The 111,968-nt window shown below is 51.2% G+C and overlaps 5 protein-coding genes, 1 long non-coding RNA gene and 1 pseudogene across 16 annotated transcripts; 4 read left to right on the top strand and 3 right to left on the bottom strand.

Annotated features, from left to right (window-relative positions):
* Window positions 1–4,326: 4,326 nt before the first annotated feature.
* LOC102906379 (serine protease 44) lies at window positions 4,327–9,572 on the bottom strand. 5 transcript variants are annotated; one of them, XM_042281772.2, is made up of 5 exons: window positions 9,142–9,572; window positions 8,748–8,871; window positions 7,949–8,208; window positions 6,834–6,988; window positions 4,327–5,237 (listed from the first exon to the last, which is right to left on the bottom strand). In XM_042281772.2, exons 1-5 carry the CDS (start codon window positions 9,491–9,493, stop codon window positions 5,001–5,003), a joined length of 1,128 nt encoding a protein of 375 aa, XP_042137706.1. In that variant the 5' UTR covers window positions 9,494–9,572; the 3' UTR covers window positions 4,327–5,000. The 5 variants fall into 5 exon arrangements, with proteins under 5 accessions (XP_042137706.1, XP_006975598.3, XP_042137707.1 ...); XM_006975536.4 differs by having other exon boundaries at window positions 8,715–8,871; window positions 9,142–9,555; XM_042281773.2 differs by having other exon boundaries at window positions 7,949–8,013; window positions 8,715–8,871; window positions 9,142–9,541.
* A 4,839-nt stretch (window positions 9,573–14,411) lies between these two features.
* Window positions 14,412–14,957, top strand: LOC121830997 (translation machinery-associated protein 7 pseudogene; annotated as a pseudogene).
* A 2,961-nt stretch (window positions 14,958–17,918) lies between these two features.
* On the top strand, window positions 17,919–19,489 carry LOC102927699 (histone H3.3A-like). The gene is made up of 2 exons (XM_006975521.4): window positions 17,919–18,535; window positions 18,849–19,489. Exon 2 carries the CDS (start codon window positions 18,896–18,898, stop codon window positions 19,304–19,306), a length of 411 nt encoding a protein of 136 aa, XP_006975583.1. The 5' UTR covers window positions 17,919–18,535; window positions 18,849–18,895; the 3' UTR covers window positions 19,307–19,489.
* Window positions 19,490–23,890: 4,401 nt separating this feature from the next.
* Window positions 23,891–30,842, bottom strand: LOC102906689 (serine protease 42). The gene is made up of 5 exons (XM_006975537.4): window positions 30,554–30,842; window positions 29,863–30,019; window positions 29,278–29,540; window positions 27,400–27,560; window positions 23,891–24,685 (listed from the first exon to the last, which is right to left on the bottom strand). Exons 1-5 carry the CDS (start codon window positions 30,771–30,773, stop codon window positions 24,470–24,472), a joined length of 1,017 nt encoding a protein of 338 aa, XP_006975599.1. The 5' UTR covers window positions 30,774–30,842; the 3' UTR covers window positions 23,891–24,469.
* Window positions 30,843–30,848: 6 nt separating this feature from the next.
* On the top strand, window positions 30,849–33,184 carry LOC121831151 (uncharacterized). The gene is made up of 3 exons (XR_006074550.2): window positions 30,849–31,062; window positions 31,531–31,659; window positions 33,050–33,184. It is a non-coding gene; the product is annotated as an uncharacterized LOC121831151 (long non-coding RNA).
* A 25,558-nt stretch (window positions 33,185–58,742) lies between these two features.
* On the bottom strand, window positions 58,743–64,967 carry Myl3 (myosin light chain 3). Its single transcript, XM_006975522.4, has 7 exons — window positions 64,733–64,967; window positions 62,706–62,733; window positions 62,430–62,579; window positions 61,008–61,181; window positions 59,340–59,417; window positions 59,072–59,111; window positions 58,743–58,946 (listed from the first exon to the last, which is right to left on the bottom strand). The coding sequence occupies exons 1-6, from the start codon at window positions 64,886–64,888 to the stop codon at window positions 59,083–59,085; spliced, it is 615 nt and encodes a 204-aa protein (XP_006975584.1). The 5' UTR covers window positions 64,889–64,967; the 3' UTR covers window positions 58,743–58,946; window positions 59,072–59,082.
* A 16,789-nt stretch (window positions 64,968–81,756) lies between these two features.
* On the top strand, window positions 81,757–106,270 carry Pth1r (parathyroid hormone 1 receptor). 7 transcript variants are annotated; one of them, XM_006975523.4, is made up of 16 exons: window positions 81,757–81,921; window positions 84,168–84,224; window positions 86,626–86,745; window positions 97,112–97,214; window positions 99,031–99,165; window positions 100,830–100,940; window positions 101,051–101,169; window positions 101,322–101,416; window positions 101,641–101,836; window positions 102,201–102,354; window positions 103,625–103,685; window positions 104,023–104,089; window positions 104,350–104,444; window positions 105,035–105,176; window positions 105,254–105,295; window positions 105,706–106,263. In XM_006975523.4, exons 3-16 carry the CDS (start codon window positions 86,671–86,673, stop codon window positions 106,087–106,089), a joined length of 1,779 nt encoding a protein of 592 aa, XP_006975585.1. In that variant the 5' UTR covers window positions 81,757–81,921; window positions 84,168–84,224; window positions 86,626–86,670; the 3' UTR covers window positions 106,090–106,263. The 7 variants fall into 7 exon arrangements, with proteins under 7 accessions (XP_006975585.1, XP_076433280.1, XP_015849889.3 ...); XM_015994403.3 differs by lacking the exon at window positions 81,757–81,921 and adding an exon at window positions 86,935–87,049 and having other exon boundaries at window positions 84,203–84,224; window positions 105,706–106,270; XM_076577165.1 differs by lacking the exon at window positions 86,626–86,745.
* Window positions 106,271–111,968: the final 5,698 nt, after the last annotated feature.

Here is a 111,968-nt window from a genome sequence, read left to right as displayed (position 1 = left end):
GTGAGGTTCCTTGTGGGGTGTGATACTCTGTGGTATTCCTTGGCTCCCGACTGCCAGGATACCTTTCCCTTTAGAGCTGTAACACTTGCACTAGAGATACCTTTCCCCTCAGAGCTTTACACTTAGATGGACCACACAGCAAAACCTTGCATTAAATACAAAAACAGGGCTGGAGAGACGGCTCAGTGGTTAAAAGCACTTGCTGTTCTGGCCGAGGACCCAGGTTCAGTTCCCACTACTCACATGGTGGCTCACGGCCATCTGTAGTTCTGATTCCAGGGGATCTGACACCCTCTTCTGACCTCCACGGGCAATAAGGCACACATAGGATGCCCAGATATTCATGTAGGCAAAAGACTCATACTCATAAAATAAATGCAGTGATGGTTGCACATGTATACACATATATGACAACTTACTGAACATATTAAGTAAACACAGTTTATTATTATCTGTTAATCACATATAAAACAACAAAGCTGCTGAAATACATTTAATTGCTACATATAAAGATGTTAGGATCTTAATAACACCAAAGGAAGAAATCATCAGCCTGCAGACCAATAAGCATTAAATAAATGATAGCAAAATCTTCTCCTTGGCCCTACCCCACAAAGTCTTACACAACAGTAGCTTTACTAATGAGCTCTGTCATTATCTTCTTAATTCATGTGATAACACTGACATACAGATCCAAACAAAGCAAACATACAGCTTTGGAAGCAATATATAATGGCATTGCTGGAAGCAATATATAATGGCAATCAGGGCATGCCACTCAGTCAGGGAGCCCTCCCACGCACCTCCTGTACCACAGTTCCACACTGCTCTCAGTGAAATGCCAATGGTTATGTTGTTACTCCTGTACCTTTCTTCATGGTTCTAGCTCTCAAACATGTTTCCTAGGGTGCTCCCTCTAGTCTAGTAGGATTGTTTTGCATTTGATGTGTCTTTAGAGCCATGACTACACTGTACTCAGTACCTTGAGTGTCACCCATGGAAGACTCTGGACTCTATCGCCTATAGTCTGTGAGTTTTGCTCTAGGTTGCTCCTCTGCGTCCTCTATTTCCTACTCATCTACAGTTACACATCTACAGTTGGACTTAGGTTCAGTTCTTTTGTCAACAAGAGAGCTGATGCTGCCTCCTGTCACTGAGAGACATAACATCAGCTGACCCGCTCTTGTGACAGTACAGCCAGTTGACCTAGAAACTAATTCATTTGGGTTGCAAGAAAAGTGAGGAGACTGATCAAGATTTTGGAGACTGGGACCAAGGATGTAGCTCAGTGGTAGAGTCTTTGCCTTGTATGTGTAAGGCTCTGGGTTTGATCTCCACTGCTTCAGAGAGGAGGGAGAGAGAGCAAGAGAGGAGAGAGAGAGAATAATATTAGGAGTTAGTCCATTTTAAAGGTGTTAAAAAAATTTATTATCCTCAATTTGGTAGATTAGAAATTTTGGGCATAGCACATTGTGTCTCCACCCAGCAAGACATTAAACTAGCCAGGCACGGGCTTTTAATCCCACCCCTCAGGAGGCAGGGACAGGCAGATCTCTGTGAGCTCCAGACCAGCCAGGCATACATAGTGAGGTCCTGCCTCCCCTTCCCCTTCCAAAAAATGAAACAATACAGAAAGAAAAAGAAATCAGATTCATTTCACTGCTATCATTATCTGACCTAGCATTAAGACTTTTGGTTTTTTTGAGATAGGATACCATGAACCCTGGTTGGCCTCCAACTTGCCAAGGATGATTCTCCTGCCTGCACTTCCCAAGGGCAAAGATTACACATGCACACCACTGTGCCCAGTTATGGGTGGTGTCAGGGATCAAACCCATGGTTTCACACCTGCCAGGCAAACACTCTACCAACTGAGATGCACCTCTGACCAACTGTGACTTATTTTGGATAAACAGAATATGATAGAAACAAAATTGCCTAACTTCTGAAACTAGGCATTGAGAGTCCTGGCAGCTTCTGCCTCCTTCTGCCTGGACTACTGTCCTGAGGTGCTACAAGGTGAGAGCCCTTTACCAGGAAACAGAGACATCCTTCTCTATACCCTCAGGTAACTATTCACCGGACAAGACTGTCAGGGGTGTCATGGCCCTGGTAGAACTGCCACACAGAAGTGTCACAGACCTGTGCTCCCACTGGAGCAGCGAGAATTGTCCAATTCACTTGTGCAGTAGTGAGATGCACAGTTACATATGGTCATCCGCAGGAGTCACGTTTCATACTGTCACATGAGCACAGATCCATTCATTGCTCCTAAGGGAAGGACAGGCTTGGGTCCCGATAAGCTTCTGTTGAAAATATTCTCATCAACCAACCATCAAATTCAACAGCCTGTGTTTGTGCATCTCTGTAATAAGAGGTTGTGTGCACTCTGTTAAATGGGTGGATTCATAGCCAGCAGCATTCTAAATATCTGAGGGGAGCTGCTCCAATAGACTCCTTTTTCTCTATGAGGCCCATCGTTTCTTGCCCTTAACAGCCATGGTAGTCAAGATTCATCACTGCTATGAACAAAGACCTGAGAGAACAATTGAAGGTGAGTAATTATTCATGTTGGCTCCCTGTCTTTGAGGGTTCGGCCTAAGACGGTGGGAAAGGCATGGTGGAGCAGCTCACATTGTGGCAGTGTGTAGCAAACACTGGGAACCCAGGGAGGAGAAAGGGAAAGACATGGTTCTCAAGGACACACCCTCCATGACACATCTCCTCCTGCTAGGCCCCATCCTTCCCCACCTTCCAACACCGTCATATTATGGACACATTTCTGACCCTCATAATCTAATCATCTCTAGACTTGCTCCTCAGAGATGTACCTAAGATCGGCTTCATCCCCTAGGAATTTATTAATGCAAGTTGTCAATCAAAAGGACCCTTCCCATGCTAAGCAACACTTCAGCAATGTGGTTGGGGCCCTTGAAAACCATAAAATCATCAGCAAAATCTACCAAAAAATGTAAGAGAAAAAAAAATGTGGCAGTAGAGATGGAAGACACTGGTTTGCACAGCGATCTGAAAGACACAGAGGAAGCAACATGGCAGTCCATCTTTGCTAGGAGCATGGGCACCAGATGCCCCAATGTCTGCACTGCTCTGTCCACATCTCCAGGAGAATGGTGAAGACAGAAGCACACTCATCTACGTGGCCACTGAGGGGGAAGTGGTGTATCACAAACACATTAGACCCCTCAGGCCTAGTGAAACGCCTATGGTCCCGTCTTTTGCTGGACAGAGTACAACTTCTAATTAGTACCCGAGTCTTACTGTGATCCCACGAGTCCCTGCGATGATGGAAAATACCAGGCTCCGTTAGAAATCACCTACTCCACCCATGTATATTTCAAGCCATTTCTCCAGGTAGCCTGGTTTCATCTTGATGGCCACAAAGTCTGGCCACAGGAAGTGAGCATCGCCTTGTCACTTGCTCCTTGCGACCAGAAACTATATCTCTGAATGTTCTGTCACCTTTTGTAAAGCATAGTAAGTTCAGTAGACCCAACTACCACTCACCTCTTCCTCTGTATCATGTCGTTTAGAGACAAGGGTTGTACCCAGCTACCATGCCCCGTCACCATGGGTCTCCCCCCAACAAGCCCCTGGCTCCCTGTGACCCATGTCTTGTGTGTAGCCCTACACTAGTGCCCGACTTATCTAAAGTAATCCACATATGTTGGCCAGAAAGAGGAAAAATGTGAGCATTGGCACCTCAGGGTGGAACAGAATTCCTATTCCCTATGCCCAGAAATCCCTCCCATACCACAGACCAAAGAACACCCTATCTGGAGTCATAAACTTCTGGGAGCCGGGGATGTGTAATACAAGAAGCTAAGCCTTTGTGTACTCTGTTGAATCTTTCCCTTCATTAAGGCAACCTGGAAAGGAAAATGGGGACAGAGAAATGGGCTGAGAGAAAGGTGTAGGGTGACAAAGGATCCATGAGAATTCATTTAACCATCCACTCATCCATTCATTCCCCAAATGATTCCTGAACTCCTTGCTCTGGCCCAGGAGCTGGAGAACAGAAGATATGCACCAGCTAGAGGGCTTCCCTGGCCCAGAGCAACAAAATGTCAACCTGTGGAGACAGAAAGAAACAGACATGGGGCCTCTAAAGTGCGGGGGACTCCAAAGGCACATTACATGCTGATGTCTGGAATATGTGCTGTGGGACTGATGGGCTCAGACCACCCACCAAACTTAGATGGGACAGACAACCTCCTCCAGGAGACTGAATAACTTCCCCTAATAAACGGGGGCCCGTTTCTCTTTAGAGTATGCTATAAGCAGCCAAATATTCCAGATAAACAAAACTTCAGAGCATATGAGACACATTTATTCAGTTCACATCCGAAATCTAGCCTCTCCAAAACTTAGGGGGGCCCTGGAAGTGGCTGCTAGGGTACTGAGGAAGAGGGTACCAGGCAGGACCGCTCCCAGGAGTCTTACGCAGCAAAAGTTTTGTACTCACAGATGGATTCCCACTGTGGTGTGGGGAAATGCTGCCACCCACAACTGAGCCAGAGGTAGCAGTCCCAGGCCCACAACTCTGCGGGAAATGTGCTGTGCCTCCCTGTCTCTTTGTGAGTGCTCACGGAACTCCCGGTTACTGCAGGGTCTCTGGTAAGAGCTATTAAACCGATTAGGTCTTGCGGCCATTCAACACTGATGATGTCTCTCTCCTCTGTGGATGATCTCCAAGGCCTCCATGAGTTATCTCCCTCCGCTTGGCAGGTCAGATAGTCCTCTATCTGGAAATGGTTCACTCTCCTTCACTCCAGGCAAAGCACGGCCCTTATACACTGGTAACTGAGGCCGATGACCGGAGCACCAGGCTAGGACATTTTGCAAGCCCCAAACTCCCTGTGATGCTCCACTGAGGCAAGGGATTCCGAGTGGAATTTGAAGAAAGAGCATTGGCAGGGAAAGAAGGTCGGAGGAGAAGCCTCGTGGGGGCTCAGGAACAAGAGGACAGTGGACCGAGGGGATCACAGGGTCACCAGGATGCCCAAGTGAAGCGCCAGGCATGTGCTTAAGATGAGGAAGCCTGGTGAGTTCCCATACGAAGCGCGACTCAGTTCTCTGACGATCCAGTCTTTGTAGTAACTCACTTCTGTATAAACGCCAGGAATTCCTTTTCGCCCACAGCCGATGCCCCAGCTGACGATCCCCACCTGCACCCATGTTTCATTAAATTCACAGATCAAGGGCCCCCCAGAATCTCCCTGGAGAAAGAGAAAGAAACAAACAACAGGAATGAAATTGATTAACAGCACAACAGATTCCACCCCAAGGCCCTGGAGAGATTGATACAAACCGAACATGCACCTGCTGGTCCTAAATTTCTATGAGATTTTGGAATTAAATTTTCCTTTAACAAATGAACGGTTCTATTAAAAGAGGTTAAGTGGGGCCTGGAGAGATGGCTCAGAGGTTAAGAGCACTGGCAGCTCTTTCCAGAGGTCCTGAATTCAATTCCCAGCACCCACATGGTAGCTCACATCCATCTCTAGTGTGATCTGATGCCCTATTGGGGAAATTATTAAGGCCACTCCACATAGTTAAAAGAAAGATTTATTTAGTGGGTAACTTACAAATGAAGGGATAGGTAGGTCTCAGGGTCTGGGGAAGGTGTATCGCAGTCCAGTGGTGTTCTCTGGAACTCTGCTCAGTCAACCTCCACCATCTAGGGTCCAGGAACAGAGAGAGCGCTCGCCCATCCAAGTCTCAGGACACCTCCCCTGGCCCCGCCTTGTAGGCGTGACAGTTGCCAGAGTCTCAATGGGGGTTGGAACTTCCAGATCCAAGCTGGAATGGCTACCCACTACATCTCCCCCTTTTTGTCTAAATAAGAAGGTTCTAAACTAGTACAAGACTATATACAAAGGAATGGTTATCAAATATTGTCCAGGAAATAATGGGGGATAATGACATAGATAAGATGGAACTACAACCAATGCAAACAATATCAAGCAAGAAACACATACTAAAATCCAGAGAAGTATAGAGCATAGGTAAATGGCATGCTATAAAGATCATTCCAAAAGGTGTCCTATCCTAAAGAACCTGAATCTAATATTTAATATGTTCTATCTAAGATATTATATATACTAAGTTGTAACTGTAACTGCTAGTCTTCAATGCCCCATTGAGACTCTGGCAACTGTCACGCCTACGAGGCGGGGCCAGGGGAGGCGTCTGGAGACCCGAGACTTGGATGGGCGAGTGCTCTCTCTGTTCCTGGACCCTAGATGGTGGAGGTTGACTGAGCAGAGTTCCAGAGAACACCGCTGGACTGCGATACACCTTCCCCAGACCCCCGCCTCGTAGGCGTGACAGTTGCCTGAGTCTCAATGGGGGTTGGAACTTCCAGATCCAAGCTGGAATGGCTACCCACTACAATGCCCTCTTCTGATAAAAAGGCATGCATGAAGATAGAGCACTCATATACATAAATTAAATAAATAAATCTTTTTTAAAAAAGAGGAAAACTGAATATAAACCAACATAATGTTTCTTTTCTGAAATAATGAGTAAATCACTTACCCCAAGTGCGTGGAATCTCACCCAGAAGGGGCTGAAAACACCGAATTTGAATTGTTGTCTCCCTGATTCACTCCCCACCCCCAGCCACTGCTGTTTCCTCCTGGAAGATCCTGTCAAACTAGCCCAGGAGCTGTGCTGGCTTGCTCTGGCAATCCGTTAGCTTCAATAACAGTACATGGAGGGTCAGGGGCACAGTCCAGGCCCTAATGTCTGGGAATTAGGAAGTTCTGAGGAGAGGCTAGCAGGGCAGAGCAGCAAGGGACCCATGAACTGACCTGGCAGGAATCTCCTCCTCTCTCACTATAGCCACAGACGCTCCCTTCTTGGACTTGGGCAAATAGTTTTCCTGTGCTTTCTCTGAGAATCTCATCACATTGCTCGTAACGAATAATGCTCAGCTCAACCTCCCGAAGCTGTCCTGATGCTCTCCCTAGAGGGAGATAATTTTGGAGAGAGCAGATCTCCATTAAGTAGGAATGACAGGAGTCAGTTGTACCTCCTCTGGGTCTCAATTCCGTGTTCACACATGGGTACCCTCAAAGGCACCAGCTGTCATTCACATCTGACGCTGAAGGAAATGAGAGTGTAAGACAATGGAAAGTCCAAACCAAGGAAGTCAAAGGAAGGACAGCCCAAGTGAGGGCCAAATCTTGTCAGCCTGGGAGGTGACAACAAGCATGTGATATGTTCTCACTAACACTAGTGACAGTGTCCTATGCACCAGGAGAGCATCTTTACTTGCTAGGACACAATCACAAACTCTCAGACAGGTAGTCCACCAAAGTACCAAACTACACTCTTCCCAGTAATAGGAGGACCCTAGAGCAGTGGTTCCCAACCTTCCTGATGCTATGACCCTTGAATCCATTTCCTCATGTTGTGGTGACCCCCAACCATAACATTATTTTCATTGCTATTTCATAACTGTAATTTTGCTACTGTTATGAATCATAATGTAAATATCTGTGTTTTCCCATGGTCTTAGGCGACCCCTGTGAAAGAGTCATCCGATCCCCAAAAGGGTCACAACCTATAGTTTGAGAACTGCTGCCCTACAGACTCACGGCGTTTCCTGGCCTCTCCTCACATACGAGAAGCTCCCTACTACCAAGATAGGTACTTCTAGCTTACACACAGGTCATCTCCCCCTGAACTAGAATCCACTCTGGTGAGTATCCACCATGTTTGGTACCCAAGTCCTCAAGCCCTAGGAAACCAGTAGAAATTCACCAATCGTGGCTCCCTCATAGCATCTTCTCTCTCCCCCTCCCTTATCCACCTGCTAGAAGCTCCAGCTCCCTGCCCCTCCCTTTAGCTTGCAGGCCAGTCCCAGTCTACGAAGCAGTCTGCTCCCTGGTCTGTAGTTGCTGTGGTCTTTGTTTAGGCTCACCTTTTTCAAATGTTCTGCCCCATCCGGTCACCCAGCACTGGGTCCCAGCTTGTACCAAGAAAGCCCTGTCAGGGAGGCAGACAGGCTGGATGGAGACAGTGTAGTTCACAGGGAAGGCCAGCAGAGCAAGGGCAATGTCGTTCACAATGGATCCCATAACAGAGTAATCTTGGTGAACAATGATGTCTTGGACAGGAATGTTGACTGCATTTTTGGACGACAGGTTAATCTCTCCCATCGATACTACATAATTCAGATGGCTGCAAAGAGATCCTGAAGGGTCTACACACTTCCTCTCCACACAGTCGCCCCAGCCCAGCCCCATCCTCCTGAGACAGCCACCAGCTCCTCCCTCTGTTCTAACCATGTTCCCTCCAGGACCCCTAACCACCCCATCCAGCCACCAGTCTGTTCTCCAAGTGTGGTCTCTGCTCAGCATCACCTGGGATTATGTTAGAAATCCAAATGTTCAGGTGTCACCCGAAACTGAATTTTAAAAACAGCAAAACCTACGACTGTCTGTCATCTCCCACGCCCTATAGTTTTAGGTGGGTTCTCTCATTCTGTGGCCCAGGCTGGCCTGGAACTCACTATCTAGACCAAGTTGGCCTTTAACTCCTGGCAATCCTCCTGCCTTAGTCTTCTAAGTGTTGGGATTACAGGCGTGAACCACCACCACCGGCTCCTTTTTTTTCCAAATAGAAAGCAAGAGGGGCAGGCCATAGAACCTGGTCAGGGGCCCAAGCCCAGATCCCCGGGCACTCACCCATACACACAGTGGGCCGCGGTCATCACCCACCATTTGCTGATGAGGGAGCCGCCGCAGATGTGGGAGCTATCCACCTGCAAGCTCACCTGCCAGGGCCACTTCCTCTCTTCGGCAGGCTCTCCGCCAACTATCCTTGAACTTCTGCGGCCACAACCTGGAGCAGGTCGGTGAAGGGAGGAGGGGCTGAGGGGTAAGGCTGTCGCTGCTCCACCACCAGCCAGATCCTTAGAACCTGCAGAACAAGCCGCCCCACCCCCCACCCCGTCCCCGAAAATAACCCCAGGGCAGGTGTGGATCCCTAAGACTCATCAGGGTCAGAGCCCAACCCCACATCCAAGGACCCAGGATCCTCCTGGACGTCAGGGTCCCATCCCCGTAGGTCCAGGCTAGTTCTCTGCGGCAAACCATGGCCCAGAAACCTCACCTGCAGTGGTTGGGATCCATGTTGGAAACCGTTCCCGTGACAGAGTCATGGTTGGAAAAGAGTGATCGGGAGTAAATGCCACTGAGTTAGGGGACATCACGCCCCCCGCAGGCTGGGGGGCCTGCGAGGTCTCAGGCATCCCTGTGAGGGGCTTCTCCCAGGGGCGTGCACCCAGGCCATCGATGCCATCCCCCAAGGGGAGAGGAGCAAGAGACAGCATCCCTGGAACCATCCGGGCCTCGCCCAATTGTGTCTGAAGCAGCAAGAACCTGGCCAAGAGGCCCAGGGAGGAGCTGCCTGGTAAGGCCATACCACCACGAAGGCCTCGGCCTCTATCTCTGAGCCTCCTCATGGCAGTTACCGAGGCTGCGCACAGTTCTGGGAGGAACCGGTTCCATCACGCGCCTGCTTTCAGGCCCGACTTTGGCGCATCATCCCCTTCCCAGCTGACCCACGGGACAGGGCGTGACCCAGACAGAGTGGCTAGCCTGGGCCCCTGGCCATAGAGAACCCCTGCTTAGGAGCCCCAAATTCACGTAGAAGCATCCATGATGCAAGGATGCACAACGGAGCTTCTCGGGCTTGACCAGGCCTTTCCCCAATTCTCCCTTCCCTGGTGATCTGTAATCAAAAGTAAAACTCCTTAGCAGAGATGTGGCGCCTAATGTTACTAACCATTGCATCAGGGTGGACGCTACCACCTTTTTGAAAAGTCAACGCCCACAAGATCTTCAAGACCCACTAGGCATATCAGCACAACACAAATTAAAACCACAGTGAGACATCAGTGCAAGTTTATCGGGCTTTCCAAAACAAACCCGTAACAACCTCAAATGCTGACAGTGGTGCCGAGATACCGCCTGTCCACGCACTGTGGTGGGAATGTAAGTACAACTACTCTGGAAAGCACACTGGCTGTTTATTATACAATAAAAAATGCAATTACCATACACTTCAGTACTTATATTCCTGGATATTTATCCCAAAGAAATAAGGATTTATGTTCTATTAACCCGTATAAACGCTTATAGTATTAATATCTTCGTTCATCAAAATCAACAGCTCAAAATAACACAGCAGTAAAACTCTTTGCCTTCCCCACAACATACATGTTCTAATCCCTGGAACTTATGAGCATGTTACTTTACTCGGCCCCTGGCAAATGGAATGGATTAAATTAAAGGCTCTTGACACAAGAAGGTTATCTGAACTATCCAGGTGGGCCCACTGTAATCACAAGCTTTTTTATTTATTCACAAGACAGTTGAAATCAAGAGAAGAGATGTCAGGAAGGGGATGGGAGGGGAGAAGTTGTTAATGCTTCACCGTGGTCTTTAAAGGATGAGGAAGGGGTTACAAATCTAGGGATGAAGGTGCCTCTAGAAACTGGAGCCAGAAAGCAAATAAATCCCCCCACCCCCTCAGGCCGGGCGGCGGTGGTGGCGCATGCCTTTAATCCCAGTACTCGGGAGGCGGAGGCAGGTGGATCTCTATGAGTTTGAGGCCAGCCTGGACTATAGAGTGAGTTCCAGGAAAGGCTCCAAAGCTACACAGAGAAACTCTGTCTCGAAAAAGAAAAAACAAACAAACAAACAAAAATTCCCCTCTTGCCAAGGGTGGCACACGCCTTTGACCCCAGCATTCAGCAGAGGCAGGCGATCTCTGAGTTCAAGGCTAGCCTGGTCTACAGGGCAAATTCCAGGGCAGCCAGGGCTATTACACAGAGAAACCTCAACTCAAAAAAAAAAAGAAAAAAGAAAAAAGAAAAAGAAAACAAAACTCTCCTCCTCTGTCTCCAGAAGGAAACAAGTCAGCTAACTTTGGTTTTAGCACCTGTGACCTCCGGAATTGCAAACTGCACTTGGGTTGTTTCAAGCCACTAAAGTGGTGGTAATTTGTTACAGCTATCCAAAGAAATCACTGCAAACCCAGATATCCTCCAGGGAGTGAACAGATAGACAGCCTTAGGTTCACACGGTTAAACCTGAGACCAGTGAGGAGAAAACACCCCATCCACAACTGTCCAATTAAAGCAAGCTGTGTTTTGGGGCGTGCCTGGGACTGGCCAGCCAGCTGTCTCACCCTAAATTGGGATTTGAGAGACTAGGCCCTGCGGGCCCCTTGAGATCTCTTTTGTAGGAGAGATAAGGAGGTGTTGACAGGGGCGAGAGAGCTGGCCGTTACACACTGTCAGAAAGACAGAGAAAGGGAAGAGAGGAGGGTAAGGGAGTACATCATGGGGATGGGTGGAAAGTTTCGTGTAGACTGAAAAGCATGTTTTGCAGTTGACATCAGATCTAAGAAACAGGAACTCATTCCCCTTCCCCCCTCTCTCTTTTTTGGGGTGTCTGTTTGTTTTTTGTTTGTTTGTTTGCTTCTCTGTGTAGCCCTGGCTGTCCTAGAACTTGATCTGTAGACCAGGCTGGCCTCAGACTCACAGAGATCCTCCTGCCTCTGCCTCCAGAATTCTGGGATTAAAGGCATTGGCCACCAGGCTCAAGAACTTATTCTTCATTACAAATAGAAATCTTAACTTGCAAGGACTTAACACAGGACAAACAGGAACTTTTCTTTAACTATAAGCAGAACCCCTAACCTGCAAAATACATTGTTTGTGTTCTGGCTTCCCACTAACTTGCAGATATATTGTTCCTGCTCTGATCTCACAGTACCACGAAGTGTTACTGAGCAATTGGAATGAACTGGTGAGGAGAAAGGAGAGCTGAGAGGGAGACAGATGAGAGAAATGAAAGTTTGATCTAATCACAATACATCATATCAATCAATGTATGAAATTATCAAAAACAAATTTAAAATATGCATTCTAGTCCAGTTCCATGGGTGCTCCTCTGCCATTGGTTCACAGTTCATGCACTTCCACTGGTTTGGCTATTTGTCCCTGTGCTTCCTCCAACCATGGTCTCAACTTCTCTCGCTCATACAATCCCTCCTTTCTCCAGCCGATTGGACTCCCAGAGCTCTACCTGGGGCTTGGCCATGGATCTCAGAATCCGCTTCCATCAGACACTGGATGAGAGTTCTATCATGACAGCCAGAGTTTTCGGCCATCCGATCACCAGAGCAGGTCAGCTCAGGCACTCTCTCGACCATTGCCAGTAGTCCACAGTGGAGGTATCTTTGTGGATTTCTGGGGACCTCTCTAGCACTCTGCTTCTTCCTATTCCCCCTGGGGTCTTCATTCATCATAGTGTCTCCCTCTCCGTTCTCCCACTCTGCTCCTGATCTAGCTGGGACCTCCCTCTTCCCTAAGCTCTCTTTCCCCCGACCCTTGCTCTCCATTACCCCACCCCACCCCCAGTTTGCTCATGTAGATCTCATCTATTTCTCTCTGGATAAGTGAGACAGTTGATTAGCTTGAACTGTTTGGGAGGCCCCCAGGCAGTGGAGCCAGGACCTGTCCTTAGTGCATGGGCTGGCTTTTTGGAGCCTGGGGCCTATGCTGGGACACTTTGCTCAGCCTTGGTGTAGGGAGGAAGGGACTGGACCTGCCTTGGCTGAGTCTGCCAGCCTGGGCTGACTCCCCAGGGGGAGACCTTGCCTTGGAGGAGGTGGGAGTGGGGGGTGGATTGGGGGGAGGGCTGGGGGGGGGGAGGAGAAAGGACAGGGGAATCCGTGGCTGATATATGAAATTAAGTTAATTATAAAATAAAAATACTATAAAAAAGAAAGGAAGGAAGGAAGGAAGGAAGAAAGAAAGAAAGAAAGAAAGAAAGAAAGAAAGAAAGAAAGAAAGAAAGAGAGAAAGAGAGAAAGAAAGGCATAAATTTCTAAGATGATCAGAATATGGCCAAACTCATATAATTAAAATTTATACTTTTCTCCATGTTACTTACAGTTCACTACCAAAACAGATTTGTGGGATTCTATGGTTTTCTTTCTGAATATTATTTTTCTTTGATGCTGTTTTATTTGGTAATGGTATTCTAAAGCTTTAGATCTCATCAAATAACTACTATACAGAAAGAAACAAATAAAAATACTAAAAATAATAATAATAAAATATACATTCTGCAGTTTTTCCTCTGCTAATTCATATTGCTAATACTTCTTAATGTTTTGTTGACTAGTCTCTCAGTTGTCCAAAATTTGCTGCTTTTTCACGATTTCCAAAAATATCGAATGACTACTGAACACTGTGAACATGACATTGCTGACTACCTGGATTGAATTGTCTTTCCTTTAAGAATGTTGAAATCTAGGCCGGGCGGTGGTGGCGCACGTCTTTAATCCCAGCACTCGGGAGGCAGAGCCAGGCGGATCTCTGTGAGTTCAAGGCCAGCCTGGGCTACCAAGTGAGCTCCAGGAAAGGCACAAAGCTACGCAGAGAAACCCTGTCTCGAAAAACCAAAAAAAAAAAAAAAAGAATGTTGAAATCTAGCAGACACCTGGACTCTCAGATCTACTTGAGGTGATTTTTTTTTCTTTGTGTGACCTGTGCCACACATAATCCCAACTGTGTTCTCTTCTAAAAGATAACCTCCTAGGGGTTGGGGAGATGGCTAAGCACTTGCCATATAAGTGCAACCCCCAAAACCCATATAAAAAAACCACAGACACTTCAGTGCATGCCTACAATCCCAAAACTTCAGAGGCAGAGATAGGAGGACCTCTCAGGATTGTTGGCTAGCCAATCTAGCCAAATTGGTGAGCTCCAAGTTCAGGGAGAGATCCTGTCTCAAAACACAAAGTGGAGAGTGATTGAAGAAAACATCCAACATTGACTTCTGGCCAGTGTGCATGCAGGCCCAAGTGCATAGACACAAATACATATACACTAAAAATAAAATATGGCCCTTTAAAAATGTATAAGTCAAGCCAGATGGTGGTGTATGCATTTAATACCAGCACTCAGGAGGTAGAGGCAGGCGGATCTCTGAGTTCAAGGCCAGCCTGGTCTACATAGCAAATTGCAGGACAGCCAGGATTATTACGCAGAGAAACCCTGTCTTGAAAAAAACACACAAAAAATTATAAATGAAGCTAGGTATGATAGCACATGCCTATAATACCAGCACTTGGAAGATGGAAGCAAAGAGATTAGAAGTTCAAGGCCATCCTTGGATACATAGCAAGTTGAAGGCCATGTGAGACCTTTTCCTAAAACAAAACAAAAGTGTAAATATAATTCTTACCATAAGCCTATGCAGAATCAGGCAATTTACTTCCCTTTCTTCCTTTTTCATTTTGAAACAGGTTCTCAACTCACCCCTCCCAAGTGCTCAGACTGTAGGCACATACCAATAGGCTGTCTTTGAAAAACAAAAACAGTAGGTGCCATGTCGGGCGGTGAAGGTGGCAAAAAGAAGCCCCTGAAACAGCCCAAGAAGCAGGCCAAGGAGATGGACGAGGAAGATAAGGCTTTCAAGCAGAAACAGAAGGAGGGGCAGAAGAAACCCGAGGAGCTAAAAGCCAAGGCCATGGGCAAGGGACCCCTGGCCACAGGTGGAATTAAGAAATCTGGCAAAAAGTAAGCTGTTCCTCATATCTGAGATGACGGTGAGCCTCTTCCATTCCTATTTAAACATCTGGATTCCCTGCCATAACATCTTTACCACCTACAGCTAGAATGAAGTGTTACCCTGGAGCCTGCTAAACATCTGGATTCCCTACTATAACATCTTTGCCACTATAGTTAGAATGAAATGTTATCCCGGAGCCTGTTGTACATTGTAATAAACTTTTGTAAAAAAAAAAAAAAAATTATAATAATAAATAATACAATGGCTCATTGTCTCTAGTGTTCAGCAATTCCTACCTCAGCTGTGAATTTAAAGTAAACTCAGTCCGAAATCCTACCAGAGCTGTTTCATCTCTGTTGTACTCTGAATTCTGTATCACTTTGAATTAATTAAACCAACTCATTAAAAAAATAAAAAAACAAAAAAAGCCCCTTATTTACTTGTGTGTGTGTGTGTGTGTGTGTGTGTGTGTGTGTGTGTCTTGGGGTATGTGAGGTGCACAGTTGTGGAGGTCAGAGGACAACTTGCAGGAGTCAGTTCTCTCCTTCCACCACATGGTTCCCAGGGATCCAACCGTGCAGTCAGGCCTGGCAGCATGCACCTTGGCCTGCTGAGCTGTCTCACTGGCCCAGCCTGTGTCCTGAAATGCAGAGGAGCCACGGTCTGCCAACGCTCAGGTCTCCAGTATCAACCTGAAGCCATCAGGCCTGTAGCCACCTCCAGCTCCAATCTCCCACTATTTATGATATCACTCTCTTCCATTGGATTTTCCCTGTGCCATCTGAAAACTGCCCATTCATAGAAAGCCAGTGTTACCCTAAGACTTGTTTCTCTTCTTTCCCAGAGTGCAGTCCTCTGATGTCTGAAAATGTATTTATTTTATGCTGTCCACTTTTTTTCTCTTATGTTTTATGTGTATGAATGTTTTTCCTGCACATATGTATATACACCACATGCTTGTCTAGACCCAGAGGAGGTCAGACAAGGGCATCAGATGCCCTGGAACTGGGGCTACAGATGGTCATGAGTCTCCATGTGGGTTCTGGGAATGAACCTGGGTCCTCTGGAAGAGTAGCCAGTGCTCTTAATGGCTGAGTCATCTCTCCAGTCCGTTCTTCTTTTTCTTTTTTCTTTGTTTAGAGGCTGGGGGCAGAGGCGGGTATTGAGACAGGAATCTTTATGTAACCCTGGCTGGCCTGGAACTTGCTCTGTAGACCAGGCAGGCTTTGAACTCACAAAGATTCCCATGTCTCTGCATTCCGAGTGCTGGGATTAAAGGTGTGCCATGATGCTAGGCTTCCTTCTTTTTTTTTAAAGACAGCATCTCACTAAAAAGTTCAGGCTGGAGCTGGAAAGATGACTGAGCAGTTAGGAGCACTGACTGCTGTTCCATAGGACCAGGGTTCAATTCCCGGGACCCATTTAGCAGCTCACAACTGTCTGTAACTCCAGTTACAGGGGACCGGACACCCATGGAAAACACCAAAGCACATATATAGACATATATACACACATACATACACACACACACACACACACACACACACACACATACATGTTAAGGCTAGCCTTAAGCTTAAAACAGCCTGGCTCTCTCAATCCTGCCTCTACCTCTGGGGTACTGGAATTACAAGTATGAACTACCCTATCACATACAACTCTTTATTTATTTATTTTTCATTTATAACCACTCACCACACCTGGATTCTTATGATTTTAACAACAAATGAGTTTATTTTTTATTTATTTTTTTTTTTTTTTTGGTTTTTCGTGACAGGGTTTCTCTGTGTAGCTTTGCGCCTTTCCTGGAACTCACTTGGTAGCCCAGGCTGGCCTCGAACTCACAGAGATCCGCCTGGCTCTGCCTCCCGAGTGCTGGGATTAAAGGCGTGCGCCACCACCGCCCGGCGAGTTTATTATTTTTTATTGTTAAGTAGTATTGCCTTGTTTGATAGACACTTGGTTTCTCCAGATTCTGGTAATTCTAAGTATGTAGCAGGATTTAGAGGCTGGCATTGTGACTTCTGCAGATGCCATATGGAAAACTGTAAACAGGACAAGAGCTTGGCATCTCTGCCTTCTTTTTTGTGTGTCTCTTCTGTTACCTTAAACTTTGGGTCAGATTCCTTCTCAGGTCTATATGTAGACTTGTCGACCACTTAAGAACATCGTATCTATAAAAAGTAATAATCTAGGTTTGCATAATGCTAAATTTAACCTGCTTCCTCATGCCCTTCAAGACTGAAAGCAGACAGGTTAGAGTTACTAAGATCTGTCAAGATCCTGGGACTCAAAGCCTTCCATGTAGATTACCCCTCAGTGAGTCATCTGGACAGGAACAAGGTTCACCCCCTCAAAACAACCATTCTGGCCAGGCGGTGGTGGCGCACGCCTTTAATCCCGGCACTCAGGAGGCAGAGGCAGGCGGATCTCTGTTCAAGGCCAGCCTGGGCTACCAAGTGAGTTCCAGGAAAGGCGCAAAGCTACGCAGAGAAACCCTGTCTCAAAAAACCAAAAAAAAAAAAAAAAAAAAAAAACAACAACAACAACCATTCTGTTATGGAAACTAAACTCTCCAGCAAACTGCCTTCTCAAATGACTTTCCCCACAGATGGACCTTGAAGAACCAGACCTAAAATGAAGGTCAGCTAACCCCAGTGTGACCAAGGCTGCTTAACTATGAGTTCTTTTCTTTATTTTTAAACCATGTGTGTGTGTGTGTGTGTGTGTGTGTGTGTGTGTGCATGTGTGCACGTGGGCGCACACTTGCAGAGTCCAGGAGAGGGTGTTGGGTCTCCTGGGGCAGGAATTACAGGTGGATGTGAACCACCCAGGGTAGGTGCTGGTAACTACATACCGATCCTCTCTCTGTAATAGCAGTAAGCACTCTTAACTGCAGAGCCATCTCTCCAGCCTCAACTGTGTCTTGTGGTGATAATTTATCTGTGTCCCCCAATAAAATTTATCTGAGGATCAGAGGATAAAGGTCAGCCACTATTAGTAAAAACAGAAGTGTGCAATGTTAGCACATGCCCTTAATCTGTCTGGATCTCTCTGTGTTCAAGGCCATACTAGGGAACAGAGCCAAGCATGGTGACACACGCCTTTAATCCCAGTACCAACCATAGAGACCTGGAGGTCTGTACAGACAGGCACTGACAAGGAAGTGAGGTAGTTGGGCTAAGAGCCAATGAGAGGGCTGAACAGCAAGGCAATAAAGGCGTGGGTAAGACAGGAAGTAACTTGCACTTTAGAAGCTGCGGCGTGGTGAGGTAAGGTTAGCTGGTGGTTCTTCTGATCCTCTGGTCTCTGTCAGATTTTCACCCCTATTTCTGGCTCCGTGTTTTTTTATTTAATAAGACCTCTTAGAAATTCGTCTACAGTGTCTACACCATTATTACTTTGTTCCTTCCCCTAAATCATTTTGGACCTTATTAGCCCCTAAAGGAAGACTAGGACGGTAGTCTCCCTGTTGCTGGAGTGACCACCCTGAACTATTTCTTGTTTCACTATCACCCGCATCTCGGGTTGGACTCTCACAATAGACAGCAGAGCCTGGGCTGTTGACATCTCAAGCCAGGCCTCTGTCCGAGACCTTCAATAACAAGACTCATAAACGTCACTCATTCATCACTGGGGCCGTTTTATTTCCATCTGTGGTTTGTTTGCTTTCATCTTCTCATAAATGGGTTTCAGAGAGGAGCCCATCTTAATTTTGATCAGTGTATCTGCTTTCTCTTGTATTGTGCAGACTTTAAAATTTTTAGTGCGTGCCCCCCACACTCAATCTTATCAAAGGTCAACTTGCAGGGGTTACTTCTCTCCAAGTGGGTCTGCCCGTGGCCATGTCAGAGGAGCAGCAGATGGCAACCGACTTCAGGGCACCGATCCACCAGGAAACAAAACCCTGACGGGTGAGTCCCAGATAAGCAGAGCCCGAGAGCCTCGGCCCCAGAATGTTTTTTGCTACTGCTGTGTCTTTGCGTGTTTGCCGCCGCTGCCAATTTTCTCTAGTATCTGGCATGGTGTGAATGGGTGTGGGGAGATAGATCCCCACTGTCCTTAATGCAGCGTGATCATCTCTTGGAAATATCCCGTTCTCCTGGGCATTTTTACCTGTGGATTATTATAAAGATGATTTCCTCCTAAGCTGTTCTGTTTAACTGAAGCAATGATTTTATACAATAATAGTGTTAGTTTAAATAGGATTTTGACTCTCGCTTGCAGAGCTCCAGCCGAAGGAGAAGGCGGGTAAATAAGGAGGTGCCCATACCATGGCTCGTACAAAGCAGACTGCCCGCAAATCCACCAGTGGTAAAGCACCCAGGAAACAACTGGCTACTAAAGCCGCTCGCAAGAGTGCGCCCTCTACTGGAGGGGTGAAGAGATCTGACCGTTACAGGCCTAGTACTGTGGCACTCCGTGAAATCAGACGTTATCAGAAGTCCACTGAACTTCTGATTCGTAAGCTCCCCTTCCAGCGTCTGGTGCGAGAAATTGCTCAAGACTTCAAAACAGATCTGCGCTTCCAGAGTGCAGCTATTGGTGCTTTGCAGGAGGCGAGTGAGGCCTATCTGATTGGCCTTTTTGAAGATACCAACCTGTGTGCTATGCATGCCAAATGTGTAACAATTATGCCAAAAGATATCCAGCTAGCACGCCGCATACGTGGAGAACGTGCTTAAGAGTCAACTATGAGGGCAAACATTTCATTCTCAAACATTTTTTCCCTCTTCTTCCTGTTATCAGTAGTTCTGAATGTTAGATATTTTTTCCATGGGATCAAAAGGCACCGAAGTATATGATTGCGAGTGAAAAAATAGGGGACAGAAATCAGGTATTGGCAGTTTTTCCATTTTCATTTGTGTGTGAATTATTTTTATTTTTTTTGGGGGGGGGCGGGGGTTTCGAGACAGGGTTTCTCTGTGTAGCTTTGCGCCTTTCATGGGACTCACTTGGTAGCCCAGGCTGGCCTCGAACTCAGAGATTTGCCTGGCTCTGCCTCCCGAGCGCTGGGATTAAAGGCGTGCGCCACCACCGCCCGGCTTGTGTGTGAATTTTTAATATAAATGCAAGATGTAAAGCATTAATGCAAGCAAAATGTTTCAGTGAACACATTTCAACAGTTCAACTTTATAACAATGATAAATAAACCTGTTAAAAATTTTCTGGACAATGCCAGCACTTGGATTTTTTTAAAATAAGTAAATTTCTTATTGATGGCAACTAAATGGTGTTCGTAGCATTTTTATCATATAGTAGATTCCATCCATTCACTATACTTTTCTAACTGAGTTGTCCTACATGCAAGTACATGTTTTTAATGTTGTCTGTCTTCTGTGCTGTTCCTGTAAGTTTGCTATTAAAATACATTAAACTATTAAATAAATAAATAAGATTTTGATGATTAAGGGTTTTTAATAAACATAGTAAGGGATTATGATAGAGGTCAGTTTAGTGGAAAAGTTAACACAGGTAAAGGTAGGACAAAATGTTGCCCCTGCCTCTGATAAAGCAGAGGCCGCAGAGGATAAAAATAAAACAAGGAAGAGTCACACAGCTAGAACACGTGATTTCTATTGAGGAGCCGTATAGACTGTGGCTTAAGTTCATGATTAAGAAAAACAGTTGATCCGGGCGGTGGTGGCGCACACCTTTAATCCCAGCACTCGGAGGCAGAGCCAGGCAAATCTCTGTGAGTTCGAGGCCAGCCTGGGCTACCAAGTGAGTTCCAGGAAAGGCGCAAAGCTACACAGAGAAACCCTGACTCAAAAAAAAAAAAAAAAAAAAAAAAAAAAAGAAAAGAAAAGAAAAAGAAAGAAAGAAAGAAAGAAAAGAAAAACAGTTGAGTCCCAGTAGCCCAGCCAGCTTAAATTCTTTTAACTTTAATGTTGGGACATGTGTTCACAGGTTTCGGGGTGCATCATAGCTGAAACAAAGCCTTGGAAATAACTTAAGGTTAGACTAAGGTGTTTTTGTCAAATAGCTTTGAGGTGAAAAACCCAAGAAGACAATCTAAAGTTTTAGAAAGGCACATAGCTGAGTGTGGGACTCTTAGGTCAGGGATCAAAAACAAGCAGCCCAATTATTATTATACCTTTCTTGTTAGGATGTGTTGGTGACCAAAGGTGATGATTCCTTGTACCCATTTCTAACCTCAGCTTCCTGGTATAAAAAACTGTTGATGAGTGAGTATACACCCCAAGGATTTAAAATAGAGCTGACTTATTGTTTTTCATATATAAAAGTTTATATTTGTGATTCTTCTAAGATTTCTTATAAGATTACCTTTTGAGATAAATAATAAAATGATTGGTCCCTTTGTTGCAACCACAAAATGCAGCCTGCCAGCCAAAGAACTGGCTGAGAAGAATACCTGCTTGCTCACACTCTGTTAATCTGTAACAAGTTGATTGGACATGAGTGTATGTGGGTTCTTGGAACAACTTGATTTTCACCTGTAACACGTAAAATGTTTACTCATGTAAGGGATATGGAAAACATACTGTTTTTTACTTGTATTCACTATAATCACTCACTTGAAAAATAAAATGTAACCACATTGTAGTTTTTATATTGCTTGAAAGATTTTGCTGGGGAATATAAGCTGTAAGGCAAAACATAAGAAAGTTAGAAGGAAAACATCAGGAATGAAAGAAGGAAATCACCAGGAAAGATGTAGAGAAAAAAATTACAAAGAAGAATAAAGAAAAGGTCAGAAGGAAACCATTGAGAGAGTGTGTGTCTTTTCCCTTACCCCCTCAGATAAAAAAAGTCTTAGTTCATCAGCTCCATGCACTGCTGGAGGCTGGTCCTCACGGCAGCAGTCTGGGTCCCAGGCATGAAACTCGGGCCATCAGGCTTGGTAACAGGTACCTTTGCCCACAGAGCCATCTTGCCAGCCAGTGCTCATATTTTTTATGCCCTGTATAAAAGGTCTTTGCTTACCCAAGAACCACAGATTTTTTTTCTTTTTTTTTTGGTTTTTTCGAGACAGGGTTTCTCTGTGTAGCTTTGCGCCTTTCCTGGAGCTCACTTGGTAGCCCAGGCTGGCCTCGAACTCACCGAGATCCGCCTGCCTCTGCCTCCCGAGTGCTGGGATTAAAGGCGTGTGCCACCACGCCCGGCTCAGATTTTTTTTTCTTTTAGCCCTCTTCTAGGTTCTTATAGATTTGTGGTTTATATTGAGTTCTATAATTTATTTTGAATTAATAGAATGAAATATCTATACATTGCAAGGTGAAGAGCAAAAGTCATTTTCTCTTTCTTTCTTTCTCTCTTTCTTTCTTTCTTTCTTTCTTTTTTTTTTTTTTTTTTTTTTTGACAGGGCTTTTCTGTGTAGCTTTGGCTGTCCTGGAACTCATTCTGTGGACCAGGCTGGCCTGGAATTAACAGAGATCTGTCTGTCTCTGCCTCCCAAGTGCTAGGATTAAAGGCTTGTGCCACCACTGCCAGGCACTAAAGGCCATTTTTCTAACACTTTATTTTTTTGTGATGCTAGGTATTGAACCAAGGTCCTCATGCACACTAGACAAGAGCTCCACCGTACTGAGGTACACTCCTAGACCCTCAGCAGCATTTACTAAATTAAAAAACTGTCTTTTCCCTCACTGGGTTACATGAATACTTTCATTTAAATCGTCTGGCTGTATAGGTGTGGGCCTGTTTCCAGATTGCCTGCTCTGCTCCACTGGTCTATTACCTCTGCCCCAATGCCAGTACAGCCCTGTATTGACCAGTGTTTCATTTTCAAGTCTTGAAACCTGTATGGTTTGCATTGGTCATTTTGCATCCTTTAATTTTCCTATACACATTTTTTAAAGATTTATTTTATTTTTACTTGTGAGTGTGTATGCAGACATGTACAGGTGCCCTTAGAGGCCAGAAACTCAGGAACTAGAGTTACAGATGGTTCTGAGCAGCTGAACATGGGTGCTGGGAACCAAAATCAGGCCTTCTGCAAGAGCACCGAGCACTCTTAACCACTGAGCCATCTCTCTAGGCCCTCCATATACACTTCATTTTTGTGCTTATGAGTAGATGTGTGTGTGTGGGTGTGTGCAGGTACATGTGCACAAGTGTGAACATGCACATGGAGGCAGAGGGAATCCTTGGGTACTATTCCTCAGAAGCTGACCCCTTTGTATTTTTGAGACAGAGCCTCTCGGTGGATCTGGAGTTGGCCTGTTAGGCTGGCCTGGAGTAAGCAGTCCCCGCAGTCTGCTGGTCTCTGGCTCTCCAGCGGTAGGGTTACCTGTGCCTACCACCACGCCTGGCTGGGCATTGAACTCAGGTCCTCGTGCTTGCATGTGCAGCAAGCCCCTTACAAACCGAGTTATCACCAGAGCCCTCCGTCTGCATTTTAGACTCAGCATATCAATTCCAGGAAGACTGGGGCTTGAAAACATGTGAATGAATTTGCAGGCACAACACTACCACATTTCAAGACCAGAGAGCATGGTAACTAGGACTGAGTGGCACTTTATTTCAGAATATGTAGGAGGACACAGAGCTGAATGGAGTCAAGAAACAGCTGCTAAAATACACTGTCAGTTGGTGGTATTACTTGATGTTGGAAAAAATGAATCTCAACAAATCATATTGTAACAATTTAACAAACATTAAAGGCATAGAAATACATACTTTGATTTCTATCCTATGCCATGAACAAAAAAATTAATTTCTTGATCATAGATATACATACCAATGCTAAAACTAGAAACTTTTTTTTCTAGGGGGAGAAGGAAGAAAATTCTTCACAACCTTCAGTTTAAAGCAAATCAAGTCATAACTTTAATACTCTTATCAGAATACATGAAGAATAGTTTAAAAGTCAGCAATATAAAGTATCTGAATTAAAAATGACAAAAAACTTGAAAAGACAGTTCACAAAAGAGAACATGCAAATGATCCATCGTGAGGGAGGCTGAGAAGCAGTTAAGGTAAACATGAGAAGAAAAAGGACACCTCGGCCCAGGATCTAGTTCTTGTTTCCTGCTGGCCGAGAGTAAAATGTCCTCAACACAAGGAAAATCAAGAGTGCAGAGACAATATTTGCTTTTCTTAGAGGAAAACAAGAGTGTTAAACAGTGTTAAATGCTACAAATGCGCCGTGCTTGCTCAGGGCCAAAACACAGGACATTTGAGTTCAATGTTATCAACCATCTTCTTGCCATTAGGTCTGAACAGGGCAGGACACTTCAGAAATCCCCTTAGTTTTACTTATAAAAGGAAATTCTTGAAGAGAAATAAGGAAATCTGCTCATACATTTTCTTAATTATTTTCAAATTTCACTTTATCTTTGAACATGGTTGCAAATTACATTCGATGAGAAATGTAACTTCACAAGATCAAAGATATTATACAGAGAGAACGGTTATAGGAGGACACTTAAGGTCCTCTCCTCTCTCTCTCTCTCTCTCTCTCTCTCTCTCTCTCTCTCTCTCTCTCTCTCTCTCTCTCATCACCAAGCTAACTCTGGTATGACAAAGTCTGAGGTGAGAGCCCTGAACAACTATAGTCAGGTCTAGCGCTCGCTCCACCACCGAGGAAGTCCTTTCGCAGGCCATTGTCATCCACCTGGCAGGCCGGTTTGCCTTCTAACTGGAATTCATGCGCCTTCATCCCTGTCAGGCAGACCGCAACTCAGGAGTAGTGTGACCAAGGATGGTGACTGGAGCACCAAGCCAGAACACTCTGGAGTCTCAGATCCCTGACACGTTTCACTGTGGCTCTCTCCAGGGCAAGGGATCCCAAACGGAATTTGAAGAAAGGACATTGGAAAGGAAAGGGAGAGGCTCAGAAGGAGGGTGGGATGAGACGCAGCAGTCGCCATGACCACAGGGTGTCAGGAGGCCAGCAAGCACAGTAGTGAGACGAGGAAGACCAGCGGACAGAAACAGGCGGCCTGGTTCACCACCGCAGTCAGCCACTTGCTGTAGTAGGCCGTGTCTGTATAAACTCCAGGATGTCCTTGGCGACCACAGCCGATGCCCCAGCTCACGACTCCCACTTGCACCCATTTATCATCTAATTCACAGGACAAAGGGCCGCCAGAATCTCCCTGAAGAAAGAGAAAGAAACATATGGCAAGAACGGAATTGATCCCCTTTGGGTTAGGCGAGTGGCACTGAAAGACGTAAGGAGACAGGCTCATACAGGGTTTCCTCAGGCACCCCAAAGGCCCAGCCAGAGCCAGGTGCAGTGGTATACACTTAGAGTATCCGCCCTAAGGAGCGTGAGGCAGAAGGATTTCGAGAGTTCAAGCCAACCTGGCTACATACCAAGACACTGTCTCAGAAGAGAGACAGAGAGAAACAGAGAGACAGAGAGGCATCCTTGCCAGGCCCAAGCTTCTATTAATACACAAATGCCAGAACTAGGTATATAAATATGGCCCCGGAGAAGTTAACAGGACAATGATAATATCATCTGATGTTATTATAGCAATTTCTCAAGCCACAGTGGTGTTTATTACTGAATTCTACTTTTGAGGGGCTGGAGAGATAACCCCATGGTTAAAAACACTTGCTGCTTTTGCAGAGGACCTTGGGTTAGTTGAGAACACCCACACGGTAACCCACAATCACTTGTAACTCCAGTCCCAGGGGATCTTATGCCCTCTTCTGGCCTCTGCAGACATTGCATGCACATGGCACATATACACACACATGCAAGCAAAACACTCACACACATAAAATAAAAACAAATCTTTTTAAATCCCATTAACTATCACTTCTATGTAGTAGCTCCTAATTCCTTACATTTAACCTGAATTTCCTCTGAACACAGCACTCGGGAGGCAGAGGCAGGCGGATCTCTGTGAGTTTGAGGTCAGCCTGGTCTCCAAAGCGAGTTCCAGGAAAGGCACAAAGCTACACAGAGAAATCCTGTCTCGAAAAAAGGAGAAGGAGAAGGAGAAGGAGAAGGAGAAGGAGAAGGAGAAGGAGAAGGAGAAGGAGAAGGAGAAGGAGAAGGAGAAGGAGAAGGAGAAGGAGAAGGAGAAGGAGAAGGAGAAGGAGAAGGAGAAGGAGAAGAAGAAGAAGAAGAAGAAGAAGAAGAAGAAGAAGAAGAAGAAGAAGAAGAAGAAGAAGAAGAAGAAAAGAAGAAGAAGAAGCTCTTAACCTACAACAAAACTCGTGGACATTATAGAGTCCATTCGTACGTATTCTTCCAAACCCGCTACAGAGATCCTATCAGTGAGAAACACATGGGCTTCCTCAGTGTCTCTTACCACCCCTAACCTAACATGAATTGATAATTTGACCTCAGACACTTTCCTCACTGAGTAGTTGCCCCAGACCCTGCTCAGGACTCGATGGCACTTCCTACACTCTGAAGACAGTCCTGGTACCATACATCCAAGGGAACCACTGAGCTAAAAGGAAAATCTGACCATGTTCGCCCAGCCCTACTTCTCACGCCTGCCTTGGCCACCCTAGAAACTTGGCCACGTATGATACCCTATCCTACTGCTCCAGGCATTAGAAACACCAGGACCCCCAGCTCCTCCAGTGCTGGGGCACACCTAGGGTTTCTTGTCCAATGAGCATGTTCTTCACCTCCAATGCCTGACCTTGTCTCACTGTGTAACCAAGACTCACCTCAAACTCACTATGTATCCCATCTGGCCTTGAACTTTTGATCTTCCTACCTCAACCTTATGAGCGCTGAGATTACAGGCATATACCACACACTTGGCCAACATAAGAAGTACACTCAGACCTAAGCAAATTGTCCCCTATCTCTAAAAAAGATTTCACAAGAGGACCTTGAGTTCATGTCTTTGGATTTCACCTTCCACAGTGGCATGGAAGATATGATATTATGATGCAAGGTTGTGATGCAGGTTAACTCAGCTATTACAGGTTGATGTTCCCTTTGTCATCTTAACTGCCACAGAGGATGTGGTAGTTTGAATGTAATTGGCTCCCGTAATCTCATAGCGTGTGACACTATTAGAAGGTGTGGCTTTGTTGGAGTGGGTAATTTCTTGTTGGAGGAAGTGTGTCACTGTGGGGGCAAGCTTTGAGGTTTCCTATGCTCAGGATACCTCCCAGTGTCTCAGTCAACTTCCTGTTACCTGCAAGCCAAGCTGTAGCCAGCACCATGTCTGCCTGCATGCCATGCTCCCTGCCATGATGATAGTGGGCTGAACCTCTGAAACTGTAAGTGAGCCACCCCAATTGAATGTTCTCTTTATAAGAGTTGCCATGGTCATGGCGTCTCTTCACAGCAATAAAAGCCCTGACTAAGACATAGGGGAACTCAATGCAAAACATTATTAGACTACCCATTCCCAACTTCAACATGTAAACAAGAACCCTACCCAGCAACCTACACAGCAAGGTTACATCCTTTAGAAGGGACCAGACCAAGCCAGGTGGTGGTGGCACACGCCTTTAATCCCAGAACTCGGGAGGCAGAGGCAAACTCTGTGAGTTCAAGGCCAGCCTGGGCTACCAAGTGAGTTCCAGGAAAGGCGCAAAGCTACACAGAAAAACCCTGTCTCGAAAAACCAAAAAAAAAAAAAAAAAAAAAAAAAAAAGGCTCATACCAGCTGGACAAGGTGGTGTCTCCCTGTAATCTCAGTGCTTGGGAGGTTGATGCAAGTAGATCTCAAGTTTAAGGCCATTCTCGGCTACATAGAAAGATCGGGCAAGGTTTGCTTCAGGAGCTGTGGGGAGCGTGGCTTTCCCCATGAATTTTTTTGAGTCAGAGGTAGCAAATAACTCCAGCCTTGCCATCTGAGACTGAGGAAAGGGCTCATGAACTCACCTGGCAAGCATCCCTTCCTTTTTCTTTATAGCCGCAGATCATCCCACTCTTGACTAGATCAAGAGAAGTTGATGTAACCTTCATCAGCATCTTATTACATTCCGAATAATGGATGATATTCTGGTCCACCTCCTGGAGAACTTCTGTTGGAATGTTTGGTGCTAATGAAGAAGATCAGCAGTGTATTAGTCTTCACAATGGAGAGCAAGCACTCCGGCACCCAGGAATGCCCTTGGACAAAGGCGGGGAAATGAAGAGTGTCCCTATTTGACACTGGGGAAACTGAGACGCAAAACTGTCACAGGGAGAGGACTGAGTAAGAGGCAAAACTGAGCAGAGCCTAACAGCACAGGTCAATAAGTCCATGGGAGGTCAAGGCAGAAGACTCTCAAGTGTAAGGCCTGCCTGAGCTACAGAGTGAGTTCAAGGCCACCTTGGGCAACTTAGCTAAACTCTGTCTCAAAACAAAAAGCAGAAAGGGCCGTGAAGACAGACAGTACCAGAGCCCTCCCTGGCACATTTAAAGGCCTGGGTCCAATTCCCAGCTCTTAAAAAAGGCAAAACTGGCCGGGCGGTGGTGGCGCACGCCTTTAATCCCAGCACTCGGGAGGCAGAGGCAGGCGGATCTCTGTAAGTTCGAGGCCAGCCTGGACTACCAAGTGAGTTCCAGGAAAGGCGCAAAGCTACACAGAGAAACCCTGTCTCAAAAAAAAAAAAAAAAAAGGCAAAACTAAGCCAGGAGAGGGATGATGTTTCTGAAAGGGAGGCAAAGCCTAAGAAACGAGAACCCATTACCACTGAATGTCAGTGGTAATAGTGACAAGACATCCTGCACATCTTTCTCTGTTATTTTTTGTTTGTTGATAAAACTGGCGTCTTTATGTAAATCAGACTAGTCTCAAACTGTCCATACTTCTGCATGTTACACCATACCCAACCAACTTTCTTCACTCTCTAGAACATAACCACAGGCTCTCAGAGAGAGAACCCTAAAGGTCACATGTGACTTCTTCTCATGTATAAGAACCATACCAACAGAGGCCTTCTGGCTCTCCTAATTCCTCTAGGCAGAAGGAACTCTCTAACTACCTAGATAGGCATCTCTGTTGAGAAACTAGCAAGTGACTCGTTATCTCATGAGCAAAAATTCACCCAAGGTGCTGGAGAGTGACAGATAGCTCAGCAATTAAGAGTTCTTTTTGTTTTGTTTTGTTGTTGTTTGTTTTGTTTTGTTTTGAGACAGAGTTTCTCTGTAATAGCCCTGGCTGTCCTGGAACTCACTCTGTAGACCAAACTGGCCTCCAATTCACAGAGATCTGCTTGCCTCTGCCTCCCAAATGCTGGGATTAAAGGCGTGTGCCACCACTACCTGGCTAAGAGCACTTGTTCTTGTAGAGGACCAGGGTTCAGTTCCCTCAGCACCCACATGGAGGCTCACAACACCTATAACTGCAGTTCCAGAGGATCTGACACCCTCTTTTGACCTCTGTGGGCACCAGGCAGGCGTTTGTTGCACAGACATACATACAGGCAAAACACATTCATGCACTTAAAATAAATCTGAAAATCCACCCAGGAGAACTGCATTGCATCTAGCCTTTGTCCACAGGGAGTGCAATACCCACAATCACTCAGCACATGTCCCCACAAAGCTGCAAAAGCAGATTTGACATCATTCTGGTTCCCATTTCTTTGGCTGTCCTCAGATATTTGTGCTGATTGCCGAGAAGGACCTCAACACAAGACTGGGATCACCGAAGCTCACCAAACTGCCCACCAGCCTATGCCAAGTAGTCTGCCTTCCTTTTTGGTCCCGCCCATTATCCTTTGTGTCCTTCAGGAAGAAGGCCTTGCTTCCTCCTGAGCACCGGATCTTACCACCTGGGGCTGGTTTACCCCATCCTGTCACCCAGCACTTGGTCCCAGCATTCACAAAAAAAGTCTCTGAAGGGATGCAGACGGGGTAAATATTAGAGGTGAAATTCACGGGGTGTTGGAGCTTGAGAAGAGCGATATCATTTTTAACAACAATAGCTGATGAGAACTGGGGGTGGACAATGATGCGCTGGATGGGAATCACCAGACTTGTGTTTTGGCGGTGGACACTCAGATCGCCCATCTTGACACTGTACTGGCTTCGGCTGTGGGAAAGAAGACATGCCGCCTCAGTAGCCATGACCCTACAAAGCTCCCTTGTACCCTTTCCACTCGTTTTCTGTTTCTCAACCTGGCCCCAGCCTCTTTGCCACTCTCAAAAGTTCTGTCTCTACCACCAAAACGCCTCATTGGTCCCACAGTTGTTTCAGCTGTGCCCTGCCCTAAGTCTTTCTAGTAACAAGATGATCGTAGCATGACACCCTTTTTGTGTGTCTTGGTTTGGGGATGTTGACGGTTTGTCAGAGAGGTAGATTGGACAGCAGGGTCCCCTCCAGAACACTCACCTCTCCGCTCCTCGCTCCTCACCTGAAAATACAGTGGGCAGCGGTGAGCACCCACTCGGCGCTGATGAGGGAAGCTCCGCAGATGTGCATGTGTCGGACCCTGAGGCTCACCTGCCAGGGCCACTTTCCCTCTTCTGCGTCCATTCCTCCCATGATCTTCGTCAGGCGTTGGCCGCACCCTGAATGAGGACAATTTGGGAAGAACTCGGAAGAATTAAGTGTTCAGGGGCTGCAGAGATGGCTCAGAGGTTAAGAGCACTGGCTGCTCTTCCAGAGGTCCTGAGTTCAATTCCCAGCAACCACATGGTGGCTCACGACCATCTACAGTGAGATCTGGTGCCCTCTTTTGGGCTGCAGGCAGAACACTGTATACATGATAAATAAATAAATCTTTGGGAGAAAAAAATAAAAAGAATTAAGTGTTCATGTCAGCGCGTCCTCAGAAAGCACCAACAGGACCCAATGACAGCCAAGAAGGAGGCTATGCATGTCCTGATGAACATCAGGGGCACTTCATACCCTCAGTGCTCCGGTGTCCCCCCACCCCCACCCCCACGGCAGTCACATTCTCCTCAGGAGCCACAGGCAAGGCAACCAGACTCCTACTCAACAGTGGCCTGGCCCGTGTCCCTCGGATTCAGCCTGTCACTAGCTCCCACTCTGAGCCTTGACACAGTCCCCCACCTCCTCACAGACACCCCTTCACAAGTTACCTAAGGCAAACGGCTTGAAAGCAGAGGTTTGGCCCTGACGGGCCGCCTTGGTCACCAGCACCTGCGTGGGTGGCAGTGGGTTCACCCTTGGGGTCTCACTGTGCCCTGCGGAGAAATCGGAAGTAGAGGACACAGTGGCAGCCTCCCAAGCCTCGCAGAGCTCCGACTGAAGCAGCAAGAGGCAGGTTATGAGGCCCAGGGAGCCCCCTCCGGACGCCATGCCACCACGGAGGCCACCGCCCCTCTCCCGAAGTGGCACCCGCTCCCCAGGCTCGCGTGGCCGCCCTGGGTTCTGTCGGAGAAACGGGCTCCTCGAAGGGAGGTGCCAGCGCGTCAGGGGCGTCCAGGGAGGGTCACGGCTTCCCGGGTGGGAAATGTGTCCTACACTCAGATCTTCACGCCACGCTGTGCACACCCAGAGTCCTGCCTGGGACAGAGGGGACAGATGTCTTTGATGGAGACCTCCCACTTCAGGACCCGCACTTCCTGCAGAGTCTGGTGTGGAACTGGTAAGGACCGGACTCTGGGAATAAGAGGGGGAGCCCTCCGTCTCCAAAAAGACACCTCAAACCGAGATTCATTCACTATACCTAGACGTGTAGGCTATTCTCAGTCATAGGACAAGATGAAACAAAATTAGCAATGTCCAGGTCTGGAGAGATGGCTCAATGCTTAAGAGCACTCGATGCTCTTGCTGGGGACCGGAATTCAATTACCAGCACCCACGTGACGACTCACACCATTCCTAACTCCTGTTCCAGAGGATCCAGCGCCCTCTTCTGGCCTCTGTGGGCTCCAGGCATGCACGCACATACATACAGGCAAAACACTCAGACACATAAAATAATAAAATAAAATAAAATAAAAATTTTTAAATTAGCCACCACCAAAGATACCAGCCAGTCAATCTCCTTTCTTACTACTCCATGTCCCTGATGTCTTCTGTGGTAACTCATGTTTTTCTCTTTGTTGCCCAGATGTTCACTAGGTCTCTCCTTCTGTGAGCATCATTACCCCTGCAGAAGAGGGGGAATGGAGGGACTATCTGTGCTTCTCACGTTTCTCCAATGGAAGGAGGAGAGCCATTGGATTTTTCAAGGCTGCTGGTACTCAACTTCCCTCATCAAGTTATTTTTCAATGTCTTGGGAAAGGGGCACATTCTTAAGATATTCTTTTGGTCATAGGAGGAGTGGGCAAGCAGGTCATACATCATGAATATATGTCAATAATTGCACCCCCACCCACCAAAAAAACCTCTGCATTCAATTTTTTCCTCTTTGAGACAGGGTCTTATGTATGCAGAGAAGCCTCTTTGCTGTGGAATAATCCTTCTCTACACTGTGAAGATGTGTTGTTCTCATTGTTGATAAAAAGCTGATTGGCTGATAGCTAGGCAGGATTTTGGGGGCAGAGAGAACACTGGGAAGGAGGGTGTAGTCGGAGGGGATGCCATGAGACACAGAGCAAGCAGGATAGGAAGTACATACAAGAGGTAAATGAGCCTTAGGGTGTAGGCAGATGTTTCTCCAGTCCCGCCTGGCCCCACAGTCCAGACAGATCTCTCCCACCTTGGTCCTACAGCTGCTTATAAAATAATCACACAGAGGCTTAATATTCATTATAAACTGTATGGCATATAGCTTCAGCTTCTTGCTAGCTAGCTCTTTCATCTTAAATTAACCCATTTCTATAAATCTATATGTTGTTACATGGCATGGCATTACCAGTCTGCTGAAATCTTGTTGATCCTTCAGCAGTGGGCTTGAGTCTCTCTTGACTCGGCCCTTCTCTCTGTATCTCTGCTTGGATTTCCTGTCTGGATGTAAGCTTTCTTGACATAGGCCAAAACAGCTTTATTATCCAGTGGGAGCCACACATATTCACAGCATACAGAAAGACATCCCACAGCATAGGGGCAGCACATAGATTAATAGAAATGGATTGACTTAAGCTATAAGAGCTAGCTAAAAACAAGCCTAAGCTAACTGCCAATCATTTGTATTAATATTAAGTCTCTGTGTGGTTATTTGGGGAGCAGCTGGCAGGACAGAGCTGAGCAGCAGTCTAGACAGAAAACTCTGTCTACATCTCTTGACTTTCTATATTACCAAAAATGACCTAGACCTTCACATCCTCCTGCCTCCACCTCCCAAGTACAGAGACTACAGGCATGTACCACCACACCAAGTTTATGCAGGGAGACAAAAACAAACACAGGGCTTCATACATGTGAGACAAGCACTCTTACCAACTGATCTACAACGCCAGCCCAGTAAGGAACTTCTGACATTTTGTGTTTGGTGCCCAAGTGTGGGCTACTGTTCAGCTTAGGTTTAAAACAACAAGGAGAGTGTGAACCTACAAACCGAGTTTCTGGTAGGCATACTCCTAATTTGGGCTCAAGCATAGCTAACCAATAGTGCTTAAAACCCATGTAAACTCTCTTTGTAAGGAAGCTTTTCCCTCCTGCCTTATACTCTGCTCCTGTCCTGCAGCATGCTGGGAGCTGACGTAGTCACTGGGTCCAGCGACAGTGAGGACTGAAGTGATACAGGTACAGAACTGTCGATCTTCATAACACACCTTCTTCAAGTAAAGAAGTCAGTGAGGCTGACTGCTTCCGTCAGCACGGGGGGGGGGGGGGGGGGTGTTCAGTGTGGCTAAGTGGCCAGGTGTGCCCCATTTAAATTGTCCTCACTTTTCCCCCACCAAGGCCTTGACTTTCTTGTAAGAATTCTCCTAAAGCTGTTAATCTGTGTTGAAACTGAAGCAGCCAAGATTAAATACTGTATCTTATTTCAGGTACATCCATGGCACAGTTGTAAGAAACGTGAAAATATGGCCGGGCGTTGGTGGCGCACGCCTTTAATCCCAGCACTCGGGAAGCAGAGCCAGGCGGATCTCTGTGAGTTCGAGGCCAGCCTGGGCTACCAAGTGAGCTCCAGGAAAGGCGCAAAGCTACACAGAGAAACCCTGTCTCGAAAAACCAAAAAAAAAAAAAAAAAAAAAAAAAAAAAAAAAAAAAAAAAACAAGAAAAGAAAAGAAAAGAAACGTGAAAATATCTCAGAACCTTTTAATCATAAGGTTAAAAATCACAGAACCTTTTAATCCAAGAGGTTAAGATCAGAGATTCCCGGTCAGTCAAATAGCTTAGAGGGTGGAGGTACTTGATGTGCAAATCCTATCACCTGTAATCCCAGAACCCACACCAGAAGAAGGCACACACTCCAAAGAGCTTTCCTATGAATTCCACACATACTCCTGTCCACACACACGCACACATGCACGCACGCACGCACGCACGCACGCACGTACATGTATGTGTACATACTGAGGTTTGAACCTAATGCCTCATGTGTGCTGGGCCAGTGCCCTCCTCTGCTGAGCTCTCTCTATATATACCCTGTATCTCTGGCCCAGTGCATTGTCTTGATATATAAAAGACAGAGGGTGACCTACTGCAAGACTTCAGAACTTCTAGGAGCTGCAGATCCAAAGTAAATCTGCACCTTTTCCTAGGCCTTTCTTCATAAATTGCCATCAAGTGTTTATGAGAAAGATTAGAGGCAGGCAAAAGCCCAAAGAAAGCCTTGCTTACAATGTGGTTTAGGGGAGGCGAGCAGAAGCCAAACACTGAGCAGAGGAATGAAATCTGTCTGAGCCTTCTGCCACCTTTCTCCTGCCCTGCCCCGAAGACAGCTGTGTGCTAAGAGGAAGGAGGGTCAAAAACTGACTCTGGGGACATGGGTCAACGGATATGGTAGTTGATAACCGTATCTAACACAAGACAACCTATGCTAGGAGGAGACCCCATCCTGATCTGTCCCAAACATGTCCCTGCTTAAAGGGGGTGGCTCTTAGAAGCACACACACACACACACACACACACACCCTAGCAAGTGTCCAGGAACAGTAATAGCAATCTGCTGCTGGCAGAGAGGCTTACAAAAATGGTTGTAAAGAAACAATCCCTCAGAGGCACAGGCACAAAGAGAAAGCCAGTCACTGAAAAGGAAGCAGACACACACACACAAACCTCAAAGCGCTTCACCCACCAATATAATAATAATAATAATAATAATAATAATAATAATAATAATAATAAAATTAGAAGAATTTGAAACCTGTACTTAGGAGAGTAACCATGGCAACCACAGTCTCACTTGATCTTCTCAATGCTTTCCACTACAGAAAAGGCGTACTCAACACTAGGAGTGCAGTTCAGAGGTGAAGCACTGGCCTCCCTGGCACCATGGGGGGGGCGGTGCGGGAGGGAGGGAGGGAGGGAGGGAGGGAAGAGCTAACTGACTGGAGGTGCCTAGTGTTCATCACACACGTACAAAAACAAAACAAAGAGGAACCAAAACAATGAGTAAAGAACTATATCTCAAGCACAGTGGCACACACCTTTAATCCCAGCACGCGGGAGGCAGAGGCAGGAGGATCTCTGTGAGTTCAAGGCCAGCCTGGTCTACATATTGAGTTCCAGGACAGCCAGAGATACACAGTGAGACCTGTCCCGAAAACAAAAGAAATAATAACAAAAAGAAAAGTATTTTATTTCTTTTAAAAATGTTTTCGTTAGCATAGAGGAGAATTGATTTCATTTACTCTGATGTTTTCACGCATGTGTAGCATTGTGCTTTCTCTTATTACCACGCTGCCCTCCTCCATCCCTCCACCCACCTTCTTGCTGATCTCCTTCCAACCCCTCATCCAACAGCCACTCTTTTGTTTTCGTGTCCTCTGTATAAATCTGTTTAAATCAAGATTCGACCTAAAAGAGAAAACATGGTCATTTGTCTTTCTTCCCTCCATTACCCTCTTTTTTTTTAAGTTGTTGTTTGGTTTGTTGTTGTTTTTGTTTGTTTGTTTGTTTGTTTGCTTGCTTTTTGAGGCAGGGTCTCTCTATGTAACCTTGGCTGTCCTGGAACTCACTCTGTAGACCAGGCTGGCCTCGAACTCATAGAGATCTGCCTGCCTCTGCCTCCCAAATGCTGGTATTAAAGACGAGACCATCATGGCTAGCAGAATGTCATCTTGACATCAGAGTCACTGTAGAGAGCATTCTACTCCACAATCCACTCACACCACATTTCTCTGTCTGTGAGATGTTCCCATCACTGCACCACACTCATGTAAGTTACAGTGTCCTGACCCTGGATACTCAGAGCGTAGGCCCAGGGGAATCACCCTGGCACGTGAGCCCATGGGGTCTCCTATTCCCAATGAAACACAGTGGGTCTGTGTCCCTGGTGGACCCACCATGCACCCGCTGAACATGTGAAGAAGCCCTGCGTCTCTCTCCTCTGAAGGCTGTACTACCACCATCACACACTCCTACAGTCTAAACTGTGGCACCTTTGGGCATTGCTGATGTGGCTTACAGCGGAAGAGAGCAGAGCTACGCACCTACGCACCGCTCAAAGCTAATGCATGCCGCCAGGAGGATGGTATCCCAGGATCCATCCGCAGGCGAAAGGTTTCCTTACGAAAGTTGATAAAGAAATCAGAAGAGCCAGTTGCTCCACTAAACACACAATATCAGTGCAGAGACACAGAATGAGACGTCAAGTCAGCATGTCACCAAAGGACCACCAAAGTCCCCAATAACTAACCCCAGCAAAAAGGAAATTTATGAATTACCTCAAAGGGAATTTAAAATAATTATCTTCAAGAAATTCAGCAAAGTGTAGAAAATGAAAGCAGATAACTCAATGTAATCAGGAGAACAATTTATTTTATCAGAGTGAGTTAAGAGATAGATATCATGAAAATGAACCAAGGAAAAATACTGAAACTGAAGATTTCAGTGAATTAAATAACCACAGACACACAGAGAGATCCAAGAATCTCAGCCATAGATAGGGTCAAGCAGAAGAAAGAATTTCTGAATGTGAAGAAAGGTCCTGCGACATCATCCAGAGGGAGTCTTGGTATGGTGCACATACCTGCAATCCCAGCACTCAGGGGGAAGCCGGAGGAAGACGGCCAGCCTGGGCTACAGTAATGAGTGCCAGGCCAGCCTGGGCTAGACAGTAAGACCTATCTCAAGAAAAAGAGATGGGAGGGGCTGAGGAAATGGCTTCGTTAGTAAAGTGCTTGAAAAGCCAGAGTTCCATCAACAGAACCCATCTCAAAAGAAAATGAACATGACAGCACACATTGTATTCCCAGCACTGGGGAGACAGACAGATCCCTGGGACTCACTGGCCAATGACTCTAAATGGTGAGTTCCAGGCCAATAAGGGATCCTATCTCAACAAACTGAGTGGATAGCCCCTGATGAATGGCACCAAGGTCGACCTCCAGCTTCTGGAGGTCATGTGCATGGACACACACACTGAACTGTCCCAAACAACCGGGTGGATTATGCACATTATGGGAGTTAAGAGGATGAAGAAAGAAAGAAATCCCGAACTAGACAAACACAGAGAGACTTAAATAGACAGTGACTGTCAGGGTAGTGACAGGAAAGGTGGGTGGGTGGGTGGGGACAGTGAGAAGCGGGGAGTGATTACTAACGGTCCCAGAGTTTCTCTCTTGGGTGCTGAAACTGTTCTAAAATGTGCTGTGGTGATAGTTGCTCAACTCTGGGAACATACAAAAGCCATTGGAATGCACACTTGAAATGAGTGAGTTGTGTGATATGTGAATTATATCCCAATAAAGATATTTAAGAAAACAGAAAATACCCAGCATTGAAACCACAACTGTGAAAGCAGAACAAACAGCTTTCAGACAAGTGGAAGGAAGCCAGTTAGAAAAGGCGAGCCAAAACCTAAGCAAATACGAGGGAAGGCAGAGGAACCAAAGCACCAAAACTACAGAAAACAATTAGAAAAACAGCACAGAATGACAGAGAACAGCCAGTGTAGACGGAAGCAAAATCCTGAGCCTGGAGTAGTGGCTCCCAACTGTATTTCCAGCACTTGTGAGGATGAGAGAGGAGGATCAGGAGTTCAAGACCAGCCTCAGCTACATAGCAGGTTCAAGGCCAGCCTGTACTACATGAAACCCTGTGAGAGAGAGAGAGAGAGAGAGAGAGAGAGAGAGAGAGAGAGAGAGAGAGAGAGAGAGAGAAGAGAGAGAGAGGAGAACTAAGAAGAAATAAAAATTGCTAAACAGCAGGGAAAATCCCATAAGCCCTGCTAGGAATAGGGCCACATTCATCAAATACTAGAAGGTTTGAAGAGCATGGTGGTGCACACCTTTAATCCCAGCACTCAGGAGGCAGAGGCAGGGGAATCTCTGTGAATTAGAGTCCAGCCTGGTCTACACAGTGCATTTCAAGAAAGCCAGGGCTCTATAGAGTGACCCTGTCTTTAAAAAATGAAATAATGATAATAACTAGAAGTTTCAAAGGTGAGATAGTAAAAACACAAAATAAACGGAAAAAGGAAGTTTCAGGACTAAAGAAATGAAAGACCCAAGCTGTGTTCGGGTGTGGGTATGCACACAATCTCGAGTGCCATCCCTTCCTAAAGACCCCCAATTAGACTACACTGACTGGCCACCAAGTACCTGGGATGCTCTTGCCTCCCCCTCCCCAGTGTTGAGATGACCAGCTTGTCACTATGACTATCTGTTTTTCATACAGGTTCTTGTGGTCAAACTCATGGCCTCGCTCTCTCCCCAGCCCCCAAACATCCTTACTGAAGTAAAAAAGAACTGCAAAGAATGGACTATGGTCTTCTTTAATTCCTTTAAAAAAAAAAAAGAAAGAAAAAAAAAAAAAGATCTTTAGGGGGCTGGAGAGATGGCCCAGAGGTTGGGAACACTGGCTGCTCTTCCAGAGGTCCTGAGCTTGGTTCCCAGCAACCACATGGTGGCTCACAACCATCTGTAATGGGATCTGGTGCCCTCTTCAGGCATGCAGGGATATGTGCAGGCAGAACACTGTATATAATAAATATATAAATCTTTAAAAAAATCTTTAAAGTTTCATTTTATGTGTATATGTGTTTTGCTTACATATATGTCTGTCCACTGTGTGTGTCTGGTGTCAGTGGAGGCCAGAAGAGGTCATCAGATACCTTGGAACTCAAGCTATGAATAGTTGTGCGCCACTATGTGGGTGCTTGGGACTTTAAAAGCAGCAAGTGGCCGGGCGGTGGTGGCGCACGCCTTTAATCCCAGCACTCAGGAGGCAGAGGCAGGCGGATCTCTGTGAGTTCAAGGCCAGCTTGGTCTACAGAGTGAGTTCAGCAAGTGCTCTCAACCTCTGAGCCATCTCTCCAGCCCCTGGACTATCTATTCTTTTCTTTTTCTTTCTTTCTTTTTTTTTTTTTTTTTTTTGGTTTTTTCGAGACAGGGTTTCTCTGTGTAGCTTTGCGCCTGTCCTGGAACTCACTCTGCAGCCCAGGCTGGCCTCAAACTCACAGAGATCCGCCTGCCTCTGCCTCCCAGGTGCTGGGATTAAAGGCGTGTGCCACCTCCCGGCTCCCCTGGACTATTCTTAACATAAATTTTCCTACTTAAAAAGAAGATTTTTATCATCACAGAATACATTATTGAAAGGGAAAATGAAGACTGAATTAATTTGGATATCATTAATAAACACACAGGACTATCAAGAGTAACTCAGCCAAGGGTAACTGGGGTCTCTAAAACACAGACTTTAATAAATATGAGAGAAAACATGTTTTTAAAATACTTAGAGAATTCCTCAGGGTGGCTGGAGAGATAACTCTGTACTTCAAAACAGTTACTGCTCTCGCAGAGGAATCGGGTTCGGTTACCAGTACTCATACGGTGGCTCACAACTGTGAGAATCTGATGCTCTTTTCTAGCCTTCAAGGGCACTGCATGCCTGTGGTGCACATATATGAATGTACTAATACACATAACGTAAAGCAAACAAACCTAAAAAATTCATACACAATATAGAAAGTTGTGCTGTTTGTTTTTGTTTTGTTTGTTTTGGTTTGGGTATGGGGTGTTTTTGTTTTTATTTTTATTTATTTATTTTGGCTTTTCAAGATAGGGTTTCTCTGTGTAGCCCAGCTGTCCTGGAACTCACTCTGTAGACCAGGCTGGCCTCAAACTCACAGAGGTCTACCTGCCTCTGCCTCCCTCGTGCTGGGATTAAAGGCGTGTGCCGCCACAGCCCGGCTATGATTTTTAATTGCATATAGGGGCTGAAGAGCTAGCTCGATGGCAGAGGCACCTGCTGCCCAGGCTGAGGACCTGAGTTCAGTCCCTGGGACTCACGTGGTGGAAGGCGAGAACAAATTCCTACAGGTTGTGTTCTGACCTTCACACGGAGGCACATTCACACCAGTCCCTGCCCCCTACACACGAAATCAAGAAGTGTAAGAAAGAAAAACCTTAAAAACTTGCCTGTGGGAAGACCACACCATGCTCACTGTGCAGTTGGATCTGTTGAGGATCAGCATCATCCCGGAGCCCTTCCAGCCTTCTTGCAGGTATTGTCCACTGAGGAAGTAGCTTCTAAACTAGGCAGCCCAAATGCCTCCCTGGCTTGTTTTCTTCCACCACACCAGAGGTTCTCTCTTTGTTTGTTTTGTTTTGTTCTAATCATGCATTCATTGTTTGAAACATTTATCCACATTATGGTTTCCAAAAAAAAAAAAAAAAATGTTTTTTGCTTCTTCAGCTGCGATGGCAGAAGACATGATTTATTGTTCACACATTAGATTTGTCTGTAACTGAGAACAGAGCTAATCCAGAATGCCGCAGGTCCAGGGCACAGGACCAACAGGAACTGTTTTAGTTATGAGCAAGGCAGGGCTCTCAGAGGTGGTCTTGGTGACTGGAGGTGATGGAAGACGGTCTCAGCAGAACGTGTAGTCCAGAAGTCAGCGGGCACCCGGCCTCCATCGGTGCGCAGGCTAGCTTCCTCAGGCCTTTTGCCTTCAGTCTGCACATCCCCTCCTTCCTCCAGCTCACACACATGTAGTACAGAGGTTTCTACTGGGAAAGAGAAAAAGATTACAGTTAGTCTTCTGTGGTTATCTAAAAATAATAATTTAGATTTCATAACCTTTGTTGGGAGGTGGAGGCAGAAGGATCTGGAATTCAAGGCCAGCCTTATTTACATAAAAGCTTTAGGCCAGCCTGGGCTATGTGAGATCCTGTCTCAAAAAAATCATAAATTTTAGAAGTACATGGAATTAAATGAACAAAAGTCTGTTAGCAGGAGTAATGTGAACATTCTTGACCTCAGGGCTTTAGTCAATATTGCCTTAAGTTGAACGAACATGCAGTTAAAATATCAATAACTGAGTATTCTTTTTACACTCGCTCACTTTTTCCAACCTCAGAGGGAACTTGTTTTTTTTCTTTTTTTGCTTGTCCCAAATGAAAGGTTGGAGGCGGCTGTGTGGTGCATGCCTGTAATCCCAGCCCTCAGGAGGCTGGTGTAGCAGGATTGCCGGGCTGCTGTTTTTGTCAATATTGTCTTAAGTTGAAAAATGCAGTTAAAATATCAATAACAGTATTTTATACTCTTTCCCCTTTTCCAACCTCAGAAGGAACTTGGTTTTTCCCTCTTTCTTTCATTCATTTTGGTTATTTCAAATAGACGATTGAAGAAGGCATTGGTAGCACATACCTGTAATCCCTTAACTGGGGAGTTTGAAATAGGCGTTCACAGTCAACCTGAGCTCCATAATAAATACTAAGTCAGCCAGGTCTGCATCACAAAAGATTCTGTCTCCAAAATAAACAAACGGACAGGCAAGAACAGTAAAAAAATGATGTAGCTGAAGGGGTTTGCTATTGTGTGTTTGTCTTCGTGTTTTAGACTGAGTCTCACTAAGTAGCCTAGGCTGGCCTGGAACTTGAGATCCTCCTGCCTCAGCCTCCTGAGTGCTAGGTTACAGGATTACACCAAGTTTTAGAGGTAACTTTTATATATATATATTATATATTTATATATCTTATGACTGGCTTTAAAGATAACCATTTAAAGCTAGCATCTCTTGTAGAGGGAAAAAGCCACTGGACAGTTTTATGCCACATGTTTTAAAAAGAAAGAACAGTGTCAGAAAGGATGTGAAGAAAGGGGAATGTAAAATTTCAGCAACTGTGGAAGTCAGTAAGTTAAACACAGTATTATATTACTATGTGATCCAGTAGTCTCAGTTTCAGGGAGATACCTCCAAAGAACTGAAATTGTGCATGGTGATCCCAGTTACTCAGGAAGCTGAGGCAGGGGCATCTCAAGGGGCAAGCCAGCCTGGGTTACTGTGGTGGTTTGAACAAGAATGACCCCAACAGACTAGCATGTTTTAATACTTGGCCTGCTGTTGGTGGAGCTGTTTAGGAAGGATTAGGAGGTGTGGCCTCGTTGGGGGAGGGGTGCCATTTCCAGTATGCCTCCTGCTTGTGAGATATGAGCTCTGGGCTACTGCTCCTGCCACTAGGCTTCTCCTCCCTCATCACGGACTCTAACCCTCTAGAACTGTGTAAACCCAATTAAACAACTTATTTTATAAGTTGCCTTGGTCATGATGTTTCATCACAATAATAGAAAAGTAACTGAGAGCCACATAGTGAGACCTGGCCTTGGAATAGAAACTAAAAAGAGCTTCAGTATAAATCAGTGGTAAAGAGTTTGCAGACAGCCTTGAACACACACACACACACACACACACACACACACACACACACACACACACACGGGACTGAAATACACACTTGTGTTTTGTGTTTTTATCCTCCAAACCTGGGAATATATTGCCTTCTTATTGTAAAAGAAACTTTGCAGGGAGGAGACAGCGTGGGTCATCTGGGTGAGCCCCCACAGGGTGGAGAATCATTACTGCCTGTAGACAGAGGGAGACGTGACCTCTGAAGGCTGCTCAGGAGCTTTAACACTGCGGGCTTTGAAGACAGAAAGTGGGGCTCCACAAGCCAGGAGTGCAGAGGACCTTTACATGCTGGAAAAGGCCAGGGAACATCTTCCCTGAGACCTCTGGAAGGAGCAGGCCCTCGCAACGCCTGGGTTTGACAGACTCTGGCTACAGAACTGTAGAATCCCCACGTCGTCTCAGTTCACTGACTTTGTGCTCATTCGTTGGAGCTGCAACAGAAGACTAACAAATATCTGGGGGTGGTGACTTCGGGCCCCCAGAGTGCTGGGACTGCAGTTTATTTGTGGCCACTGTGTCCCCACCCCCGTATGGAGGCCTGGTCTCTCCTGGCCTGGTCCCAGGGAAGCCGGCAGGGCTTCCTAATGCAGACCATTATTCTCATGCTGACTCTGAAAACAAAAACTATCAGGAAAAGGAAGATTCAGAAAAGGGATGGAAGAGAAAAGAGGAAAGGAGAGGAGAGGAGAAGAAAGGGGCCAGGAAAGAGGGAAGGGGAGAGGAGAGGAAGGTCAAGAGAGAGAAGTCAGGAGGTGGTGAGCAGGGAGTGCGGAGAGGGAAGGAAAGGAATTAGAGCTGGAGAGGCGGCTCAGTGGTTTAAGAGCACTGGCTGTACTTCCAGGATCCTGAGTTCAATTCCCAGCACCCACACCCACCATCACCTGTAACTCCAGCTCCAGGGGATTCAACATCCTCTTCTGGCCTCTGTGGACACCTGTACTCACACAAACACACACACAAACACATCATTAAAAATAAAATAAATCAGCTAGGCAGCGGTGGTGGCACATGCCTTTAATCCCAGCACTCAGGAGGCAGAGCCAAGTGGATCTCTGCGAGTTCAAGGCCAGCCTGGTCTACAGAGCGAGATCCAGGACGGGCACCAAAACTACATAGAGAAACCCTGTCTTGAAAAACCAATAAATAAATAAATCACTTTTAAAAGAAGCTATATATAGGCAGGACACAAAACATACAATTTGAGGAAGCTACGATCTTCTAAAACAAATGCAAGGGAACTGAGCAAAAAAAAATAATAAAACTCTTTAAAAAATTAAATCAAGAAGGCTGGGGAAAGAAATCAGCATGCAGACAAAATGCAAACAGAGGCAATAACAAATTAGGAAAGCTATTCCATTAATAGAGCCACATTCTCTTCCAAGAGCCAAGACTCTGTCCTGTGACTGGGTTCCCCTGTCCTGACCCCCCTCCCCGTCACAGGGCTCTGGCCTCACTCACTCCTGACTCTGAGCCTTTGCGCTGACCTTTTGACCCCAGATATCCATGCAATTCATTTTCTCTTCTCCTGGCCATAATCTGCAAACTTTTTCTGTAAACGGCCAGATAGTATTTTAGACTTTGTGGGCAAAGGAAGAAAATTAAGACTAAAATGTAGGCTTTCGCATACACCAGGGGGGAAAAAACCCTAATTTCTCCAAAACATTTTTCTGATTAAATTCAAAATATAATAAGATCTGAGCTTTTGTGTTGTGTTGTTTTGTTTGGCCTACAGAGGTCTACTAAGAAAAAGAATGGAATTTTTTTTAAGAGGATAACATCAAAGTGTTCCCTACCATTAAATTAATTACAAATGTTCCGTAAAAATCATTTCAGCTAAGTGGCAGTGGGGCCAGGTCTGAGGCTGCCTCTTCAGTGAGGCCTTCCATGGGCACCCTCAAAAACTGTGGTCCCGCCAGGCGGTGGTGGCCCACGCCTTTAATCCCAGCACTCAGGAGGCAGAGGCAGGCGTCTCTCTGTGAGTTCGAGGCCAGCCTGGTCTACAGAGCGAGATCCAGGAAAGGTGCAAAGCTACACAGAGAAACCCTGTCTGGAAAAAACAAAACAAACAAACAAACAAAAAAACTGTGCTCCCTTGAGCCTTGAGGAGATCAGTGGCTTATCCCAGCCCTAGGGAGGCTGAAGCTGGTGGATCTTAAGTTACAGGACAGTCTTTTTTTTTTTTTTTTTAATGTATACAGTATTCTGCCTACGTGCCGCTGAGCCATCTCTCCAGCCCCAGGAGACCCTGTCTTTAAGTAAATAACCAGGTTTGGTGGCGCGGGCCTGACATTGCTCAGAAGCCAGAGGCAGAAGGATTATGGTGAGTTCAGAGCCCGGATTGATCTACATAGCAAGACTGCATCCCCACCCTCAAAGAAGACCCCAGCGCACGTGGTGGCCCATGCCTTTAATCCCAGCACTAGGGTGGCAGAGGCAGGTGCATCTCTGGGTTCAAGGTTAACCTGGGCTACAGAGTGAGTTCCAGGTCAGGCAGGACTACACAGAGAAACCCAGTCTTGGAAAAAAAAAAAATCCACCCTCTCCCATCCCCCAGCCCCGCCCCCCCCCCAAAAAAAACGAAGAAAACTATAACTATGCCCCATCCTTCCCTTCCCAATTGCCCTACCAACTCTCGTTTTCTGTGTGGTCCTTCACACGGTCTGACATGTAATTTGTGTACGTGCATGTAGTGCCCAGAGGCCACAAAAGGGCTCAGATCTTCTGGAGTCGGCAGTTACAGGAAGTTGGGTTCTGGGAACCGAACTCAGGTCCTCTGGGAAAGCAGCAGCCACCTCCCCAGAACTACTATATCTTAAACTCCTGTGTGTATTAGCTGTCCTTCTGGCCCGTAAGATCCCCCCTCACCTAACTTCATGAAACAAACGGTTTTGTCTCTTCTGCCTTCGCTCGTTTCCATAGTCCCAACACCCGCTGCCTTCCACACCCTGTCTCTCTGCTTTCTCTGGCCCCAGAGCTCCATTCCTCACCTCACTGGACCGTGTGTCCCCTCCTGGCTCTGACACTTTGTCCACCATCACAGACGAGGTTTCTGGCCTAAGGTCCTTTATTTCCCGGTGTATCCAGTCCCCCTGGATATCTAGTACACCTCGGTCCTGATGGGGTTCTCCTACCCCTTCACCGAAATTAACAATTCTTCATACCCCCTGCTCTCCATGTCCTGTCTAACTGCCCCTCCTCCAGAAAGTCTGCCCTTGCCTCTCCTTAGCCTTTGGGGTCCCACAGTCCCCTGTGATGATCCATCCTTCCCTGCTTAAGCACTTGGCCAGCTGGGGCACCCTGTTGCCATTACTTGCTAGGCAGATGACAACCCCCAACCCTGCCCTTGCTCCCGTGCCTGTCTCTGGGCTCCTTTTGGTGCCTGCTAGAACGTTCCTGAGGTCCATCTCCGCTTTCCACGTTGGACCCTCTAATCCCGACATGTCCCATCCTGCAGCAGAGGGAACAATTGGCGAGAATCACCAGGATCACAGATAAGGCGGGATTTGAACGCCGATCCCCAGCAGGGGCTCCTGGCCCGGGGTGCACACAGTAGACACACAAACCGGCAGATTTTTGGACCAGCGGGCAGCAGAGCCCATGTGAGTAGCCAGAGCTCCGCCTCCCGGCCAATGTCTCTGCAAAACCAGGCGTCAGGGGCTCACCCGGGAGCCGGCTCCCGCCCCCTGGCATCCCGCCAGCCGTCATCCCCATGAGGTCAGCCAGGGCCGGCGATTTCGGGGAAATACCAGCTGCTTATTAAAAACAGGCGGTGGTCAGGCCCCCGCTGCTTTCCCAGTAGAAACCCGGGTGTTTGTGCCAAGAGGAGCAAAAGCGGGCAGGGCAGGGCAGGGCAGGGCAGGGCCGGGACCGCCAGGCGCGGGGAGAGCTTCAGGACCCGATCGGACGGCCAGGGAACACGAGGGTCCGGTCACCCGCAACCGGAGGCTCCACCGAGCAGCGAGGGGTCGTGACTCGCGCCGGTGGGACTCAGGCAGCCGACAGACCGGGCGGAAAAGCGGAGATGCCACCGGGCCCTCCGGCGGAGTTGCGCGGCCAGGGCCCGCCAGGCGCACGAGGCCCTGCAGGGGGCGCCAGAGGCCCGCGCTCGCCCCATCTGGAGCTGGTTAGGGCTGCGCTGCTTGGCGGGCGGCGGCGTGAGCTCATCCCGGCCCGCCCCGCTGCGGTTTCCCAGCCGCTGCTAAGCGGACTCCACACAGAAGCGCCGCGCCGAGAGCCTGGGGAGCTCAGCGCTGCAGCCGCTGCTCCGGGCTGTGGGTGTTCGGCGGGAGAAACTGCAGTGTGTGTCGCTGGCAGGCGCCCAGTTTGACTGAGCCTTGAGAGCCAGCCACCAGCATGTGTCGCTGCTGTCCACCGTGAGTTGTTGGGACGTGAGACCATGTGTGTCTCACCAAGGGAGCAACTGCGTGTGGGATAAGTCGCACCCCTCCCTGGCAGCACTTTCTCCTCTGGTTCTATTTGGGAAAAGCAGCCAGGAGCATAGACGAGATGGATGAACTCAGTTACCAGCCTTGTCCCCGCCTGAGTGCTGAAGGTCCAGGCCAGCCCAGGTGTCCCACATGCCTAGGACCCACCTCAATATTCAGGACACCTACATAATTTTCTTAGTCACTGCTTCATCTGATCTTCCTCTAACCCCCAAGAACTCTCCACTTCAGAATATGACATTAGGGTCATGGCTAACAGTGATCCACTAGATCACATAGGGAAATAACGCATCTGCATATGGATTCTCTCACACACAAGGGAAGCACTCCCGTTCTGAGTTGGAGACGCCAACGGGCAGAGTGCAAGGTGGTGATTAGGCTAGGAAAAGCCTCTGGGTGAGACGTCCCTAACCCCTGGCAAGAACAGAGAACAGAGGAGCTGGAGGTCACCGAGCCCTGCACCTTAAGGGGGTCCAGGCTATTTGCAGGGGGCGCCAGAGATTGCTGCTCAGGCTATGAAGAGTGTCAGGCTCCAGGAGTCTCATGACCAGAAGTCATGACAGACGGATGAGCACATGAAGAGTGTAGAGGCTGATGCCTCTTAGCATTCGGGGTTCCTAGTAGCCCTGACCATCACCTTCCTCATGGGCCCCAGGTTCTCCATGCACACTACTGCACAAGGTTGTGCTCTCTAGCTGCTCTGGTCCTTCAGGTCCCCACATGTGAGATACAGGGGCTACCCTGCTCTGACCCATGGGGTATACAGACTGTAAAGAAGTGACCACCCACAGTGGGTCCTCAGCGCCTAAGACACTGGTACAAGCTGGATGAGGGATTTTTTAAAAAACTGGAATGGCTATGGTTTGCATAACCAGAGCTTCCAAATTACTTAGCAAAACATGTTTGCTTTTTAATTAACATGTGTGTTTTTAAAAAAATGGTTTTAATTAAAGCGGATGGAGGAGAGAAGGGATGATGGAGAGAATATTCCAAGCAGTTCCAAATCCCAGCCCAGGCTTCTTAAAAATAAAGTGGGAGGCTGAGCATGGTGGCCCAGGCTTATGATCCCAGCACTCAGGATGCAGAGACAGGAGGATCAGGCATTCCAGCCTCTACTATATAGCAAGTTGGAGGCCAGCCTCTCCTGCTTGAGATGCTGTTTCAAGAGAAATAAATAATCCAGGCAGTGGTGGTGCACACCTTTGATCCCAGCACTCAGGAGATGGAGGCAAGCGGATCTCTGTGAGTTTGGGGCCAGCCTGATCTACTCAATGAGTTCCAGGACAGCCAAGGATAAACAGTGAGACCCTGTCTCAAAACACTAACAATAATAAAACTAAAATGTGCCACCCCAAGCTGAAAGAAACTATGAAGAGAGAATCCTTGGAGAGACCCAGAACAGCACCACGTGACTCCATCCCCTCGAGCCTCTTACTAAGAATTTACCTTTCTTACAGTTTAACCATACCCCTGGCAGCTGGGACCAGGAGAGGGAAGGGCTAGCCTGGGAACACAGTCCTGGGAAGGGGGGCCAGCAAGCAGAAAAGGGAACAGAAGCAAGACTGAAGACCTGACTGTGGACGCCACGTCGAGGCAGCCTAAAGTTTCCTAGAGAGTTAGGAAAAAGTCACCTCGCCCCCAGCCACTCCCAGTAATGGGAAGGCAGACATGCATCTGGGGGCAGTTAATGTGGCAACCCCGGGGACAGCCAGGCAGTAGAGATGCAGGCTGAGGCTAGGGGTCCCAACATGGGCAAGAGGGATGTGTGAAGGACTGGTCAGAGGGAGGGACTCTGTGGAGACTGGAAACAGGAGGTGCTAGGGCCTCCGGGTGAGCTCACAAGAGGCCAGCGAGTGGAGCTGTAAAATAGATCGGTCCAGTAGGGGTCAGCGTTGGCTCCTGTATGACTGAGGCATCCAGTCGGAGCTCAATGTATGTTGATAGAAGACGAGAGTGCCCCCTTTCTGGCCTTTGGGGGTCTGTAGCAGCAAGAAGGCACAGCTCAGGGTCAGATGTCAGCATGGGGGTGGGACAACACCCAACCCCATAAGTACCGACCTAGACAAATAAAGAGGGAGACTCTGGAAGCTAAGGCAGGCAGTCCCAAGGGTCTGGTCAGATGGTCCAGAACCGAAGCTTGCGGTATTTCCACCCAAGACCCTGTTTCTCATTAGGTGCCTTCTTGTCTCCCCCAGCTCACACCCCCACACGAAACGTGCCTCCCTCTGCTTAATTCATCACACCCAGCCTGGTGGGAGGCCCAGCGGGGCGGCTTATTTTTTCCCCTGAGCTCAGACATTCCTTGCTTTATTATTCTGCACATTTCAAAGCATCTGTCGCCTCCCCAGCCGCCTCCAACCCCAAGCTCAGAGTCTAGAAGGAGTCCCTCAAACGTTCCCGGTGCTTGTCTGTCTGGTCAACTGAGGCCCACTGATGGGCGGGATCGAACTCTGGGAGAGACAGACAGGGTCCTTCCGCCAAAGCCTGCACCTGCACTTATGCACTGCATGGGCCGGGTCACCGTCCCATCACACTGCCTCCTCTCTCTTCACCCCTCCTGGTCCACCCTCCCCACAGAGAACCTCAGGGACACTTCCCTAAGTCAGAACCAGCCTTTGTCTCCCCCCCCCCCCCCGCCCCCTCCTGGAGTGAGTGCTAGGACAATTATCAGGGTTCCTGCCCTGCCCTGGGCCCTACCAAACTATAATCCAACAGACCCGCTTGTATTGCACAGAGCCATGTCTATTCTAGAGCGAGTTTTCAGCCACCCGAACAGCAGAAGTGGACTCAGCCTCAAGGACCACTGAGGTTGACGGAGAAATGGTTCTGGAGACCCGGTTTCAGCGAACAAAAGTGGGTCAGGGGAGTGCTGGACAGACTTCTACCCTACCCTAGAGAGCAATCCATGCCCAGCTGCCTCAAGAAAGGATGGGATCCCTGCTGCCAGAGGCATTCAAGCGAGAACAACTTAGGAAAGATGTCTGGGACTTCTTCCTGCTCAGCTTTTAGGCTGAAGTCTGGGGCCGGCAGGCATTGCTGACTCGGATGAGAAGTGGAGGGACACCTCTTTACTCCACGAGGGTCAGATACAAAAGTGCGTGCCGGCCAAGGCGCAAGGAAGACCTGGGATCTCAGCCGAGGAGTTTTCCTTATTAATTCACTGGCCCGCAACATGGAAAGGCTGGAAACACAACGGAACGGGCTACCATCTGGCCGCCAGGGGGTGTGGGAGGTGGGCTTAGTCTGGACCCCTCTACAAAGAACTTGAGGTGGAGGCGGCTGTGGAGGAGGCTGGTGGGGGAGGGGCGCTCTACCTGGGGAGGGATCCAGGCAGAAGCTCAGGTGGGGTACTGAGGAATGAGTCTGTTGGTTACTCTCAAAGGTGGGACACTTGGGGGCCATCTTGCCCCCAATGGACCCTGAAGCCAGGCATGTCTACCTAGGTATAGACTTTATGAACACATCCTGAGATACTCAGGACGGTAGGAGTCACTCTATGACATAGACCTGGTATGTTCTGAGAGCCCACAGAAAATGTGGAAGCCCGGGACCTGCCCACATTTCCACTCCCTAGAACTGGCCTGGAGATCCTTTCGATGTGGAGACTTGGGGACACAGAGCCAGAGGTTCTAAGCCAGAGCAGCCACCAGTGAGCCCTTACACAGGCTCCTCTCCCCCTGCACCCCCCTCCAGGACTAGGGATATGTTAGCCTGGAGCTGTGGCAACTAGCCATATCACACTCATGGGAACTCCTAGCTCAGAGCTCCCTCAGGCCAGGCGGAATGAAGCCCAGATACCTGCTCATTTCCCCAGGCTTAGCACCGTCCTTTTTATGTGCCTTTCCAGCGGCCCACTAGGGACGAGAAGTGACTGTCATCAGCTTCCTCACCTCAGCTACAGGCCCCAGAGGTGAAAACAGACATGGGTATCCGTCTGTGACACCAAGAATGTCAGGACCCAAACCCACCTGCAAAGGGAGCTCAGGCGAGGCATCCTCTCCTGTGTGCCCTGATCTCACCTGTACCTTCCGGGGTTCATTTACCCTGCCGCTGTCAAGACCCCACCCACACTTCCCATTGATGGTCTAGGCTATGCGCAATCCCAGATGAAAATGTCATCACGAGAGCAACAGCGCCTACATGACAGAAGTATGGACGGATGGACAGATTGATTGGTGGCTTGATGGGTTGATTCAAAAGCATCTAGAGCCTTGGACAGATCCACCCTGTTCCAGGGCTTCTACCCAAATTTCCTCAAAACTTAAAAACTGACTTGGAAAGTTGTGCTTTGCCAAGTGAAGACACAGAACACAGCGGTTGCCAGCAACTGTCACCATTGTTTTGTAAACAAAAGAATATTTTCAAGAGGTTGAGGGGGGAGGGAGGGGGCCAGGCTTGGCGGTGCCTGCTTGTGATCCCAGTACTTGGGAGGTAGAGGCAGGAGGATCAGGAGGTCAAGGCTACCCTTAGCTACATAATGAGCTCCAGGCCAGCCACCGCTGTGGAGTGAGACCTTGTCTCAAAAAAGGAGGAGGAGGAGGAGGAGGAGGAGGAGGAGGAGGAGGAGGAGGAGGAGGAGGAGATGAGATCTCATACAGTTGAGCCTTAAAGCTGCATAAATTGAATTTCATAGAAAATATACAGCATAAAACTTTTTTTTCTCATGAGAACTTTCTTGGGTATTGTGATAAGTTGGGACCACAAATTTGAGAAAAACCAAGTGCTTTCAACCCCCACCAAGGCAAAAATCCCTTCTGCAGCCTCTTTGACTGGAAATGCGTCCTCTCTGCTTGCATACCCCTCAGGACGGGATGATCACTACCCATCTGCAGTGGCTTGGGAGCTGAGGAGATCAATCTGGAGCAGTTCAGAATGCTTCTCAGCCTCTTGTGGGATGGAGGGAAGGAAACCAGGGTTGGAGCGAGGCGGCAGAAGGATCGAGGAACAGGAAACCTGGGTTACTGGAGTAGGGGGGAGAGGGGACTCTGTACCTGGACCAAAATAAAGAAGAAGGAAGCCAGGCATGATGGTGAACACCTTTAATCCCAGTACTTGGGAGGCAGAGGCAGGTGACTCTCTTGAATTCAAGACTAGCCTGGTCTACGGAGTAAGTTCCAGGACAGCCAGGGCTACACAAAACTGTCTTTTTTTTTTTTTTTTTTTTTTTTTTTTAAGATTTATTTATTTATTATGTATACAGTGCTCTGTCTACATGTATGCCTGCACACCAGAAGAGGGCACCAGATCTCATTACAGATGGTTGTGAGCCACCAAGTGGTTGCTGGAAATTGAACTCAGGACCTCTGGAAGAACAGTCAGTGTTCTAAACCTCTGAGCCATCTCCAGCCCCAAGAAACCCTGTCTTGAAGCAAGAAAAAGAGAAAGAAAGGAAGAAAAAAAGAAAGGGAGGAAGAAAGAGGAGGAAGTTGGCCAAGACCTGAGTCCTCTCCCCATCCCATCCTCATCCTACCCTATCTTCCCCATCTCTGGGGCCCGGAGGCTGCCCACTGGCCCCTCCCATTTCCACCACCCCTTTTGAAAGGCTCAGACACCCTGAGGCTCTGTGGATATGATGGCCGTGTATATAGGGATACAAGAGGCACCTAGTCCTATACACCAGAAAAGGGACTAGAGCATGCAAAAATAGTAGCACCCTTGGCATCCCAGCCACCTGGAGAGGAGGGAGCTGGAAAGGGCCCTTGAAGCCCTGACGGTCTAGGCCTTTCTCAGTCCAGGAGGCCCTGGCTGCTGAGAGTGGAGGGGCCTGCTTGGGGCGGGGAGGGGGGGTGGCCTGTAGGCGCTCACATACTCCACATTCCAGCCATGCTCTGTCAGCATTTGGGCAAACCCAAATTTGTGTGGCTTTGGGAGGGTGGGGAACAAATAACCCCCAAACTTGAGTGAGGGCGGGGCAGGAGCTGTTTGAAGGGAGCTGGAGGGAACCCCAGGAGCCACTTCTGTGCAAGGTCATGAGTTCAAGACCTGGGTGTTCAGCTTGTTCTCTGAGGTGGGTCAGCTCCCCCAGGTGGGGCTGACTCTGTCCCCAGGCAGGCACACTTCCGCCCCCTCTTGCAAACCCTCACCACCCCCACCCAGGCCTTGGGACCTTGCACAGCGTAGCAGCCTGGCTCTCCGAGCACCCCTTATGCAACAGGAGGGGCTGTCAGGCTGCTGCCAATCCCCGTTGGCTCCTCCCCGCCCCTCAATTTCATACATTCCTTTATTTGGACCCTTTCACGCCACACCCTGACTCTTCTCCAGGCCTTCAGCTTTCTGCTGCCCCCTCCCCCTGTGGCTGACGGCTTTGAGCCCCGCAGGCCAGTTTCTCACGTCGGCAACCCATTCCTTCCATAGCCCCTGAAAATGTCCACAAAATGCTGAGCTTCTTCAAGACCCCGACTTCGCTCTTCTTCCGCCCGAATTCTGGCCTTCCTGTACCTCTGCTTCATGTGACTATGTGACCTAATCCATGTCCCTCTGGTGTCCCTAAAGTCCCTGGGAATGGTGTCTGAAAGAGAGAACACAGGATGTGGAAGCTTGCCAAGAACCATGGGTGGCCCTGTAGGACATCAGAGCAGGGAGACATCACAGGCCCAGCTTCTCTAATTATCTGTCCTTTGGATTCAAGTTCCAGCTCCTAAACATGTGAGTTCCAACGGCCCATTGGACTCTTGGCTTTTCACTGTCACTGGACCTTCTGAGCGAAGTTCCACAGCTTCATGGGGACCATCTGGCCCTGTCTGGAGTCTGAACCCTGCCCTCGGCCAACCCCCTGGTTCAGCCTGAATCAGAACTGGAGAGGCAGCTCTTGTGCCACCGAAGGACTCAGAGTCCCAGCTCAGGCCAGATGAGGGCCTAAGGCAGGGAAAGCCCAGAGCAGACCCCTGCCTTGTGGTGTGCGTGACCTGACACTTGAGGCCTGCAGGGAGCCAGGCTGATGGCAGGACAAATCCTTCTCCCTTTATATCCCTTCCTACCAGCAACAGGGCCACACTGGACCACCCTGCTTGAGGGGGGAGCTGGGACCAGTGTTTATGCAACTGTGGGGAGGCCGCAGCCTGGCTGGCAATGCAGCCTGCCCAGCACCAGGGCTGACTCAGCAGAGCCCCCCAGCACGTCCACCCACAAACACACAGACGAGCACAGTCACACACAGGCAAGCACACATGTACATATGCACAGATAAACGAGCACACACGTTCTCAGACATCCACACATACAAATGTATAAGAATACACTCACTGACATGCACACTTGTGAACATAGAAGCACACGTACACACTCACACACACACACACACACACACACACACACACACACACGAACGAACATGCCAAAATGCACACACTGCCTTCACAACTAGCTGCACTGGATGATGCTGAGCAAGGTGAAGGGTGACCTCAGCAGCTGAGTGTCACCTCCCCTGAGCTGGAGTCCTACACTGAATACAAAGGAGAAAGAGAACAGAGCACAGGCATTCAACTCTCTGTTTCCTGACTGTGACACATGACTAGCCACCTCATGACGATGACACCACACCTTCCCCACCATGGTGGACTGTCCCCTCAAACTGTGAGCCGAAACAACCCTCCCTTCTTTAAGTTACATTTGTCAGGCATTCTGTCACAGCATTAAGAAGAGCAGTAACTAATGCACTCCCCAGACCAGACTTGACTTCCCCAGAACCTCCCTCCAACAGCCCCAGGGTGCCCTGCCTGACCTATCTACACCAGAAGCCCAGTGGGGTGGGGCTGCTGTGTCATGGAGAAACATGCCAGATGCTCCCTCCTCCCTCCCACCACCGAGCCAAGGTGAGCACTCATGGAGACGGGGGCAGGTGTGGGGGAGACCTAGGAAATCTAGAGGGACCAGATGAGCGACAGGCATTCTTGGAGCAGGACATGTAGCTCCCTGACTGACATGGAACCTGGCAACAGGGCCACTTCTTGCCTCCGGTTGATTAAAAGCAGTTCATTTCCTGCTCGGGACTCCTCCCCAAGGTGGACCCCACCAACAGGAAAATGCTAAGACCACCCAACCCAGTCCTGTGCAGGATTGTCCATCCATGTGCCAGAATTCTCTTCCTTGTAAGACCAGCTAAGTCAGGTATGATGGCACACACCTGTAATCCCCGTACTGAGGAGGCAGAGACAGGGGGATTACCACAAGTTTGAGGACAGCCAGGACTACCTAATAAGTCTTGAAAGAGGGATTGGGGATTTAGCTCAGTGGTAGAGCACTTGTCTAGCAAGTGCAAGGCCCTGGGTTCGGTCCTCAGCTCTGAAAAAAAAAAAAAAGACAAAATAAAAAAGAAAGAAAGGGGCTGGAGAGATGGCTCAGAGGTTAAGAACACCGACTGCTCTTCCAGAGGTCCTGAGTTCATTCCCAGCACCCATATGGTGGCTCACAACCATCTGCAATGAGATCTGGCACCCTCTTCTGTATACATAATAAATAAATAAATCTTTAAAAAAAGAAAGAAAGAAAGAAAGAAAGAAAGAAAGAGAAAGAAAGAAAGAAAGAAAGAAAGGAAGGAAGGAAGGAAGGAAGGAAGGAAGGAAGGAAGGAAGGAAGGAAGGAAGGAAGGAAGAAAGAAAGAAAGGGCTGGAGAGACAACTCAGTGGTTTAGAGCACTGGTTGCTCTTCTAGAAGATCCAGGTTCAATTCCCAGCACCCTCACAACAGCTCACAACTGTCTGTAACTCCAGTTCTGGGAGATCTGACACCCTCACACAGACATACTTGCAGGCAAAACACCAATGCACATAAAATTTAAAAAAAAAAAATTTTTTAAAGAAAGAAAGAAAAGACTGGGTGGTTCCATTGAACGGTGCTTGGCTAGCAAATGTGTGGCCCTGGGTTTGATCCTCAGTACTGCTTTATTCCTTTGCATGTTTACACTGCATTTTGTCATCAGTCCACATCTGAGTTGTTTCCAGCTTGGGCTACTTGTGAACAATGCTGCCCCAAAAGTGGATGTAGATTATACATTTGAGATCCTGTCCTTAATTTGAGAGAATATATACTCAGAATTGGAATTGTGTCATGTGATAACCCTCGTGTGTGTGTGTGTGTGTGTGTGTGTGTGTGTGTGTGTGTGTGTGTCCTTCAGCCACACTGAAGAACGCTATTTTGTTTGCTGTAATAGCTGCAGTATTTCACCCTCCCACTAATACACAAGGTTCTCATTTCTCTGCACCCTCACTAACACACTGCTTTCTCTTGCAGAGGGTGGCTGGTGCAGTCTAGTATTCATTTGTTTGCTCTGTTTGATCTGGTTTGGAGTTGTTTTTGTTTTCTTCTTGTTTTTAAGATGATTCCACTATGTAACCCAGGCTGGCCTCAAACTCCATAGCAATCCTCCTGCCTCAACCTTCCAAATGCTGGAATTACAGTTCTGAGTTGCCTTACTCTAACGATGAGTGGTATTCTGACACAAACTAACAAATAAATGGATGTGAATATAATGGGGTTGGAGGGAGGTGACGGGCGCTTGCCGCTCCTGCATAAGATGCCTTTCAGTTCCCAGCACAACCATCTGTAACTCCAGCTGCAGGGGATCTGATGCCCTCCCTTTTTTTGGCCTCCTTAGCTACCAGGCATACACACAGTGCACACATATACATACAGACGAAACACTCATACACCTAAGATAAAAATAAATAAATCTTTTTTCATGTGTATGCTATTCCATTGCCTAACAGATGCCAAGCATGGGTGGGTTAGGGTGAAAAGTTCCATCCTCTGCGCCCTTTTGCTGGTCGACTGGCTATTTGAATATCTTTAATTTTTTAAATCACATTTGTTTGTGTCGGAGGGTGGTACATACACACCACAGCACATGTGTGGAGGTCAGAGGACAACTTTCAGGGGTCATTTCTCTCCTTCCACCACGTGGGTCCCAGGGCTCAAACTCAGGTCATCAGGCATCTTTAGTTACTGAGCCATCTCACCAGCCCCAATGCGTATCTGCTGTGGGATGTTCTGTATGTCCTGTGGGAGCCCGTTCTTGGGTTCCTTGTGACTTTACCCAGCAGGTCCGCATAGAGGATGATTAGGACCACGGGCCTGAGTGCAGGTGTCTGCACCTCTGCAGATGGTCTGCACTTGGCTGTGCTGTGTGATGGTCTGTATGTCAAGTTGCTCTGATTGGTCAATGAATAAAACACTGACCGGCCCATGGCTAGGCAGGAAGTATAGGCAGGACTAACAGAGAGGAGAAATAAAAGAACAGGAAGGCAGAAGGAGTCACTGCCAGCCGCCACCATGACAAGCAGCATGTGAAGACTCCGGTAAGCCACGAGCTACGTGGCAAGGTATAGATTTATGGAAATGGATTAATTTAAGCTATAATAACAGTTAGCAAGAAGCCTGCCATGGCCATACAGTTTGAAGCAATATAAGTCTCTGTGTTTACTTGGTTGGGTCTGAGCTGCTGTGGGACTGGTGGGAGACAAAGATTTGTCCTGACTGTGGGCAAGGCAGGAAAACTCTAGCTACATGTATCTTTTTTAAATTTAATTTTAATCTTTATTTTGGTACTAGAGATTGAACCTTGGGCCTTATAGAAGCACTCTACCACTGAGCTCTACGCCCAGCCCCACGTCCCTCTTTCCTTTTTTTCTCCAAGAGAGAGTCTTACTATGTGGGCCTGGCTGGCCTCAAACTCACAGAGATCCACCGATCTCTTTCTCCCGAGTGCTGGGGTAAGGTCATGTGCCGCCATGCCTGCTTGTGTCCATCTTCTTTAGAGTTGTTTGCTCAGGTCCTTTGCCCAGTCTTTAATCAGATTGTTTCCAAAGGGGTGATTTATGTGAGTTCTTTCCACACTCTGAGTATTAGCTCCTGGCCTTCAAATCTTTGTCACACTCTGTCCTCTCATATAATGTCTGACCTCATTATTTACAAGCCACCCAGCTCCCAGCTCCGTCCCTCCTGCCCCTCGCCACCCACTTGAGTCACTATGGGGCCACGTTTGCTCACACGTGCTCACACGTGCTCACACGTGCACACACGTGCACACACGTGCTCACACACGCACACACACTTCTGGCTCTTTCCCTGCTCTCAGGGCACCCTCAGCCTCCTTGCTATTTGATCCCCAGCAGGTCTGGCATCTGTCTGCTGTGTGGGCTCCCCACACAGAGCCCTGTACTGCTTGCTCTCTCTAGCACTATGTCCCTAGTGCCTGGAACAGCGCCTGACACACAGCAAGTGCTCAGTGAAAAGTTAACTAGTTTAACACACTGAAGGGTTAAAATCAGAAGCAGCAACGGACTTCTGTGACACACTGACACCCTCTCACATACACAAACACCCTTATACACATATCTATATATATCCTCACAATCCTTACACACTCAGACTCCACTGCTGTCACACCAATACCCCCAGGAGGCCTGGCTTGCACGGCCTTAGAGCTTGCTCTAGAACACACAATCTGGACTTGGTATGCAGACACACAACAGGCCATGAAAATGAGCCTTGATGAGGCTGTCCTGAGCTCCTGCATACCTCTGGTGCTGTGGGCTTTCCTACCCTGTACGTCCAATCTCCCTCTGACCCCTCCATTCCCAGCCTCCAGGCCTTGCACCTCTCCATGGGGCATTGTTTTTCCTCCCGACCAAACCTATGAGGGCCACCTCCTCTTGTTGTGCCTATGGAGCCCCACAGCCATGACTTCCACTGAGAAACTGGGGCCAAGGGACCCACTGATGATCACGTATCACCCCAACAAGGCCCCTGCCTTTTTCCTAGGGCAGAACACCTCAGTTTCTCCATCAGAGTCAAGTCTGTGGCTGATGGTCCTTCAAATCGGACAGCCTGGGGACGAAGTCAGCTCTTGCCCTGCCCTGCATTCCGACTGTGACCAGGCCAGGCCACTCCCCCCACTGGGCCTGAGCTCTGGCTTCAGTGACTCGGATGGCTCAGGGCCGCTGGCCTGTAGTTAGTTCATTGTTCAGACAGTGTGCTCGTGGTCCTGGTGGGATCCTTGTGTTGAGTGGGCCCGCATGACTGCAGCCTCCAAAGGAAGGGCAGCGAGGCTTCCTCTAGCTTAGGACGAGCGGAAGTGAGCTAGAGAGCAATGGAGAGGATGGAAAGAAAGAAGGGGAAGGATGGAGGGTGAGAGAGGAAGGAAGGAAATCATTTATTCATGAGGCCGTGGGTGGAGACAGAAAGGGCCGTCACAGGTAGGCAAGCACATCCCAACAGGAGCCAGAAAAGGCACATGGTCTGGCTCACGCCCTTCCTTCCAGAAGCTCCGGACCTGGTGTCGGCATCACGGTTGGGAGACGCGATGTCCCCAGCTTGGCCTGCCCTGGGCTTCCTGAAAGGCAGCCACAGGTTATGGAAGAAAGGCTGGATCATGACAGCAGAACACCCACCGAGAGTTGGGGTTGGCGGGGATGGGGTGGGGGACAGCAGCGTGAGTGTTAAAGAATGACGTCTCACCTGTGAGCAGCTCAGCTGGCCATGATGTGCTTCACAAATGCTGGAAAGAAAGGGGAAAGGAGTGGCTGGGATTCCCGGGGGGCAGCCAGGGGTGGAGCTGGGTACATGACCCCTCCCCAGAAGACCCTGCTTTGCTGAGTCTCCATGACTGCTCCCCAGAAGTTTCCTAACCCAGCTGAACTGCGTCCCTATACCTCTGACTGCCACCTGATGAGCTGGGTCATCCCCCTGCCTTCTCCCCAGGAAACCCCCATCCTGCTGAGCTCACCTTCATAGTTGATGCAGCCGTTGGAGTCTTCTTGACCCGCCATCAATTTCTCCACCTCATCTTCAGTCAGTCGCTCACCTGGCAGGGATGGAGGTAAGTCCCACCACCCAGAGGCTAACTGACGGGGGAGCCCGTTGAAGCCCTCTGGATGGTAGGTTTGCCACCAGCATCGCTCCCAAGGTCATGGACAGCCACCACCCCTGTTTCCAAGCCCAGAACAACCAATCATAGGTCAAGAAGTGAGTGACCTTGACCTTGAGATGGAGACTTGGGCCCTCTGAGCCTAGGCATCTTCACGCACATACTGTCCTCTGTCCCTGCTGGGTTTGCAGGAGTCCCCCCCCACCATAGCAGTCTCTTGGGGGTAACCCTTTGAGACTGGTAGAAGGGTCCATGGAAGGGACAGAGACTTCTCCTTGCTCCACAGACAGTCTGAAATTTCTCTTTTCTTTGCATGTGTGTGTGTGTGTGCATGTGTGTGTGCATATGTGTGTGTATGCGTGCGCGTGTGCACACACACGCATTGGTGTTTTGCTTGCATGTATGTCTGTGTCAAGGTGTGAGATTCCCCTGGAGTTACAGACAGTTGTGAGCTGCCATGTGGGTGCTGGCAATCAAACCCAGGTCCTCTGGAAGAGCAGCCAGTGCTCTTAACCACTAAGCCATCTCTCCAGCCCCAAATTTTCTTCTTTTTTTTTTTTTTTTTTTTTTTTTTTTTTTTTTGGTTTTTCGAGACAGGGTTTCTCTGTGTAGCTTTGCGCCTTTCCTGGAACTCACTTGGTAGCCCAGGCTGGCCTCGAACTCACAAAGATCCGCCTGCCTCTGCCTCCCGAGTGCTGGGATTAAAGGCGTGCGCCACCAACGCCCGGCTTCTTCTTTTTTTAAAATTTTCTTTCTTCCTCTTATTTATTTGAGATAGGATCTCAGGTATCACAAGCTAGCCTCAAACTGGCTATGACTAGGAGTGATCTTGACCTGTCTGGTTCCATCTCCCAAGTGCTGGGAGTACAAGCACATGCCAGTGCTGAGGATCCAACCCAGGATCCCAGGCAGCCACATTCCTAGCTGAAGTCTGGCACTTTCTGACTGTTCTGTCCTGTTCACTGGCAAAGTACCAACTGTGGTGACCCCCCACACTCTACACACACACACGTACGCACGCACACACGCACACACACACATACACACACATACACACACACACACACACACACACGCACACACACGCACACGCACACATATGTGCAAACCCTAAGACCAGCATAGGGCTGAACACAGCAGTTGTTCAATAAATGCTTTCTGCATGAAAAAGTCACTTTGAGGAGTTAGGTGCCCAGGTACCTGATGGTGGTGAAGACAGTGGGTGGTACCTAGGGCCCACAGATGTCACAGGTATGTCACCTCCTTGGCCACAAAGAACAATGAACATCAGGACTATCCCAGACTGCCTTCCCGCCCTGTCTCCAGAGCTGTGCCCACCCTCGCTGTTTCTTCTAGCTTTCCTTCAGCCACATCTAGATGCTATTTCTACCTCTTGCCGTTGAGGCACCTTGACCGTCATTCTGTTTCAATGTCACGAATGAGACACAGGCCCAGGGGCGGGTGATGCAAGGGTTTTCCCCAGGATTCCCCAGAGGAGGAGATGGTGGAGGAGGAGGCTGCCCTCACCCAGCGTAGCCAGCACGTGGCGGAGCTCTGCGCCCATCACTGTGCCGTTGCCCTCCTTGTCGAAGACCCGCAGGCCCTCCACAAAGTCCTCGTACGTGCCGGTGTCCTTGTTCTTGGAGATGTGCTGGAGCATGGGCAGGAACGTTTCGAAGTCCATCATCTTGGAATTGAGGTCTGCAGACAGATGGCCCCAAGTCTCAGGTGAGAGGATGGACAGGTACAGCCTTCCCCTGAGCCTGACGCTGAGGGGCCGTCCCGCTCCCGTGGTTCCTGCGCACTCTGATGTATGTGCTGTGCACAAACTGTGTCACCACCACAAGGCACTTGGCAATCTACTGACAAACACTTGGTTTACACAGACCTTTGCCATCCCAAGTGGGGTTAGTGGGGTTCAAGGTGGGCTCTGTTCTCTACTCCTCTCTCTGTCTCTGTCTTCTCTCTCTCTCTCTCTCTCTCTCTCTCTCTCTCTCTCTCTCTCTCTCTCTCTCTCTCTCTCTCTCTCTCTCTTCCCTCTTCTCTCTTCTCTCTTCTCTCTTCTCTCTTCTCTCTGTCTCTGTCTGCCTCTGTCTCTCTCTCCCTCTCCCTCCAGGATCTTACTACATATCTCAGGCCACTCTGAAACTTACCATGTAGACCAGGCTGGCCTCAAATTTATGGCCATTCCCTTGCCTTTACCTCCCCAGTGTTGGGATTAGAGGTATGCACTACAACATCTTTATATTTTAGACTTTGAACATGTACCACCCTGAACTGTTTATGTAGTACCAGAGATCAGACCCAGGGCTTCAAGTAAGCTAGGCAAGTATTCTACCAACTGAACAACATCCCCAGCACCCCTCCCCCTTTTTGAGATATGGTCTCACTCTGTAACCCAGGCTATCCTGGAACTGTGTAGCCTAGACTGGCTTCCAAGTCACGGTGATTCATCTACCTCAAACTCTTGATTGTTGGGTTTGTTGGCCTATATTGCCGTGTCAGGTTTCATTTCTTATAGACCTTACCCTGCCCACCCCCTGTGGACACAGCTGAGCCCAACAGAGGCCTTCCCTGGACCTATGATGTGGGCCTGGGTGTCATTCTTTGAGTCAAAGCAAGCAGCCAAGGTGAGGGAAGTTGACAAAGACCCACAAAGGGATGCTGAGGAGGCTAGAATCGGGGAAAAACAAGCACCCATGTCCCCTGACAGACCCTGCACCAGTATGGATCCCGGGTAGTACAAGGGTCCATCCCCATGGCCAGGAAAGATCCAGAATGCCCATCATGCTTGTCTCTCATCACCATGACCCGGTAGCCAGCCTTACATCCTCATCCCAACAGCAGGAGAAAATCAGGAAGCAGGTCAGTGAGGTTCCCATGATACCAGATAGCCACCCACCCTGGCAGTCTCCCCTGGGCCTGGCACTAACAGGCAGGGTGTACTACCTTCCTGTTTGGGCTTCCCCAGGACACGGAGCACCTCTGCCTGGGTAGGATTCTGACCCAGAGCCCGCAGGACATCCCCACACTGCCCATACGTGATCTTCATCTCTCCCTTGGGTGTGCGGTCAAACAGCAGAAAGGCTTCCTTGAACTCTGTGGGAAAGGGCAGTGAGCTCTGGGTTCTCTCTGGGGGGCCCCACCACCCTCCCCACCCCACTGGTTTGAATTGGGAACCCCTGGTCCACCCCTACCACTCCCTGGGCTCAGGACTCTGCTCACCTTCAATCTGTTCAGGCGTGAATTCGATCTGCAAAGAAGTCCAAAGATGGGGTACTTTTGGGTCATCATGGGCCACCTAGGTCTCAGGCCCTTGGCTGTGCCAGCCTGTCGTCATAGCAACAGCACAGCCTCTACCTCCTAGGACCTCATGCCGTCTACCCAGACACCCTCCTGCAGCTGCAGCAACTACACACACATCTGTCCAACCTATGTGTAATCAGATTGTAATATCAGTCAGGCCACGGAGTCTATGCTCAATGTCACAGGCCTGACCAAGCTGACTGTGAGGGGAGGAGCAAGCACACGGCTTCGGGCCAGAGGCTGTGTCAGCAGGGAAGCATGTGTGTGGGTAATCAAGTGCGAATGCTTGTGCACATATGTGTGTCTATCTCTCACAGATCCCCTTGGGGCCCTCAAGGCTGGACACTCATCCACAAAGCCCTCCTGTATCTACCCTTTACATTTTGCCTGTGGCCCCAAGGTGGCTCCCCCACTCCAGCACATATAGGGCTATGTAGCTTTCTGGTGACATAATGGGGCCACCCTGAGGTCAGGAGGCCTCCCGGGACCCAGTAGCCCCCTCCTCATCGGTTTCCAGTCTATTTTTATCACTGCTGTCACTCTCCCCAAAGTCAAGGTCACACCAGCGAATGGAGCCTGGGGAAGAGGGTATGACTGGCTCCTGAGAGTCCCCCACAACCTCCATAGTGCACAGCACAGTGCAGAAGGACACCCCATCCCTGTCACCTGCTGGGGGTGACCCTCCGATTTGAGGCTCAACCTGTGGTATTGAGAAAAACCACATCCCGGCTCTGGGAGCTCTCTGTGGGAAAACCTGGGGAGACAAGGCTCCCTGGCCTCTGGAAAGGGCTCTGTCTGTCCTTCTCTGCCAACTGGAGAGAGAGAAAGACAGAGAAGGGGGCCTTTGCATCCCCCTCTTTTGAGGCATAAATTTGTGCCAACCTCATGCCTGGATAATGCCACTATGGGTCTCAAGGTGGCTGCTGGGGCCTTACAAGGCATCCTCAGGGACACATAAAGGGGCCTAAGGGTGGCAGAGGAACAGAGAGCCAATTCTAGGGTACAGTGGTCTTACAAGTGGGGCTCATCATCCCATTTCACAGTTGAGGAAACAAAGGATCAGAGCAGCTGAGACGGAATTGAGCTGGGATACAAACCCAATGAACACAGGCAGGTGCCCCTGGGAAGGGTACATGACCAGATGGAGGCCCTGTAGCAGTGGTTCAGGGCTCGGTGGATGTGTGTGGGTGGAAAGGAGTCCACAGGCCCCTGCAGAGGCGGCCAGAGAGGCAGTGGCTGCTGGCCAGCTGAGAACAGGACGCAGGCTGCGTGCTGCTATGCGGATGCCACAGGTGGCGGGCATGGCTCGCTCTCCCAGTTTAGATTCTGGGCAAGACAACTGGGCCAGGAAAGGCCTGGTGCCGCTTAGTCGTGCTCCACGGCCAGCTTCCTGCACGACTTTCAGAGCCTCCCTTTCCAGCCCGTTCCTCCGTTTTCCCAGTTAAGAGTGAAGCCCAGGAGGGTTCCGCCCGCGGTGGGCTTGGTGATCTTGGCAGGAGTGAGTGTCACCCAGCCTGGGCAAGGCCCTGGTTTCCCTTACCCACTACTCCACCTAAGGATGCTTGGTATGGACTTGAGACCCCTGCAGCCAGAGAAGGAAGAGCCCTGTTTGATGGGGGACAGCTGGCTCCAGGATTTCCTAAAGATGTAATCCAGAGAGAAGAACCAGGGGAGTCGGTTTTCATAGTCACCAAAAACCATGCCCGGTCCAGACTCTACTCTTAAAGCGCAGGGGCCTCTCGGCAGCCTCAGGGGAGTCTCACCAGCTGTCTGACCACCATCCTCCTCCCCCTTCGGTCCTGCAGATGTCTGAAACAAGCAGGTCCCGTTTAACCTCTGCACAGAAACGGCCAGCGTCTAGGGCCTTATCCGCCGTGGCAGGTCCCACTCTGAGATTCACTCATCGGGCTCGGTCCCTCCTGCTACAATGCAGCTCCCTCACTCACCTTAACCTTGGAAGCATCAAACTCTGCTTCCTTGGGGCGCTCAGGCTCAGGTGCAGCCGCAGGTGCAGCTGCGGGTGCAGCCGCAGGGGCTGGAGCTGCTTTGGGGGCAGCGGCCTTGGCGTCATCCTTCTTGGGCTCTGGCTTTTTGGGGGCCATCGGAGCTGTAATCACAGAGAGGTGGGAAGGAGGGAGGATGGAGAGAGTAGGGTAGGTGAGTCTTCTGCCACCCTGAGCTTTATCTTACCCATATACCTCATGACCCCAGCCCCACCCCTACCATGCACAATAGGGACAGGGCCATAAAAGGGCATTGGCTCTGCTCAAGGGGCTATTTTGGGTCCTGGAGAGGGCATTGTTCAGGCCCAGGAATGGGGAGGGGAGGGGAGGGTGCACCATTCCCCCAGTCACCTGTTGGGGAGAGGGAGGGAGAGGGAGACAGAGGCCATTGCTCAGCCTGTGCTCTGAGCACACAGACACAGACAGACAGACTCACACACACACACACACACACACACACACACACACACACACACACACACACACACGGAGCTACTCTTCTGCAGACCAATAAGTTTTGGACAGGTAAAGGTTAGAAAAGTGTGAGTTGCATGCTTTGCACCATGGTAGAGGCTACAATGTCCTGAGGGGCACTCTTGAGTTAAACTGCACCTGAGCATCCCAGGTCCTGTGTTCAAGAGCAAGGGGTGGGGGTAGATGTGGATCTCTGTCCAGGCCTCTTTCCAGGTAGGGGATCCCAGGCCGTGTGGGTGGTGGGAGGTCTCTGGACATTTGTATATGTTGTCAGGGTGCCTCCGTGCCAGGGTCTGTGAGTGCCAGGCTGGGTCTGGGAGAAGGGTCTATGTCTTGTCTTTGTGGGTCTGTTTCCAGGTGTTCACGTTCACATGTGTCTGTGATGGGACCCCTGTGTGTTTGTGTCTGGTTGTTTAGATGTACTGGCGTATGAGTGTCTAGCTACAGCAGACAGCTACAGCCCAGTCCCAGGGTCCCAGGGTCTCCAGGAACACCCCCAGCGCAAGCAGAAAGGGTGGTGCTCCCCCGAGGACTGTCCTCCATGCTAGTTCAACGGCTCCTTTTACAGCTCCTGCCAACCCGAGACTAGTGTCTCAAGTTTCACACCCTTTGCTTCTCTCTGCCCTCCCTATGATGCCCAGTGTCCATCTTCCCCCACATACTCCAGGGTCCAGCCTCTTGCTCACCCCTAGTTCCCACTGTACCTTCTGTCTCTCCCTGCTTGCCCCTCCATTTGCCCCCTCTGAAGCTTCCTGCTGCCACTCTTCCCATTATCCCATGCTTCCTTCTGCTCCAGGGGATCCTGCATCTCTGAGGGACCCCAAGGTGCTGGGCAAGGTTTGCCCCTGGGCGCCAATCGAAGACTCTTACCCCTCAATGCCTACTCCAAAGGTTCACCCCCCAGGGCGCAAGCAACAGTGTCCAGCCCCTGGAACCACTCCCTTGGTCCCCTGCCCGTGGCAGATGGCTATGACATAGCACAGCCTGGCTGGGCCACCACTTGGAGAAATGGAGAGGCTGAGGTGGCATGAGGCCCTTCCAGCACACACTCAGAGAACGAGGACATCTTGCAAACACATTGGGTTCTGTTCCCGCCTAGTGTCTGTGCGTGTGGGGGGAGGAGGGGTGTTCCTAGTTATTTTTAAGTGCCTGAAGCCTTTGATAGAAACTTCAGAGGCTGCACCTCCCACCCTAAGCCCCAAGGGACTTCTCAGGCATGAAGAAGGGTATAACTCAAGCTGAGACAAGGTATGGAGGCTTCAACCTGGGGCACCCTACCATCTTCCTGCTGGACCTGGGATCCTCCCATCTTGTCACTCAGCCTCCCAAGGAAGGGATAGCAGTCCAGGGCTGAGTCGCCATGCCTGGCTGAAACACATTCCTCCCTTCATCTGGAGGGCAGAACACCCCACATCTGGAAATCTGACAACATCCGGGGCTGGAGGGGGGGGGGGGGACAAGTTTTTCACTTTTCTTCCAGATGCTTGGCAAGAGTATTGAGAAAGAGAGAAGCGGGGGAGGGTCCATGGAGACATCAGAAATGCCACAAAGGAGAAGGCAACCCGAGGGGGAGAGAGAAACCTCTGTACAGCCCGACTGCCCAGACCTGCTGACCCTTAGCATTACTAGCTCTCTCCCCTGCCCCCCCCCCCCCCCCGGCATAACTGACTCTAGTTGGTGGCGTCATCCACACACAAGCACAGCCAAGACGCTACCCAGATCCCTCTCACTTACCAGGGCAAAACTGAGGCCCAGGGCTGAAGATGTACACACAGGGTGACCCGGATTTCCTGCCCCACTTCATCTGCCCTAGCACTGTTATCCTTCAGAACGCAGCGCAGTCAGAGTTAAGTGCACAGCGGGCCCATCCAGGCCTCCGATTCCAGCCTGTGATCTGTACTAAGGGGCTCAGGTAGTCAGAGCCTCAGGGAACTATCTTCCTCTCTCTGGGCTGGTGAGAGGGAGAGGCGTCTTGATCCCTCACACATAGGGCAGCTCATGGAGAGAAAGTACATAGAACTCCTTCCTTCCTCCCCAGGGCTCAGATGGGGCTAGCCTCTGCTCCAACTCTGACTCTGAGCTTGGCCTGCCGGTTCCTGGAGTAGCAGTACCCAGGCTTGTCCACAGGAGAACTTTCCACACTATGACAGGTATCCAGCCCTCAGTAGGGACTCTTCGTTCGACACCCCCCACACACACACACACAAGGCCAGCTTCTCTATAGCCAATGGACTTGGCTGGCTAAAGCCAGTAGCGAAACCATGGTGGGTAGGTGGGCAGGTAAGGGAAGAGGGCAGGGAGGACAGGCTATGGCAACTCTCAGATCCCCGGTCCAAGCTGTTGCTTTACACCCTCTAAGAAGGACAGCTGAGCAGACAGGATTCTGCAGGACTTGAGGGGCCTGGAGAACTCAAGGGTGGTAGTCTGAATCCCCTCCCCCACAAGCTCTGACATCTGAGCAATGGCCCAGCTGATGACAAACTGCGAGCTGGGTTCCACAGTCCCGGGGCGAGGAGAGCAGCCACCTTACTTGCCTTTGCCCACAGGCCCTGACTTCTGCGAGGCCTGTGGGTCTGGGCCTCTCTTTAGGCCCTTCTCACTTCCTTTAGACCAGGCTGTTTCCTCTCCCTGGTGGCCATGTTCACCCCTGGTCTCAGATGTCAAGACCTTCGAGACTCCCCTGCTCCCCCTTCCCTGTCTCCCCTGTACCTGTACACCTTAGCAACAGTTTGTCTCTCACAGGTGTGACCCCCACTTCCATGAGTGACAGCTGGCCCAACAGGAACTTTCTTCCACGGTTGTAGGTCACCAGAGCCTGGTCCACAGCAGGCAGGCCCTCGGCAAATACTGGATGAACCAATGTCTCGAGTTTCTAAGTTTACACACCTGTCAAAGGCTATACACTCCTCCCAATAGGCAGGCATTACCAGGTAAACCTGTAATTGCAACATTCAGGAGACAGAGGTAGGATATCTGTGACTACACAAGTGAATTTGAGGCTAGCCTGGTGTACACGAGACCTTATCTAAATCAATATATAAAGAAAAAATTTTCTTTTAATTAAAAAGGCCTGGTATGGTAGTGCATACCTTTAATCTCAGCACTTGGGAGGCAGAGGCGGATGGAACTCTGAGTTTGTGGCCAGCCTGGTCTATGGAGCAAGTTCCAGGACAGCCAGGGCTACACAGATAAACACTGTGTTGAAAAACAAATAATAGATAGATGATAGTTAGATAGACAGACAGACAGATGATAGATAGATAGGTAGGTAGGTAGGTAGATAGACAGATGATAGATAGATGATTAGATAGATGATAGATGGATAGATGGATGGATGGATGGATAGATAGATGGATAGATAGATGGATGGATGGATAGATAAGGACAGGAGGATGGCTCGGCAGGTAAGAGCATTTGCAGAGGTCCAAGTTTCAGTTCCTAGCACATCATGCCTGCCTGTAGCCGCAGCTCAAGAGAATCTGACATATTTTGTCCTTCACAGGTTATACATATGGCATACACTCGTACACTCATACATACACACACACACAAATAAAAATATAAAAGAAAAAACTAAGCCCATCTCTGGAGGCGAGGAGAACGGAGGGGCTTCCTGAATGACTGATACAGTCTAATGACTACAGAGCCTCCACCCCCCAGAGCAATATGGAGCCAACAGTCCTCAAAACCACCATCCGCTTACTGTACCCCTCCTCTTCCAGTGCCCAATTCCTGCTGCTCACAGTTCCTTGCTCCCTAGCTACTGGTTGAAATCCCTGTCACAGCCTGGAAGTAATGGCAAGGTGGTGGTTCAGGTACACGCTGACTGTAATGACTGGCCAGCAGGGGGCAGAGAAGTGACGGGAACCAGCAGCCTTTGGTCCCTAAGCCCAAACTAGAATCCTAACCCAGACCCTAAAGCTGAAGCCTGGAAGCCTAAACCCAGACCCCAGACCAAGGGTTCACAGCCTGAACCCAGATCCCAAAGCACACCTAAGACCCAGGCCCAGATCTTGAGACTCCCACATCCTGAATCCAGACTATGTCCTAGAATGCCAAATCTTAAACCCAGAATCCTTTGTTTTCTTCCCCTTTGACTTTTCCAGACAGGGTTTCTCTGTGTAACCCGGGCTGTCCTGGAACTCACTACGTAGACCAGGCTGGCCTCGAATTCAGAGATCCTCCTGCCTCTGCCTCCAAAGTGCTGGGATTTCCACCACCACACAGCAGGATGAAGAATTCTAAAACCAGATCTGAGATCCAGGATTCAAGACCCCAGACTGTAAATCCAAACCCTAGCCTCAGGTCAGGCAGATGACGGCTTTCCACGTGGACACTGCCTGCTGCTTGGCGTGGACAAGGGAGGCTATGGGGAGCCGTGTAAACTCTTGGCAGTTGGTGGTGGGTGCTTGGCAGATCTCCCTGTCAGCGTTCAAAGGGCATGAGGAATGCCCCTCATCCTATCAGAGCCAATATGGGTAGCTAAGAATATGGTGGCCACATGGGAAAGAGGGTTGACTGTCCCTTGGGCCCAAGAGCCAGAAGCAGGGAAGGAGGGTCAAGCTCCCCACGTGTCCTTGTCCCCCAGCCACAGGCTCCACAAGCAGGCCTGGCCTTTCTGGGCCCGCCCCTCCTGGCTTACAGCCTCCGGGCTGGGATGCAGGCCCACACTTCCCGGAGGAGTAGTGGAGAACGTGGCCTGGGCCAGACCCAGAGCCTTAGAAGTAGGTCAAATGTTGCTGTATAACAGGTCCTGGGGACCCCGTCATGGCCCAAGCAGACCCACACAAATGTGTGTGGCCAGAAATGTGACCTCATGACCATATGTTGAGTCGTCATCAACACAGACCCTTAATGGGGTCCCTGGGTCCCGCCTCAGTTGCAAGATGGAGATGGCCCTGGGAGGCGTCGACCGGCAGTCAAAAGGACCGAGAGAGCAAATGAATGTACGAGCATCTGTACCATCCTATGGCCTTGGGTGAAAGTCTGACTCCAGGAGGACTTCCCAGCAGGACTGATCAGCCACCAACAGGATGTGGCCTGCTTCCCATGGCCCAGCCCCAGGCCTGGAAAAATGGAAAACGGTGCGTAAGGGGGGAGGCAGAAAATGCCCTATGCTCTTGAGAGCCAACCTGGGCTCTGTTCCTCCTGGCCTCAGTTTCCCTACCTAGCCAATGGACAATGGTAAGGTAGATGATGGTGGGTTCTGAGGGCAATGTCTACTCTAAGCACCGGCCCATCCTCACCACCACACACAGGCAACTCTGTCCTCGGGCAGGCCAAACACAACTCCCAGGCCCCTCCCTTTGCCCACTGTGCTGACGGGGACCAGATGCTCCAGCCTTGTGGTTCTGGGTGGGGGGGGGTGGTAGGGCCCAGCGGGCTGGCAGGCAAGCCCTGGGTTTGGCCCGGGGACCTATAATCAGCTCCTGCCCCTCTGATCCCGGCCCAGGACTGACGCTTTGGGGCTGTGGTGTCCTGGCCGGCTGTGGCCATGGCCGCTATATTTGGGAACCTAATTCAGCATGAAGGAGGAGGTAGCAGGCCAGAGTCTCCAGGGCCTAGGGCCTCATGGGGGACAGTGTGGGGACAGCAATGTCCAGACTTGGTCTATTATGGATGGAAGGCACATTCCTGTTTTCGTGAACTAGTCTGGCTTGAGGGACCTTGATCCTGCTCCTCATAGCTTACCCACCCAAGGAGGGGCTCTGAAACTATGTTTGAAAATACACACACACACACACACACACACACACACACACACACACACACCCGCACGCCCCTGATCCAAAGAATAGGAATACAAGCTGGGGTTGTGCAGTCTACGCGAATGAGAAGGGCCTGAGAGCTGTCAAGGGTGGCTGGAGGGCTGGGAAGACCGCTCGGGGTAAAGCGTTTGCTGTATAACCACAAGGACCTGAGTTCAGATCTCTAGACGCCACATAAAGCCTGAACATAAAGCCTATTGGGAGATGGGACACAGAGACAGCTTGGAAGCCCGAGGACCTGCCAGCCTGGCACACACAGAAGCAGATGATAAGAGACCCTGCCTCAAACAAGATAGACGGTCAGGACCAACCCCAGAGGTTGTCCTCTGACCTCCACACGTGTGCCATGGAATGCAGGCACCCACGTTCCACACGTGAACATCAGACTCACACTCGCTCAAACATTTTTATTTATTTTAATTAATTTTTATGTGTATGGGTGTTTTGCCTGAATGTATGTGTACCACATGCATGCCTGATGCCCACAGAGACCAGAAGATGGCATTGGATCCTCTGGAAGGGCAGCCAGTGCTCTTAACTGCTAAGCCGTCTCTCCAGCCTCCTGCAACTTTTTTTTTTTTTTAAAGAGTGAATGGAGCAGGAGAAAAGCTCGTATAAGGAATGATATTGGGGGAGAGGGATCTGGCAGAGAGGATGGGGTCTCAACATGCTAGTTAAGGTGGCCGAGAAGGTGGCCTGGGTTGGGCTTGAAGGGCTTGAAGCGTACTTACCTCTGAGCTCAAGTCCTCCAGCCTGACTCTGGTGTAGCTTCCGGACAGGGCCCAGCCCCTCCCCCGCAGCAGGGCCTGTGACCGACCGCCCTGAACTGCTCTGACATTCCCTGCCATCTCGCCAAACCCTGTTCTCTCCCACCAGCAGTCTCCCAAAGAGCAAATATTTATTGTCCTTGGAAGAAAAAAAAAAAAAAAAAAGAAGAGTCTCCTTTTAGGATCCTTGGAATTAAAAAAAAAGAATCCCCTTTTAGGATCGGGGTCTGGGCGCTGCTATATTTGAGGTTTAAGGCTCAGCAGTGGCCTGAGATGACCAGAAACCCCCTGGAAAGGATGAGGGAGGGAGAAAGAGATGTCACTGTGAGCTGGTCTTGGAGAAGAAGCTGGTGACTGCCCAAAACTGCTGAGCTGGGCCTCTGCCCAGCTTTGGACCCAGGACTACATCTTCCCTCCCCTTGCCTCTGTTTCCCCAAGTCTCCCAGATCAGGAGTGAATGTGTGCACTGCCCTGAGGTGTGAATGTGTGTGGTTGCTTGCCGTCTGTGGTTTGTGTGTATGTAACCATGGGCATGAGGGTGGGGCCACATGTGTGATTGTGTGGGAGTGTGTGATCTTGTACGCTTGTATGTGTCACCAGGCTGTGACCACGCGTAGGTCAGAGCACGTCTGGGTGCTCCTGGTCGTGTGTGCGTGTCTATCTGTGAGCCTGTTCATCTGTTGGCATGAGTGGGGTGGGGCCATGTGGACACAACCTCTGTTGAATGGCCAATTCAGTCCAAAATGCAAGTAAATTTAGCAGAGAAAAAAAAAACCCGTCAGTCATACGAGGAGTCTGAATTGACTGGTTGTTTGACTGGATGGATCAGCTGTCTCAGGCAAACAGTTCACTTTGGCTGCAAGGAGTAGCCGGCTCCCTGGGGCCGTCATGAGAAACGGCACACAGGACCCTTCACTATGTAGACATCGAGGCAAAGACAGGAAGGCTGGGAGAGGAAGAGAGATGGGGCACATTCAGAAGGAGGAGGTTGCCGAGGTGGTGGGGGGGACACAAAGGTAGGCCCAGGGAAAGATGAACTAGAGATGCAGTCACGTGGATGCACACAGCTTGTCACCCCTAAACTCAGCTCCAAAGATGAGGGGTCTTCACGCTCGGGTGTCAACCTCAAGTAGCCAGGGCAGACAAGGAGTGATCACAAGGCGAGGTGGTGATGTGGGAGGAGAGGGCCAGCATGAAAAGGGAGGCAGGACAGGAACAAGGATGACAGTGACCCCCGTAGTGAATGAAGGAGGTGACAAGAAGCGGCAACGGCCACGATGCTTTTGATACAAGCAGGGCAGAGGCTGGAGAGATGGCTCAGCGTTTGAGAGCACTGGCTGCTCTTCCAGAGGCTCATAGCCATCATCTGTAACTCCAGCTCCATGGGACCCAAGGGCACCAGGTACACACACACACACACACACACACACACACGTGGTGCACAGATACACATGCAGGCAAAACACCTATACACAAAAACAACTTTTACAAAAATTTTAAAGGCAGTTTAGCCAAGTGTTGTGGCTACACCTGTAATCCCAGCACTCCGGAGGTGGAAGCAGGAGCATTAGGAGTTCAAGGTCATCCTCAGCTACATAGTGAGCTGTGATCCGCCTAGGCCATAGGAGAACCTGTCTCAAAAAAAAAAAAAAAAAAAAAAAAAAAAAAAAAAAAAGCAAAGAAAGACAGAAAGAGAAGCCAGTGTGGGTTGGGATGGCTTCCCTGTCCCCTTACGCGTCCCTCCTAGCTATGGTGGCCCCACCAGACCTTGGGCTGTCCCCTCTCTGCCCCACCCAGCACCAGCTGTGTCTCTGCCTCCAGTGGCCACACAAAAACCCTCTGTAGTACAGGGTGTGGGTACTGCATTAAAAATGGCCCGAGCCCCCAGCCAGGAACAGTTGGGGTTGATTCTGGTACCTGCCTCGGTAACTATTTATATATCTACCCACCCACCCTGTGTGGTTAGGCTTAAAATGCAGACATACACACAAAGGCAGACAGAGACAGACAGACAGACACACACACACACACACACACACACACACACACACACACACATACACACTCATGCTTGCATACATGTGTGCATGCCCAATCGACTAACCTGCCCCAGCTGATACCAAGTGGCTTTCAAGACTCGCCCCTCCACCCTTGTGGAATGAATTTGCCTCAGGAGCTCAGAGACGGCTGTGTGCCTAAGTCTCCAGGTTCATCCTTTCCGGAGGCAGCCGTCACCAGTCCCATGACACTAACACTGGAGTCAACATGGATCAACACAAACGTTCTTGCGTGCGTGCGTGCGTGCGTGCGTGCGTGCGTGTGTGTGCGTGCGTGTGCGCGTGTGTGTTCAGGTGTTTGGATCCCCACACACCTGTGGGGCTCCCTGCACCATTGCCCCACTTTGGCGCCTTGCATGGAGGTCTGTTCACAGAGGGGAAACAGAGGCCTGAGCGGAGCAGCTGGGCTGGGGAGGTCAGCATCCCCGAGTTCAGGCCTTTGAGCCGAAGCATCTGTGTTGTTTTTGGCATATCTAGGCCAGATAAGGATGGGGTCAGCACTTGGCTCTCATGGGAAAGGACTCTCTGGAAGGTTCCCGACCCATTTGTTTCCCATATCTTGGACCCTAGGACAAGCACAGGGAAGGCAAAAGGAAAACAGGGCTGTTGGGGGATAGGCAAGTTCCTGTTGCAATGGCCTTGAGGCTACTGGGAGCTTACTGTGGATTCAGACCCTCAGATGTCTGGGACCAGGGAGTGAACCCTAAGACCAGCCCAAAGCCCCCCCCCCCAAGTGTATGACCTAGAGAAAATGGGAATGGATAGTGTGAGGCAGCCAGCTCAGCCCTCTGGTACAGGGAGCCACGAGTTCTGTAGTCTGGACTGAGGTCTCTCAGATCAGCATTCTGGTTAGCTAGATGGCTCAAGAATTTGGAGGCAACATTTGGGACAGCAGGAGACAATGGGGTATTATCGCCCTTATCAAAGCAGATTTGGGTGCCAGGCCTGGCTTCAGCACCAGCTGGGGATCACGGTCCTGGCCCTATCGCTGATTCCCAGAGCCCCCGGCCCTGAGAGTTTTCAGCGTTCACTTTTGCACCTCGGGGTTGGGGAGGGGGTGTCGTCAGCCATGCTTCTGAAGCATCCTTAGTCCCGAGTCCTCTCCTTCCCCGACTTTGTCAACCTTTGCCCCTGTCCAGACTGTAGTGAGGGATGGTGAGCTGGGGCTTAGAGCTATGTCAATAAGGGGACAATGGGCTGGCACAAAGGGCCCAGCCCAGGCTGCAGATAAGCTGGGAGGGACTGAGGGGTGGCTGCAGCTCAGGGAGCTCTGTCCACGATGAGCATCTCCCACCCCTGAATCATGTCTTGCCTTCAGGAGTCCTGCTCTTATACTATAAGCAGAAGAACCTGCCGTGGGTGTAGCAGGGTTACCATGTGGCCCGAGACCCCTCCAAGAGCCTACGCCCAATTAGCATGGTCATACCCTTCTCCCAGACTGTAATCATTGCAGATCCGGATCAGCAAAACAGAGAGGCTAGAGCAAGGGATCGGTGGTTAAAAGCACTTGCTGCTCTTGTAGAGGACAGGAGTTCTGTTACCAGCACCCACATGCTGGAGACAACCAACAGTAGCTAGCTCCAGGGAATCTGACCCCCTCTTCTGGCCTCCAAAGGCACTTGCATTCATGAATGCATACTAACACAGACACAAAAATTATATACATACATACATACATACATACATATATATACATACATATATGTATATATATACATATATACATACATACATATATATATGTGTGTGTGTGTGTAAAATATAGAGGTCATCATGACTGTCAGTGGTCTCTGCTGCCTCCGGGTTGTTTTTCCTGACTTTGAGGTGCAGAGAGAAAGCACGCCACTCTTCCCACCTCCGTCATCCCTTTCAGGGATGGCTGGACTAAGGCTAGTGTGGGGCCTCTCTTCCACCCTGAGGGCTCCCTAGCTACGGTCTCCCATTTCGCAACTTGTCCCACAGGCTGCTCCCTGGCCCTCTGAGGACCTGCCATTGGGTGGAGTCAGTGTCAGGAGGCTCCCTGGAAGAGAACTTTCTAAGGAGACTTGACCTGAAGCATAGGAGAGGCTTTTTGAGATCCTGGGATCTGCCCCCCTCCTCTTGAAGAAAACAAGGCTCAGAGTGGAGGCTCCTCCCCAGAGTAATTGGGGACGAAGGGATGAGCCAAGCAGAATGCTGGGAGTCCAAAGCTTTACCAGTATCCATGCCATCCTTGAGGCCAGGGCATGGATGAGCCTGTCCTGGGGCTGACGCTGAAGTTAGGCAGGAATATGCTGTATACTGGAAAGTTTGGACTCCCCCCTAGTACCAATAAATAAAAGCCCTAGCTAAGAACCAGGATGTGTAGATCTTGCTGTGCTGGGGCCAGGCTGCAAACCCTGGAAGGTTTCTGAGAGGAGGAGGCATTGGAAGCACACACAGGAGAAGGGAACAGGACAAGTTAGCCTACAGAGTAAGGCAGAGGCCCGGGGCTCATGGGTACTTTAGGGACCACGTCTGCTTCCTTCTCAGAGTCTGGAGTCTGAGCCCGGTCCAGCACACGTCCTTGTCCCTCTCTGTCCCAAGGAACCCTTTATAGCTATGCTTGACCTAGACAATAAATAAGGAGTCATCTTAGAACCAGTTCTGCTCCTTGGGCTAGGAATGACTTCTGGGGGGGAAGAGGGGGGAGGAACGGGGCGGGGGAGGTCAAGCAAGGGTATTGCTTGCAGGAATGGCTCCACTGACAGAGTGCTGGTCCCCTGCTTCTGTGTCCCCCGTTCTGGCACAGGAAACAGGGAAGGAAAAGAGCGCAGCAGGGCCGTGGAGGCCTCCAACAGGAGTGGGAAATGGGCTTTTCATCTACACCAGGGAGGCTGAGGGGCCGCAGGAACACAGCCTTAGCCAGGCCAGGCAGAACCTGCAGTGTGTCCCTTCCAGCAGTATCCTGCCCTGGCTGACTCTGGCCCTGCTGCTGATGTCCCCTCCAGCTGTAACTTCAGGGTAGTATCTGAGCCGTGATTAGCTACTCTCCTGGAACCACCTCTCGCCTCTCTCCTGGCATCTCTGATGCCATCTACAAGGCTCTCTCTCTCTCTCTCTCTCTCTCTCTCTCTCTCTCTCTCTCTCTCTCTCTCTCTCTCTCTCTCTCTTCTCTCTCTCTCTCTCTCTCTCTCTCTCTCTCTCTCTCTCTCTCGTGCACACATGCACGCACGCACGCACGCACGCACGCACGCACGCACGCACACACACACACACACACACACAGTTTTAGAAACTTTCTCAAAGTGCTGCTTCTCTCTGCACAGTTCGGCCAATGATGCCCGCTTCTGGCTCTGCTGCTGGGCAGTCAGGCAGACACATCTCTGCTCCAGACAGGCAGATGCAGTCCTGATCCCAGCCTCAGAGATGCCCCTAGAATTTACCAATTCATGGCCTTGACCCAGATGGTGTCCACTGAGGCATTTGGGATGACAGGAAGCAGTCCCAGAGAGGGCCCAGAAGACATCAAATGGCCCAGCATGGCCAAGGACCACCCACATAGAGGATCCCTCCGACCAAAAGCAGGCCAGAGTATCAAGACTAGGGTTCCTCACCCAGGTCCCTGTCACAGCCCTCAGCAAGTACCCGGGGTCTGAGTTCATACCTCCCCCCTCCTCCTTCCACGGCCCCCTCCTCCCTTCAAACCACAGTGCCCAGGACCTCAGTGATATTTTGAGTTTAAGAAAACTTTGCAGTCGGCAGGAGCTCTTAAAGGTTATAAATAGCAACCGCGGGAGCCCATGCCGGGAGAGGCGGAAACACGTGTCAAATACGCCTGGGAGGAGGGTATTCCGAGGCACAGACCCCCCCCATCCCCACCCCCCCCACCCCACCCCCCCACACACACGGGACCTACCAGGCTTCTGGGCATTTTACAACCACTGGAGCGGGAAGTCACACCCCACTTGGAAGGCGGCTAGGAAGCAAGACCCTCTTCTACCCCTCAAGCAAGGTCCCTGGTGGTTGAATAGGTTGCCAGGGGCACTTGGGGGCACTGTTGAACGGAGATCTAGGTGGGAGCTTTCTCCCTCCCCTCTTCCTCCACAAGCCCTCACCCCCCACCCCCCACGCCCCAGCGCGGAGCTTACACACAGGGCTGAAGGGGCTTGGGACAGTGCTCTCTGTAACTATCAGCAGCTAGCAAGGGGTTATTGTGAAGTCGTGAGAGAGCCAGGCACTCCGTAGATCCCCAAGTCCTAATTCTTTCTCTCAAGTGCTGCTGCTGCCTCCTTTCCATGTGGAGGGGCCTTAACGAACCCGAATAAAGTGTGGTGGAAGGGACTGGAGGCAGCAGGAAGGGTCCAAGAGGGCGGGAAGCAGATCCCAGGGCCTCATCCTCCGTGGTCGGATCCCAGTGTTTCTGCCTCCAAAAAAAGAGTTCCCTTGCTGGGCAGTTAAGGGAGAGAAGACCTGGGACAGGAAGACTCCTTTACTTTAGGGTGATAAGGGGTATGTAATTTGTCAACGACCCAAAATGGGATACAAAGGTCTCCATAAGGTCAGTGGGCAGGGACACTGCCATCTCAGGCTTTAAAGTCTGAAGATGTGCTCTGGAACTTGGGGAGTGCAGCTCTGTCCTCATCCAAGACATCTGTCATCTAAGCTCTGTCTGGACCTCAGACAAAACAGTCATGAAGGCCCCACAGCTGCTGAGGGACAGCGAACCTCCATGACCACCACGGATCTTCCCAAGTGCCCTCCAAGCGATCTGGGCAGGAACTACGACCCCCCAAGCGAAAAGGTAAAGAGGGAGGCATGGCCAAGCCTCTACATGTCTTCGGTCCTGCCTCCCTCATATTCTTATCCCCCTGCTGGTCCCTAGCGGGTCTGGGGGAGGCAGTCACGCTTGGCATCCAGGAGCTGTGAACCTCAGGGAGCCCCAAAGGGTTTATGGGGCTCCCAATGAATGGGAGCCTGTTGAGCTCTGAGGGGGCCCAGCCCAAGTAAACATAGTTGGGTCTGAGCTGCCATTCTCGCCCTGCCTACTTACCCAGGACCCAGGACCAAAATACGACTTCCTGTCCCCAGGCTAAGGGCCAGAATCACCCCTCACAGCCCTAGGCTGGGGCCCACTGGAGGAACACAGACTGGCCTGAATGCCAGATTTTCAGATGCGAAGCTCTGCCCGCTTCCAAAATGAGTCCCTGGTCCCCTTGACTCTCAAACCTTTCATCTGTTAAGGGCAGATTGGAAACTGAGGCCATGAGTAGGGAGGGGTCCAGCTCAGGGCCACACAGACCAAGCAAAATAGGTCCCAGGCTCCTGGCCCATGGCGAAGCAAAGGATCTCAAGATGAGGAGGACAGTCCTGAGTCAGAGGGTCAGGGTGGCAGTGATGTTTAATGGGAAATGGGGTCGTTTCCTCCTCTGGATGTAACAGCCCAAGGACCTACACAAACGAAACCCAGGCCCCTGTGACCCTGGCCACAGAATGGCCAATACATTCTTGCATAGCCCTTGGGTAGCACATCTCAGAATAGCTCAGACTGGGGACAGGGGACCTACAGTCACTGTTGGTGTTGTTTGTCGTGGTCTTGCTCTGTGACCTAGCTAATCCATTCCATTCTCAGGCCTCAGTTTCTCCTCCCAGGAAGCCAGGTATTAACAAACTCCTTGCCTCCCTTTCTAGTTTGTGAGCCAAAGTAGTAGTACACTGGAAAGCTGGGTGTGGTGGTACTGTGATCACAACACTCCACTGGGGAGGCTGATGCAGGAAGACCAGGAGTTCAAACCCAGCTTGGACAACACAGGGAACAACTAACTATCTCAAGCAAAATGGTTGACATGGTGGTGCTCACCTGTATAATATCAGCACCCAGAGAGCCAAGGCAGGGTGATCAGGAGTTCAAGGTAGTCTAGGCTATGTATGGATTCTCAGTCAGCCTGGGCTACATATCAACACCACCTGGCCTCAGAACAAAACAAACACCACACAAGAGTAAAGCAGAACAAGGGAGACCAAATGTGTGGTACCCACTGGCAAGAGCCCAGAGGGTCTAAGAGGTGACGCTGGAGACAAGGGTCCTAGGAACATGCCCCGGTGACAGAAGGGTGGTTTGAGGCAGCCACTTCACGTGCCGGGCACTGGGGGCTGGCGTTGGAATGTGCTGAGTGGCAACTGCTATGTGAATCATTAGACCTCGTCAGGCCCAGCCGGGGCTTCCAGACGTAAACCAGCTCAGACTGGGCTCAGGCACAAGGGCAGTCTCCAGCCCAGGTCACCGGGTCCTGGGGACCTGCGGGGGAGGTTCCTAGGATCTTGCATAGTTGCTGTGTTCCTACTGTGTACATCCTCACCCTCAGCATCCACTCCTGCTTCCGTCAGGGCCTAGTCTACAGACTCACGAAGGAGGGTCCACCCTGTGCGGAGGCCCCTGCCCACTGTGCACAAGCAGACCCTGAGCCTGGGAGGTGCATCAGTGTGGGGCCGGATAGAGAGGGCTTCCTGGCTGGCTTCATACCAGGAGCCACATTCTAGTCAGATACGGGTGGTTGTAAGGTTGTGGGGGGTGGGATGGGGATCAAGACAAAGGCTTGAGTGAAATGGGAGCCCCTGCATCTCCCTTAGCTGAGACCTCAGGAATTTTTTGTTGGTTTGTTTGGGTTGTTTTGTTTTGTTTGATTGGTTGTTTTTTGTTTCTTCTTTATTTTCAGTTATGTTGATTTACACCCCCTTCTGTGTGTGTGTGTGTGTGTGTGTGTGTGTGTGTGTGTGTGTGTGTGTACACGTGTGCCATGGCACACGGGTGGAGATCAGGGGACAGCTTGCAGAAGTTGACGTTCGCCTTCTCCACAATGTGAGTTTCGGGGGTCAAACCCAGGTTGTTAGGTTTGCTTTCCCTGCTGGGCCATCTCACTGCCCACCCCACCCGCTGTTTGAGACAGGGTCTCAAGTAGCCCAGACTGGCCTCAAACTCTCTTCTATGTAGCCAAGGATGACCTTGAACTTCTGATTCTCCTGCCCCCAACTCCCCGTTCCTGGGATTGCAATCATGTGCCACCAGGTCCAGTTGCAGTGGTACTGGGAAGGACGTGCATGCCACGCAGGCGTCTACTCCCACCTGCGCTGCAGCCCCCGCCCCCATCCATTCATCTTAATTTATGTGTATGGTGTGCCTGCATGGGTTTATGTGCACCACGTGCATGGAGATGCCTACAGAGGCCAGAGAACTTTGGATCCCCTGGAACTAAAGGTGGTTGTGAGCCATCTGACGTGGGTGCTGGGAACTGAACCCAGGTCCTCCGCAAGAGCATGTAAGTGCTCTTAACTGTGGAGCCATCTCTCCAGTCCCTAGGTATTTATTTTTGAAACAGGGTCTCCCTATGTAGCCCAAATTGGGATCATTGTACTCAGCTCTCCCGGCTCAGCCCCCTACCCCCCACCCTCCACCCCACACACACACCATTTTCTTCTCATGATACTTGGAATCCAACGAAGGATCTTACTCATGATAAACACACACTCTTCCACTGAGCTACATCTCCAGCTCAGGTATCAGCTTTTCTCTCTGGGATGTGAGTATAAACCAGCTCATACCCCATTCTTTTAAGGCTCCTAAACCTTGAATAAAATCACTTATAGATGCTGTGTTCATACCATATGGCAGCCTGGGATTTCCGAGAGGTAGAAAGGGCCAGAAGGATTAGACAGAAACAGGGATAAATAAAAGGCGAATTAGTCATCGTGAGGCTTGGCAGGGCAAGGGAGGACAACTGAGGCACAGGCTCACTGGAGGTTGAGCTGGCTCAGCGCCTGGAAGGCAGATCCATGAGGGTTGCAGGGAGGGCCTAGCCCAGGCTACCAGAACACTGGCAGGCTTGGGGTCTGGGACAAAGTCCTGAGCCAGTACAGGGCTTGGTAAAAAATCATTAATTTTTCTTTGCAAGCCAGAGCTCTGACCCGGGCCTTTTCCTGTCTTCAACAGCAGCGCCCTTGCTCAGGCCTGAGCTGCAGTATCTTCTCTGGAGTTTCCCATGGCCTCCCCATGGCCAACCTGAGTCTGCTCCTCAACCTGAGGCCACATTCGAAAGACCTGTGGATTCCAGGTAAGTGGGACTTGGGGAGTGGGGAGGCGTAACTGAAGCTGGGAGAAAGAAACAAGGTTAAGTTGCCTCTGCTGTAAGCCTGTGCTGTGCCCTGGGGCAGACAAGGACCTGATGTCCACGACAGCAAGGCACCTGTGACCATGACATCAGCCAGAGGAAGTCCATCCCCCCAGAAGCCTTTGGAGTGTGTCCTGATGGAGACAAAGCCTCCTGGCCTCCTGGACCCCCATCCTCCCTCCCTCCCTCCCTCCCTCCCTCCCTCCCTCCCTCCCTCTCTCCCTCCACCTTCCTGGAGGTGAGAAGCCAGACCCTGCTGCAGGAGCAGGGGGGTTGCCCAGCCAGCTGCTATGGAAGCCTTCAGTGACTCAGCTGGGTAGGGGAGTGTTTATGAGCAGCCGAAATGGCTGTAAAAGTGGCACCTTGCTTCACTTATGGCCTGGCCACCCCATCCTATACTGGCCCCTTGGCTCCAAAAGTTTCCAGAGGGACCGGGTAACGAGAGAAATGTCTGGGGTTTGAAACCTGGGAGGAATCCTGGTCTGAGGTCAGGGTTCAGCCACGGGTTGTAAATCAGACTGGGATAAAGGCTTAACCTGGGGTCAGGTTCATTGTGGGGGCAGAACAGTCTGGGAGAAGAGCTAATCTTAGCATGCAAGTGACTTTGGAGCTAAGTTGGGGATGAAGTATGGGGATGAAGGGTGGTGTTTCGGAACCAGATGTGGGCTCCTGGTTCCACAGAGCTTCCAGGCAGGTGACAAGGGGTTTTCTGAGAGAGTAAGGCCAGACTACAGAGCTGGAAGAACTGTAAGTCTGACAATCCAAGTGGTCCCAGGTTCTGTGTACCTTGGCTAGAGCCCTACTCAGACTGGTAGCAGCAGAGGCCTATCCGTCCGAGGCTGCCACACCAGCAGAGGTGGAGCCAGAGTCCAGACACTGCTCTGGTCCTGAGCTAGGGTGACCATCTTATCTCCACCTGCTAAGTCCCAGCTGGTGATCAAAGAGAAAAACACAGACCCACTCCCTACCCCAGCCTTACTTTTCCCAACTCCATTGAAAACTGATCTGAAACAAAGCAGAAACTGACCGGACAGCCCAGGGCATGCCAGCCAAAGGGCAGGGCTGGCGCTACCCAACCCTGGTGTGCTACTAGTTAATATGCGATCCCTCGCCCCATTCCGAAGGTGGCAGTTTAACCAGGGGCCTGAGGGTGAGTTGGGTGATCATAGTGTGGAATGTCTAGTAGGGAACTCTGGGGTGAGGTGCTTGACAGAGCTAGGGAAATGCCCTGAGGGGACCCAGAGACCATCACAGCACCCTAGGGATTGCCACAGCCCACCCTGGTCCACCCAAGGGCAAAGCTTAGCTTTCTTTTGTTGTTTCATTTTCTCGAGACTGGGTCTCACTATGTAGCTCTGGCCTGTAACTTGCTATATAGATCAGACTAGCCTCGAACTCACAGAGACCTGCTTGATTCTGCTTCCCAAGTGCTGGAATTAAAGTTGTGCACCACCATGCCCAGCCCAATGTACAAGTCAAGAGGTTTCTATTGTTAGAACTAGGAACTCTGCCGGGTCAACTCCTAGATGGCTCTCATTCTTGATTCCAGTATGTTCTTTTCTCATCACCAAGGGAAAAGACAGCCGTCACCGTCACATGAAACTTGGGTCATTTAGAAACATGTAACACAGAGACCATCAAAGCATAGCACTGTGTTCTTCCATTCTCAGAGAACACGCATAGCATACAAGAGAGACCTCAACTCCCACCCAGCACTACTGAGGATGTGGGGACAGGAGTAGGGATGAGTGTCCTCCATACCAAACTGAAGAGTGAGATCCTGACTGGGAAACAGAAGAACCACACAGAGGTGTGAGCGTGAGCAGGCCAGAAGTCCAGCAGACGGCACCTATCGGGAACAGTCACTTTGAAGGAAGTAGCAGGCTTTGAACACCAGGACAAGAAACTCAAGAGCAGTGGGCACAGAAGAGGGGCATGGCAGAAGAACGTTTGAGGAAGGCAGTGTGGACGTGAGAACGGGAACTCACATCCACACTGCCTTCCTGTGAGTTCCTGTTCCTGTCTCACCGAGGGAGGGGGGGTGGGGCTCCTTGAGATGGAGAAAAGGCTTTTTGTCGGGGAGAGCTGAGCTCATTTGCATAGAATGCTTGTGGGGAGCCCCCCCCCCAGCTCACGGGTGTGCACAGTTTGTCCCTTTGAGTAAGCTGGTCATCTCCCCGATTTTGCAGATGTCAAAACTGAGACCAAGACCCCCGGAGAGTCCTAGTGATTCAGACCCAGAATTGGTAAGTAAGTAAGCAAGGGTGTCAATTAACTGGGTGGTATTTTTCAGGGCACCACATTTCTTTCAGCAGGCCTTTCCTTGCTCCTCTGTTCCAAGCACTCCCAAACTTCTCTGCTGCGTGATGCTCCCTACCTGGTACTCACGGAGGTGGTAGGCTTGGAAGTCCAAGGTCTAGGACCCAGGGGTCCAGCATGGAGTACATAAACTCCACCTCCCCTTACTAGCCTCAACCTCCAGACACACACACCCCACTCCTCTCTCTTTACCCACGTCGAGGGTCCCAAAACAGCCACCAGCATTTGGGAGCCGGCGTGATGGAGGGAGGTGACGTATAAGAGTGGATGTCCTAGCTGCGCCCCAAATCTTGTAGCCTCGAATCGCCCGAACTGGGCTGGGTGGGAGAGCTGGAGATGCCTGGTAAGCAGCCGATAGGTCGGTCGAGACATCTTAAGATACCCAGACTGGAAAGGGACCCCTCTAAGCTCCAGACCTAGGCAGGAGGAGCACTCTGCGGTTCTGGGATCGCTACACCCCAGGACCAGGGATGGGACAGAGGATGGAGGACCTGGCAAGGGCGGGGCGGGACGCGAGGGCGTTGGCTGCATAGCCCGACTCTGGCTGGAGGTGGAGCAGCTTCCCCAGGGTCCCTACCCAGCCAGAACAGGAACCCCACGGTGCACGGACAGTGGCCCTAGGCGTGCGAAGTACTAGGCGGCCTCCGCAGTGGCTCCGCTCCTGGAGCCCGCCTGCTCATCGCTAGGGCTGGACGATCTGGGGTGATGGGTGGTCTGTGCTTTTCCAAAAGAGAGAGAGAATAAAGCAAAAGCGGGGATAGCGTCCCAGCCCCGGTTCTCAGGTCCCGATGTCAGAGCTCCCTAGACTCTGTGCCCCCAACACTCATCCTTCTGCCGAAAGACCCCGGGCCGGGTCTCTGGAGAGATGTCCCGGGGTGGGGGGCGGCGGGCTCGGCTCTGCCCTCCACACACCCGCCCGGGAGGCGGTGGAGGGGGCAGGGGCGGAGGAGGTCCGGGGAGGGCGCGGGGGAGGGAAGAGGCTCCGGGTTGCGGGGGGAGGGGAGCGGCAGACGCCGAGGCGAGGGACGCGCGAGGCGGGCGGCGGCTCGGAGCAGCGGCCAGGCGGGGGGCTCAGGAGGCCAGGCAGGCCAGGGGGGGATCCCGAGAGCTCCATGAAGTCCCCCCGGGGCCGCGGACGGGGCGCTGGCTTGGGGAGGCTGTCGGGGGGGCCCCGACATTCATGGCAAGGCGGGGGCCGCGGCGGCGTGCTCGGAGTAAGTCGGGGCTTGGGGGGTAGGGTCGGGCGCGCGGGGCGCGGGAGGCCGGAGTGGGGCAGGAGCGACTCGGGGCCCGGCCAGGGCGGGCCCGGCTGCTCGGTCTCGGTGTCAGTCTGTGGCGCCTCCTCGGAGCCCGGTGGAGTCGCCAGCCCGCTGCCGCCGCTCAGTTCGGTGGCTTTTTTGGAAACTTGCAAATGTTTTCGTAGAGGAGGGGAGGGGGGAGCGAGGGAGTGACCGAAACCGAGCTTGGGGCCGCTGGAATAGCAGAGGCCAAGGCCGGGGAACGAGGGCGGGGGCAGTGTTCGGAGATGGGGGGGGACGACGCTAGCTAGAGACCGACTGACAAGCAGACGGGCTGCCCCAGAGCCGGGGCCGCAGAAGCGCTCGTGCCGCTGGGGCGCACGCGGCGCGGGTTCGGAGGATGGCAAATGGGGTGCAGGAGGTGGCTGCCAAGGGCATGGGGGTCCAGCCTGGGCTGGGGAGCCCGGCCGCAGTGCCTCCGGAGAGCCCGGAGCTGGCGGCAGGAACACCGAAGGGCTCAGTGTCGTTGCAAAAGTCGGGATGGCATCCCGTAGTTGCACGCCCCGCGCAACTCAAAACGCGTCCCCTGCCCCGCCCCGACTCCCCTGTTGCCCACTGCCGCGGAGCTAAAAATAACAGCCTGGTCGCCCCCCGCAGACCGCGACCCCGACCCCTCCCCCGCCCCTCCCCCACTGGGCGTGGAGTGAAGCCACGGCTCCCAGTTCCCCCCAAAGAGGGGGGAAAAAGACAGAGAGAAAGAAAGAAAGAAAAGGCGGCGCGGGAGGGGAGCGGGGGGGCGGGCCGGGGGCGGGGGGCCCAGCCATATGGATGTGATTTCTCCGCTCCGAGGCAGACAGGCCGCTCAGCAGCGCTCGGCGCCCGCCCGCCGCCCGCCCGGCCTCAGGCTGCCTCCCTCCCTCCGCCCTCCCTCTCTCCATTGCGCCGGTTGGTTCTCTCGCTCGCCCTCGGCGTATGGGCCCCGCACCGGGCTCCGGGGCCTCGGGCCGCCCGGACGCCGGGGTCCCCTAGGACGGGGTGTGGGCGGGGCGGCCCGGCCTGACACAGCTCTGCACCCTCCAACCATCACCAGGGCCGGCGGCGGCTGCCCCGAGGGACGCGGCCCTAGGCGGTGGCGATGGGGGCCGCCCGGATCGCACCCGGCCTGGCGCTCCTGCTCTGTTGCCCAGTGCTCAGCTCCGCATATGCGCTGGTAAGTCTCTCTCCGTCTACATTCAAACACAAGAATCCTGGAGTTGCTCTGGGGTCCCTGGGAGAGTGTAGGCGCAAAGATTTGGGTTCTCCTAATAGTCTGAACTTTGGGATGGTGCCCCCCCCCCTCCGCCGCTGTGAACCAGGAATCCTGGTGCCTGCTCTCGTTGGGGTGTCTTAATTACCGTAGGTTTCAGCTGCCTGAAGTTTCCCCACTTCTGAAGACTTGGCTTGGGGTCCTGGGTCTGGAAATCTGTGGTTGGAGTTTCCCTACACCATGCTTCTGTGAGCACACGGCTCTGGTCGTATGTATCTCTTTCGATGGTGACAGTGTGATCCAGCGGGCTCTGGGTGTGGAGTCCCATAGACTGCGTTGGGGGCCTTTGCTTTCGCAAGTTTTGTTTGCACCCGATGCTCAAAGCTGTGTGCAAGAAGTCTGAAAATCCCATAGACTGAGGATAGGGTGTAGATCCCCCTCCAGCTCTCAGGATCCCACAGATACACAGAGGTATGCACTGATGGGACAGCTTTGTCCGAAGTGGAAGTCGTTTGCCCGGGGAGGTGGGTGTGGTGTGGTATGGAGGTCCCCTGAAAGACAGACCTCACAGTACACCTTGCAGAAGATACGGGCTGTGTGTGGGGTAGTCTGGCGAGTGAGCTGATCTTTGGGGGTACTGTGCATGGTCTGAGAATGGAGACCAGGAGATAGAATAGGAAAGAGGGCTAGAGAGAGAGAGACAAAGGGTTGGGGTGAGAGCTCTGACCCCGGCAGGGACAGACTCGGGACAGCAAAGACCAATGGAGAGCTGGAGACACTTAGGGGAATCGTGATCCCATCTTGGGCTAGGGTCTGGGTGCCATTTCCCAGAGAGGGGAGATTTTCCATCCTCTCATATCCCACAGTGATCCTATCTGAATTGTCCAACCCATTCTGGAATCAGCATCTGTGCCTGACTTTAAGGTCTTGTTGCCTCCGTACCCCAACCCCGACCCAGGTCTAGAGAGACAAGGCAAGCAGCTTCCTCCACAGGACAGAGCCTCCGATCCGAGGACAGGGGAGGTCTGGGACTCCTCCAGCTCAGCCTACAGCTTGTGTGACCTTGGATTGTCCTTCCCCATGCCTCAGTTGCCCATCTGTGAAAAGAGAGCATGAGAAACTTTGCTGAACAACCTTGCAGTTCGCTGTTCTCCTTCTGTGGTCCCCCACATTCTATTTACCAGGCCCATAACCCCCCTATTCTAGCTCAAAGACTGCCCCAGAAAGGAACTTGTACACAGGGTGACAAGTTTGGCGGCCTGAGCTGGCTGTTCCAGAGACTTTTCCTCAGTGACTTCTGTGTGTGTGCGCACACATGTGCATGGGGTAGACCGGCTGATGGGTAAGGTATCCTGAGTGTGTGACTGTGTGTCCATCAGCACAGGGCTTTGTGGGCGTCTGGGTCGGGCCATGGGATTGTGTGTATTCAGGTCCACATGTACCCAAAGCTTCCGAGGGACGCACAGTTGTAGACATGTGTGTGCACACGTGTGCGTGCATCCTGTGAGTGTGTGTGCACACAGGTCTATTGTTTGCTTATTTGTATTTAACAAATACTTCTGTGTTTTCTGCTTGCCAGTCCATTGTTCTAAGCACTTTACGCAGATCAGCTAGTTTAATCTTCTCAACAACCCTCTGTGGAAGGTGTTTTCCCTATTTTTTATTAACTCATCCAGATCCACTATGACCATTGTGTGTCTGATGCTAATGGGGTCTAAGCCCTGTACCTCACTGTGTGTGGTGGAGGGGAGCCCCTAGGACTCCAGAAAGCTCTGTGTGGAAGTTGAGGTATATGCAGAGAATTTTCCCGGTTGAGGAGGGCCCTACGCTGAAGACAGAAGGACAGATGCCAGTAGGGCTCTGCGGGGACCTTGCTGGTCATGTGAGTGCAGTGGACCATCTCCTGCTTCGGGTCTAAGGGGTCTAGTCTAAGGGTTGGCCAACCCACCCACCCACCACCCTGTGGGATCCCTGGGCTCAGCTGGAGTCAGCAAACAACTGGCAGCCTGCCCATTCTCTTTCCTAAGCCCATTTCTCTCTCCGTAGCATACACATCTGCTATGTCCAGATGTGTATGTACAGGTACGGACAAAGCCCGTCTATCTCAGCTGTCACCAAACCTATAGACTACCTACGTAGCCAGATCCAAGGCCGTGCTCACTTCTCCCATGATCTTGTTTTTGGGGTACCAACGAGCATCCCACTGGGAGAACACTGACCGCAGCTGGACTCAGCTGGCCCATCTGTGTCACAAAGAAGAGTAGCCCAGAGCGTTGAAGGAGTGAAGTTTGGACGGGGGATAGGCCCACAGCTTCTGAGCAGGCGAAAGGATGGTCTTGTCCTTTGAGATCCTTTACCCTACCGCACCCTAGAGAACCCTCAGCTCACATGAATGTGATAGCAGCGAGGCAGGTCTGAGTGTGGGATATGACCCTTGGGTAGGGCTCCACAGAGAACGTGTGGTCTCTTAGGCTGGCTGTGCAGGCAACCCCTTCCAACCAGCCCAGGGGGGCAGCTCAGAAGGTACTTAATTTTTTTTAACATTTAGTGTGTGTGTGTGTGTGTGTGTGTGTGTGTGTGTGTGTGTGTGTGTGTATGAGTGCTTGCAGGAGTCAGTTCTCGCCTCCCACCATGTAGGTTCCAAGTATTGAACTTAGGTTTCAGGCTCAGACGGAGAGCACTTTACCTGCTAAGTCATCCTGCCAGACCAAGGTGCTTGCTTTTCAAAGTAAGAACGTTTATCGAGCAGTAGCTTTCCATGGAGTCCGAGCGAGAACCTGCCGTATATATTTTCTCATCCTGGCCATTGTTCTAGCCACTTTATGGGGAAATGACCTTGAGGCTCATGTAGGAAGGCTGGCAGAAGAGGATCTGAACCATTTGAACCCAGGGCTCAGACTTCTAGAGGATTCTTTCCTCTAAGTGAGGTGAGGGTCAACTCTGGGCAAGAGATCCCTCTGTGTCACGTTGGGGTTTCTTCTTTAAAAAAATGAAATCTCTGTTATCTTACCTTTTTAATTGTTTATTTCCTGACTAATACATGAACACATGTTATTTATAATTGTTTTTGCATTATTTTAATCTCTATATATGTGCACGTGCGTGCATGTGTGTAGGTCTGAAGGCTGAGGACAGCCCGGGGGTTGTCCTCGCCTTCCACCTTATTTGAGACAAGGTCTGTCTGGCGTGCTGCTGTGCACACCAGGCCAGCTGGTTCTCAGGCCTGAGGAGTCTGGTTCGTCTCTATGTGGGTTCGGGAATCCAAACTCCAGTCTTCATTTGTGAGCAGCAAGTGCCTTCCCCACGAGCCATGTCCGCAGCCCAAGGGTTCGAATGACACGGAGAGAACAGTTTTCTTTGGGCACTGTCCAGTCCCAGCCCCCTTTCTAGAGAAAGACATTTCGATAGTCCGGGGAGGGTCCTCTGTCTCCGTCTCTCTCCCCGTGCTTCAGATGGCACCTCTTTGTATACATAGCAAGTAGAGGAATGTCGCTTCTTTTCCGTTTGTTTTAAAATAAGTCCAGCAAGCTTTCTCCATAGGGCTCTGTGACATGTGCGTCATTGTACCCAAAGGTGTATCTTCCTATCTGTTATTATAAGTCTTTTAAAATACGTATTTTATATTTTTTGTGTTGGTGTGTGGGTTTTTGTGTATCTATGCAGTGCCTGAGGAGACCGGAAGAGCCTGTCAGATCCCTTGAAGCTGGGGTTACAGGCTGTTTTAAGCTGCCTGCGGTGGGTGCTGGGGGCAGAACTTGGGTCCCCTGCCAGAACAGTATGTGCTCTTACCCACAGGGCCATTTCTCCAGCCTCCAAAACCGGTTTTTAAAAGTTATTTTATTGTATGCTTACTGTTTTGGCTGTGTGCGTGTCTGTACGTTGTATGCATGCCATGCCTGTGGAGGCCAGAAGAGGACGTCAGATCCCCTGGAACTGGAGTTACAGGCAGTTGTGAGCCACTGTATGCTGTAGGGAATCCAAGCTGGGTCCTCTGGAAGAACAGCCAGTGCTTTTAAACACTGAGCCATCTCTCCAAGTACTTTTTAATCCTGTATACTATTCCAAAGTCTGAACTTCGTTAAACATTCCTGAGGAATGCACATTCAGATCCTTTCTCCACAATCCGTGTATGTGTGTCTCTGTGTGTGTGCGTGTGTGCATGCATGTGTGTGCACATGAGTGTGTACATGTGAGAGAAGTTCCAGATGGTAGCAAAGAAGCTCCTTGAAATGCCCTCTTGGTTCTCCATGTGACCATTTCCCGGTAGGATATTTCTAGAATTTGTCTTTGCTGGGTCTGAGAACATGCACATTTTTCATTTTAATAGGCATGGCCAAATTGCCCTCTAAAAAGCTGTGCTGGTTTATACTCACCAGGACTGACCACAGGGCCCCCTCCCTGCTCGGCTCTGTTTCACAGGATGCAGTGAGGGGCCCTTTTGTCTCATCTTAGTATTTTCATAGGTGAAAAAAAACGGTGTCTCCTGTCATCCTAATTTACCCTCTGCCAATGACTTTCAGATTTTATACTTGTTTATTATCCAACTGCCCAGAGAGCTCGCTCGGAGCTATTACCCATCTTCTCTGTGAGTTATTTATCTTGCTTGTATTGATTCGTCGAAGCTTTTTATATCACCTGCCCTTAAACACATCCTCTTCCCCCGCCCCCCCACTTCCAGAACTGCCTGAGGACAGAGCAGTGGAAGAGGGGGCTCAGGCCCTCCCGGGAACTTGGGTTTTCTTTGGAATGTTTTAATGAGGCGTCAAGCAGCCTCCCCCAGATTCCTGTTGTGGGCCTTCTGGGGACACTCCCTGGTCCAGCTACCACATCAGGAAGGCAGCTATTTCAGAGAGCCCCGGGAAAAATAAAAGGTATGGTGGGGTTTTCACAGAACCTTGAAATTGTCTTTAAACTGACTAGGAGACAGTGCAAAGTTTGCTCAGGTTCACAGACACCGGAGACCTCTCAAGTCCCCTAGAACCCCAGCTTGGGGCCAATCTTGTACCTGAGCTGAGAGCTAGTGAGATCCCATTCCGCTGACCCGGCTAGGGTTAGGTTAGGGCATCCCATCCTTCTGGGCCTTGGTCCTCCTGCCTAGCTCAGGTAGAGGCTGCCTGTGAAGATCCACCCTGTCCTAGCAGCCAGCTCTGCCATCCCAGGCTCCATCCCACCGCCTGCCCCAAAGGCAGCCACGCTGGCTGGCTGGCTGGGATGAGAGGCGTCACAGTGCCTCCCCCCAGCCCCTCCCAGCCCCAAACACAGGCAGCCTGTTCAGGAAGGCCTGGCAAGGGGGAGGAAAAGTCAGCACTTGTCAGTGGTGGCGGGGCAGGATGAGGAGTCCGTCCCAGCCTGCCGTGGCCAGCCAGATGGACAGAGGGCAGCAAGGGACAAAAGAACAGTCCCCAGCCAGATGGCATGGGAAATGGCGAGAGGTGCCAGTATGGGTCCTAGTAGTAGAACCTGGAGAAGGGGTGCAGGAAGGCCACGAGGTCACGAGGGGATCTCCTGAGAGCCAGGTATTTCTTTTTCACTTTGCTGGAGTCGTTCACATCCTCACTTGACACCAAGGCCCAGTTAGAGGGGCCAGCTGCATCCCAACATCTGTGGCCCCTCTCACTTCTATGGCTACTTCTACCACTGAACCAGTCCCCTTTGTGGATGCTTGCTTGATGCAGCAAAGCTTACATGCAATCCAGAGTGCTGGAGAGATGGGGTCATGGCTGGTGCCACAGCATCCGTGTAGCTGTGTATGTCCTTTGCTCTGAGACTACTGCTTTGGTATAAAGTGCACCTTAGCTCTGCTCCTGGCCCTCTCCTTCTAAATATTCTCCAGGCCTCAGTCTCCCTTTTTGTAACGTGGGTATGTAGTAGAAGGTGAGGTGGCCATGAGTGCCAGCAGACACAGAGGGTCTCGTGGGACAGGAACCTCCAGGGGCAAACACCACATATGTCTGCCTTCACCAGTGGCAGGCAAAGAAGCAAAGCACACTGTCCCTTAGGGGACCAGGCTGACACTGGCAAGGGGGTTGCTGATGTGACCCAAGAGGGCATCCTGCTAAGAAAATATTAGGCCATAGATGCCCCTTGCACAGAAGGAGAAGTGTCAACTGAAAAAGAGACCCCTTCCTTTCCTCCAGGACTGTCTGGAGGGGTAGAATTTTGACATGTCTGAGGTCACAGATGCCGACGTGTAGAATGTGGCAGGGAGGGGAGGAAGCTAGGAGGCGTGGCCTCATTTGGTGATGGTATGGACCGCCGACTCTGCCATCATCACCGTCACCAGCCTTGGTCTGCACCCTGCTACCTCCCGCTTCACCATCCGGATTAGGGGCTCCCTGGGAGCTAAGCTAAATCAGAACATCTTAGCCAGGCACGGCAGTGTCCACCTGCAGCCTAGTATGCAGAACTGGAAGATCTCAGATCACGAGATCGAGACCCCACCTGCGCTTGGGGAGGACAAAATACACCAGGTCCCTTGACATCACATCCTCTACAATGGGGTCAGCAACATCCGGGGTTGTAAGTAGCATGCCACTCAGCCCCTGTCTGTCTGTGTCTTGTCTGGAGCCTCCCTCACGAGCCTGCCTCAGTGTCTGCAGGCTGCCCTCCCAGCTCAAGGCTAGAGTTGTATGCCACCCCTGCAAGTTCACACACTCTAAACATGCTTGTGTGTGCATGAGAAGGCTGTATGCTGCGCTGCCGGAGAGGGTACTATGACAGGCGGGGCAGAGAGACTGTCAGCCCTAATCCATAAAGTGCAAGACCGTATGCGGGACACCTGGTGCCAGGGCTGGTGACCCTCTCACTGGTGAGTATGGACTAAGTGGCATCTGGCCATGACCCAACCCCTAGTTCCTCCATCTTGTTCCTGAGACCCAAGATACAGATTCTGGATCTAAAAAGATGCTGGTCTGAGTTCTTAGTACTCTGGAGCTGTGCCAAGAAGACGGCACTCTTAGAGGGGAAGCAGACGACTGGGCTGGGGCGGGGGGGGGGGGGGAGCCGCAGACAGTGTTGATGTCTGGGCTAGTCCTAGTCGAGAGTTGACGGCAGCTCCTCTCTCATCCCTCCTCGACCAGGACAGAGGTCTGATAATCTTGCCTATGTCCAACCTAAACTTGGGGGGTCTCTCAGTGACCTTGAATGATGATGTGGGTTCAGGGAGCTATCGAGGCACACCTCACCCAGCACTGACCCCATTCCTGGCCCTCAGTTCTCTCTAGGATCCCCCAGCCCCCCAGCCCCTTGCTGTGGACCCCTGTAAACAAAGGGGTTGGGGTGGGATGGGAGTGGTGAATTAGTCCCATTGCTCACAGCAGCTATAACGGCAACCAGCTTTCCTCAGCCTGCCCTGCCCAGGCTTTGGATGCAGTACTTCATTGAAATCCACAGTAGCCTTACTGTTACTCTGATTGTACAGGAGATCTAAAGCACTGGGCTTAAGCAACTTTGCCAGAGACACTAGTCAGTGGTAGAGGTGGGGTTAAGTCTCCAGTGTTAGCAGGGAATCCCAGAGGTGTGGCTGAAAGACAGTAAGGGTATCTGGGCATTCCACGTGAGGAGCTGTGCTCTGAGGCCGGGACACTCTGGGTACAGGGCCGCCTCTTCCCCTTGGAGAAGTACTTTCCTCACTCTGAGCGGCAGTGCTTCCCGAGTGGCAGCTCCGTTCTGACTGGGGTGACAGAGAAGTAGGTCTTAACGCCCAGAGGGGGGGCAGAGACAGGGCCATAGTCCTGGGGGGTGGATGATGGCTTATGGAGGAGGATGCTAGAAGCATATGGCTTTCCCTGTCCAGATAAGACTGTAAAACGGGGAGCTGACAAAAGGTGGAAGGTTAAACAGACACCCCTACCCCCACCTGAGGCCCCTGAGTGGGCACGGTGGTCAGTCTCCGTTGTCAGCTGGACAGTTCTCAACCCATGACCGCTTCCCTCTAATCTAGGCCATTAGCTTATACTCCCTGGTCACATCAGTGCCTAGCCAGCCATTAGGAAGCTAATGCATCAGCTAGTCTTTAGAGACCAATGGGAGGTCCAGTCAGTCACTCAAGAGCGCGCCACTAACTGGGAGAAAACTACGGTGGATTCTGTATCTTGGGAGGGGAGGAGATGGGCAGAAGGAAGGGGTCATAGACAAATGAATATGGGCGGGAGAAATGACAGGAAGGCGTTACAGATGGTGGTTATGGGCAGGTGGTAATGTTGGTGATGGTGCTGATGTTGCTGATTCTGGTCCTGATGGTGATGGGGTAGGCAGATGGTGGTAGTAGCCATTCTGGAGGTGGTGTGGTGGTGCTTTAGTGATGGTGGTGGTAGTGGTGTTGGCTCGAATATGCCATTGATGATTATGGTAATGGTGGCTGTGTTAATGGTAACAGTGTTTATGGTGGGAATGGTACTGGCAGCAGTGGTGGTGGTTATGTTGGTGCTAATGGAAGGGTGGTAATTGATGGCGATATTAACCACAATGATAGAATGAATGGTAGTGAGTAGACACTGTAATAGGAGTGAGGTGGGTAAGAAACGGACCCGTTAGTAGCCAGACCCCCAGTGTCAGACAGGGTGGCTTTGGAGGTCCCTGGATCTTAGCAAGCCAATTGGTCCTAGCTGGTCCTTACTACTTTGCACCAACCAGCTCTGCCATAGGTGTGGTTAAGACAGTGAGCGGCCTGGGGTCAGCAGCACACTGGAATCCACTTCAGTCTTCCTGGGACTCCTAGGCGTTAAGACTAGCTGCGTCCCAAGAGTCCATTTCAGACCCAGGCTCCGGAAGCAGCAGACACAGGCATGCATGTTGAGAAGTTCCACAACACTCCCGGAAGCCCACACGTAGTCCTTTGTCCACAAGCATGTACACGTGCATGTTCACAAACACATCAGGCTTCGGGGCCCAAATAGACATGTTAGGCGGTTCTTATGTGAGGACTTACAGAAATGGGGCACACAGAAGTTTACACACTGGCCAGACAGCGGGTGCGCGGCCAGTCACACGCACGCGCAGAGATGCTCGCGCGCCTCCGCTAAGTAAAACCAGCAAGACTCAGCTCCGCGGAGCCAATTGGAGACTCCTTGGCCTGGAAGCCCGAGCTGCTGCCGCCAAGAGACGCGGTCAATTAACTTCTCTCTGCAGCCGGACTCCCTGACCCGGGCCGTCCGCCCCCTCCCGCCCGCCCCCAGCCTGACCCGCCTCCTTCCTTCCAGGCCTCCAAATTCTCTGCCCCTCGTAGCTCCACCCTTACTAAAGAGACCCGCCTACACGGCCGGGCACGGGCTTGCCGCTCTGCCTGTTCTGGGAGATCAGGCTTCTTCTCTGGTTTAAGGGGGAGGCAGCCTTTCTAGGTGAGTCTCAGGGCCGAGAGGTCTGACAGCCCTGGGCTGTCCCAGAGCATCACAGCCTATCCTGGGGTGTGAGCCCTTAGAGGTCGTACTCAGGGTCGAGATAGGGACCGCTCTCAGGCAGGACGCTGGCTCCAGCTTCCAAGTCAGGGGAGACTCAGATCCTCTCCAGTAGCCACCAGCTCAGCAAGAGACTCTTCCGTACCCTTTACGCTGTTCCCTTTTCCCTGGTTAAAATGATGTTGCTGGGTCCCAGTGGGTGTATAGAGTGGAAAGAGAATGGGAACATTCCTGGGGAGAGGTCAGCAGGAGCAAAGGCCTGTGCCTGGTCACACAGCTCGGCAGCATCTGCTGGGGTGGAGGAACTTCCCGTGGGATGAACGTCCCTAGTGCTGCATGTGGGGATCTGGCGAGTCCCCTAGCTAGTCTCCCAGCGGTTCCTCCACTCTCCCTCTTTGAGACCCCAAGAAGGGAGGGTGAGACCCCTGCCCTTTACTGGGAAAAGCACTGACTGGGTGCTGGGCCAGGATGGAAAATGGTGACTGCCATGGTCCCCAGAGGCCCTGAGACTTGAAGGAATTCAGGCTGGGTTTGTTCCTTCAGAGTTCAGCACTCCAGATCCAACCCCAGGTCCCCAGCAGGCAGCCAGGATCCTGGGAGGCTCCATCCTGGGACATTCCATCCGTTCCCATGTGCCCCGGGGGAATGGACTTAGACAAAGCCTGGCAATGGATGCTGGGTTACTGCTGGACATAGGGACAGCCACCATCCCTTTCTGCATCCCACAAGGGGCAGGTCCCAACCGTGGTGTTGCCATGGCTCCAGAACTTTAAAAGGGGAGCTCTGTAAGGCAGGTGCCCCCCGTGGGGCAGGCCTCCCCCAGCCTCTCTGAAGGGAGCACCTTCGGAGGGGGAAATCCCCGGGAGGCTGGTTGACTTTGGGACCAGCTGCCTCACCTGGAAATGCTGCCTACAGTCTGACCTTTGGCTCGGCAGGTGGACGCCGACGATGTCTTTACCAAAGAGGAACAGATTTTCCTTTTGCACCGCGCCCAGGCCCAGTGTGACAAGCTGCTCAAGGAAGTCCTGCGCAAGGCAGGTGAGAGTGGGGGAATGGGGTGGCTGGGGGTGCGTGGCATACGGGTGGGGATCCAGGAGGCAGAGACGGTGGGGGAGGGGTGGAGGAGTTAACTCAGGGTGGGCTTAATAAAGGGAGACCAGCCAGAGTAAAGGCCTAAAATGAAATCAGCATGTCCCATACCCCTCTCCTCCCTCTCTCCCCGTGTGTGTGTGTGTGTGTGTGTGTGTGTGTGTGTGTGTGTGTGTGAGTGAGAGAGAGAGAGAGAGAAAGAGAGAGAGAGAGAGAGAGAGAGAGAGAGAGAGAGAGAGAGAGAGAGAGAGAATAGCCTTTGGACAGACTGGCCGAAAGGTAAGTGGGTGTCTTGTTTGCAGACGGAGATGGGAAGGCCCAGGGGATTTAGAAGGGGTGGGGGAGGCAAGCCAGGAGCTTTGCTGAGGGTGCAGGGCCTTAACAGGGGGGCTGAGCCAACTTCCCTAAAGAAAAGATAGCCTAGAAAGATGGGGAGGTCTCTGAGAGAGACCATCTGGATAAGGAGCTCTAGGGTAGAAATGGGGGTAGGTAGGATAGAGAGACAGGGATGGGTGTGTGTGACTCGGCCTATAGCCTGGAGAGGATGTTTGACCTGCTGGGGGGGGGGGTCCCCACAGCATCTCTAGGGGACCATTACCATGGGGAAGGGAAGCATCACCCATCCAGTCACAGTTCTGACTCCTTACCTCAGGTGCCTCCTCTGCACCCCCTTCCTTGAGTCCATTTCCTGGAAGCAGCATTGGCATTCAGCCAGGCTTCTGAAGGCCAGCTGGTCTCCTCACAGAGGAGGCCAGACGTTGATTCACCGCCCTCCAGAGCAGCTTTCTCCCCGGTGCTGGCCCTTGGGTTACGGGGAGAGAGCAGTAGTGCGCCCCCAGCACACAAGCAAACGGTGACAGATTCTCTGTGAAGCACGCGGACCTTGTTCAGACTCATCAGGACTCACCCTGCATGCAGAGCCCCGCCTACCCTGGCCCCACCTGTGGCTCCCAGCCGCATCAAGGGTAGGGGCAGATGAGCCCCCTCGTTTGATCCTAAACCTGGCTCTCTTCCTAGTTGTGGAGTCTGTGGTGTGCGCACATCTCTGACTCCTCGTCCACCATGGAACCCCACCCCGAGGGTGGAGGCAGGGGAATGCTGACAGCCATTCTCATCCCAGTCCAGGTTGCCTGGAGTCAGCTCCCCATGGAGCCTGATATGGGGGTGGTGGTACCCTGGCTTGGACTATAGCTGAAGTCACACAAGTCAGACAGTGAGGACTTCCCAGCTAAGGAGGCAGAAAGGCCAGGCTGCAGCTCAGGTGGTGTCTTCGGGGGCACTTGTAGAAGCTGCAAAGCCAGACTCGAGTATCGGAGGGCAGAGGACAGGGTGGGTGCATTCGTCCGTCCGTCCGCTCCTGACACAGTGCAGTCTACTCTTTCTTGGTCCCTCCTTTGCCAGCCTCCTCACCTGCATCATACCCTAGCCTAGCCGCCTGACTTGGTTTTCACCGTCACCTCTCCACCCCATCTCTCCCAGTGTTTGCCATGCGCCCTCTGGTGGGCCATTCACTCCTTCGTGGTCCTGGCTCCATATGGCATTTATGCCCATTTGAACCTCTGCTGGCCCACTTTATTTCCTGACTGTCTCTCTGTCTGTTTCTGAGTCACGCACTCATCCTTCATCTCTGGCCGCCCGACAACCTGAGTACCGGCATCCTTGGTACAGTCAGCCGCACATTGTAAAAAGCGGGAGCCGGGCCAGGGAACAACCCAGGGCTGTTTGTACAGCACAGCTGATGGTAGAACTGCCCTGATTTCTCCAGCCAACATAATGGATTCAGACAAGGGGTGGACACCAGCATCCACGTCGGGGAAGCCCAGGAAAGAGAAGGCTTCGGGAAAGTTCTACCCTGAGTCTAAAGAGAACAAGGAGGTGCCCACTGGCAGCAGGCGCCGAGGTACGTCTGTCCCCCCATCCTCTACCCCTCCCCAGGAGCCGTTTGACAGGCTCAGATCCGCCTGTCCCCACTGTTCTGTCCTGGTCATGTGGGTTCCTATGGGAAATCAGAGACCACAGCTCCCTTCCCAGGAAAACGGGCCAGGAGACAGCCAAAGGGGGAGCACGAGATTGGGGAGGCAGGTCAGCTGGGTGACTTCAAGACACAAAAAATGTGCACAGTAGACTCACCCAGCACTCCCCAGAAGAGGATCCAGAGCTCCAGGAAACCCATGACCCACCGAGATAGAGAGAACAGTCCTGAGCGACTGAGTCGGGGAGAGATGTAGAGAGACACAGGGAACAAGATGCTCAAACCAAAAGTCTGGTACTTGGTATATCAACAGAGGCACAGAAAGACACATCGTGGGAAGAGGGTAGGGCAGCCTCAGAGGGGTGGAGACAGACAGTGGGACAAGGAGAGAAGAGGAGAGAGGGAGGAACAGGGTTGCCTCAGGGAGGTGAGGAGAGACAAACAGAGCCCAAGCTGTGGCCACAAGGCCAGTTAGAGCCAGCAGGGTGGGCAGCAGATTCCAGATGGGCCACATCTGGGAGCCTGTGGTCACCCTGTGGCTCCCCAGGGACCAGAGGGAATTGTGGGCCTGGCGGGGTGGGGCTGGGAATATGGCGCCCAGGACAGAGAGCCTTTCACCGAGCTGGGCGGGTCCAGCCATCAAGGCTGCCTTCCAGGGAGGTTAGAGAGTCCTGTGGTCAGAGTCTTGCAGGGGGAGAGAAGGGGGCTGTAAGCTGGGATGGAATGTGGGTGATCTAGAGGCCGGGGACCCTCTGAGGTCATTCAGCATGGCTGCCAGGACTCCAGAGTGGGCCGTATCACTGTCCTTTGAAACCCCATTACCACTGGATTTGGAGGGTTGTACACCTCTTGAGAGGTGGTTGGTCATGGTCTTCTGTGCAGTCCTGGATGGTAGACGTCTAGGCTGATATGGTCAACTTCCCAATGAGGAAATGGAAATGCAGAGTGGACAGCTGTGTGAGCCTAGTGATTTCGGAGTCCAGCTGGCACTGAGAACCAGACTTCCTTCTTCTGTGGTCTCTAGGGAAGGGTCACATAGGGAGCCTCCAAGCTGGGGGAAAAATCTGAGAAAATGCTCTTCTTCAGGCTGGTTGTAGTGGTGCCTGCTTTTAATCCCAGAACTTGGGCAGAGGCAGGTGGATCCTTCTGAGTTCAAGGCCAGCCTGGTCTAGCTACATAGTGAAACAATGTCTTTTTTTTTTTTTTTTTAAATCCCCTCAGAGACACTTAGAAGGTGGGACCAAGAGCAGAGAGAAAAGGCCCAGCTGAGGCCTTGAGGTCAAGGCCTGTGGCATGTAACCTCAACATGTTATCCATCTCTTGTCCCTTTCCAGACCATCTGGAAAATGGGATTCACGTCAGTATTCATCAAAGGGGCTACAGTAAGTTCTCTGAAGCCAGTGGGTTTAGGGAACAAGAGGAAATAAGAGCTCAATATATTCTTTCCAGAATGTTCTAAACCTGAAGCTTCCAGTCACAGGGCATATTGCCCCTGTGGGAGTCAAACCACAAGTGTGTTCTTGTCCCTGTCCCTTAGCCATGGCTCTGACTCTCCTTCTGTATCCCCCACTCTGTTTTCTCTTTGGGCACAGGACGCCCCTGCCTGCCAGAGTGGGACAACATCGTTTGCTGGCCATTAGGGGCACCAGGTGAAGTGGTGGCCGTGCCCTGTCCAGACTACATTTATGACTTCAATCACAAAGGTGAGGCTAGCCAAATGGGTTGGGAACCAGGGGGATACCATCGAGTGGAGAGCAGGGCCTCTGTGGCTCCAGACGCCTTTGCCTGCCCTGACCGCCCCACGACCCTACAGGCCATGCCTACAGACGCTGTGACCGCAATGGCAGCTGGGAGGTGGTTCCCGGGCACAACCGGACATGGGCCAACTACAGCGAGTGCCTCAAATTCATGACGAATGAGACTCGGGAACGGGTGCGAACCCTTAACACCACCCCCACCCCATTAGTGAACCTCTCCCCAGCCGACACTCCTAGCCTTTGCTTCTCCAGCAACCTTAAATTTGTCCTCCAATTTGCTCTTAGTGCCCACCCTGAGCCCCAGTTCTCTGTCTCTCACCTGCGCAGGAGGTATTTGACCGCCTAGGCATGATCTACACCGTGGGATACTCCATGTCCCTCGCCTCCCTTACCGTGGCTGTGCTCATCCTAGCCTATTTTAGGTGGGCGGGGCAAGGGGCGGGGCGAGGGGCGTGGCAAAGACGGCGAGGGGTGGGGCTGGAGGGGTCCAGGGTGCGTGCCTCCCTTCTCCCCCCTTGACTGGCTCCATCCCCGCGGCGTGATGTCCCCACCTACCGCGCACAGCCCAGCTTCCTGCCCACCGCTGCTCCCCCGTCTCCCCACACCCCCGGTGCCCTCACCCACGGTGATGTCGCACGCCCCGCAGGCGGCTGCACTGCACGCGCAACTACATCCACATGCACATGTTCCTGTCGTTCATGCTGCGCGCCGCGAGCATCTTCGTGAAGGACGCAGTGCTCTACTCTGGCTTCACGCTGGATGAGGCCGAGCGCCTCACAGAGGAAGAGTTGCACATCATCGCGCAGGTGCCGCCGCCGCCCGCCGCCGCCGCCGTCGGCTACGTGAGTGCCCCTGGGCCCCGACGGGCTCCCGCCTGCCATTTGTACCAGCTGTCTCTCGCGATCTCCCACAGCTTCAGGCCTGCAAACCCATCCCACAGGGACCCTTCCACAGCTCAGCTCAGCTCCCAGCCTTACTGCTAACGGCTCCTAGTGCCCCCCTTCCCTCCACACTGGCGTGCCCCAACCACCCCCCTTCATCACCTGGCCACCCGCTGCTGACAGCCAGCTTTCAGCCCCATACCCACACCAGGTCCTAACCCGGAAACCCAGAGTAAGCTCTCCCTTCCCACCTAACTCAGACCAGACCTTGCCTGTAAGATGCAGGCTGGCTCTACCTCTTGCCTAACTCCAGTTGGTCTCCTAGGCTGGCTGCCGCGTGGCTGTGACCTTCTTCCTTTACTTCCTGGCCACCAACTACTACTGGATTCTGGTGGAGGGCCTGTACTTGCACAGCCTCATCTTCATGGCCTTTTTCTCAGAGAAGAAGTACTTGTGGGGCTTCACCATCTTTGGCTGGGGTACGGAGACCAGTGTGGCGGGTAGGGTGCAGGCGAACCTGGAGTCCTGTCCCTCTTATTTTGTAGCAGGCGGGAGGCCTGCCCATCCTGCTGTGACTTGGTCCCTGTTCTAGGTTTAGGGGACTCAAGTTGGCTTTGGGCAGGGTTCACCCAGAACTGTTGGCGGGACTGGGCCTTTCAGCTCACTTTAGGGTGATAATTACTGGGTTTGAGATGAGGTTAAACTTGGGATCAGAATGGGATTTTCAGTCACTAGTTAGCCTGGGGTTGGGGATGTCATCTAGACCCTCCTTCTACCCAGACCCCTGTGGAGGGGCTCACATCTGTTACCAGGGGGTGAGGTCCCCGCTGTCTAGAGCTACAGGCCCAGCAGCTCAGTAGCTTCTGCAACCTCTCTGCATTGGATTCCTGGGATGCTGCGATCCTACCAGCCCTCCTCAGGCTCGGGATCTAGTTACTGATAATTGTCCATTATTGCTGGCAGCTCCTGAGCTTGGCTGGGCCCTGGGGAAAGCTGCCAGACTGTGGAGGGGTGGGCCAGTGGCTAGAGCCTCCTGGGCTCAGCACCCAGAAAGCCCTCAGGTCAGTCTCCACCGCCTCCTTGGCCCTTGGCACATGCCCTGCCCCTGACCTCACCATGGCAAGCCCCAGAGCTGGGCAGGTCTGGGCCTGATTCCAGGAACTAACACAAGCTCCTGGGCTAGAAGGTGTCTGGGTGGGCTGGAAACGTGTGGATTAGGGAGCACACAGAACCTTGTGATCTGGGAATGTCACACCCTTACCACAAACCCAGGTGACACCTTTTCCCTCCAAGGATCCGTGAGGCTAGGAATAAAGCTGGGAGGGGAACCGGGCTCCCTTCTCAGACTAGCGTGTGTCGGGCCCCTGGGGTTCCCTATGGCCTCTGCCCAGCCCCTGATGACAAACTCCATTTTATCTGCCTTCATTATGAGGGCCAGGCCCTTTCATGCCAGGCTTGGAGAGGGAGTTTCAGAACAGAAAGATGCTACTCACTGGCTCTCTCCCCATGGAAGTTCCAAGCCCAGGGCAGAATGAACTGGGATAAGGTGTTGATACCACATTATTTCGGCATGTGCCCAGCAGGCATGCATAGGGACTCACAAGAAGCACGGAACCTAAATGGGTCTGGCACCTCAGGTGGCATTAAATAGCCATGTGCCTCGGGTGAGGGGTGGAGGCAGTGAGCTGAGGAAAGTCATTGGGTTTGGGGCAAAATGCACAACCCCCACACTGTTCCCCGTACACACAGGTCTTCCAGCCGTCTTCGTGGCTGTGTGGGTCGGCGTCAGAGCAACCCTGGCCAACACAGGGTAGGTCCAGCAGCGGAGGGCTACAGGGTGGGCAGGGACCTTGACATAGGCTGGAAGTACCCTGGCTCCCTCTTCTGCGAATTATGGAGACCCCTGGCACCAGCAGTGCCAGCCTCAGGTTTTTGATCAGCTTTCAGCCAAGAACCACTTCAGAGTTATAGGAGGCGACTCCCAAAGAGGCCTGGAGTGCCTCGGGCCTGGACCCATGCAACACTGGTCCTGTTCTTTGACAGCTCAGGTCAGAGCAGGCCAACTCTGGGGCCCATGCTGGCTGGCTGAGAAGGAAGGGACCAATGGCTAATGCTTCATCCCCTCTCCCCACCCCACTCTGCTCCAGGTGCTGGGACCTGAGCTCCGGGCACAAGAAGTGGATCATTCAGGTGCCCATCCTGGCATCTGTTGTGGTGAGCAGGAGTTGGGGGGCAGTATGGGCAAGAGCCCCAGGGACTAGCCCTAAAGAACGTCTGCAGTGGCCCTGGACCCCAAGGACCAGAAACCAAAGACCTGAAGACCAGATGATCCCTACTCCAGTCTAGATGGGGAAACTGAGGGCCCTGGGAACCATCTAAAGATGCAGTGACAGAGTAGAGCCTGTGGCATGGGTCCAAGAGCCCTTGTGCCATGCTACTAGGGTATAGACTTCAACGCAGCCTCTTTCCAACAGCTCAACTTCATCCTCTTCATCAACATCATCCGGGTGCTTGCCACTAAGCTTCGGGAGACCAATGCGGGCCGGTGTGATACGAGGCAGCAGTACCGGTGAGTTCCGGCTCTTTGGAGTCGGGGTGGAGTTCAGGTCACTGGTTGCCAGAACCGTGTACCCGAGAGGACAAAAGTCCTATGGCTGAGCTTGTGAGAGGAGCCTCTGGCTCTGCGGCCCCACCCCCAACCCCTGCCAGCACAGCAGTGCTGGGTGGTGCCCTGCCACTTGGTATCAAGCTTTGCCCCAGAGCTCAGGCCTGCTAGTGTGGTACACACCAACCACCCTCCAACAGCTGGATTCAGGAATCAGAGGGGCAGGTGGATAGCGGTTGGCTCTAATAACACATCCACTCGGGAGAAACCCAAAGGTTGGGCCATGGGAGAATGAGTGCAGGCCAGCAGGTGCAAAGGGCCCAAGGACAGAGCAGCTGCACCTGTGGTCGGTCTCCTCTCAGGTCCAAAAAGCCCAACACTTTGCCCCCGGCAGAAGCCATTCTGGCCGAACTTGGTTGCCAAGTGACGACCATAGCCAGAGCCTATGGTCTTTCCATCACTTCTGGAGCCTGGGCCTGACTGGGATGGGGGGGGATGAGGTGCTGTATTGTGGGGCAAAGAACACGACCTAACCTGCACGCCCTACCGGCCAGGAAGCTGCTCAGGTCCACGCTGGTGCTGGTACCACTCTTCGGTGTCCACTACACTGTCTTCATGGCCCTGCCGTACACCGAGGTCTCAGGGACGCTCTGGCAGATCCAGATGCACTATGAGATGCTCTTCAACTCCTTCCAGGTGCGTGGCCTGCCCCGGGTCCTGGGGAGCGGGGTGCGGACGGGTGGGGTCCTGACCGCATGCGCCTCTCTTTACAGGGGTTCTTTGTCGCCATCATCTACTGTTTCTGCAACGGTGAGGTAAGCAGTGGGCACAGGGGCCGGGTAGGGGGAGTCGGGGAGGGGCTCCTCAAGTCTTGTCCCTCTGTTCTCTCCCTGGCCCCCGTTCTTTCTCTGCTCCTCAAGAACCCTCCTGACCACACTCTGAAGGCAAAGATGATTTAGGCTCAGCGTAGACTGGGGTGTGTGGGCTCCTCCATGTGTGGCATAGCAGAGTGTCTCCCTGGTCCTTAGTCTGAGAGCTCAGCCGTCTTGGGACCATTAGAGCTTTTGGATTGTGGCTGCATCAGTTGCCCGCTGTCCAACACCGTGTTCTGAGGATGGGTGTGATTTGATTGACCTTGGTGTTCCCAGTAGTCTCCTGCCACTTACGGCAGGGATGGTGTCAGGCAGAACACATGGCCCGACTGCCACCCATCTGTGTCCCCAAGGTACAAGCGGAAATCAGGAAGTCTTGGAGCCGCTGGACACTGGCACTGGACTTCAAGCGCAAAGCACGCAGTGGGAGCAGCAGCTACAGCTACGGGCCGATGGTGTCGCACACCAGCGTGACCAACGTAGGCCCTCGTGCGGGGCTCGGCCTTCCCCTCAGCCCCCGCCTGCTGCCTGCCACCACCACCAATGGCCACTCCCAGCTGCCTGGCCATGCCAAGCCAGGGGCTCCAGCCACTGAGAATGAAACCGTACCAATTACCATGGCGGTTCCCAAGGACGATGGATTCCTTAACGGCTCCTGCTCAGGCCTGGATGAGGAGGCCTCTGGGTCTGCACGGCCACCTCCGTTGTTGCAGGAAGAGTGGGAAACAGTCATGTGACTGGGTAGCAGGGACTGGGCTGCTGACATGGACAGATGGACAGATGGACCAAGAGGCCATTTATTGTTGTCCCTTCAGGACTGGACCAGAAAGAAAAACAAAAGGAAAAAAAAAAAAAAGGAAAAGGGAGCTGTGTGTGACTTCCTGTGTTTCATTCAAGGAAGGTGGGGTCTAGGAGCCATGAGAGAGTTTGGGGGGTGCTCACCCCAAGGTTGGGAGAAGGACCCTGAGCCTCATTCCCTAAGAAGGGTCTGGGAGTTGGGGATTTAGCACTGTCCAACGGAAGGATGACTCTGCTTTCAGGGCCCAAAGAAGGGCTTAAGAATGGCTCAGTTGGCAGAGCACTCGCCTGGCATGCACGAAGCCCTGGGTTCTACCCCCAGCACCTGAGAGACGAGGCACACGCCTGTAACCCCAGTTCTCAGGAGGTGGAACCAGGAGGATCAGAAATTCAAGGGTATCCTTGACTGTACAGATCGAGTTGGGAGGCAGCCTGGGGTACATGAGATCCTTTCTTTAAAAAACAAAAAAAATAACCATTGCCCAGAAAGGCTCAAGTCTGCAGGGATCCCAGCAGCCAGGTGGACCTATGTGGGAAGAGCCGGCCTCCCACTGTTGTCGGGAACACACGTGGAGTCTGGCTTCTCTAGAACAGCTACTAGTCCCACGTCACTGCCCAGCCAAGGCCCACCCCCAAGTCTGAGGCCCCACCACCAGGTGAGCCTTTGCCATCTGGTAGCCTCTCAGGGACTCCTCTATGCATGACTGCAGCTCCCAAAATGGAAGGGCTATGCCTCCAGCCTCCAGGCAGAGGTTGCAGGGAGAGTACCCTGGCCAGTGAGTGGAAGTTGGGCTGTCTCTGGCCTGGCTCCAGAAGCTAGGAGTTCAGGCCCTGAGGGTTAGCTGGGGTGTAGGTCTGCAAGATTAGAACACTACATTCATTAAGTACACCATGTTTTCTCAATATCCCCACCTGACACCTCCCTACTTCCGTCCTCATCCTCCGGGACCTAGTGCTGTCTTGAACTATTTCTGAGTCCTCAAAAGGCCTGCCACTGAGGCGACATGCCGATACAGGGTTGCCTGGCTCACTGTTCCTCCCAGCTTTTATACCAGCTGTGTTCCTATCAGATCCTCCCTCTCCCAGCTCAGACCCTTGCTTTCCTCTAGACCCTGTCCCCACCACCTGCCCCAGGCCCGGCCATCTATCTCAAGCATTTGGGTGGCATGGGCATGTACTGAGCGCTCCTAGGCTAAGGCCCATCCGCCCTTCTTGATCACTGACAGGACACAAATGGCCATCCAAAGGCTTCAAGTGGAGCACTATGTGCTGTGAATGGTGAGCCATAGGCCAGACCCTCAAGGGCTACTGAGCCAGGCTGAGCTGGAGCCACGGGGCATTCTAGAGGAAGAGCCTAAGAGCTGAGGAAACTAGAGGCCCTGCTTCCATGTGAGCTGCTGAGTAAGGGTTAGAGGAGGCAAAAGAGCAGGCTGGAAGACAGTGATAGGCCGTGAAAGACCCTGGATGAGGCAGTGGCTGGGGAAGGAGTCTTCAGCAGGACAAAACCCCATTCCCCTTTGTGGGGTATGTGTTACCTCTCGTACAGGCTCCACACTGGCCTGCCATCTCAGCTCAGAGTTAACAGGACTTCCAGACTGCTGCGCCCTCAGGGCTACTTACTCTGTCTACCGAGTCTGGAGTCATTTGGATATTAGGCCACATATCCCAGTCCCAGACTGCTCTGTAAGAAGACTATCGGGCCCACTTAGCTGGGAACATTCAGATAGCACCCGCTGGCCAGGCTGTGTCTCCCCACCCAGTTATCTTCCATTTGGGTTCCCAAGACAGGGCTGTAGTTTTCCTTTATAGAGGGTCGGATGCCCTAAGACTTCATCTTGCATGCTGTACCCAGGTCAGAGCATACCTCCTACATTCACTTGGATGTCTCTTCAGCCAAGACCAGCAGCCTCCTCAGGATATCTGCACCCAGGATAGGAGCGAGCGGCCATGCTTTACTGTTTGGGTTGGGTATCGCTTCCCCCTGGCTGGATGTCTAGGACAGAACTGGCCTCCACATAGCAGTCTAAAACCATCACCAGGACCAGCTCCCTGACTCTGGACTGGGAGCTGCTGGCCCTCGGCTGGCCTTCACTCAGATGCCCCCAAGTCCCACCTGGGCTGTCCAGGTGTTGGCAGAAGTGGGAGCCCTCAGCAGGCCTGGCAGATGGTCAGGGCCCTGTTTGCCTTGAACAGCCACTGGAGCCAGGTGGTTATTTCCCCCTGCAAGGCCCCACAGCCCAGCCAAGCCACAGGGAACACATAAACAGAACCAGGGCTGGCCAGTGAGGAGACGAGAAGGAGGGTATTGGGAGACCCCGGTCCACTGCTTCCATAGTCCATTATCCAGGCACCTCACAGAATCCACTGGACTCTAGATCTGGTCAGCAAGGTGGCCAGATCCAACTCTCACCTGCCTTGAGCCTGCTAAGAGGCTCTAACTCTGTTTGGGTCCATCTCCTCAGCACTAGCTGGGAGAGCAGCTCTAAAGAGCCTTAGAAGTTGCAGGGCATGGTGGTGCACGCCTTGAATCCCAGCACTTGAGAGGCAGAGGCAGGTGGATCTCTGAGTTCAAGGCCACTCTGGTCTACAAAATGAGTTCCATGAGGAACTAGGTTGAAAATGAGGGCTAGGCTGAGAAATCCTACCTCAAAAACACAAATATAAACAAAAAAGGCCCTTCCACTCTGAGGGAAGACACACAGGCTGGCCTCTGGTGGGGCTAAGCCTACAGCTGCCAGCTCAGAATGGAATCATGGGACTACAAATTCCATTGCTGCCCACCGGCAGCCTGCAAGCCCTACTCAAGACCAGGGAGGGCACCTGGCCTGCAGGCTGCCCTAGGCAGACCATGGTAGTCCACATTCTCCAGTCCTCACCCCAGGGAGGTGACAGGACAGAGCAGGGGGAGGGTGCGGAGTTCTCTGGAAGTTCAAGAGGGATATGACCGTGTCCAGGAGTCTGAGGGAACTCAGCCCTGCTGAGTATCTGTGATGGGACACAGTCCTGCTCCAGGGTCCTGAGAGGTCACTGGCTCTGGGGAACAGGCTTGGGACTAGGGATGTGGGGCTTGTGGTCTAACTTCAACACAACCAGGCTGGGTCCAGCTCTCTCCTTGTCCTTGATGCCTTCTTGGTCAACCACAGAAGGATCCCAGCCTGAAGCTACCACAGCAAACTGAAATAACCCTTGGTTTGGTGGGGCTGGTCCCACTGGCCAGGAGGGGCAGTGGAGAAAGAGGCTATGGAGTCCAGCAGGGGCCTAGGCCCTGGCTGGCTATGTGTATATGCGTTAGCCTGGGCAAGTCTCGGCTTTCCCGGCCTGAATGGACTCAGAACCCCACCTCACTCTCAAAGTTTGTCCCGAGGCTGTTTCAGCTACCTGGACAGGGCTCTCATCTTCCTGCCGTGGGCAGAACAGCAACCCTTCAGACAGGATGCAAGGGCGAAGCATCCACAGCTTCCCACCTCAACATCACTGTCCTGCAGGCAGGGGAGGCTTTAAGGTTCGGCTGGAGGATGGAAGGGTTCTGGGACACGAGAAGGTGGGCTCTGGGCCACCCTAGACCTACTCCTTCATCAGTGTCTGTGGATCCGATCACTTTCCGACACAGGAAACCCCTTGCCAGAACACTACTAGTCATGTGAAGTACCTGTCCATCCAAGTCAACCTGGCCCAGACTCTACAGCATTTGCGAGGCAAAGAGTAATGTTGGTGTGGACCACACAATAGTTCTTGTCCAAAAACCATGCTGCTACACTACATGTCCCAGTAAGACCACCTATACCACTAGGATAGACGGGTGCATTGTACGTGGATTTCTATGTGTATTTGTGGGTGTGTGTGAACTTGGGTGTTAGTTATTTGTGTCTGTTTGTGGCTCTATTGGCATGTACACCTCTGTGTTTGAATGTGTCAGTGTATGTTTATGTTTGTGTGTGTCTGTATGTCTTTGTACATATCTGTATCTTCTGGTGCATCTGGGAGACTACATACCAGTGTCTTCTTGTTTGTATGTGTGTCTGTGTACGTGTGATCTTTGTGTGTGTACCCGTGGTCTGCGAATGCCGCCTGTGGGTGGAATTTGGCTCTTAGACATGTTTGGTTTGGCTCTCCCAGTATTTTCAACATCTTGAGCCAACATTTAAAAATCAGGATATTTCACATAAAAATTCAGCTTTCCAGCTTCTCTTAAAAATTCAGAAGCCCTGGCAAACTCAGACCAGGATTCCCATGAGGCCACTCTCCTCCTAAGCTGCAGAGGGCCAGCCTCCTCCTTCAGCCTCTTTAGCCTTGCTTCTCTTGCCTACCGTTGCCTTGAGAATGACTGGGTTTGGGACCCAGAGTGTGTGGTCACTACTAGATGTTGGCCTTTTAGGGAGTGTGTGCATGAGTACACACAATGAACCTATAAATGCGTATGGGGTACTTCTGTGTGAGGCAAACCGGAATGCTTGCATGTGCATGAATACCTGTATATGCACGTGTATGAAGACTGTGTGTGGGAAACATATGTAAGGCTGTGCATGTGTGTGTGCATGGAGGGGTATATTTCTGGCCATGGGGAGCGTGTGGGCCACTGTGGTCTGGCATGCTCTGCACAGGAGCCTCTTCCGGCCTTTGAGGGAGAATCGGATTCCCGGCTTCTGGCTGGGATGCCTTGTGGGATTTATTTCTGTCTCAGTGCCCACTGAAGGCCTGAGTAATGGGAACATTTAAAGAAAACCAGAAATACATACGGAAGAGGCAGGCTGGCTAGAAAAACTCAGCTCTGATACCCTGCCTGGTCCACAGCTGCGTGAGCCCGAGGCCAGGTCTGAGTCTAGAAAGGAGTAGCCTGGGACCCAGCACGTCCTCCCACTCTGTGGACAGCCTAGTTCTGGCAACATGGAGCCATCTGGTGGGCAAGCTCGCCACCCCACTGGGTTAACAGTAAGCAGTGTTCAGGGCAAGGTGAGAGGATGCCACGTCAGCCTGTGCATGGGGACGGTGCCTTTCTCCAGTCAGGTTTCCTGGAAGTCCTTATCTTCAGGTATCTCATGAGCTCAAACACTCAGACACACAGACACACACACACACACACACACAGACACACACACACACACACACAGACACACACACACACACACACACACACACACACACACACACACACACATGTGAAGTGGACTCCTAGCTCAAGGAGAAGCAAGAGTGGTGGGCCTGGCAGGGCTGAACTTGTCCTTAGGGTTAGGACACTTGAAGAGTCCCCAGACTGGCCTGCCCTCCCCAGGACGTGGTCACCATTATTCTTGGTTCAGATGACCTGAATCCCACTCTTTATCATCTCTGATGCCCAGCTACTTCATGGGACACAAGTCCACGGGGAAGAGGGGTGCTTCACGTGGTGGAGAATCCAGCTACGTTGGCGGCCGCAGGAGTGCAGGCGGCGCTCAACTATGATTTAGGCAACCAGTCTGGTGTCGCCTGCTGCCACCCAGTGTCCGTGTGCGGAAGTGGGGAATTACAGGCCCTGGCGACACCAAGTCTCATTCTTGGTGTCTCTTCTTGGCTGAGAAGCCTCTTGGGGCACTTGAGGTTCTGGGAAAAGTGGTCTTTAGCTTTTGTAATTTAATGGTGTGTGTGTGTGTGTGTGTGTGTGTGTGTGTGTGTGTGTGTGTGTGTGTGTGTACTCTGGTGTGGCATGAGTGTGTGGAGGTGGTCAGAGGACAAACCAGTGGGAGGGAGTCAGTTCTCTTCTACCATGTGGCACCCCAGAGCTGAGGCCAGGTTGTCAGGCTTGAGGGTAACCCCTTCAGCTGCTGAGCACTCAATGGCCCCA

Source organism: Peromyscus maniculatus, chromosome 7, assembly GCF_049852395.1.
Source record: "Peromyscus maniculatus bairdii isolate BWxNUB_F1_BW_parent chromosome 7, HU_Pman_BW_mat_3.1, whole genome shotgun sequence".
In the NCBI taxonomy this organism is placed as follows: Eukaryota; Metazoa; Chordata; class Mammalia; order Rodentia; family Cricetidae; genus Peromyscus; species Peromyscus maniculatus.
Note: the sequence above shows the minus strand (reverse complement) of the source record. Positions and strands in the feature narration are given on the sequence as shown.

What these genes read in the sequence shown, in the direction of transcription:
- LOC102906379 (XM_006975536.4), bottom strand. Translation starts at nt 9,493, where the DNA reads ATGAGGAGGCTCAGAGATAGAGGCCGAGGCCTTCGTGGTGGTATGGCC. An exon ending in GGGCAGAACATTTGAAAAAG is followed by an intron (nt 6,989 to 7,948) that starts GTGAGCCTAAAC and finishes ATCTCCCTCTAG; the next exon opens with GGAGAGCATCAGGACAGCTT. An exon ending in GAGGAGGAGATTCCTGCCAG is followed by an intron (nt 5,238 to 6,833) that starts GTCAGTTCATGG and finishes CTCTTTCTCCAG; the next exon opens with GGAGATTCTGGGGGGCCCTT.
- LOC102906689 (XM_006975537.4), bottom strand. Translation starts at nt 30,773, where the DNA reads ATGGCGTCCGGAGGGGGCTCCCTGGGCCTCATAACCTGCCTCTTGCTG. An exon ending in TTTCAAGCCGTTTGCCTTAG is followed by an intron (nt 30,020 to 30,553) that starts GTAACTTGTGAA and finishes GTCCTCATTCAG; the next exon opens with GGTGCGGCCAACGCCTGACG. An exon ending in AAGGAAGGGATGCTTGCCAG is followed by an intron (nt 24,686 to 27,399) that starts GTGAGTTCATGA and finishes CTCTTTCTTCAG; the next exon opens with GGAGATTCTGGCGGCCCTTT.
- LOC102927699 (XM_006975521.4), top strand. Translation starts at nt 18,896, where the DNA reads ATGGCTCGTACAAAGCAGACTGCCCGCAAATCCACCAGTGGTAAAGCA.
- Myl3 (XM_006975522.4), bottom strand. Translation starts at nt 64,888, where the DNA reads ATGGCCCCCAAAAAGCCAGAGCCCAAGAAGGATGACGCCAAGGCCGCT. An exon ending in TTGATGCTTCCAAGGTTAAG is followed by an intron (nt 62,734 to 64,732) that starts GTGAGTGAGGGA and finishes ACTTCTTTGCAG; the next exon opens with ATCGAATTCACGCCTGAACA. An exon ending in CGGCTGCATCAACTATGAAG is followed by an intron (nt 59,112 to 59,339) that starts GTGAGCTCAGCA and finishes CTTTCTTTCCAG; the next exon opens with CATTTGTGAAGCACATCATG.
- Pth1r (XM_015994403.3), top strand. An exon ending in GCAACCCTGGCCAACACAGG is followed by an intron (nt 103,686 to 104,022) that starts GTAGGTCCAGCA and finishes ACTCTGCTCCAG; the next exon opens with GTGCTGGGACCTGAGCTCCG. An exon ending in ACTGTTTCTGCAACGGTGAG is followed by an intron (nt 105,296 to 105,705) that starts GTAAGCAGTGGG and finishes TGTGTCCCCAAG; the next exon opens with GTACAAGCGGAAATCAGGAA.